The sequence below is a fragment of the Emys orbicularis genome, chromosome 16 (genome assembly GCF_028017835.1).
Source record: "Emys orbicularis isolate rEmyOrb1 chromosome 16, rEmyOrb1.hap1, whole genome shotgun sequence".
Classification (NCBI taxonomy): Eukaryota; Metazoa; Chordata; order Testudines; family Emydidae; genus Emys; species Emys orbicularis.
Genome location: NC_088698.1, coordinates 26,150,268 through 26,268,069, shown reverse-complemented (window position 1 = coordinate 26,268,069; position 117,802 = coordinate 26,150,268). Strand labels below are relative to the sequence as shown.

Sequence of the window (117,802 nt, the reverse complement as noted above, 5' to 3'; positions counted from 1 at the left end):
CGGCCAATGGGAGCTGCTGGGGGTGGTGCCTGAAGCAACAGCAACACACAGACCCCTGTGCCCCTCCTCCCCCAAGTTCCAGCCACTTCCTAGAGCGGCGTGGGGACAGGCAGGCAGGGAGCCTGCCCTGCCCCCAGTGCGCGTCAGGTTGGAGCCCGCCCCCAAACCTCTCCTGCAGCCGAACCCCCTGCTCTGAGCCCCCGCCACACCCCACACCGCTCCTGCACCCCCTGGGAACAGGAAGAGGGCAGAGTTGGGGTGGGGATTTCGGGGAAGGGGTTGGAATGGGGGCGGGGCCTCATGGAAAGGGTGGAGTGGGGGCGGGGCCGAGGGCAGCGGGGGGGAGGTGTCAGTAATGCGGCCCTCGGGCCAATGTACTAGTCCTCATGTGGCCCTCGTGGTCATTTGAGTTTGAGACCCCTGGCATAGATGTAATGGCTAGAGGAAATAAGGGAGACATATCCATTGCAACTTTTTATTCTCATGTTGACTTCCCCCTCAATGTGGCTGCAGGACTGAGGTATTTTCACTGCAGGTCCCACACAACCTTTCTTATGTGATTGCACCTCTGCACTTTGGGTGCTTCAGAATTAATAAATAATAATGTATTAGTGATGGTGCACATATTGTCTATATTGGTGTTGAGTATGTGTGTACAATGTGTGGTGTCAACTTGTGTGTGGAGCAGTTTTATGTATACATGTATGAGTCAATATATATATATACATGTTATATTGGTTGGTGCTGAGTACTTGTAGGGTGTATACATTGTGTGTGGTTGTGTGTTGTTCGGCATGTAAATTCACACTGTCAATATTGTGTGTCATTCAGGGTATGTCTATACTGCAATCACAAGTTGTAATTGTAGCTTGTGTAGACATACCAGAGCCAGCTTTAACTAGCTAGCTTGGATCCCAGAGCAATGAACATGTGGCAGTGCAGGTTAGCCACCTGAATAATTACCCAGGGTTCTGTGCAAGATTGTCCAGACCGCGCTGAAACCTGTGCGGCCGCAACTTCAGTGCTCTGATACCTGAGCTAGCTAGATTAAAGCTAGCTCACGTATGTCTACACAAGCTGCAATCACGCCCCGTGATTGCATTGTAGACATACCCCCAGCATCAGCTGGAGTTGGTGTGCGTCAGTCAATGTCATGTATTATATATTACTTGAAGTTGGAGAATTATTATGTGGTGTGGGTATCACTGTTGACAGTTAGAGGTTGGTTGGTGCGTGTTGGTCATTGATACTGTGCATGAGATAGTTGGTGTGTGTTAGTTGGTGACACGTTGCACATGTGTGTCCATTTCTAGGTCAGTCATTGTTATGTGTGTACATGTGAGCCAAAGGTGTATGTGTGTGTGTGTTAGTGTTGGGATGGGATGGGAATCGAGGCTCTGTAAGGGGTGTTGAGTGGGTCAGTGGGGACCTAGTTAATGTTGGGCTGGGGAGAATCAAGCTGGTGATGGGCTGGGGGCAGGGAGACACTTTTCCATCACACCTCCCTCTTTGCGCCACTGGTCCCCTTTCTCTCACCTGTGTTGCCTTCCACCCAAGCTGGGGATCCTGTCAGGATGGGAGCAGCCCCCCCCAACGTGCTGGGGGGGGGCAGCAGAACAGGGGAGAGCCCCTCCACCGGGCTGGGAGCCTGACAGAACAGGGGGCAGCTCCCTGCACTGTGCTGGGGGGAGCCTGTCAGGTCGCAGGGGGCTGTCAAAACAGGGGCCTGTCAAGACAAGGGGCCGGCTCCCCTCCCCCATGCTGAGGGCCTGACAGAACAGGGGGCAGCCCACCCCTGCCGTGCTGGGAGCACAGGGGCCGGTCAGGACAGGGGTCAGCATCCCTGCCCCACTCCACGCGGGGGGCCAAGTCCTACCAGAACAGGGGGCATTCCCCACACCGTGCTGTGGGGCTGTCAGGACAAGCCCCCCCGTGTCGGGCCCCGGGTCCTATCAGGACATTAGGACAGGACAGTCTTCCACCCGCCCCGACCGTAATGAGGTTCACGCAAGGGCAGGGAGCTGCCTGGGGGTCACGCCGGGCCAGGCCGCCAGCCCACTGGAGACTGCCCCCGCCTCCCAGAGCAGTGGCCAAACGACGTTTCTCCACCCCGGCCTCTCTCCTGCGCCCGCCCGCATACTTGTACCAAAGGCATGGGATACGGCGCTCCGCAGAGTCGCGGTGCGGGCGGGCCCCTTTGCTTCTGGCGTTTCGGATCCGGGTTCGTGCGGGCGGGCGGGGCTGCTCCCTCCTCCCCGCTCCCTGCTCCCGGCCAATGAGCGGCGTCCACATGCTGCGGCCGCGAGAGGGGCCGCGGCGAGCTGGCTCCGATAAATTCTATTAGAGCAGCCACCGCTGGCTCAGCTCGCGCTGGGGAGGGAACGGAGTAGGAGAAAAGCAGAGCACCGGCTAGCCGGAGACAGCGGCCTAGGCTACACCGCCCGCTGGAGAGCGCCGGGAGCGGATCCCACCCCGCCGGGCTATTCACACTCGCCCCTAGAGGGACGAGGGGGCAGTTAACGAGCCCCAGGGCAGCTACGCCCCCTAGAGGAGACAGGGCATTTCATACCCCTCCGAGGAGAGCGGGGGTGATAAATTACCTTATTACCCCTCTTAGCGGCGAAAGGGACAATTACTCTCCGTCTGAGGAGAAAAGGGGACAGCTCAATTCCTTCCACGCGCGCCTCACAGTGCCGGTGGGGGCGGTTGTTACCCTAGCACCCCCCCGCAGTACCTCTCGGAGAGGGGTGGGAGCAGGCATTGGCCTGACGCCTGAGAGAAGGGGGGTGACTTTGTCTCGTGGCCCCCAAACGGCTGCCGGAGAAGGGGGTGCAGCGGAGCCCCTTGTCTAGCTCCGTGAGAGGAAGCGGGCGGTTGTGTTCCCGCGGGGTGGGAGGGGGTGGGGGCGAGTCCCCCGCCGGTACGGAGCCAAGGGGGGTGCAGGTGCTGTGACCGGAGAGGAGCGCTCCTCGGATCCCTATTGTTGTCTCGGTCTATGCTGGTAATCACCCGGGGGCGGTTGGGGACCCATAGGGGGAGAGAGAGAGGCACTGAGCGGGCTGAGTGGAGGGTTTGCTGCTGCTGTTCCTGCTGCTGCTGAGAAGAAGGAAGCGGAGGAGAGACACCATTTGCCGGCCCGGCCATGGAGAACGCTCACACCAAGACGGTGGAGGAAGTTTTGGCTTATTTCGGCGTGAACGAGAGCACTGGGCTCAGCCTGGAGCAAGTCAAGAAGCTCAAGGAGAGATGGGGCGCCAACGGTAGGTGAAGCAACCCCCACGCCCGCCGCTGCCGGGGGGATGCTGCTGCGTGCTGGGATCCTCTCTCTCCCGCTCATCCTCCTTCGGGCCCTGTTTCAAGGCCTAACCTATGTGTGCAAAGCCGGCATCTGACTCAGGACCCGGAATAGGAGCGAGGGAGAGAGAAGATGGCTGACTTGAACTCCACCTCGTGGGTTTCTTTTATACCCTAAGCGCTCAGGGCTGCTTCAGCATGGAGGGTGCCACCTCCGTTTCCTTTCACCTTGGTGGGAAATAAGCTTCGACCATTAAATAAAGCACATGCTTTTTTTAATGTGCCCCTTTTATTATTTACTTGACCTTCATTTGCTTCGTTATTCTCAACCGTCCCACCCAAATATCGTTCTTTGACTTTTGAAAAAAGGTGGGGGTTTTTTGTTTAAAAAAAAATGTTCAGAAGACAGCGCGGCAGAGCTTTATTTTTATAGCTTTCTTTTGTGCCAATTGTATTGCAGAACAGACTTACAGAGAGAAATAATAGCAGGTGGGGAGACAGCAATTCCTAAATAGACAAATGAGATTGTGAAGTATTTGGATATACATCTTATATTTTGGTAAAGTGAATGTGGAGGGAAGTCAGTGTTCTACTGAAGTCTGAAAAACGTTTGAAGCCTGTGATCCTTTGTATGCAGCAGTACCAGAAGTAACATAGCAGGCATGAGTGATGACTTGGCTGAATTGTAACCTTACTAGATTGCTGCTAAAATGTATTTGACATAAATTGCGGCATTAGCAAGGCCCATTCCAATTCTTCTTGTTGAAAGGAGGTACTTTAATTACATTACTCAGCATTGCCTTAAAATCTGAGTTTCCTATATACATAAAATCGGGTAGAATTTAGTTTTGTAGCATCTTAGCTAGCTCAGAAATAATCTTTAATGATGGATGCTTTATAGTAGCTAATGTAGTTATCTAACAGTCTTTTCTCTTTGACATGCTCCTTGGGAAAACCTATGCTTCGTGCAGAATTACCAGCTGAAGAAGGTAAGCAAGCTTGTACAATCTTCTAATGTTTCTTATCCATACTTTGCATCTTTCTGTGTATATTTAAGATGCAATATGTCTGCCTTTTATATCTTGCAGGAAAATCCTTACTTGAGCTTGTGCTTGAACAATTTGAAGACTTATTAGTTAGAATTTTGTTGTTGGCAGCTTGTATATCTTTTGTAAGTATAAAATGTTTGTTTTTTCAGACTTTTCACACATTGAACAAATGAGGCTACTGTATATATATTGAAGGACAGGGTTATTCCTTAAGTTATTTTCTTGCTTACACTAGTTCTTTTTATGATATGGAAAAATAAATTGCATGCTGAGTCTTAAATTGGTTATCTTGCAAAGGTTAACTTTTGCGTGTTTTAGACATTGATTTTCCATATTCACTTCATGTATGGTGTATACTATTCTCTTCTTTCTTGAATACAGTTAATCTAGACATACACAGACCTGTGAAAAGCATACCAAAAAATATGATGGATTATATGTATACCTACTTGAAATGGGATTTCCCAACCTTTCTTTTTGTTGTTGGCTTTTAAAACCACCCTCAATTACACGTTTAATGGGTCATTCTTTTTGCTTTTGAGTTAATCCTTATCAAGCTAAATGGATGATCATTGGAAGAGGTTTTTGGATACCATGCAAACTGTAAATAGAATTTGCATGGGGAATATTTCAGTTGCCTTCCCTCCCTGATAATAGCAAGGTGACAGTTGTTGCTTTTGACAGTGACAAGAATGATGACGACAATGATGGGCACCATTGTTGACCAAATTTGGTAACTGACCTTTGAATAGTCTTTTTGTAAAGTGGACCCCTCATCTTGCATACAGGATTGAAAGGACAAGAAACACTAAATGACCCTGTTTTTTGTTTTGGTTTTTAATGTATGCTTAATTGGATAGTTTCTTTATGCAGTGTGTATGGGGTATATGGTTGCTAAGAAACTGGAGAAATGAATTGAAGACTAAATACAGGAGGAAGGTGATGGGTCTGCATATGTTTTTGACAAGTTGGAGAACAGAATGATTGGTTTCTATTTATTAAAAAAAAAAAAGTGCAGAACATTAGAGATTGTTAGTAAAGTCTACCAAATAGACTTTTACTTCCACCTAAGGAATTGTAGCTTAACTCTGTGACCAGAAAAACAGGTGTTAGTCTTTTATAAGCTAAAAGAATAAAAATGTGGATTTTGTGCTGATTTCTAGTTTTCTATCCTTCTGCCAAAGTTCAACTAATCATGAATATAGACTGAAGCAAATGATCAGTCTTAAACTAAGACTATTTAAAATAAAAAAGAGGATGGTTATCCCCTGTTGTGCCTGATGCAGTATACTGCGTTGTTGATTCTGGGCCAGTGAAGGCTTCTGATATCACAAAACTGACACACCGTTACAAAGAAGAGGGCCTCAGTTTTGGTATGTGTGTATATAATTGCCAGCTGGCCAAGGATTGGCATTGAGCTTGCCTGTGGAGACAGACACATTCTAGTCACTTCGATATTTCCTTGGAGAAAACATGGCTGGCAGTCCCAATTTTGAGAAATGGGTTAACATCTAGTTTTTCGGCGGGGGGGTAGAGTTTTGTAAAGGGTCTGAAAGTTGCATCCCTCATGAGGGTAGAGGAGGAAAGAATGATCGTAATAAAGGGTGGTGGAATTTTATAGTGCATGAGTTACTACTTCTAGAAATTTATATCCCACTTCATTTCCAACCAAATGGGTGAAGGTAAAGATCAAATTCAGCAAATTAGAAATTGTCTAGTGAGCTGACTCCATATTCAACCCTGTACTAAACTGACACAGGTCAAATAATGTACATGGCCAAATGTACTTTGCTAGTACGTTTACTGAACTTATTAAACAATTAGACTAGCCTCCTTTTTCCAGTTTGCTGAAATTATTCTGCTAAATTAGGCAGTCAGTGTAATACAGGGTACAATACTGGGATATCTGGGTTCTCTCCTCAGTTCTACCACTGACCTGCTCGGACCTTGGGCAAGTCACTTCAGTTTTCTATGTCTCAAATTTCCTCAACCTTAAAAACGGGGATAATACTTATCCTCCTTCTTGGAAAACATGTTAAGCCCTTGGCCTGAAAATCAATAGCTAAAATAGAAATGCAGCTAATAATTTTTATTGGAGTTATTTTATGAGCAGTTCACTCTTTTTTTGTTTTTGTTTTTTTTTGTTTTGTTTTGTTTGCTTTTGGGTTTTGTATTGGGATCAAAGATAACTTGTAATTTCTTCTGTTTTTTCACTTGTGGCTTGACTTTGAGTTCTGGTAACTTTCACGCAACTGTGCTAAGCTCATACAAATTTAGAAATACATTTGTTTTTATAAAATATTCAAGGTGATCGACATAATTTAAACTCCGATGTTAGTTCTGAAAGCACTCATTTTCAAGTGTGAAGCTTGTGGCCCATAACTGCCACCCAGGGAAATTTAAATGTTACAGGGAAAGATAAATTGTGTATACAGTTGAGGTAAAATGAACCTTTAGCATTGGATTGCTGCATCATGAGGATGATTTAGCACAATTTATAATGTGTAATCATTGATAACTGGACGGGCTAAGTCTTGAAAAGTTAATGAGGCTTTGTAATACTACGACAACCACTCTACAATAATATGTGAAAATCACAGGTGTTTTTTAGGTTACGAGGAGTGTACATAGAGCATATTAATTGATTTTTAGGTTTAAAATGAGGTGCATCAGGGTTGCTTTGGTCTTAAGTTAATGTGTAAGGCTTTGCTTTTTGGGATGTAATATAATTTTGGGTGTGTGTGCGTGTGGGGGGGTTGTTTTTAGCAATTTTTGAGCTATATCTATATATCTCCAAAAATTGGATTTGGGGTGGGCTTTCTCTTTGCATATACAGTAGTGGGATGAGTAATCTGTTTGTGATTTTTCCATATTGCTCCTTAACGTAATACTGTATCAAAAACCACTACTTTAAAATGCACTTGGGAACCTCTAATGCACACAAGGAGAGTCTACATGAACCAATTAATATGCAACACATTCATGTGCTTTAGAAATCACACCTTTTGTAGTCTGCATTTCTGCTCCATGTAGGCAAGCCCTTAGATACAAGGAACCATTTCTGGTGTTTTTCCAACGGTTATTGGGTAAACACAAATTTGTTTCTTGTGTTGGGGATGCGTTAGCAATGTCTTTCAGTTAAAACTGAAAATCAGAAGCTCTGGTTATGTATAGTTGAGTGTTTGGCAGCACTGTTGAGTTTCTTTTGAAGTTAATGGACTTCAGCAGGAGTAAGATCAGAACCAAATTGCACAAACTTGGATTGTGTGTTCTCAGTGACCCTAAAATATTTTCTGTAAACTTGTTGATCTGGGAGACTGTTAAGACTATAGTGCTTGGATAACATAAGGCCTTGTATAGCAGTAGCAATAAGTAAAGTTAAGGTTGCATAATATCTGCTGTTCTAATCCTTGTTTTCAGTTTGAAACTTTCACCTCAACTGAAATTTTATGGACCTGGTCTTTGTCCAAAAGTTAAATGTTCAGAAAGTTTTTGTAACAAAATGCTTCTAATGCCTTTGAGTACATGTGTGAGGGAAGAGGAGAATATACTTTGCAAAGACTTTTGTTGTTGTTGTTGTTTTTTTTTAAATCTGAAGATTCTTGTTTGAATTGCATTAGTGCTGAATCACCTTAGAGATTGAGCGTTGGAATTGGGCATGGAAATAGTCCTGATTGTGAAGTGCGTTTGAGTGTTCCGGTGAAAATGGGTTTTGTGTTGAGAGTTGTCTTTGAAAATCACACCGTGCCTTCAAGGAGGCCTGGCAGGACATGTGTGCATAGCTAAATTATTTGTGCAGTAAAAACCTTAATGATGGCAAGTTTTAATTGCGGCAGAGCTCCAGAGAGGCCTTTGTTCATTCACTGCTCATCTTGTAAGGTTAAAAACTGCACAACTCCTAAAGTTACCTGGTGGACCTTGCAAGGTAGATGGGATAGTGGGTTCCTTATCATGAAATATTTTTTCTTTGAAGAGTGTGCATTATATATTGCACATGCATGTGCACGCACACATTCCATTTTAAAACTCGTTATGTTAAGGTTGCATGTGTAAGCACTCACGTAAGGAATTGAGAAAGTTAAGCTTGCACATGACACCTTGCCTTTGCACCTTTATGCAGGTGCATTACATACCTTTTCTTAAATAGCATACAGTAACATTAGTGGTTCTCAAATTGTTTGTACATCGACTGGTGGTATGTGGGCTGCAGTCAGGCAGTACACAGGCTGCTGTATAGTATTATCATAACCCATTATATCTGTACTGATTTAAATTACTAAGATGGTATGCCAAGTACTTATTGAGTTGTATATGTGGTATGCTAGATCTCAAAGTCAGAAAATTGCTGTTCTACAGCCTTAGATGCACATACTCTTGTAACATTTCATTCTTGTATTCGTAGACCATTTTCATTGTCCATATCCCTCCAGTATATCTCTAATGATTTAAAATACATGTCTTGGAGAGAAGAAAATTTAAGTTATTCACCTGATCCTATAAAGGAATCTATAGGCATGGACCCTTCCCAGAATGTCTTATCGGAATCTGTAGGACTTCACAGGGATCCATGTGGGCAGCACCAGTGCCTTAGCTAGTTCTGTTGTGGTTGCAATTCAGAGGATGAGCCAGTTAGCAAGAATTCACAGCCAAGTTTTTTTCTTGTGTATTTAATCTACAATATTTTGTACGAGACTGGTTTACTCTGTAATGTCATCTAAATGACTCTAATAGACTGACATACACAGATGAGTACGCAGTGCTTTTCAGAGTGCTAAACATGTATCTAATATTGTAGAAAAATGTTTGATAAATAGTAGATAATCACTTAGCGTATTATAATGCATGTATACATACAAGAGAGCAGAGTTAATGTAATCCACACAACCCCAACTTTAGCACTTCCTGAGTTTTATACTTTGCCATGCAACCTTAATATTTTCCTAATGAATTGTGATAGTTTTTCGTACTGGACACAGTGTAGGCTAGGGAAAGTATTTATAACTGGTTGCCTAAATTAGAGGATCATGAAACCAGCCTTATTTACTACTACCACTACTACTAGCCCCTTTATACCAAATCAGATTTACAGGTGGGTGCTCTGGAAACTTGCTAGGTTCAGGGTTAGATTAAAATTGTATATTGTTGTGAATGTAGCCCAATAAAGATGTTCCTTATACATACCAATCAGGCCCATGTATAGACTGATCTTTCAGTCCTCAAGCATGCAAAACTGCACCATTGAAGTAAATAAGAATTTTCTGTGCAAGGACTTCAGGGTTGTCCTAAAACATCCTGAGAACAAGCTAACTGTTAGATCTGGAATAGTAATGACTATATGTTGCATAAGATAGGGATAGTGTTGATATATTACATTGGCATGCTGTCAGCAAAATTCAGATTACGCAGTGTCACCTAAGATATCATCTGATGGGGAAAGATCACAGAGATTTAAGAAATAATTTATGTAGCTTTTAAAAATGTTCCCTTGTAGTAGGGTGCTGTAGCTAGGTAAGAACTTAAATTGCCAGATGCTTCTGTTTTTTCTTCTGCTACCATTAAGTATATAGCAAAACAATTGTATATTCAGAAACATGGGGCAGCACATACTAGAGGTAGTTGCAGTCTGTTAACTCAGTAAAACTTTTCAATTTCCCTTTGTAATCATCACTGAGTTTTTATTTTTCAGTAACAATTAGCAAGGAGAGTTTTGATCTCATGAGTGACGGAACTAAATTTGGGAGAAATGAAAGAATCTTAATCTCTGGTTGGCAATTCCTTTCTGCATGGAATAATTTCTTGTTGAAACTATTAAAAAGGGATATTTTATTTGTTTAATTTTAAATTAAACATATCCTATCCAGTAAAATAGACACATTTGAATCAAAATATGCATTTTTAACAGAGTCTAAAGTGTACTCTAGAGAAATACAAAAAGGATAATGGTAATCAGGCACTGTTGGTTTGTCCAAACTATAGTAAATGTTAAAAATCTAAATGGCCTGGGAGAACAAGCTTTTTATTCCAGGAACATTCCACAGGTAAAAGGAACCCACTTTAATTGGTCTAAGACCTTTTATTGGTAGGATAACATTTGATTTTCATATTTTGCCTCTAAGCTGCCATTCTCAAGAAAAAAACTTGACTCTTGGCCACTGATAACAGAATCCAGTTTGTCTAATGGATCAGTAGTATAATCTCCCGAGCAATAGATTTCATCCCAGACTTCCACTCTTTGTATATTGTATTCTATTTTTGTTGTTCCCTCCATCTTTCGTAATATGATTGTCTCAAATGTCTAATCTATGTGCTCTGGTATAAAAATTATTGAAACAGTGAGGCTTTTTTAGGAGTACAAATGCTTGCATGGCATTATTAATTTAATTTTGTTTTTTCTAACTGTTTTCATGACCATTCAGTTTATTGCTGGCTGGCTTACTGGAGCATCCTCTGCTTCTCTCTTAGTCACCCTGAGCCACAAGCACTCTTTGCTCGTCATTGCATGTGTAATTTTTAGTCTTTGTGTATATTTCTACTTTAAAAAGTCCCATGGCCCCATCCTTGTTAAACTTTGCTTAAGAGACTTCTGCCAACAGTTCAAACCAATTAAATATGGCTTGAGCAATCAAATGAAACATTGTTGAATCAGAGTTGCCCTCTAGATTTGTTCTCACCATTCAGGTGTCAGGGCAGTATGTGTATTAGATATTTCCCTTCGTCTCCAGACTTCCTTTCCACTTAAACAAAAAAAAGCAAAAGCACATTTTGCTTTTCTTTGCTTTTTAGCCTCTTAGGTATACAGAATTTTTTTTAAAATTTAATTTTATCAAAAGTATTGTCTTAAAACAATACCATAACGGTTGATCTTAATCATGTTCATGGTTATGCATGCTACAATGATTTGATTACCAGGTTTCTATCAGTAAGGGTCATTATATCACTGGACCCTTCTGTCTTTTTCTTTTTTTGTTTTGTTTTTTTGTTTTTTGTTTAGTATATTGTAAGATCCTGAGGTTTGCTGATGGAACTATTTGCCACTATAGCAAGGCATTTGTACAGTGCCTAGCACAAAGGTGTCCTGGTCCATGACTAGGACCCTAGGCAATACAATAAAACAAGTAATAAATAATTTATAGATTCTGTTATTTTCCAAACTTTGGTTTCTGTTGTTCCTCTATTTAGTAAAGCAAAAAAGATGTTGGTAATGTTTTAAAAACTAATGTGTTGCTATTTATCTGTTCATCCCTGATCACTTGCTAGTGCTTATTAAATCTAGGCTACTATACAGTTGTTTCATCAAATGTACATAAAGTTATTTTGACACTCTCCCATAACCTGTTGTGACAGAAGATCAGACACTTGCAATTGAATGACTCCTGTTTTAACTTTTTATGGGTACAGTCACTAGAGCATCTTGACATATAGGAAAATTCTCTCATTTTTAGACCCCAGCAATTATTCTTTGCTAACAAAAGTCTCTTGCTAATTGTAGTTTGAATTAATAGGTTCACTTAAATTTTACCCTTGTCAAATGCTTTTGAAAGGTCCATGTTTTGGGAACTGAAGTTGTTGGACTTCTAAAACATCTTAAGGATTTTGATCTGGCTGTCAGCTTGATTTATGGTATCGGTACACCTGTGGTTAAGACTTAAAACAAGCTGTCACATTTGCTCTCTTATGATCTCTGTCTGAATTTCGGCTGGTCTCTTAGAGCAGAGGTTGGGATAGGCCTTCCTCCAGACATATCAGGTCCTCTGACTCTAGATGGCACTGTGCATTTTGATGGATTTCTGTTAAGCTTGCACAGCATTATACAAAGTCATTGCCATCTATACGTTAATCTGTTTGCTACGACATGGTGTGCACATTTAATTGTAAGCATCGGCCACAATCCCAGTTTTACTTTTGCTCTTATTACAATGGATTGTTGGCTTTGTTTGAATCAATGCCTTACTGTTGTTAATAGTCAATGAGAGTTGCATGGTGTGTGTGTGTTTTGTTTGTTTTTAATCAATATATGTACTTGTGTGGTGGGGCTGTGTAAACTACTACAGACACAAAAAAAGGGGGGGTCCAATCAAATAAATTTGAGAACCACTCTTAGATACTTGATACTATTGAGCACAGGTGTACTGATACCATAATCATAAACCTAGAAGTTTCCCTTACAACATTATTTTGGTTCTTCCTGAGACAGCCAGATCTCCATGTGGCTTATCTAATGTGCTGATATGAATGTTGGAAAACGCTTGCATTGTCATTGCTTTATATCGTCAAAGCAGGATTAACTATTCCTCATAGGACCTCCGAGATGTATTTTTTCATCGTGCATATGGTGGAGACTGACACAGATTCTAAGTGGCTTTACCAGGGCCACATACTGGCCTCATATACACTAGGATAATAACATGTTAACTAAACACTGTTGCAGTTCCACTGGTTGTAACAATAGTGGAGGCTGTCTGTAGAAAGAGCTTGAACAACATAGTGGTTAAAAACACTAGAGTTCCATCCAAACTGCAGCCTACACCATTGCTACCACTGGTGGAGCTGCAGCAACAGTGAATTACAGGTTGTAGATGCAGCCAATGAGTCCGTGAAAGAGCCTGGGTTAGAACTGAAGACTAGAAGCTAGGAACTCCTATGCTCTTTTTCCTCTAGACTATACACTCTCTAATCTGAGCCTAACCCAATGCTGCCTTGCCAGTCACAATATTGGACATTTCCTCTATCCTAATAAAATCTGCTCTCATATTGGTCTTGCTTGGTGGTTCAGATTATTTCTGTTCAAGGCTCTTGTGCTGTTGATCCTTCATCCTTTTTAACATCCTGGAGTGTTTCACAATTGAGCAATAGTTCTAGTGCAGCATGATAGCGGAATGATGGTGTCTTTAGTAACTGCTTGCTTTTTGGCCTACTTGGTAAGGTGCTTCTGAGTTGGTCAGTGACTCATAATGGTGTTGCCTGACTACCGGCACTAATTATTTCTACACATTGTTCCCATTTATTGTCACTTAACAGGCTTCCTGTTGCTCAACATGTTGACTAAAGAATTAGACTCTGTCTCCTCAGTTATTGCAGAATTTTGCCTGAACTTATTCAATGAATAGGCCTTCTCCATATGTACCTGAAGTGCTTGAGACTGGTAAATAACAAAGTCTAAAGAATCCCCAAACTTCATCTGAAGCCTTACAAGTATAGAATCATTAGCTGCCTTGTCCTCCTGCTTGGGAATGTAATAAAGCTGAACTGAGGAAAAAGCCACATTGTTAGATCTTTACATAAACCTCCCAAGTTCATTTAGCTCCCATCCCTACCCCGCTTTTTAATTAGTTTTTTGCTTTCGTGATCTGCCATTTTAATGTGACTGTTAGGTACCCTGACTGGAAAGCTTAAGAGGAGCACAATAGGCAAGCATCTTAGTTCCCTCTAAACTACACAGCTGTGCAGCAGGCTATCAAAGGCCTCTCCCCTGGTCCCAGCCCCGGAGCTACTGCGGTTGGGGAGAGGACTGGGGGGGAGGGGGGGGAAAGGAGTCCTCTCTCTCTCTCCCCCCCCCCCCCCCCCCACCGCAGCCCTGGGGCAGCCTGCACCCAAAGCCCTCATCCCTGGCCCCACCCTAGAGCCCGCACCCACAGCCGGAGCCCTCACCCTCCAACACCCCAACTCTCTGCCCCAGCCCTGAGCCCCCTCCCACACGCTGAACCCCTTGGCCCCACCCCCGCCACACATCACCTCCATATTGGTGCACATAACAAAATTCATTCTGCACATGGATGTAAAAAATTAGAGGGAACATTGGCAGGCATGTTTCTTTTTCCAACTCTCTCCCGTTTTATAGTTCGAGTTTTTATTGAAATTCATCTTTATCACCTTTTGTGCAGTCCATTTTTTTTAAATGGGGAAGAGAGGCATTTCACTTTGCAGAATAAGTATTCGTAGAAAATCCCCACCACAAACTGATATTGACAAAGGGGTGGGTGGGGGGGGGAAGACTACCATTCGTTGATATCGTCAATTGATGGCATGGTTCTGTGCCAGAATACAAACCAGTGGCCAGTCAGGCAAAAAGTCCAATCACATTATAAATATAAAGTTGCAGTAATTTTTTTAAATATGTAAATACCTTGCAATGCCTGCTACAAAAGTGCCATGTGAATGCCTTTTCTCGCTTTCAGGTGGCATTGTAAGTAAGAAGCGGGCAGCATTATCTCCCGTAAATGTAAACAAACGTTTGTCTTAGCGATTGGCTGAACAAAAAGTAGGACTGAGTGGACTTGTAGGCTCTAAAGTTTTACATTTTATTTTTGAGTGCAGTTATGTAACCAAAAAAAATCTGCATTTGTAAGTTGCACTTTCACGATAGAGATCGCACTACAGTACTTGTATGAGGTGAATTGAAAAATACTATTTCTTTTATCACTTTTACAGAGTAAATATTTGGAATAAAAATAATATAAAGTGCGCATTGTATACTTTGTATTCTGTGTTGTAATTGAAATCAATGTATTTGAAAATGTAGAAAAACATCCCAAAATATTTAATAAATTTCAATTGTTGTTCTGTTGTTTAGCAATGTGATTAAAATTGCAAATGAGATTAACTTTTTTAAATGGAATTAATTTTTGTGTGTTAACTATGATTTAATCGACAGCCCTGGTGATAACGGTATAGATATTTCTGTAAAAATTCTAAACTCCATGTTTTGTGTAATGTTGTGTGTGTATTTCTGTTGTATTTAGATTAACTGTGATTTCTCTTGCAGGTTTTGGCCTGGTTTGAAGAAGGTGAAGAAACAATCACAGCATTTGTAGAACCTTTTGTAATCTTACTTATATTAGTAGCTAATGCAATTGTGGGTGTGTGGCAGGTAAGCAAACATATTTTTATAATACCAAACCTCAGAAACCCTTTAGGCTCTTGATTAGTAGAAGTAGATGATGTTTGTACAGTACAGATTTTGTAAGTAGTATAGGCATATACCAAAAGTACTATATACATTGTTAACATTAAATTACTCGGAACCAAAATCATCATGTGAATTCCGACATGAAGTGTTGACCCAAAGCTAAAATGGAAGCTACAGAAATGTTAAACACGTGGGTAGACTAAAAAACACAACACAGAATACCTTATGGATGTGTTTGGCCATAGGCTTGCTTTATATATCTTTCAGCACGTTAGGAAAGAGGTTGTTCATAGTAGAAGCCATTCATGAACATTGCTATTAAGTTTTAAAAATTTATGCTGTTCTTGAACATTTTTTTTATTTGCTGTTGAAACAAATATTAATCACTCTATCCCACTGTTCCCAGCCAATGGGAGTTGCGGGAAGCAGTGGCCAGCACGTCCCTGCAGCTTGCGCCGCTTCCTGCAGCTCCTGTTGGCCAGGAACGGTGAACCGTGGCCACTGGGATCTGCGGGCAGCTGTACCTGCGGACAGTCAATGTAAACACTGTCTCGCGACCCGCCAGCGGATTACACTGATGGGCCGCAGGTTGCCCACCACTGTTTTAGAACTTAACCTAACTATGGAGTCACCACCAGTGTGCCTCAATAATATCGTCGCTTAAAGCCCATGCAGTTGGATAGGTTTGGGAGTTGGACTAGGTAAACTACTATCTATGCAGTTTTTCTCATACAACCAATGAAATTGTTGCATGCAAATAAGATGTAGAGCAAAGTTGGGGATTGGTGGTTACCTCAGATATACAATGGTCTAGGACTCTTAGGCATATATCTATGCCATGATTACTGGAGCTATACACCACACAGGTATAATTCATGAAGTCAAAATGGCTGAGAACTTAAAAAATTGGGCTCTAACAGACTGCAAAACTCAGTGATTCAACGTATTGATATTCTGAACAAAGATCTTTCAGTCATGATGGTAGCAGTTTCCATCACTTCACATTGACTCTTATATTCTAGACTGCCAATCCTGGAATCTTATTGTATGGATATTTGCTATCTGCATTCTATTAAACATACAAGCTTAAATTTTAGTATTCTCTCTTTCAGTGATCTTTCTAAATATAAAGAGAAATGTGATTATGTATTCCATACTACAATGAAAACTTGAATCTTCACATTTGTATTTAATAAAAAATATAGGTCAACTACACACAGTATGCATTTCTAAATTTGGTGTCTTGCATCTCTGAAGTTAAGTAGGCAGTATTGTTTTACTTGGATTCAAATAGCCAAACTAGTTTACTTTTTTATTTAATTTTTATTTGGCTTTGATTTTAAGGCTTTGATATGGAGAGTTGAGTAGTTACAATTTCAAATTCATGGTAGTATCTGACTAATCTAAACTTTCATAATTTTCAGGGTTTTGAACTAAATGTCCAAATTCTATTGGAGATAATCAAATTTAACAAAGAGGCAAAAAACTTGACTTCTTAGCCAAGGATTTCAGTTGGCAGCACAATTCTAACTTTCTGGTTAAATGCTGCACAAAACAATTTATCTTAAATTACAAATGGGTAAACTTTTATTGGGTACTTTTTATTTTATTTTAGAGGCATGCTCATAATAATATAAAAATATTCAATACATTACTTTGCAGCTGAAAAAATGTTCAGGGGTTCAGTGATTTTTGACAGTTGAAGGGAAATATTGTACGGTGACATGCAAATGCTGCTGCAGATTTTACCTTTAGTCCTTCAAACTTTTCCCTGCTATATTAATTCTAAAGTTTTGTAAACCTAAGTAGTTGAAATATTTTACAACTTTAAAGAGACACTGTAGTCAGATAATGCATATTCTCGTGTGTTGTACTGTGCCTATTTTTTGTGATGTCAGATTTTTCAAAAATGTGAATATCACAGGTGCCACAGTTGAATACATAAGTTATTTGATGTTGCATACATATGTGGAACATACCAATAGAGCAGTTCCTTACACCTTTTCCTCACCCTCAAAGCTGAAGTGATGTTAAATAGTGACATAGTACTTGTTCTTTTGGAAGCTTTGTTCAAGTTTGTCAAAATCTAGGGTCTTTAACTTATTTATTAAAGTAGTATCCAATTAAGTTTGTATAGGCACCGTACATAGAGGTAGACCAAAATCCTGCCACAAAGAACTTAGTCCTAAAAGAGTTCTTTTCCTAAAAAAAATTACCAGGAATATAAAAGCTCTTCCTCTAGTGTTGGATTGGAATAAATTAATACTTCATGTTGGTTTAAAACTCCCCTCACTAAATCTAGTGAAGATGGGGGAATAAAGTTTAGTGCAGGTTAACAAGGCAACCATATTTATGCTTTGGGTTTTACCCCACTCTAGAATGCATGCACAAGTCTAACTTAGCAAGAGAAAAAGCCAATGTGTAGAATACACTTGTTTGTTGAAGCATCCCTAATAGACCAGCTTTTTCCTTTTAGTATACATTGCAACAAGGACTCTGCTATTAACTACTCGCCTTAAAAGCAAGTATGACAAAATCAATTCAAAGAAAAAAATCCAAAGTGTATAATGGGCACTCAGCTGAAGGCTGTAGATCAGAAACCTACTGATTTCCATGCTGAAAGAATCAAAGGCATTCTTGGAACCATTTAGATATATTTAAATGGTTACGCTTGTGTGATGATTTGTTTAAAGCTATTAAACCCCCAAGAGGCTTGCACTGAAGTCAGTGCACCTACATAATGCCTTTTGACTTAGATTTGTGAATAACTTGTACATTTGGAGAATTATCCAAGAAAAATTAAATTCTCTTACATTCATATAATAGATTTAAAATAGCTCTCCATCATGAGTGCATTTATTCTAATGGAAAACAGCCAGTAAATTCTAAATGGTTTGTCATTGCTGCTATATTCAAACTTTTCTGTGCTTTTTTTTAAACAAACAAGACTCTTGTGAATATCAAGTCTTTTTACATATATAGTTCAGTAGATATGTTCATTGAAATTAATGGAATGTGTGGGTAAATCCACTGCACTGCTTTGAAAAACTGTCTTCAAAGTTAAGATTGTAAGATCCTGCACATCATCAGCCTGACTCTGTCACCACAACCTCCTAATCAAAAAAAAAAAAAAAACCCACAAAAACCCTTCTGATCTGCTTTCTCTATAAAATTACTTTCCTGTAATCCCTACCAAAAAATTTTTTTATTTTTTTTTTGAAAATCAGTTAAGATTTTACAGGTGAATCTTTTTAATTCACTCCATGCAAAAAAACTTCTCTTGTTTTCTACAGGAGTCCTTAATGAGAACTAGTGCATAGGACCACTTTGTTACCAAGTTAGAGTATAAGTGTTTCTAGTCAGTTAGAGCAGAACTATGAATGTATTAACTTCTGTGTGGCAGAGTAAATATTACAAATTCTGCATCATCTGCCTAATCTAAACCTTCTAAAATAAAATCAAACGCTCTTTCATGTGAAGAAATTGTCTTTAAAATATTTTTTGCACTAAAATATGATGTCTCATCAAAGCCTCTGAGTTCTTGTTCTTGGCAGTTGGTATCTTTACACCTACACACCTCCCACTTTATTTAAAAAAAAAGTGTAGGGTACATCATGATGACAGTCATTGTGCCACCTTCCTCCTCCCCTTCAATCCCTGCTCTTGACTTCAGTAGCTCCTTGCAGCAGCATCACTGGAAGAAGGTGGCAGTCCCCCGACCTCCCATACCTGCTAAGGAAATAGTCCCGGTGAGTAAGGCAGTGGTCAGGATGGAAAGAGCTGTGTCCTGCAGGTACTCTTGTCTGCTGAAAAGTGAGAATCTAGGAAGGTCTTGCCTGGAGGGGAGGGCTATGGAAGTTGCTTCCTCCAGCCTGCTTCATCACAGCAGCTGCTTTGTCTTGGAGTAAATCCCAGTGAGGCTAATGTGGTTCTCCAGTGCAGAATCTCCATACCTCTCCTCCCAGTGTGGTCATTAAATACGAGAATCTTCACCCCCATCCATGGAAAGGCAAGTAACAGAATAATCAATGTATATGCTATTGTAAGAGGGGGATAGGTAGTGGTATCTTCTGACCAGCCATGGTACTGGCACTTCCTATCCAGTAAGCAGGGCCGGCTCTAGCGTTTTTGCCGCCCCAAGCAGCAGCAAAAAAAAAAAAAAAGCCGCGATCGGCGGCAGCTCTACTGCCGCTTCATTCTACGGCAGCAATTCAGCGGCAGGTCCTTCGCTCTGAGAGGGAGTGACGGCCCTCCCGCTGGACGTGCCGCCCCCCTCTGCATTGGCCGCCCCAGGCACCTGCTTGCTATGCTGGTGCCTGGAGCCGGCCCTACCAGTAAGTTCAGGAGAAGGCCACTTTTAAACTGCCCCCTGTCCCTAGTAAACCAGAAGGGAGAGTTGAAGAGGAGAGATTTTTGAAAGAGAGCAGACTTTCAGAGTGATATCATTGAATTTTGATGTGAGGGAGCTGTTATGTTTTAGGGCTGAAACTTTCAAAGGTGCCTAATTGAAATTGGGCATCCAATTCTCCTAATTTTAATGGTAACTGGGTCTCCAGATCTCTTAGGTAGTTTTGAAAATCTCAGCCTTGGCTTCCACTTTTTGTTGGCAATTTATAGGGAAGCTAAAAATCCTCACTTGCTCTTTAGGTGGGGTAAGGGTTAGAGGGGCATTTCTTGCCTTGCCTTTTTTTGTCCTTAAGGTCACAAGTGGGGAGCAAGAGAAGACTGCTATCCTCCATAAAAGTAGTTGTTGCTTCCGCTAGATGCCATTTATAGGGGTAATTCTGTGGACTTTCAGTAACTTAATTTAAAAAAAAAAGAACAACTTTGTGTACATTCTATCACTTGGAAATTTGATATTTTCCCCTTTGCAAAATCACTGCTGTGGGTAGATGGATTATGATGCTGTATTATTGATATGAATATTTACTCTAGAGGAATAAAATTTGCAGTTTAACTTCAAGATTTCTTTTTCCAGTGCGTGTCTCTGATTTCTAGGTGCTAAAAGTCCAAAACCAGAAATCATTGGATCTGTTTGAGACCATGATAAAATCAGTGTAGGAAGAAACTTCCTATGTGGGCGTGTCATCTGAAGTCTGGCTTCCTGCTTCTCCATGTCTCCCTCCCCCACAAGCATTCTCCTTAAATGCAGAGAAAACTTTAGTTGGTGGTGGATATCTTTTTCTATGGAAGATGGAGGGATTATGCTATATAATATAATTAAAAAGATGAAAAATGTTTACACTTTTCAGTGCCTGTATCTGATTCTAGGTGATTCATTTATTCAAAACCATCAATTTCATACAGTTTTAAAATCTACAATATACTCACTCACATGCACATATAATAAAAACTAGCCTATCCTAATGCAATAATCCCTACATCAAAACTTTTTCTGTTACTTGGTGATAGGTTGAAAAATTCCAGAAGTAAATGAACTTGTGCAGTCAGAAAAACTTCAAAAAGATTGAGTTTTTAAAAGAGCAGAATAAAAAAAAACTAAATAGCTTTAATTCATTGTCCAATACTTGAACATTGTAATTCAACACAAAATAGAAATATAAGAGAATAAATTTGAGGCTATCCTGGGTTTATTGGGTATAAAGAGATGTACTGGGTAAGGATGTAGTCACTATGTTCTTTGTTGGAAGAAACTTTAAATGTTTAAGTTAATCTGTCTTTAATTGATTTTTAAAAAACATTTCCTCTTTCAGCCCTTTAAAGTTTTTAGATAATACTAATGGAGAATCTGGGCAGGAGCTCGGTCTTAACTCTCATGAAACTTTCTCTGTCTTGTTTTCTTTTTTGTTTTGTGGGTGATGGAGATGCAATTGTTGACTGCCTTTATATTAAAAAAAAAAAAAAAAAAAAAAAAGGTATTCTGGATATTTCAGAGAAAACCAGCTTGGAGAACTGGATTTAAACTTTTGAAGGGCTGACTTTAGACAGTGAAGTAAAATTTCTTTTTGGCAATTTCAAATATTAGATGGGGGGGAGGGGCGCTTGTTTTCTGATGTGGCATTTATTTATGTCTGATGACCCATGTATCTTGATCTCTAAGATGGAATTCATTTATTGAGCTGCTAACTCTGAAGACTGAGTTAACTATGATCTTCTATCAGATAGCTTCTATATTTGATTTGATAATTCTTGTTTCTTTGCCCCTCAAATTTAATAGGGTCATTGAAACTTAATAGACCTCAGTGCCTATCTGTATATGCAGAGTAACCTATGCTCATGAGCAAGAGCTTAAATTCTGCTTTTCATCCAGTGGAGAGGGGAAATGCCATGGGTTTAGGCCATACTCCCCAGCTTCCTTACACCTAAGGTACCTCGTAGCTGCTAGTATATATGGCATCCCCATCTCTCTTCCCCCGCCAGTTATTTCACAACGTTCACCAGATCAGCTGATGTAACGTGTGTAGTTCAAGGTGTTTCATTGCCTGCTGGAACTGGTACTAAACATGAGCAATCAGTTGGCCATGAGCAATCAGTTGTGTGTTACCAGCTGACAAATTAGGCTCTAATGGCTCATGGTTTGAATTTCCAAAGACAATTGTCTGCCTTTATACAATTCAGACATGTACTAGATGAGAGAACCTTTGGCAGCTGGTGTAAGTCTGGAAAAGTTGGTGTAAGTTTTGTATACCAAAAAGCATCCTCTTTGAATTTCTATACTCAACAGGGCAGACTTAAGATGTCTGTACTAATATTTTTCTTAATTTCTCATCATAGTACTTCCTCTGGTGGTAACAGCAGTAGAGCTCGGGGAGATAGGCTGCTGGTGTTTTACTGGTTCTGTCATCTAAACCTAGACAATACTATGTTTAAGATGTTACTGGTCAATCTGTGCTAGTGCCACCTGTGCTACTGCTATCTCACTGCTCTTTTTAGTGCACTAGATTGGTCAAATCTAGGACGTGTGTATCTATTGAAGCTGGGAATTGCGCCTCCCAGCTGCATTGTAGACGTACCCATAGATGCTTTAAGAAAAGAATAAAGTTTAAGGTTCTTGTCATTTTTAAGGTCCAATCTTCTGTAACTCATTCATAGCTTAATTATGGAAAGAAGATTCAGGTGTTTTTTTTTTTTTTTTTTTTTTGTGTGTATCGATGCTAAAAATAGTTACAATTTCTGTTCGTACTCTTAAGTGCGTTGCCTTCTTTTCTGGAGCTCCAGCTTTGGCACGATATCTGGGAAGTTGTAGGTACTTTGTTGGCAAGTAATGGGTGTGAAATGTCATGTAGTGTCCTTACTTTACAAGTGCAAAGAAAAGAGCTTTTGGACAATAGTTATTTCCAAGCTAGATAACAAAGGAGCTGTTGTAAGTGGATATGTCCATGCCTCTTAATCTGACATGGTTCAAATGTGGAACAAAGACCTAAAGGAGGGATACAAGAACAGTATTGGAGGAAGTTTAATGATTGGATTTTTTTCACTATCTTAATTTCTATCAATAACTAGTGAAAACATCAGACTGATGTGGGATGGATGTATATTTGAGTCTCGGAGGAGGTGTTCTATTTAATAAAGCACAGCTGAACTAGGGTAGAATCATTTAGTTTTAATAGATGTTTCTGCTGGAGAGTTGCTTTGCATCAAAACATAACCGTATGATCCCTTAATATGTAGTTTGCATGATCTCCAGCTACCAAAACATAATGGACGTTCTGGAGAGGTAACTGTAAATTTCAAGGCAATGGCTTCTAGATGTTTAAGGGCTCACTAATATCTGAATTCTATTGTTGTGCTTTCCAGACTGCAACTTCACTTTGAAGTTGCAACCACATACGGGGGTGGGTCTAATAAGTATCTTCTTTGTGAATGAACATAGAATAACTGAGTAAATAGTATTCATGTAATGCTACATGTGGAAAACTAGAAGGTGACTATTCTAGTTGTCAGAATTGGCAGTACCTCTAGCTTTTAAAACCTCACATCTTATTTTTCCTCTTTCAGGAAAGAAATGCTGAAAACGCTATTGAAGCTCTTAAAGAATATGAACCTGAAATGGGCAAAGTATATCGACAAGACAGAAAAAGTGTACAAAGGATTAAAGCAAGAGACATTGTCCCTGGTGATATTGTGGAAGTAGCTGGTGAGATACCTTTTATTAATAATACAGGTTTACATATGTCTAAAGGGCCTTGGTTAATTTTAAGAGTTTGAGGCCCTGGGTGGGATTTTTTAAAAAGCACGCATAGTGCAAGTTAGGCACCTCATTTATGCATTATTGAAAATTCGACCTCCACCATTCATCTGTAATTACCTTAAATGAGTACTTCTAACTTTGAATTGTCTTAGGTTACTATTACCTTTTAATTGGTAGACATAGTAGCAAGGACATCTTTTGCTTTTAACTGGATTACAGGTTTTTAATATGTTTGGTTGGTTGTTTTTTTTTTTCCCCCTCTCCCCATGGCTGTATGGAAAACATACAAACAAAAAGGAAAAATAACAATGTGCAAAGTAAACTTAACAAAACCAAACTTTTCTCTAATCTTCCCAATGTCACCATTTTAAATGTTGTTTGTAATAGTTGGTAATTTTCAATTTTTTTAATCGTCCTTTTTAATGATTAAAAAATACCTGTAATAAAGCAGGATGGCTTCTATTGAAACACTGGTATTCAACTTCTAATCTTGCATCACTTCCTAAAAAATACAAGTAACATTCTCTTATACTTTGGAGAGACTGCTATCTTGTAAGTGAAAATACATTGTGTTGTCTACTCCTAACTGGACTATCAATGGTTTCTTTTTTCTTTTCTTTTCTTTTTTTCCTTTGTTTTAAGGATTTTGCTACTTAGTTTCTGTGCAAAGTCTATAGGTGGATCTTGTTGAAAATACGTCACAAATAGTTGTATTCACATTTTTGTAGGCCTTACTGGCAGTCAGATGGTTATCCTTTTAAGATAATAAATTGATATACAGCTTAAATTTCTTCTGATCTTTCTTCCCACTTTGGATTTAGTTATTAGAGTAGCCATCCAGAGGGGAGATAACTATGTACCCTTAAAGTTAACTATCCTGCTATTTTTAATATGCAGGGAAAGTGTGCTCTCAAAGAGAAGTTAGCATTGGCTCTTGGCCCAGCTTTTTCTCATTCAGAATCTTTAAAATTCCCTAACCCTGTCCTGAGCTTGTCTTGTATATGGTAGCATGCAGTTATAGTGACCTTAGTTAACAATAATTGATGTTTCTGTGGTATGCCGGAATCCCCAGTCTTTAAGTGCTGTCTTTCTTTCTGGGACCCTATCCCGGTCGATGATTGACATTCTCAGTGCCTCTATTTCGGAGACATCCATATATCAGCCAAGTGTAAGATCATCTTCTCCTTCAAGAGCAGATCTCATAAAAACAGTACCCCATCTACCTCCATGTCTTGGTCACCGAAATCTTGAGGGATACAGACATTTCTTACATTTTGTGGTAGGCAGAGACCATTACCAATATTGTGTCCTACCCTCAGCCTCTCCGCCATGCCAAGGGTCTTATCAAAATCCTCTCAGCTGTCACAACCCATTTTTGCCAGTTGAGAGTACAGTTTTTCCCTACCTGGACAATTGGGTCCTGAAAGGTTAGATTTTATCGGCATCACTGAGGACTCCACCACCACCACCACCACCAGAGCATACTTCTTCCAGGACAGATTTGCCACTATGTCCAACCTCATCTCAACAATACAACAGAGCCCACAAACCAGAACAAGGGCATGCCTGCAACTTCTGGGCCATATGACAGCCTCTGTGTTTGTGACACCCTTAGCAACACTACACTCTGGGTGTCCTCGGGCCTGGCTGAGAACTTTCTACCCCTCCAACAGGCAAGGCCTGTCCAAGGAGTATTTGTACTTCTGAGGGTCATTGGTTCTCTAAACTGGGAGAAGGATCCACAAAAGGTGTGCGTGGGAGTTCCATTCTTGGAATCTCCTCCCACAAGGGTACTTGCTACAGACACCTCATGATAGGCCAGGACACACACTTCCAAAACCTTTCAAGTCAGGGCAAATAGGTAGGGCAATATACCTCAGGAGGTAATCTTCCATATTGGTGTATTGTAATGAATCACTTGTCAGCACTTTCGACCCATCATAAGGGACCACCCAATCAGAATACTCCTGGACAACAGAGCAGCAACATATTATATCAGTCTTCATGGAGGAGCAAGATCGCGGTCCTTTTGCACTGAATCCATAAAACTATGGAAGTAGTGCATATCACACTGCATACAGATCTCAGCAGTTTATCTACCAGGACTATAGAACACAGTGGCGAACTTCCTTGGCAGGCTTTTCAGCATCAACCATGAGTGTGAGCTGAATAATGAGGTATTCCAAGAGATGACTTACCTGGGGTCATATACAGATGGCTCTCTTTGTGACATCATCCAATGTGGCGTACAGAGGCTTCTGCTCAAGAGGGGGGCATGATCACAACTTGATGGGAGATGCTCTGGTCATTCTTTGGCCTCGCATATTGCTGTACTCTTATCCTCCCCCCTCCCCCCCAACTCCCTTCCTGCTCAAGGTTCTGAAGAAATGGAAACACCATCATGGCCAGGACAGGTATGGTTCCCAGGGCAGGTTCGCATGTCTCTGTGACCCCACTCTCCATCTTCTCCTGACAGCAAATCTCCTCAGGAGTCAGGATCCATCACCATCCAAACTTCAGTGCTTCACCTCAAGGCGTGGCTGCGATATGGCTCCCTGGTGTAGAGCAAGACTGCTCCCCAGAGGTACAGACGGTATTGCTTCATAGCAGAAAACCCTTGACAAGGAAAACTTACCTGCATAAATGGAGACACTTCCAGACTTGGTACAGTCCCCGATCTGTGCCTCCTCTAGTCTAATGCACATTCTCAATTACCTGTTCAATTTAAAAACCATGGGATTATTGCTGAGTTTCACCTAGCTGCCATCACAGCTTTTCACTCCCCCATGAGAGGTTTTCAGACTTCATCACTACCCCCCAACCATTATGAGGGTTATCAAAGGCTTGTTCAACCTCTTCCCACATGTTAAGGAACCAGTTCTGCCATGGGACCTAAACTTAGTCCTCAATGTGCTGAAGAAATCCCCCATTTGAACCAATAAGGAACTGTTCCCTCCTTCATATGTCCCTTAAGACTTCATTCCTCATAACCATCAACTCTGCCAGGAGGGTTGGGGAGCTTGGAGTCTTTAGGGCTTCCCCCAGGCTTTTCATCTCATTTGCAGAATGTATGAAAGGACAGACTGTCTCAACCAAAAGACTGCACCGTGTACAGTAACTGGAGTCCTTTGAGATGTGTGTCCCTATGGGTGCCCCACTTCCTTCCTTTCTGCCTTGGAGTCTTTCACTGAACTTTTGTGGTTGAGAAAGAATTGGACTGGTGGCAGGTCTGCCCGTTCTCTATATACCCTCATATCCCAGACATCCTTGTGCTCAGATGCAGGGACGGATCCCCAGACACTACTGAGAATATCTCCAATCTGGAATGCACAGGCGCGCACGCTCCATGATGTGGAGTACCAATAGGGACACTTGGCCAAAAGCAGATACAAACATCAAGTGCTGATTATATTAACTGCTTTAATAGACCATGAAGCGGCATACGGTCTCTGGATTTCAGTTAGTGTCACACTTCTCTTATTTCACTTTCTGTACTTCTGGTGTCATACAGTCACACTCAGACTTAAACAGAGGCTTTTTTGCTGTTAACCTCTCTTTTACAAACTAATTGGGAATGAAAAGTTCATGAAATTGAACATCTCAAAATTAATGAGTATGGTGCACAAGTGGCAATATGGTGCGCTGCAAACTGATTTCCATTTCATTGACGGCATCAGAACATGAAGGGATGTCGATTTGTTCTTTGACACTGCTTTCCTGGTTACTTATTTATTTATCTTTTAAACTTTCATTGGGAAAAGTGGTTCATATAACTGATCGTTCGTAAGATGGGTATTTGTAAAATCAAGGTTCTGAATTTACTTGTTTCAACAGCAAAAAGTCACTGATTTTAATTCTTTTTTCTCAGGGGGGCCACACAAAAGTGATGTAGACTTTGGGGCTAGAAGCTTACTGCAGCAATTTTGGACCTGACTTGAAGTGCCAGAAATAGAATAGTAATCTCTGAAAGCAATTTGCTTTGTCAGGGACACATTACTTTGGTATTATACTGTAAAGAATTATTAATAGAATTGCAAGTGGATAATCAGCCTGAGGGTATGTATTGTAGTTTGTAGCATCCAATCATAAGGAAATACTGACTGATTTTACTGTATTGCCAATTCACTGGAGTGCAGGTGAAACTGAATTGCTTGTTTTCAACTGAGCAACTTTTGTAAAGTGGAAAAGCCGGGGGATCATGTTACTTGACTCTTTTTGTCCCTGTGAGGGGGGGACTCTTTGAAACTACACATGGAACACCTGCGGAGCCCACAGGCTTTCCACAGCACTACAAGATCTCCTTTCTGTGCCTTATTGACTCTAGTGGGGGATTTCTCTTAATAGAAGGCAGTAGTTGCTAGATTTTTGCAGTTGGAACAAAATTAACTTTTCCGAATATGCCAACTGCTTGAGGATTCTTAAGGCAATACTGCTCAAGGCCATAAACATGTTCTAGTATGAAAGTATATATTGGTGGTTAAAATGACACACTGAAGTGCAACTTGAATTAAAAACAAAATATCTTCCTGGCTCCTTAAATGTTAAATTGTGCAATAATTAGTTTTATTGTAAATCTGGTCTAACTGATTCATCTGACATTTGCAGGAAGATTCACATCAATTTCAGGAAACCGAAACAGACATCATTACAGGACATCAGTGTTATGGGAATGTTTTGAATCATTAGACATAAAAAAAAAGCAAATAGTTTTGTACTTGTCCACTTTTCTCATGACATGTTGAGGTTTGTTGAAGATATATTTAAGCAAAGGCATGCATCATCCAACTCTGTCTTCCCTGAGCACTTCGAACTTGAAGTGAAAGTAGTCTTGCTAAACTTGATGTTGCTTGTTTCCTTGGCAATGATTGATGCACTCATACTCTGTTTATTACAAAATCTGTCTGGAGATCTGAGACTGGGCTGTAAGTGACGCGCTCATTCAAGCCAAAATATCAGAAATAATGGGAGTATGACCACTAGACTTTCTTGAATCTTTTCTTTAGCGGAGGACAGACTAGAGCTTTAAAGACCTTGCTTTCAAAAGGCATGATGTGCAAACACATGTATTTGCAAGCCTAATTCACGTACACAGTTGCCACAAATGTGCAAATTGGGTATTGTGGGCACAACCAGCTATGCATTTAGGGTCAGCTTTTCTAAAAGCATGCCTACTCAGTGACTCTGATTGCTCTCGATAGGAGTTGCTGAGTGCTGGGCTCCCTTGAAAATCCAGCCCCAATTATGGAGGCCGAGCCCTTCTGAAAATCTGGCCCTAATTGGCTAAATTTGTAATTGGAGGTGCAAACTAAGTGCTCAAGTACATACTCTTGCAACCTCAGTTGTGTACCTGAACTGTTATACTTCTAGAGACCTATTTTTGCAGCAAACATGTTAATCAGAAAATATGGTCACTAAATTATTTGAAGCTTTTGCATGTGTTCACGATACAAGATTACTGTGATGAATGTTTGGGTAGGTGGTTGTCTTTTATATGGAGGGTTTAATGGTGTGGTCCGGGTTTTGGTTTTGTTTCGTTTCCTTTGTTTTTGTGTATGCCGTCCCCTACAGTAAAATTTAATCACTCTACCCAATCAAGAATAGCAGATTGGATACTGAGTAACTTTTTAAAGCACTGATTTAAAGTGCTAGCTAACTTAAGTCCTTTTTTGTTCCTTATAATAGCTTTATTCCAACCTTTGATACCTAAATAAACATAATTTCACTCCAGAAGCACGTTTTTTTTCTTTTTTCCCTCCTAACAATAAAAGCAAAGGGCATGATATAATTCGGAGTTTAGGAGTAGGATCATCTTTTTAAGAATTATAGTAGATCTATTCAATTCAATTAGTGTGTGTCACTTAAGAACATAATTGCACTAAATAGGCATAATTCGACAGTTATTTCGCATTTGTAGTTGGACATAAAATTGATATTTGGCTTTTATACATAAAGAAGTGATCTGGGAGAGCCAAGTAGCTGCCAAATGTCAACAAATGTGATACCTTACTGCAACTACTGAATAGCATGCATGTACAGGTACCAACTGGAATACTGTTTTGTGCCCCCTTACTGTAGGAAACTCATGTTAAGCTTCTTGGTAGTTGTTTACAGAACAGTATATTCAAACATTAGCAAATGTTTTAAAATTTAGTCACTTGTCGCATGATCATATTGTTTAAATCTGATTTGCAGAACAATCCTCTTATAAATTGTGACTTAAGTACTCTGAACTCTCAATGTGTCATATTTTAAACTACATGAACATTAGGCGTTAGATTCTACGAACAGACTCTCTTGACTAATACTGCTTTCAGTTTCTTTTCTTGGATATTAGCAAAAATTATTTAATACATTTTGAATTCAGGTGACTACAGTAGTTATAATGAACATCCAAGATCTCTCCTCTTAGGGCAAAGGCTTAATACAAAAAGCTGTAAGAATATTATAAATGCTTCAGCATAATATGAGTTCAGATATGGGAGCTATATAGTTTGTACTTTTTAAATAGAAGAAAACAATGCATTACATTGTTTCAAACAAGGGAAAGCTCCTGGGCGGGTAGACAAGAGCAATACTATGTCCCATAGTTAGTGTCAAGACTTGGAGGTGAGAGGAACTGTCTGCATGCCTCTGTCTCAAGTGTAAGAGTATTTGGATGGCCTTTGACATGGTGTTTGCAAAAAGATGACCATGTAGGGAAGTGACAGAGCACTTCATACTGGGATACATATCTGGGCATGGAATTCTAGGCAGAGTGCCAATGACATTTGTATGTCCAGGCAAGCGTGTCTCACCATTGAGTGGCGTAAATAACCAGGTGGTAGGTTTCTCCGATATGTCAGTGGCATCTAAATTAGAGATACTTTCTACAGGTCTTTCAGTGTAGAATAATAATATAGTTGGCACTGCATGGTAGTGACTAGCCCTACAATATCCTTTTGTCAAGAGGAGTTCTGACTCTAAACAGTCAGTTTATATTTGGGCCTGACTTAGACAGAAATCTTGTCAGGAAGGTGTAGATTAAAATAACATTTTTTTTAAAAAGCTAAATACTTGCTTAATTTACTTTATAAGAATGATTTGAAAATAATTTTGTAGTACTGAGGTGTTTAAACGAACAGTTCTCTAGTGAAGTTTGTTGTGGGCTAGAAGGTTACCCTAAAGACAATGAATGATAGATTACATTAGCACTCTTGAATTAGACAAACCTAGAAATAGATGGTTGAGGAGCCAACTTTTTTACAATCACTGGGAAGGATGGAGAGGTCACTTACCTATTCTTGTAATTTTTTTTTTCTGTATTGATGGATTTCTGGAGTCACCCGGGTGTCAGTAGCTGAAATACATGTTTGGTTTCTGATGAGAGGGAGGGGGCTGAGGGGCTAGTTTAATATCCTTTCAGAATGAAATAAAGTGAGTTGAAGAAAAGGAAGGCAGTTGATTAAGTAAACTTAGAGGCCAAGTGAAGATGCTCTTGGCAGGTGAAACAGTGGAGACCATGACCCACATGTTTATATGCTTGAAGCCTCTACAAACATTAATTTTTTAAAGCAGTATCTGTTTCATGAAAACTACATCTTTCAGAAAGGGTTCAGCAGAGTTAGTGGAAAATAGGCGTAATTTTGTGAGACATGGACACATTTATGTGGGAGCCTTTTAAAAGCTCATTAAAAATAATAAAACTTTATCTTGCTCTATTATCACAGTAACTGAATATCAGATATCAGTAGGACTGAGTTAATGGGTTTGGGACATATGCCTTAAGGTTTATTCACTGACTTCTGGTGGGCACAGTTCTCAGTACTCAAGTGTTGAAAACAAACTTGGTGTAGCTTAGTAACCTAGAGTTGACGAATAGAACAAATATCCAGATGTTATCCTCAAATGGCTTTTCAACTTTACTGCTCTGCTATAGAACTTGTCAGTTTTAAGACAGTCAAGCTTCCTGGAAATTGCATCCTTCTTGCTGGGTAATTGCCGTCCATTTTAATAGACTAAAGTTTTTTTTGTTTTGTTTTTTATTTTATTCAAAATGTTAAACTTAATTTGGTTTCACTATGCCAAGTGATAATTCTAATGTTTAACAGGTGCATTTTGATACAACTACTTCAGTTGTTAAAGTTTGGGGTCCATCTGAGCAGAATCCTCCCACAGGTTGCTCCATGGTTGCAAGAGCACAGTAGTCCATCCACCTCTTTTCAGTATGACCAGTGGACATTCCACAGTGTTGCAAATCCACTCGCCCCCCCCCCCCCCACTCCTGCATTCTCCCATGCATGGAGTCCCTGTGTGGGCTCCTGGGATTTCCTCTTCTTCCCTCACTTCTTGCTTAACAGATCCCCCTGTGTTTGCTGTTGGGGATGAGCAGGTTTAGTCCTTAAAACTTATAGCAGAATCAATGAAATGGTTGATGTTCTTATTCAGCTCTTTTAATCCTTTATCAAAATAAAGTGGACTATACAGAGAATACTACTGTGATGAGTTGGATTTCTGTGCAGCAAACATACCTTATCTATCCATTCCAGCATATTAAACCAATCTTAATATTTAAATGAATAAAATTAATTAAGAGATGCCTGTAAACTTGAATTGTATAAAAGTCCAATATTTTAAAAAGCTATTTCTAAGAATATCCATTCTGGAACAAATCAGATTACATTCTGCTAACTCAAATAACTCAATTAGTGTTTTAACTCTTGAAAACTGATTACTGATTGTAGTGTATGTACTATTTAGTGTATGTTTTAAAGTGTGTTGTAAAAATGCCTGCTGTAATGAGTTCTCCTAAAAGCAGTCTCTAAACAGCTTTTCAGGTGCATTCAACTGTAGTAATATGAAATGAATCCATCAATCTTCATACAGTTGAGGGCATTTGGGAAAAGATTTGCAGTTCACCTTTTAACATTAGGAGTGCAAATCATCTAGCCTTTTGTGGCAGAGCAGTTTGTTACAGCATTGTTGTTGTTTTTTAACCATTTATCTTATTTCTGTAGAGCACTGATCTTAAGTCAAATACTTATTCTCGGAAGCTAAATATCTGTAAAATTGACAGATGTTCAGTGGATAATACCTAGAGTTGTCTGCACACCCTTCCAACAGGGCATTTGTGTCAAAGCCAAAATGTTCTAATATTTATGGGGCTGTTTTGATGCATGGGGTTTGAACCTAACCTCATTGTCCACTCCCACTGAAATCAGTTGAATTGTATGAGGTTGAACCCATGCAGAAAGATTAGTGTCACTTCCAACACACATTATTTAAGAATTTATAAAGGGAATATTGAAGTTAAATGCTTTTTCTAGGTCTTGCTGCATTTCCCTTGTGAGTTACTGAACTATTAAGCAGAGCTAGAGAGAATGAGGCTGACTCGTGAGATTCAGAACTTATCGGCACTCGTATACCCTGAATAGAATTGATGCTTCAACAGGGCACAAACAATACTAAACAAAATTCTTGAAAAATCAAAGTAACTGTTAATACCATAATACCCTGGCACATTTTATTAGGGTAAAGAAAACTTGCTGTTCAAAACTTGAGTTCGCTGATAAAATATCAGTTTACCTTTCATTGTCTGAACACATACAGTACTTTGCTAATAGATGTGACTACTGTTTGATGCTGCTTCAGTGCTGAGTTGTGCCAGTGTCATCCATTTATCTGGTCTGGCATAAGGTGAATCTGAATTGTTCTCCCCTTCCTTATTCTGTACTTCCGAGAAAGTTAAGCGGTGACTTGATTAGCCTATAACTACCCACATGGGTAACAGAGATTTGATAATAGAAGGCTCTTCAGTTTAGCAGACAAAGGTATAACAAGATCCAATAGCTGGAAATTGAATCTAGATAATTTGGACTGGAAATAAGCAAATTTTTCACTGAAATAGTAAATAACTATTGGAACAATTTACCAGTGGTGAAGAAAGAGGATTCTCCTTCACTGGAAAATTGAACTAGAGTATATCTTTTAGAAAAACATCCAGTCTCGATTTACAAACAGGAATTAATTCCGAGAAGCCCTCTGGGCGGTATACAGGAGGTCAGACTAGATGATCACAGTGGTCCCTTCTGGCCTGATGCTCCTGAACAAACGAGCTGCTCTTCTGTCACTAGATTATATTGGTGATTGCTTTAGGGTTCCAGGTAATTTATATGTGGGTTCTACCTTCTCCCTTTCCCCAAAATCCCATCCCTTTTATATTAAAACACATACAGTACTCAAATAGGATAATCAAACTTCTGTATGCATTATATACGTTTAATTGTAGTGTAATTTATAAATAACACAGGTAGAAAGCCAGTACAGATGGTAAATCAGAATTTTTTTTGGATATTATCCTGCCTGTATTATTCAACCTAAATGTAATCAGCACCTACTGCTATATCTCTGAAACATATGATGTTTTATTTGTCTGCATGGGTAGTAATTGCAAGCAATATTAGCATATTTAGAACTGAAGGGACTGTCATTGTTCATTATTGTACTATCCCTCCTTCCCCAAAAGACCACATTTTTGGTGGCCTTATTACTTGATCATAAATAGTCCAGGTTAAATCTTGATATTCCCTCTGCTCAGACCTTCCATATTCATACATGACTTTTCTTTTTAGGAATGAGGGGAATAATTAAGTTCACTCTCTTGTGAAAGGTTATTGTACAATAGTGGGCAAACTTAAGTTTTCTTGTTTTGACAGTTTCTGCAGTTTAACAGCATTCACTATTCTGTGTATAGGAAATATTTTGCAAACAGCTAGAATATGCAAACATGAGACTAAAGCTGTTCCCTGTAGCGTGTAGGCATAGAATTGCTTTTTATACAGTAAAGACCACAAAGATTTTTTACTTCTAAAAGCTTAAAGATCCCCACATACATTCTGTGATTGTTAATTTTAGATGAAAACCCATAAGAGGGAACAAATTTTTTTTTTTTTAATTGATACCATGGACACTTAAACAGTCAGAATTCATATGGGCCTAGAATTGTTAACACTGAGTATAAATTAAAAAAGTAATATTTATGATGGTACTTGGCATATTTGAGCTTCTCTGCTGAGACTGAAATGACTAAACTATTTACACTTAGCATTATAAATAAGAGGTATTCTTTTCAAAAGGCTTCTTTTATTCCATAATGAAATCAGTGTTGCTGCAACTTCAGGGATTCAGTATGCTGTTTTGTCATTAGTGCACTCAGACTAACTGGCCATTCAACTTTGAGGATTTGTGGGATTTTTTTTAATATTGTATGAAGTACCTAGGCATGCAAACCTTGATTCTTCTTGGCAAGCTTTCAATTCAGGGATAAGAGACATCTGGTTAATTGAATACATTAACAGCTCTGACTATGTATCTTAAAATTCCCTAATGTGTTTGAAGATTGTCTAAATACATAAAACAAAACCGCTTTCTTGGGGGCCATTATGTTTTGTAATGGTGAAACGGCTGTTCCTAAGGGGTTTTGAACGTCCAATCCCTTTTCACTGTAAACCAACACTAAAAATAGAATGTCTGTCTGTTTAAAATATGCAGGATTTGGGAGATAATCATGGCTACCCCACAGTCTAGTGGAAGTTTATTGGCTTGACTCCAACTCAGTGTGTACCCCAAAAGTGTAATGTGGGTCTGGAATTCAAAACCAGACACAACTGTAATTCTGATTTTCTTTCTGGGGAAAATAATCCAGTTAAATATTAATAGTAGCTTTAGATGTTTGGAGGAAATATAGTGGAATTCCTCTCTCTAACACATAGCCTAGTCATTTCTATGTCATCTCACTTTGTGGCAGTTCTGTAGCAGCCAAAAACTGTTCCAAATACTTTGTGTTCAGGTTTTTGTTGGCTTGCTTCAACCCTAGTTTGTGGCCTAGGGATATATCTTGGTCCTTCTGAAATACTTGTATTGTTTCTATGGATATTTGAAACCAGCTGAAATATTAAACTTGGTTTCTTTCCAGTGTTGAATGATATAGAGGAAGGAAGCTACCAATGACTTTGAGACATTGTGTATACTAGACTTTTTTGCCAAAAAAAATTCTTGTGATTACTACCAGAGTTTCAGTTGCACTGGTGGTAGTGTAGTCAGTGCTCCAGATGGCTACCAATGTCTTAACTATCATGTTGACTAGAACAGCTCAGAGGCAATGCCTAAAAAGGTTAATTTTATCATAAAAAGGTTTTGCATTAGTGTCCTTATGTAAACTGGTTTGAACCTTGATTGTGGTCTTCACTGAAAGAGAGTAAGAATGGGTGAGTGAGAAATGCAGTCTTGTAACTTGTTTGGGGCTGTCCATCGGACTAATTTTGTGTAAACTCCATTACATATTTAGAGATGTGACTGTGGTCTTAAAATGCAACAAGCTTTGAATCACTTCTGCTTGTAATCTAAACTTTCTATGTTACTGGCCATACAGGTGGATTTTAATAGATGGAGGTATGGACACTGGATTAGGAATTGAAGTCCTGAGTTTTAATGCTGGCTTTGCCACTACTGGGCTATGGCGTAGAGCAAGTCACTTCGTCTTTCTGCATCAGTTTTCCTGTCTGTAAAATGGCAATAATACTTACCTATCCCATGTGGATGTGTGCAGATTCCAAGTTCTGCACCATCAATCATCAAAGAGCTATGTCAATTCTATGTAATTTTTAAAATAAATCTTTTAGCTTACTTGCAGAATAAAAAAGTTTGTGCTCTAAAGGAAGAGGAAGAATTGGAGGGTTGGGTTGTGACTATAGAGGAGGAAACAGAACTCTTCTAAATCTATGTACTGTATTGTGGCACCTAGTACAACTTCAATGTTTGTGCACATAGTGTCTGTCTTAAATTCATTTGGACAGGCTGGCAAACTCTAGAACAATGAAATGTTAACTTGGTCACAATACCTTTTGCCTAAAACAATTGTTAGTGACTAGAAGTAAATATTTATTTCATGGATTAGCAGGTCATTGGATATCATTAATCTAGCAGACCAAAGCTCTATCCTGACCAGTTTGCTGAACAGTTTATAGAACTTCAAAAGCAGTAGATAAAGATACTTCTTCAAGTATATTTTCCTTCATGTTCTTTTCAATTAAAAGAAAATGTGCTGTCTTGTGTTTTTGTTTTTTTTTAAGTGCTGCTTTAGATGGTTACAGTGACTTTCTGTGTACATGTAAAGTTCTGGGTAAAGAGATCCAGTCTTCTAATATAGCCTTGTCAAATGTATTAGTACATTTGAGATACTAGTAGATGCTCAGCTGTTGAAAGTACAGCAACAGTGTACGCATACAGATTGACAAGACCTGTACCACTTTGTACTGAGGTATTAGCCTTCTGTTCTTGTGGAATTGTGATAGCTGAAAACCAGCTGCTATCAAATGTCTACATATAAACCTCATCACGACATCCGGGGAGCATATTCAAATAGTTTTCCCATTTTTGGCCTTGGTCATTGTTTGTCTAATGCTATTTTCTCTCACTGCTCAAGGGCACTGTAGCTTAGATTAGTTTTCACATGCAATAATGGTACAAAATGGAAAATGAATTTAGCTATTTATTGGCCTTTTTCATATACACAGAAGTGATGGACTTTTTGTAAATTAGTGTAGTTCTTCTATGTTTGTCACCTGAAGGGAGAATTTTCCAATTAGCATTATTTTTATCCTTGTGAGCAATCATGGAGAATATGGCACAGAATTCATTTTTTTTTTTTTTTTAAATTGGCTTTTTACAGTTAAAAATAGTGTTCATTGAGTCCTCCGTCTCAGATCCTACCTCTCTCACCCATGGCCTTTCTGCTTATTAACTGGTATACACTGAGTAAGGTTGTAACATTCTTGCTGGCTTATTTACACTGTTACTCTCTTTATGTGCACTATTGCGTCTAGTTGCATAAGCAGTTCCTGCAGGAATTGCAGCTTGCTTTTTTTACTGCAGGGACATACTAGAGAGGGACTGTTGTAATGATTCCATCCACTGACAAGATCAGTTCTAACTAGCTAGTGATCAAAGCATTCCGATTCTTTGTTTCCTTCAGAACTTGTATGCTTTATTTCACAATAAATGAAATTAGAGACTTTCCACATTAAGAATAGAAATGGACTTTATACAAGGATTATACTAACCAATTAGAAATTGTTAAATGCAGCATATAAAGAGATGTACAGAAATGTGAGTTAAACCTGTTGAAACTTGTTAATCTATTTGCCTCCACAAACCAATTTCTTGGGCTGATTCACAAAATGGTGGTGGTGACAGAGCAGCAGTTCATTTTGCTGTGACTTGAAAACCAGGAATGACAGAATAAGAGGGAGTAGAAGGGGGAATGAATTTGGGATTAAAAAACCCAATGAAGATGCTGGAGGGGGGGGGGGAAAACAATTAAGATGCTGGCGAGAATAGCCAGCTACATAGCTCTGGGCTCATGCTTATTCTCTAGCATCTTCAGGAGCATCTTCTCTATTTACTGTCCTATATTTGGCTACATTTTTGGAAAACTGTTCCTGGCATTGGATGGAAAGGATTTTCTCAAATGTTTGCATTAATATCTAGTAGGTAGAATATATAAAGTCAATCCCAGGACAGAAAATATCTAATGTGAATGTCATCACAATTCACAAATGGGGATTCAGAACTTGGTATCTTAATGGTTAGCTGATCATATTGTTATGAGGCTATGGAAAAAATAAGCCAATATACTATTCAAATCTAAAATTGACCTCTGCACTGTATGACCATGTTTAGAATATAGCATTAGAACTTTGCAATGGCTAGCATATTTCTAGGAGTGCATTACATTCACGATTGGTCCCTAACAAGTGGGTACTGCAGCCTTTGTATTAACTTCAAATATTTTCTTTTAACTTTGAAAATTCTCTGTATTTTTCCCATCTTTGGATTGCTGAGGACTAACTTTAGCTATTTCTTTTGTGCCAAATATGATACTGTGTAAGCAAAGAATTTCTGGAGGGGAAAGTCAAAGCCAGTAGCCAATATCGGTGCCTGAAAACCACAGTAGTTTGTGGGGGTTTTTGATACATGGAAAAGTTTTGAAATGTATATTCTCCAGTTGCTTCTGGAACTCATTCAGCTTCTAGTAGGCCATGTTCTGTCCATACTATCTCAAGGTGTTCTGAGAAGTGACTTCATGGAAAAATAAAATGTTTTCATTTCTGTTTTTCAGAGACTTGTAAACTTGTACCAAACAGACTTATTTATTAGTGCTTATACAAGTCTGAATTATTTTAGCAGTTCAAAGTGAATTTTATAACACATTTGTAGAGAATATTGCAACTTACAAAAGCTATAGGAAATACTGATAGTATCATTAACTGAACACTTACTGAGCAGTTATTCAGCAAACACCTAAAAAAGTGGTTGATATAGAGTGATTGCTTATAAATCATTACTGAATAACTAAATTCTCTAACTTTGTTTTGAATCCATAGTTGGTGACAAGGTTCCTGCTGATATAAGACTTACTTCTATCAAATCTACAACTCTAAGGGTAGACCAATCAATTCTGACAGGTAGGCTGTATCATTTTTGAGTTCTGCAAAGTATATGTTTAGAATTGGTTTTGATTCACTGTAAGGCCCAAGTTGCTTAAGTAATGTGGTTTGCTTGGTTACTGTATCATAACGGCCAACGGCTGTTGAACAATATGATCTTGCAATCTCATATTGCAATGATGAACATATACTACAAATACTTGGCTATATAGGCTCAACTTGTGGGAGACTAATGAGTTTTCTTCTTTATGAGGTTTCTGAAGTTTTATTGGGATTGTTGTCAGATACATTTATGTAAAATGAAACTACATCAGAGAGGATGCCATAATTGGGGCTACTGATTTGTGGCCAATTATCTATAAAAATATGAAGTACTGGGTTATACTAGCAATTGCTTTGTGCAGATGCAAAACCTGCGGATATACCTCCACTGCTACAATGATCAACACCCTCCCCCCCCCTAACACATAACACCCCTTTCAAGATCCGTGGGTTCTACACATACTTACCACAACATGTGATGTACTTTATCCAGTGCACTAAATGCCCCAATAGCAGTTATGTGGGTGAAACCAGACAATCATTACACTCTCAAATGAACTCTCACAGGAAAACAATACAAGACAAAAACACCCTATCACTTGTGGGTGAACATTTCTCACAAAACGATCACTGTATCTGACTTATCCTCAAAGGAAACCTGCAAAACACTTTCAAAAGACAACCCTGGGATCTTAAATTCATAACTTTGCTAGACACTAAAAATCATGGACTGAACAGACACACTGTTGTAATAAGCCATAAATCCAATCTGTAACCCCCTAACAAACCCCCACCCCCTTCCTTTCCTCTGGAGGAGTGCTAACAGGTCACTTCACCTTGAATGTTTCCTTGAGGTCTGTTAACTACTTATGCTAAACAATCTGTTCAAACCTTGTATTTAGCAGTGATACTTTATGCGAGGGTTTCCCAGACCTGAAGAAGAGCTCTGTGTGTAAGCTCGAAAGCTTTTGTCTCTGTCCAACAGAAGTTGGACCAATAAAAGATATTCCCTCACCCACCTTGTCTCACTAGCAATTGTTTGCCATTTATGGAGTTCACTCGGTTTGAACGATCAAGCATTTTCTGTGTATTACCCAGATATAAGTAACATTTTTTTTTTTTAAGTTAAGGAAGCTCATATTAAATGAAGTATGTTATGCAACATGTGATACTGTAGTACTCTTAAATACTGAGTCTGCCAAACATCAGTTTTCCTCGTTTATAAAAGCAAATCTGAATTTATTTTTTGTTTGACTTCAGGGGCCTGTCTTGTGCATGGTTTAACAAAATTGTCTTATTGACCTTATGATAGCAAACATACAAAAATTCAGAAAAATGTGGTCAAACACCCTGAGTTCTGAAGACCCTATCACTTGTTTACACCTCTCCTTTCATGGCTACACTGTGGTCAAAACCCTTTGTTTGAGGTATGGGGAGTTTTACATAATATATAAACTTTTTAAGACTTTGTTATCCAGATTGACCTAGGATGACGAGAAGCAGAAACTGGGGCTTAGTAGAAACTCTTGCTCAATTTCTCTTCAAGAGACCCTAGGTTTCAATAAAATGAATTTTTCCTGTCTGGGTGAATTTCTGACTACTAAGGTGGTTTTTTCTTTTCTGGGTTTCTAATTTAGCAGAGTAGCCAGACTTAAGAAATTTCACCCTGATCAGGGAGATGAAGGGGAGTGTCTTAATTAAATGGTACTGTAGTGTGTTTCTTCAGGATTCACACACAGTGAGAAGCTCCTCTGAGCTACAACTTCTACTTCTCATTGACCTAGCTGTCAGTCTTGTAACTGAAAGAGAAAGTGGTAAGCTTGGAAGTGCTGAAAGCTACATAAACTAACTCTTTCAAAACTTGCTTTGATACTCAGTCCAAACAGTGGCTTGTAAAGATGTTTTCATTTTGAAAATGTGTACTGAACAAACCTTATATAGTATGCTATAATCTGCTATTAGTATGGCCCTGGAATCCAGATATTACACTCTACCACCTGAGGCTTGTGATAAGCCAGATTTAACACCTTAAAATCACAGGTAATTCAATAAATGCAATAGCAACATGTGGCTTTTATGAGAGATTGACCTTGCAAAGAAGTGCATTCGGCCATGTGTAGATTTCAAAAACATACTGTCTAACTAAGGACACTGTTCTCATCCAAACCTTCCCTCCCCCTCCTCCACCCAAGTACTGATTGCGTCTTGTGCTCTTACGCCCCCTTAAAACTGTTTTAAACTACTTGAAAACATGTAAATTCTAATCTATAGCTTTTGTGGATTCATTTAAAATTAATAAGTGGGAATAATAAGTAATAAGAAAAAGGAGGCTAGAGTGTTTCTGGTAGATGCCTAGACATCTGGACATGAGCTCCACTTGTCCATAGTCCATTCAAGGACATGTAAAAATGATTGGGTTGTCTTTTCTCAACAGCAGTGAATGATTAGACAAATGAATTAATAGTCTCTATTCCTTTTATTTTGGATTTCATTTTTACCTAATGTCCCTCTTAATCCTTCCCAACATTCATAGCTTCATTATCTAGGCCTCTGTAGTGACTATCATCCTCTGAGGCTGTAATGCTTTTCTCTAGGCTGTTCCTTTTCCTCCTCACTCCCAACAAAGATGATAGGCTCTTTATGCTCAAGGACAAAGTCCTGGGCTATAATGAATAGCATTGGGCAGTCTGGTAGTTTTGATTTGTAACACCATTAAGGGGGAGAGGGGAAGGGTACATCCTGGAATATAAATGTAACCTATTGACTGTCACCATTTTCTTCTTCATTGGCCCCTTCCACTTATCTCTAACATATTTTATTTGATCAGTTTCTCAAATTTGAAGGCAACTAATAAAACTTAATACAGAAATTTGAAAATATTAACATTAGCCAGTCTGAAATATGGCATAACACAAAGTTACTGTAGTGCTAAACTGGCCTCTGAAATTTGGATGACCTTTTTTCAGAAAACTCATTCTCTCTATTTATCCTATTCCACCCGAGATAAATATAGAAAGAAAACGAAAGCTTTTTTAAAAAACAAAATGTTAATAGTGTCAGCTACTTAAAATGAGCTGTTTAGCTCCCTGCTTTCTCTTAAAATAAAGAGCCTGTCTTAAACTCTAAATGTTACTTAAACTCTGGAGGTACTTATTCCAAAAATATGAATAGCTTGCTTTATGTATGCCTTTTTTTAATGTGAATTCTCATGTCACTGAAGTATACAGTATTGTATCTGTCTGGCTTTTGATTATATTAATCAGTCCAGTTACTTTCCTGATGCTTTACAGGGAATTATTCTTAATTATTTTGCAGCCTTATAGAATTTTATATCGGAACAGCAAGCAAGAAATTTCAGTTAGTAGATCTTAGTTGAATCACTTTTGCAGTGTCCAAATTCAGTGTATACTTTTGATTAAGGAAAAAACAAATGAATTTATTTATATAGAGACCAACTGTTCCTCTTTTCATAAGTAGAGGATTTATCTTAAAAATAAGATGCTAAATGTAACTAGAAACCTTTTGTCATGAGGAAACTGTTCAGTACCTAAGTTTAGTTTACCATCTAGAATTTCTGGGCAGGAGATCAAAATGTACCTTTCAAAGGTGGTAATAAAGAATACAGTAGATTTATATGCCCTTTTCTAGTTGGTGTCTTAGATCTTTTCTTTGAAATTTTATATAGGTAAGAATAAGGTCAGATTAGACTGAACTGCTCTTGTTCAGAGAACCAGCAGAAAAGTGCATTCTTTACTGAAGTTACAGAACCTTTAGGGCTAAGACTAGGAAGAAGAATTGTAGGAAAGAGAATGGACCTTAATCTAACAGGATCCTGTATGGACTTCTACCTTCCAATGGAATTAATTTCTTATCAATATTTTCAGACTCTATCTGAAAAATCTTTTCTGGTAGTATTTGTTGTGTAAACCCACATCAGGCATAGGGTCTGAATGTTTTAAAATCTTAAAAATGGATGCTCCACTGAAGGAAAACCGTGAACTCACTTGTGTATAAATTGTAATTCTTCCCTTTGAAATCTAAGGCTTTATTAAAAAGGACTCAATCTACTTTAAAAGAAACAGGAAGTGTGGCTATGGAAACCATTAAAACTTTATTGAAATGCTATAAGAAAAGTATATGCAAGTGCCATGACCAGATAAATACAATTTTAAGGCGTTTAAGCTTATACCATATTTTCTATTAGATCAGTTTACAAGTAAAGTTAAAATTACACATACAAACTCCCATTAACACTATAACCTTTATTTAGGTGAATCTGTATCTGTCATTAAGCATACTGATCCTGTGCCTGATCCTCGTGCTGTGAACCAAGACAAGAAGAACATGCTTTTTTCTGTAAGTAATTTTTTTAAGTTATGAGAGTTAGTGACTTACAGCAATATAGAATTTACCAAATGAATGCTTGTGGAGCTTTTTAAGTCTTAGAATTTCAAGAGTTATTCAGGTTAAATAACACTATAAATAATATATACATGCTACCTTTGCTGTACTCTACCAAACATAAACTGCTGTCTGCAGCAAGCTCCTCAGATTGATTAGAAACCAAGAGGAAATCCTGTCTGCTTTATTAAAATGAATCCTTAAGGAAAGGGTTTCTCAATCCAAATAAACTTGAGAAATTTAACTTCTACTTTTGGTGCAGAAACTTGCATACATCCTAGAAAAACCTTTTTAAAAAAAGACTTTTACCAGTGTGTGCGCACTTGGAAACTAATTCTGAAATCCATGTCATTTCACCTCTTAAGAACTAGCAATATTTCATAAACAGGAATGATTTGAATTGAGCTTCCCTCATTTGTATACTGTGTCTGAATATTCAGTGAGAACTAGAAGCTTAATTTTAGTCTATGCACCATTTCATTGCTTCATACAGACTGGAAAAAAATGTGAATGCTTTAGGATGCTTAAGTATTAAATAGTAAACGAATTATTATAGGTTATTGGTAAACTTTGCTTTTCAAGGTCTGATTCTGCCATTCTTACTCTCTCTGAATATATTCATGAAGGCACCCATTTGAGCCCAGGAATATTCGGTGTGTGTACCAGGTGGCAGAATTGGGCTCGAGTTAGCAAAATATTAAATTCTTTCCTTGCGGTTTAAGGGTGACCGCTACCATGGCTGTAAGCCCATTGACTTGAGTGGAGTTGTGCTTGCTTACCCAAGGACTGAATTTGGACATAGGGCTTAGAAGAATTTTGTCATGCTGCATGTTATGAGTCAATATTAATAGATCTTCATTGGCCCATCCTTTAGGGAAAGTCTGCATATTTGGATTTCTTGGGGAATATTAAACTTAGAGAAATGTAACTGAAACTCCAAGCAGTCTGGACTTACTACGGTGGTTCTTACGAAATATAGAAAAATAGATATTGTAGGTACAAATGGCTAGTCTGGACATAGAAATAGATTGATTCAGAAATGTTAACATGGTTAAGGGTGGCAACATTTTTTTAGTCTTGCCTACTTAAGGTTTTAGGACTTACTGGTGTTTGATGTAACATTTCAAACTTTCTATGCAAAGAATTTTTTCACTCACTTCCTACCTGCTGTTTTAATCCTCTTTCCTAACTTTCAAAACAGTAAGGAAGCTACTCTGGTGTTAAGAGCACATTTGATTTACTGATGATCTCTTAGTAAACGTGACACTGCTAACATTAACTCTTCATAACATTATCACTCTGTATTTCCAGTACTATACTGCATGAACTAGATCTTACATTTACATGATGGTGATAGCAATTAATGTTTGTAGTAGGCTTTTTGTAGGTGGCTATCTATCTTGTACTCAGAGCAGGTGGCAGTGAAAGCATTGGGGAATCTAGCTTAATCTACTAGCAGCTTGTCTGGAATTGAGCCTTGAACAGTTTAAAAAATTAGAAAAGCAGGTGTATTTCAAACTGATGGCATAATATATACAGGTCTCCCACTCATTCCTCTTCCCCCATAGAAGCTCTTTTGGCTTTGATGTTTAGCTAGAAACAGACACAATTGTTAATGGAAAGCTCCTTGACTACACAGTACTTTGGGTTTACTTTTAGTTTCAAGCTTAAATGACTGTTACAAATTGTTACATTAAATGACTAAGATTTCTTTAACTAAAAGAGTAAAAATTCTTCAGTTTATCCATTTTACTTCATATTGTGTTAACATCACTTTTTCTTACATAATTAGCTTCCCCTTTTGTTTTATTTGGATCTTCCACAGGTTAATAAGGAACATAAATTTTGGTAAGGGTACTTGTGCCCTTTTAAGGACTAATGTATACCACCTTACTGACCTCACAAAGAATGGCTGTCAAAATAGAATCCAAAATAACTTATCAAGAACTGATAACAGTGAAATATGTGAACCACATGAGCATTGCATCTTAAATTAGCCAAAATCAGAGAACAAACTTTCAGATAGAACTTAATGTCTTAGCAGAAAAAGTTATCTGTGAACCTGGTATGCAACAGGCCTACTTCAATATTGTCACAGAACGACTTACGAATCTTTTTTCCCTTTTTTCGATTCCATTTTAGGGGACTAACATTGCTGCTGGTAAAGCTATGGGAGTAGTTGTAGCAACAGGAGTGAACACTGAAATTGGCAAAATTCGTGATGAGATGGTAGCTACTGAACAAGAGAGAACACCACTCCAACAGAAACTGGATGAGTTTGGAGAGCAGCTGTCCAAAGTCATCTCACTCATTTGCATTGCTGTCTGGATAATCAACATAGGTCACTTCAATGATCCAGTTCATGGTGGCTCCTGGATTCGAGGCGCTATCTACTACTTTAAAATTGCTGTTGCTCTTGCTGTTGCTGCTATCCCTGAGGGTCTGCCTGCTGTTATTACCACATGCTTGGCCCTAGGAACCCGCAGAATGGCCAAGAAGAATGCTATTGTTAGAAGTCTGCCATCCGTTGAAACTCTGGGTTGCACGTCTGTTATTTGTTCTGATAAGACTGGTACTCTCACAACCAACCAGATGTCAGTTTGCAGGGTACGGTGAATTGATTAATTTATTCTGCATTTCCTTTATTTCCCTCCCACCCCCACCCCAGGTTCTCTTATTAAACATTGCCTAAATTCTATTCCTATATGAAACAATGTCATCAGCTTTGCTTTTATGCCAGCAAAATCTTGCTTTATTTGCTACAGTACTATTCCACTTTCAGTTCAGCTTTCTACCACGTAATGTTTAAGATTTTCATCTTTTCTTTATTTAGTTATGGCCAAAAATAGCTGTACCCACACTTGATGGGAACGTTTTTCATTTGCAAATATCTTTCTCTTAACTGTCTTATGCCACACAGTTTTAAAAACAGGGCCATTTTCCTTAGGACAATCTGTCCACACATCCAGAAGTATAGAACAGGTTGTATATCAGAAGGCAAGTGAATAGACATCTTGCTTTATGAAGGTGGGCACTTGGAGATCTTTATAGAGTGAGAGAATGCTACAGACTATGAAGTGTTTAATATTCTTATACAGTCTTTGACTGTACACTGTTGTTCCTTTTGATTTACTTCATACTGGGCATTGCTCCCAACTCTGTACTGACTCTCAGACATCCACTCTAGCAGGTAGACGTGAAAAAAGAAAAGGGGCAGCGTCAATGGGAATATGACCAAATTACAGCAACTTCCATGTCCTATTAAACTGTCCCCTTTGCGCCCCCTTTCTAACTTTCACCTCAGTTCTGTAATTCATCAGCTCTTCCTCACTGAGGTGGTCTGCACTAGCAAAAATGGGATCCATAATTCACCACCATTGCAACTCCAAAGGTGGAAGCTCTAATGTAATAGATGGGGCTCAAGTGAGCGCAGGAGTTTTCACCACCATATAGCATCAGATCCTATGAAAGGATGTACCTCCCTCTGTTTATCCCATCTTCTCTAGCTTTATACTTGAATATTTCAAATCTACACAGTATTTCAAGTACACTGTATTGTAAGATTCATTTGGTAGACCAGAATTCAGATCTGAGATGCCTTCAGATATGAAAATCATGCCCTGACTCAATTGCCAATGTCACTTTTGATACTAGACAGGGGAGTAAAGCAACTGACTGATTTTGTTCTTCAAAAAATAGTTTCTAATGTTGATTAAAGTAGTATACCATAACTGCGTACTATTGTGCTGCATGTTCAGTTTCCAATCTTTCATGCAGCCCTGCCACTTGGAATTCTGAACAGGAATTTACTGGAAACAACAGTATTTTACAAGTTGATACGTTTCTGATTCAGATGAAGATATTTCTATTCTTGAAGTGTAGTTAAGTGATTATCAGATATTAGAGCTACTGTGCTGGCTGCATTACATGACCTCAAATACTGTTCAAAATTACTGTACCAGACCAGAATTTTAAATGTATAAATGTGCTATAAAGATTTGGGGAACCTCCCCTTTCCCCAAAAAAATCCAGAAACTCTTAAACATTATTCTATTTATTTATTCTCACTTGATTAATGGCAGGTTTTTCTTCTTTCCTTTTTAACAAGATTGCTAGTCCTACACAAAGTTAAGTATTGTAGTGTAGAGACAAAGCAGCTGCTCATTAGTATTCTGGAGGAGGTTACTTGCAGTGGTATTGCATAACTGCCCTAGCCTTCATAGGGATCATTTCATCACTCAGGTGCCAAAAAGCAGAGCGCTTCCATGTTCTTAAGAACATCCAGATACTTTCAGATTCATTTATAAAGGTTTCTTTTGGAATGCAATATGAGTCCTTTCTGATATTTAGAAAGCTGAGTGTTTTGGATCCTATGCACCATGATTCATTCATGTTTTCAGAAGAATCAAAATCATTAAAATTTTGCAACTGAAACTTGTCTACATTAAAGTATGGCAAACAAGTGGTACGGCTACCTCTGACTTCACTTAAGGAGGCACTATGATTAGCTTTTCAAGAAGCCTTTGCCATGGTAATTCCATGTGAGATTTATATCTTCTATATAGTGTGCTGTTGCTGAGTTGTAGCCCGTACATGTTTGTAGGAATTTAAAGGTTTGTATGACAGATTTAGGACAAGAGTTACTGTCTTTTCAGTCTGATGCAGTTTCATATTCTCTGGAGTGACTTTTAAATTCACCCACCTGTTTGCCTTCTGAATTTTAAGTATTTTGTATAATTTTCAGCCATCATGAAGAGCAGTTATTGACTATCTTGTTATTAAGACTTCATTTTTTTCTACCAATGGGATTAGAGGCTTAACTAAAATGCAGCGTAGAGTAGATAAAGTAAAAGCGAGGCATTACTGAAACATGACTAACTTTTTAGATTAAAAACAGTTAAGCAGGCAATGTCCTGTTTCTCTGTCATATATGTAATGGCATGACTTTGTGGGAAAGTTTGTGACTGGTTCATATAATGGTGCCAATTATGTAATATATTATGTAACCAATTACAATCACATTTTTCCACAAAGCTATACTATTACTTCAGATCTATAAAGGAATGATTCTTGTTTCTCCACCATGACCACTCTATCAACTGGGTAGTTTATCAAAAGGCATTTGTCATTTTGGAATATCAGAACTTCAGGCACTAGATTTTTGACCCCTTGTCTGATTTTGGTTCTGCCTGTGGCTCCTCTGCTGTGGAAAGGATTAAAGGATGCAGATGACTGAGTCCAGGGGGGGGCATCTGCATCCCTCAAACACTAGTTTATTCTCTACTTTAGAAATTACGCTCCATTATATGTTGCAGGGGTACTTGAGCTATTTGAATGCCCTCCAAAACAGTAATACACTGGAAACAAATTTCTTTAGTAAAAAACTGAAGATAGGAATGCTCTTACTCAAAGGCTCATAGGAAAGGGTCACTTCCCTGGAGTGGGACATTACCTATATTCTCTTGGTCTCTGATATCTAGAAGCAGACTTTACTGCTCTGAAGTACTTTGTGATTCTATCTTACCTGATGTGGTCTGTACAGATAAATCCACTCCGGTCTTCAAACTTGTTATTTTTCTCTTGCCTTGGGACTACTGTGCTTTTAACAAATTCATACATAAAATTCAGATATCAATTTTCTATCTGAAGCCTAGGAACATACCTCCAGAAAGATCTTCTGCTAGAATTAGAATTATCACCTGGGCACATGACTAGGTCAGGCAGTTTGAGTTGGGACAGTCACTTTTAGCCCTTTTGATCAACTTGCTCCACTGTTACCACAGTTGATAGACTAACAGTCCTGGCTTGCATAACAGAGTAGTGTTGCATGCACTCATGGTTTAAATATCTGGAGCAAATAAAAATTGTTGTCAAGGATGAATTTTAGAATCGGTATCTATCCTTTCTGCCTGTCTCTTAGCTTTTCTGTGAACGGATTGCTCCTTCTTAAATTTTGTCTTGTGTACATATAATGTGACAAATTCAAACTGATTTTAGTCCATTTAACTTTAGTGTCTGATTATACTAATTTAATATTTTAAAACACTTCTTTTTCTTACAGATATTCGTCCTGGACAGAGTAGAAGGAGATACCTGTTCCCTGAATGAATTTACAGTAACAGGGTCAACATATGCTCCCATGGGAGAAGTGTAAGTGCTTCATTCATGTTAAATGTCTGCCAATTTATCCATTGGTTGTACATGTACATACTGATGGGCAGCTCAGTATATTAAAGTATCTGATAACATTTGTTAATGTATCAGAGTTTCTCAACCATTGTGTATATAAATATGAGGTTAGAGACAACCTGTTTTAGCCTAGAATATAACTTACTGAAAGGAAGTTAAATTCTGCAAAGTCTAAATCTAATGAAGCATCCTTAAAATATACATTTTATTTTTTACATCGTTCACTTGACAACTAATCTTCCAGAAATGATGAATTAGGGTTGTGGGATTTATCTTGTTGAAAGCTTTCTAGCTTTAGATTTTTTTGAAAGATTTTAGTAGTTTAATAAGTATCTTTCAGTGATGCTGCATGGGACCTACATTCCCATTCCTTTATGGAAATTATAGTCACCTGTTTAAACCTAGATCTTAAATTCTTGTAATCTCTCAAATAGTATTGCCCCCTATGAGGACAGTTGAGGAATTCATTGACTCTTTGGGTTGCACTCTGTTCTGGAATTCACCTTTTTCAAGACAAATTTGAATAGATGCTCAGGACCTGCAATACCTTTTGAACTCTGTAGATCAGTGCTTAAGGATTGGTCTCTTACTTTGTATCTACAGTAGCTTTGGTTTTTTTCTAAGGTTGTACGCTGTAAACCAGTGTTTCTCAACTGGTCCATGGACCGGCTCTGGTCCCTGAGATCTCCCTGACACAGTTTAGGAAGGCAGCAAGCCAGTCCCTGATATCAAAAAGGTTAAACACTGCTCTAAACCACTGACTTTGAAAAGGCTGATAGCTTTATTGTCTCCAGTGGAAATGTTAATAAACATAAGGTTACACTAGTGGGATGGAGATTTTTTTTTTTTTTTTTTTTTTCCATCCTTAGAATTCTGAGGGTAGGTCTACACTTACCCGGTAGTTCGGCGGCTGGCGATCGAACTTCTGGGTTCGACTTATCGCGTCTTGTCTGGACGCGATAAGTCGAACCCGGAAGTGCTCGCCATCGACTGCAGTACTCCTGCTTGGCGAGAGGAGTACCGCGGAGTCGACGGGGGAGCCTGCCTGCCGCGTGTGGACCGAGGTAAGTTCGAACTAAGGTACTTCGAACTTCAGCTACGTTATTCACGTAGCTGAAGTTGCGTACCTTAGTTCGAATTGGGGGGTTAGTGTAGACCTGGCCTGAGAATCCTTCATTAGAGAAAAATTGAGAAAAGGAGCTGTAATAAATAACTCCTTCTTCTTGGAGGGGGCGGGGTATGCTTTTTCGGATATATTTAAATTTATGAGGATTTATTTACAAAATTTCCCTATGCAATGAGTTGAAATATATACTTTAAACATCTCTTTACAGTTTGAGGTTTGGCATGTGTTGCTCCAAAAAGTCAATAGGTTTTTAGCAATGTCCGTAATGATAATCCTCACAGCAGTGAATAGAGTTCTCACTATTTAGATTTCTTAATTCTGTAAAAAAAATTTTGTTTAAAAGTTAATTGCAAATAAGACTTGAAATTTCCATGTCAAGAAATAGGTTATTTTGGGCCATCCAAAAGACTTTGTAGCAATTTCCTTTTCATATAAGGAATCTTCATGTGCATGTCTATTTACACTTACCCAATACCAGTCAGTGAATATGGAATGTTAACGTAGATTGATGGCCGATGTCAGGCCCTATTAATAAAAGAAAATATAGTCGGAATTCCATATTTTGTTTACTTAGAGTTCTTGAGACAGCTCGGGTAGGATACTGTGCTTGTGCATTTCATAGTGCTACAGTATGTCACCTTGCCATAAAAAATTCTGATAGTTGAATCCTCAGGTCCTTAAGGCAAATTGATAATCTTCAGCTTTGCTTGGAGTGGATTTAGTCATTCAGTCCACTGGGTTTTTTGTTTGCTTGTTTGTGTGGGGTGTGTGGTTTATAACCATTTGGATCAATAACTGACTGACTTCACCTTGGATTTAAAATATTTTTAAAGCAAATAATTCTCCAGTACATCAAAATAATAAAATCATTCCTCTGTAAGTCAAGAATTAGTTTTTTAGGGTTTTTTGTTTTGTTTTGTTTTTTTAAGGGCTAGGAAACCATTATTTTCCATGTAGGTGGATGGAAGGAGGCACTTATGAAAGTTAATGTACATGTAAACACAAATGACCTAATTTATAGTAAGTAACAAACAAAAAACAAGTCTTGGTACTTCATGAAGTTTCTGTATCTCAGGAAACACGTTAGCGCTTTCTGAAAGCTCAAAAAATTTATAAAAATAAATTGAGAGTATGAATTCAAAAGCAACATATAAGTTTTCTATTGGAACAGTAGAATCAGTTAGAACCAGTTTTTCTAATGGAATTGACTATGCAGCCGAAATATTAAAATGTAATACTCCTCTTGTTTCTCTGTTTGCCCCGTACCATTTCTGATGAAACCTTATTCTGTACACTTCACTCTGCACCAGTGTATATGGCCTATGCACACCTTCACTATCCTTGAGGGAGTGATCATGCCAAAAACTGTAACTTTAAATTACTCACTTTTTACTTTAGGCTCTTAGATTAGTGAAGGAGATTTCAAAGAGAGAAATTTAAAGTGCTCTAGACTCTGCACAAAGGCTACTTGTGCACACCATTACTGAGTCTCAGAAACACAGGGAAGAGTAAGGCAAGAAAAAACAGTACTGTTAAATGACAAGGTTCCAGAGGTTATCCTCAGAAAATAGAAATCCAACCCAAATGAAGACAATAGAAAAGAGCATAACCTATGACAGGTAAAATGTGAGATGAAAATTAGGAAGGCTGAGAGAATTTGAAGTAATTAACACAAATTCTTGTTATATCTGTACTAAAGTATATAAAGTATATATTTTTATATCTTTGCTTGTAGCTGTAACTTAATATACAAAATATTTAACAAGGGATGACACCTTACATTTAGATTCTTTTTTTTTTTTTTTTTTTAATATGGACTTCTGGTTATTTATATGGTATACAGCAACAGGTTCCAGTATTTGTATAATCTATAGTACTACAAAATAACTGGAAAAAGGCTTGCTATGTAGCTATATTTGCTGTATGTTTACAGTATACGTTGTACTATGTAGCAGTACTTCCAGGAATCCTTCCAACTGAAGTACACAGGAGAAAAATGGACCCATGCTGGTGGACAGCCTCTGTTTAGGGGGTAGTCAGTATTCACTGGCTTATAAAAAAGTACCAGCAGCAGTTGTCATAATGCCTCAATGATTATTTCATGCTAACCTAGAGGTATGCTGATGTTGTATAAAATAAGTCTCTATGGGCTTGTCTATACTTACCGCGCTGGTTCGGCGGCAGGCAATCGAACTTCTGGGTTCGATTTATCGCGTCTTGTCTGGACGCGATAAATCGAACCCAGAAGTGCTCGCCGTCGACTCCGGTAATCCTGCTCTGCGCAAGGAGTACGCGGAGTTGACGGGGGAGCCTGCCTGCCGCGTCTGGACCGCGGTAAGTTTCGAACTAAGTTACGTCGACTTCAGCTACGTTATTCATGTAGCTGAAGTTGCGTACCTTAGTTCGAATTGGGGGGTTAGTGTAGACCAGGCCTATAAGTAATACCATTCTAACGTGAATATCTAAGCGTGAAAAGTAAAGAGGGGATGTAGCTCTAATATATGAAGTTAACATTTGCAAAATTAATCTTAATGTCATATACCACTATGAAACTGTTTGAGTGGGTCTAATGTCCATAATCAGGAGTGGATCACTCCTGGAAAACAAATAATTTCTCTCTACTGGAAACTAGGAAGAGAAAAGAGGATAGTCTTGTGATTAAAGAAGTGACAGGAGAGAGTCCCAGTCCAATCTGTGTTCTGTTCCCAGCACTGCTATAGATTTCCTGTGTGACCTCCTACAAATCACTTAAACTCAGTTCCCCCATTTTCTTACTGTAAAATGGGGATAATACTTGTAAAGATAAATCATTAATGTATATGAGGTGTGTGTGTGTATATACTCCAAAAGCCATAGTAAAACCTGTTCATCATCATCATCCTTTTTCCCACACTTGCTTATCTCCTTTTCAAACTCTCACCTTTTTTACTTTTACTCTTTTTGCCCCTAAGCTTCAAATCTTCTCCTTCTGCTTATTTAACAAGCACCCTCTCTTCTCCTTCAAGTTCTTCCCTATAACAGTACTTCCAGGAATCCTTCCAACGCTTGTTTCCATCAATACTCCCACACCTTCTTTTATCTGAACTTTTGATCCATAGCTGTTCTTGTCTTTGGTCTTGTCTATCTTAAGCTGTGAACTCTTAGACCCATTCCTTGCTCCTATCTTATTTAGCACCATAAATGTAGATTATATCTTAAAACTGAGTGACACAGGGAAGAAACAACAACAAAAATCTGTTGCCATAGTTCCCACAAGGGCTCACATAAAATGGTGAAATATGTCACTAAAACACAAGTCCTTGTTGAAAAGAGGAGCATAAAGTAAAATCCAGAAATTTGTATCCATACTCCTTATTTAAAGCCCAGTTTAAAGGTACATTGCTCTCATTTTTAACTCTGCCTTGCATTTTTCAGGATAGAATGTTTCTTTGGTGCAGATTCTGTAATGCCACATCTTATAATTGAGAGAGAACCTTGCTTCAGAATCTTCACTAAACAATGAATTTGCGTTGTTTTCTATCATTCAGCATATAGAGGGATTAACTAAGGAAAAAATTGGTGAAATGTAAGAGCATAGTTAACTGACTCAGTAACTTTTCACTCAGGTCCTTATGTATTTATTTATTTATTTATTGACAGGCATAAAGATGACAAACTTGTTAAATGTCATCAGTATGATGGCCTTGTAGAACTAGCAACGATCTGTGCACTTTGTAATGATTCTTCTTTGGATTACAATGAAGTAAGTCAATCTTTTGTACAATACAAGAGGAAACCAGAATGAAGTTAAATGCTTGTTCTTGTCTAAATTTACTTTGTATCTTTCCCCAAAGTTGGGAGGTGCCTCACATTTTTGAGCAAACTCTCAGGGTGTTAATGACTTTCTATTCTATTTCCCATATAAACACCTATAAAGCACAATGTTATAACCATTATTCTTCTGGTTAAGGGAGACCACTTAGTCCCTTAAACACTTAATGCCACTCCTTATTTGGCTAGAGAGGACCTTTGTTGAGCAACTTGAGTTAAAAGAGTGAGACTAATTTGGAACTCAGACCTGTCTCCTCCTTAACAATGTAGAGGGCACTGCTGCTAGGCTTTCCTGCTTGTCCTAAATCTCTATCTTGAAATGATACATTGCAAATATAAATTAGGAAAAATCCAGTAAAAGCTTTATCCAGCATGTTGGGAGAATGGGAGGTGCTGGTAAGTTTTTAAAAAATAAGTGTGTGTGGGGGGGGGGGGGGGCGGAAATCCGGTGCTGGATCTGGGTGGCACTCACCTTGGGCAGCTCCCCGCAAGCAGTGACATGTCCCTGCTGCTCCTAGGTGGAGGCGCACGGCTAGACAGGCCACTGGGAGCTGCAGACCCAGCGCTCGAGACGGGGTGGGGCAGTGTGCAGAGCCACCTAGCCGCACCTCTGCCTAGAAACAGCAGGGATATGTTGCCACTTGCAGGGAGCTGCCCGAGGTGAGCGCCACCCGGATCCGGCACCCCACACCCCCTCCCATGTCCCAATAGAGCTTTCTGGTTGGTAAAGAGCTGGATAACACAGCTTTTACTGTGGCAAAAACTGTTTTCCTTTTAAGATGAGGAAAAAAGATTGGTGAAATCTGACATTTTGGAGAAACTAATTTCTTTGTGTTTTTTTTCATTATGAACTGCAACAAGATCTGCTAAGTATTGTTTCCATTCATTGTATCACTTGAAATTTCACTGTGGTGACTTGCCAAAGGCCAAGGTTTTTATAGCAGTAATAATTCTTCTCCATTTTTTTTTAAATGAATTGAAGGCTAAGGGAGTGTATGAAAAGGTTGGAGAAGCTACGGAGACTGCACTCAGCTGCCTGGTTGAGAAGATGAATGTATTTGACACAGAATTAAAGGGGCTCTCCAGAATTGAACGTGCAAATGCTTGCAACTCGGTCAGTACTTCCAAAATACTGTAAACCATATGTGATTTCAGTTATGTTGTTTGTTGCAATCTGAATGAAATGTTGTTAATAATGTCTCCTTCATAGGTCATAAAACAACTCATGAAGAAAGAGTTCACTCTGGAATTCTCAAGGGACAGAAAGTCCATGTCTGTCTACTGTACTCCAAACAAACCGAGCCGGACATCCATGAGCAAGATGTTTATTAAGGCAAGTTCAGCATATGAGAAGTATAGTTTTGAAATGGCTACAAAGTAACATGACTCTTGAAGTTGTGCTTAGACTAATTGTAGCTGAACCATGAGCATAAAGTGTGCCTAGTGTTATCAGTTTTGGAGATGGACTGCTTTCTTATCTTGTGTGAAATGATTCTGTGATGGAGAACAAATTTGCTCATTTCTTGCTTTGCTCCTGTAGGGTGCTCCTGAAGGTGTACTTGACAGGTGTACGCATGTTCGTGTTGGAAGCACTAAAGTACTATTAACTCCAGGAATTAAGCAGAAGATCATGACTGTCATTCGAGAGTGGGGTACTGGTAGAGACACATTGCGTTGCTTGGCTCTAGCAACACATGACAATCCACCAAGAAGAGAAGAAATGAACCTTGAGGACTCTGCAAACTTTATTAATTATGAGGTTAGTTTAGTAAAAGGCTTGCCTCTCCTTTGTTTCAACAGTTTTTTATTAAGATTGAGTTTTGTTTTGTTTTTTTCAGAAGACAAAACAGTAAAGGGCAATGCTTTTAACAAGTTGGATTCTTTTCAAACATCAATATAACACTTCAGAAGCTTTTTCTGAATTAATAAATGTGGTCTGGCTCAATGGCTTAGCAACAGCAAGTTGTGCGAGCTATACAGGGGACCAAAATTAGGAGCATCCTTTGGGTTCTTAAATTCCCCCACCCCCTGGCATCACTCCCCCAGCAGAGTCTGGACTAAAAGTTATTTGTTCTTGGTGCTTCTGGTTGCTGATCTATACATAGACACTTGATAATAAGTTTTTAGTAAGGTGCCATTCAGGCTGGTCTTTTGCAATTAATGCTAATGTTGTGGTGCAGAATACATATATTTCTCAAACTACCTATAGTTCTCATCAACATAGTATCTGAGACTCTTTAAATTTTGGTTCTGGAAAAAGTAATTCATAAAAATACCACTGGGGAAATTGTGTATTGTGCTTCAGTTACTTACTTTAAGCCAGTGGTCTCCAAACTTTTTGTCACTCCCCCCTCGGAGCTGAGAGCAGGGGCCAGGGCTGTGGGCAGAGCAGGGCTGAGGGGCGCTCCCTTCCTGCCCCCCATGGGGGCTGGCCTGGGCCCTGCCGCACCTGCTCCGAACGTTCCTCTGCGCCCCCCTTTCCCTCTCCCCCAGGAGGGAAATGCTCTACAGTTTGGGAACTACTGCTTTAAACTCTTATTTTCTCAGATTACAAGTGTTTCCTAATTGCCTGTCCTGCAAACTCACCTTGGAATCTGAGGGTCAAGCTGGGTTCTTTCCCTTCTCTTGTATTTTCATTAGTAAAGATTCTGCCCTCAACTATCTGAACAACTCCATTATATTTCAGTACAATTCCATGTATAACTAGGACTTCATTTTTGAAGACAGTTAAAGTTGCAGATTATTTGGCTTGGAGAATCTCTTGCTAGCAGTATGCATGAGAAAGAAAGACTTGACCCTGAGTGCAGGTGGAATCTGCAAAGCTGGCAATTAGATCACCTTTTAACTTATGAACTGAGCACTTTTGAGCTGAAGGCAAAGAGACATAATACATTTGGAAACACAGAATGCCATTTTTAGTCACTTCTCAGGGTAAGAACAGACTTTAAATTGCTCCATATGCTTAACTCATTGAGACTCTTCTCAGTGTTATGTTTCAGAACCAGAGGATGCTGCATAAAATGCTGCACTAGAACAAAGTCAGGATTACAGAGACAAAACATTCCCAGTTCTATTTCAGTTCCTCTCCTTTCTCAGTGTCGCTTGTAGTTTGCTTTTCAAAATGGTCTGGATTCAGACCATAGTACAAGAAATGAACATTTGAGGCAAGATACCATGAAGACTGAGTATGCCGAAATACAGAGATGAGTCTGGAAGAGCCCCATAAGTGGGGGAAAATCTGACTTGATGTGCATTGCATGCTTGCTGAACCTTGTCACATACTAGTTTTGAACAAACATCGAGGTAGGGTTGGCAGGGGGTGGCATGCAAGTTTATAGAGGCCTGAATTAAAAACTGTTAGATACTGAAGGATAAAAATGCTATTTTCCTCTTATAAACTAATGTTTGAGCTACTTTGGCTTGTGAAAATGATTTGTGTACTGTCCTACCAAAGAAATAAAAGCATGTCCTAATATTTTGTGCTAAAGCTCAATGTCCTCTTGTTTCAGACCAATTTGACTTTTGTTGGCTGTGTGGGTATGCTGGATCCCCCAAGAACTGAAGTAGCCTCATCCATAAAGTTGTGTAAGAAAGCTGGTATTCGTGTTATTATGATTACTGGTGACAATAAGGGCACAGCAGTAGCCATCTGTCGTCGTATTGGTATCTTTGGAGAAGATGAGGATGTTTCTTCAAAAGCCTTTACTGGACGTGAGTTTGATGAACTTTCCCCAGCTGTCCAGAGAGATGCTTGCCTACATGCTCGTTGCTTTGCCCGTGTAGAGCCTTCCCATAAGTCTAAGATTGTTGAGTTCCTCCAGTCTTTCGATGAGATCACGGCTATGGTAAGTAATTAGAAGCTTGCATGGCTTGTAAAAGAGATTTTACTTTTAAAACAAATTATATCCCGTCAAACTAATGCCTAAATCTGACAAATTTCAGTTGTTGTTTTTTTTTTTTAAGCTCGGCAGTTACAGGCTGGTAAATCTGACTTCAGTACCAGGCAAACTGGTTGAAACGATAGTCAAGAATAAAATTGTCAGACACATATATAGGTGAACATAATCTGTTGGGGAATAGTCAACGTAGTTTTTGTAAAGGGAAATCATGCCTCACCAATCTATTAGAATTCTTTGAGGGGGTCAACAAGCATGTGGACAAGGGGATCCAGTGGATATAGTGAATTTAGATTTTCAGAAAGCCTTTGGGCACGTCTTCACTACCCGCCGGATCGGCGGGTAGCGATTGATCTATCAAGGATCGATTTTTATCGCGTCTAGTGTAGACGTGATAAAATCAATCCCCGATCCCTCTGCCGTAGACTCCGGAACTCCACCGCAGCGAGAGGCGGAAGCGGAGTCGACGGGGGAGCGGCAGCGGTCGACTCGCCGCCGTCCTCACAGCCAGGTAAGTCGACCTAAAATACGCAACTTCAGCTACGCTATTCGCATAGCTGAAGTTGCGTATCTTAGGTCGACACCCCTGCCCCGCCCCCCCGTAGTGTAGACCTAGCCTTTGACAAGGTCCCTCACCAAAGGCTCTTAAGCAAAGTAAGCAGTCATGGGATAAGAGGGAAGGTTTTCTCATGGATTGATAACTGTTTAAAAGATAGGAAACAAAGGGTAGGAATAAATGGTCAGTTTTCAGAATGGGGAGAGGTAAATAGTGGTGTCCCTCAGGGGTCTGTACTGGGCCCAGTCCTATTTAACATTCATAAATAATCTGGAAAAAGGGGTAAACAGTGAGGTGGCAAAATTTTTAGATGATACAAAACTACTCAAGATGGTTAAGTCCCAGCCAGACTGCAAAGAGCTACGAAAGGATCTGTAAGTGAACAAAACGTTAGGAATCATTAAGAAAGAGATACCATATTGCCTCTATATAAATCCATGGTAAACCCACATCTTGAATACTGCGTGCAGATGTGGTCACCCCATCTCAAAAAAGATACATTGGACTTGGAAAAGCTTCAGAAAAGGGCAACAAAAATTATTAGGGGTATGGAACGGCTGCTGTATGAGGAGAGATTAATAAGATTGGGACTTTTCAGCTTGGAAAAGAGAAGACTAAGTGGGGATATGATAGAGGTCTATAAAATCATGACTGGTGTGGAGGAAAGTAAATAATGAAGTGTTATTTACTCCTTCTCATAACACGAACTAGGGGCCACCAAATTAAATTAATAGGCAGCAAGTTTAAAACAAAAGGAAGTATTTTTTTTCACACAACGCACAGTCAACCTGTGGAACTCCTTGCCAGAGGATGTTGTGAAGGTCAAGACTATAACAGGGTTCAAAAAATAACTAGATAAATTCATGGAGGTTAGGTCCATCCATGGCTATTAGCCAGGATGGGCAGGGATGGTGGATGTCAGAAGCTGGGAACGGCTGACAGGGATGGATCACTTGATGATTACCTGTTCTGTTCATTCCCTCTGGGACACCTGGCATTGGTCACTATCGGACGACAGGATACTGGGCTAGATGGACCTTTGCTCTTAAACTTTGAGGGACCACCCCTTGTATTTTTCCTAGGATAATGGGTAAATGATCGCATGTATTGGAGCCTGAAAAATTAGAAATTAGAATCAGTTTTCACCCAACTAGTGATAGCTTTCATCAATTGCTCTTTCCATTTTTTAGGAATGTTGTTCAGCAGTGCATTGTTCAGAAAATTACTTAAAAATAAGGTATCATGTGGGCATAGTTCAGCATCAGAAATATCTTACTGGTTCACACCAAAACCTTGACAAAATATGGTACTTGTAATTTACCCAGTTGGTAGAATTGGGCTTTTTCCTTCCTTTTCCCCACCAAGCATCTGAGCACATCTCTGATCACTTGGGACTATAAATCAAAGGCACTGCCATCTCCCTAAGGCAGAAACTTCTTCTCTTCAGCCTAATTAGAGTAAGAGGTGGAAAATCAGCAAACTGTCTTTTGGTTTGGGCACCTAAGTGTATGGCCTGAAGAACTAAGATAGTTGACCTCTGAGTCAATTTTGTTAGACAAGCAAGGAATATTGTGTAGTGGTCCCCTTGATTTTGGATATTTGGGTGGAGTAAATAGAGAGGTTTCTCTAGAACCCAGTTTCCTTGCACTTCAGCAATCAATGTCTCAACTAGTTACATTGTGTGTGTATTGTAATGTTCACATGTTGATTATAGGCATAATCAGAATAACAGCATTGGAAACACTGTTGCTACTCAGGTCATCTTCTGTACCTGTCAGTTCAATCAAGTTTAAACTTCCTGTCCTTCACCTTAAAGCCCCATCTCAATTCTGCACCTCCTTACTCACCCACTTAAGATTTTTGTCCCCTGTGTAAAATCCTCTTCCAGTCCCCGCATATAAGTGCCCACGTTTTCTGTTAAACTTTGTATTTTAGACTGGTGATGGTGTAAATGATGCCCCTGCACTGAAGAAAGCAGAAATTGGGATTGCTATGGGGTCAGGTACTGCAGTGGCTAAAACTGCTTCTGAAATGGTATTGGCTGATGACAACTTCTCAACCATCGTAGCTGCTGTGGAAGAAGGGCGTGCAATCTACAACAACATGAAACAGTTTATCCGTTATCTCATCTCTTCGAATGTTGGAGAAGTTGTTTGGTAAGTTTTAAGAAGTGGTTCTGTTTTAATTTTGCACTTCTGTAATGGAAGCTGGTCAGTTTTAACTTACAATATTGCTAGATGCTATTTGGGGAACAGAGGTTTATTAGAAGTAATAACTATGTTTAAAAGAGATGAGCATTGCAATGCATATAAATACTTAAGGGAATTAATTATATATTCACTATGTTTTGAGAAACTTCTATTCAGATGTTAAATATTTCAAAGAAATATTGGATGTTTCCCAAATTCTAGTTTTCAGACACTAATGTCCACTAATATAGGTCCTTAATGCTTCATTTGGGCAAGACTCCTTTGAAATAGACAAATCCGCATTCTACCAGTTGGGAAATCTAACACACAAGTTGACTCTTTCCCAAGACCACAGAGTGAGTTGGTGGCAGAGCCAGGAATAGAGCCCAGATCTCCTGAGTCCCATTTTTGTATTTAAGCCATAAGACTCTCCTTTTTCCAAGGGCTTAACGTCCGTTCTCCTTCTGATGGTTATTGCTACAGATCCCTACTCATGTAGTTCTACCCTAAACCACGCTGACTCAAAGCCATAATGGGAGGTTGCATTCCCCAATGCATGTGTGCAAGGACTGGAGGATATCCAGTTCAATGGAACCTTGCCCCTCAGTTGTACTGTAATTCTATAACAGTTGCAGACTTTTAGGGAGTAGTTTGCAAGCCTCCCTTTATAGATGGCTTCAAGAAGTGGCTCCACTAGGTGAAAACTTCTTTTTAATGCTCCATCAGGTCCATTTGTTTTACCATACAACTCAAAGAGCATAGATCTGTAGCAGCAATATCCTCCAAGTACTCCGGAAAGCAGCCTAGTGCTTTGTGAGGGTTACTCTGGTAGAGAGTAATAAAGCTCCTCAGTCTACCAAAACAAAATGCACCTACTTTAAACATTATTCAATTATTGTTGGCTATAAAATGCATGTACATTCCTAGCTATCTCAATGTGAATATTTAGCTTCCAATATTAAATAATGAGACACAGCATAATTTTTCGTTGCCAGTTACTAAGGAACAGAATTATTTAAAAACTAAACGTAGATGAGTATTTATAATATGTTTGGTTTAACATGGCCACAGACAATTTTGTACTTTGTTCCTTTTTGTAGTATCTTCTTAACTGCTGCTCTGGGTTTCCCTGAAGCTTTAATTCCCGTCCAGCTGTTATGGGTAAATCTTGTAACGGATGGTCTCCCTGCCACTGCTCTGGGCTTCAATCCTCCCGATTTAGACATCATGGATAAGCCACCACGTAATCCTAAAGAGCCCCTGATCAGCGGATGGCTCTTCTTCCGTTACCTGGCTATTGGATGTGAGTAGCTCACTAGCTTTTCTTTTTAACTGTTTGTAATGTAGAATGACTTGTTGGAACTTACATGGAATTTATATGGTCTTCAGTTATGTTTTAGGGTCTTGAAGGCTAGCACAGTGTACTGCTGAACTAGCACACACCTTTTAATCTTTGTTCCATCAATTATCCAATAGATTTACCAGTACTTCCAGTACACCTCCTGTAGTCATAGTGCCCTCGTTTTAAGTCTTATGGGTATGAGGCAAAGCAGTGCATGTATGGGCTCCTTAACACTGTCACGTCATGTGTTACTGCTGGTTCAAACTTAAACCTTTTATAATCTGATCTCAGAATGTAGGAATTGTTGTTACATTGGATTAGACCTGAGGTCCATCTAGTCCAATAGCCTGTCTGTGGCAGTGCCCAGTGCTAAATGCTTCACAGGAAGGAACCCCACAGTAGACATATGTGCTCAAGCTAAATTAGAGTTCTGTGTCCAGAATACTTGTTTCCACCTAGGTAGCGCACACTCTCCTCTCCTACAACATTCCCTTCCCCTTCCTGTGACCCATCCCAGTCTTTCCCTCTCCACCCCACATACTCTCTTCCAGCTGAGGACAGGTTGGGATTGTTACTTAACTGTCTTCAGAGGTTGAGAAATGCAAGATGCTTGTTGACTTAGTAATGAAGAAGCCAGATCTGGAGCAGAAGGCTACCCACCTGGTATCTAGAACCTTTTTTTCAATCAGCAAATGACAATGGTTTGGCCAAATCTGTCATGAATATCTAACCAAATTGTTCTGCAGCACATTCATATTTGTACTTTGTCTCTGTAGAACAGAGTTAATTACTCATACTTTTTTTTTTTTTATTGGAAAGTGAGAAGTTAGGATTTATTTTCTGCTAAATATATTAAATGTTTCACTTTCCAGAGCCATGACCATGGTTGAATTCTCTGTATGCCCTAAATTACAATAAACACATAAAAGATCTTTACAGTTGGACAGATTCCAATTATGGTGACTTGGCAATTTAAAAGCAGATTCCTTCTACGGGAAATGGGCAAAGGCTACATTGTGTATGTGTGTGCCCAAGTGATGGTAGAGGAGGAAGTTCAAGTGAGGTTAACAAGACTTTGTCATACGTACTATTTATAATATAGAAAAACAAACTGCGTCTCTTTTCTTTAAGGTTATGTTGGAGCTGCGACAGTGGGTGCTGCTGCGTGGTGGTTCATTGCTGCTGATGGTGGCCCAAGAGTTACCTATTACCAGCTGGTATTATTCAGTTTAATTTACTTTAGAAAGCCTGCAAAAATATATAAACTCCTACTGAAATGTAACATATGTTGGTACTTACTGTATGCTCTACATTTTCATTTCAAAGAATAGCTGCAAAAGGACCATCTTTAATTGTATTAAATAATCCTGCTTATTCAGAGTTAATAGCTATAAAAAGCTGAAAGGTAGAATACCAAAGACTTTCTTTAAACTGTTTTTGAAGGAAATAGGTGTCTTTTTATGGGAAGTTTCTATACATATCAAATTTATGTGAATTGTTTGAATCAGAGATGAAGTCAAAAGTAATTCTTCCTGATGTTGGCCTCTGTAGGCACAAGCTTTTATAATCCTAGTGCTGGACTGCTGCACCATCCCACTTTAATTTTTTTGTAAATAGGTAATCATCATTGTTGAAATAATGAGTGCTTGTTTTATTCTGTTGTAGAGTCATTTCCTACAGTGCAATGAGGACAACCCAGAATTCACAGATGTAGACTGTGTGGTCTTTGAGTCACCATACCCAATGACAATGGCACTTTCTGTTCTGGTCACCATAGAGATGTGTAATGCTCTCAACAGGTTAGTTATGTCTGAAGTAGAAAGCTGAGATTCACTTAGAGCTTTTTGCCTGAAATTATCAAGTTTTATATAGCAAACTGTCTATGCATTAAGAAAGGACACATAAGTAATAGATATCTAGAGATGATAGTGAGGGAATGGTGAATTCCTGAGTTTGTATACTGAAGGCCAAAGGATAGTTTTTCCTAGATGACATTTGAGATCTTACGCTCTAAGCAGAAGTATCCTTTTAAATCCTTCAGTTCACACTTGGGACTTTGGCATTAGACTGCTAGGATATTTTCCACTGTTTAATTTAAGCCTCATCAATCAGATTATCCCTCATACTTCTGCTATAAAGTGATATTAAGGAGACCTAAAATAAGACTGTTAAATATATGGGAAATAGTTTTTCCTGCCCTAAGGGAGCGTGCCTCAGCTAATTAATACTAAATTATAAATGGAAACCTCTAAATAGCACAATATGCCAAGGGTATTTGAAGAAACGAATTGGAGGTCAGTTAAATTTAAAAAAAATCATTACTTGAAAATTAAGGATGGTGCATTAGCTCTACATTTAAAATATTCTACATCTGAGATTCCTCTTCCTAAACTCTATATTGCAGCACAAAAACCTCCTCTGGTATAGCCAAAACTTAGATTGAACCTGCACAGAAAACGGATTTAAACAAAAGTGTTGTTAGTGTTTGTTAGATGTATTAAATAGGCCCATTTTAATATTCTTGTGCTAACTGTAATCTTGTATAAACTCTCTGCTAATTAAGATAGACAGTAATTTTAGTTTAAAATGCAGTCTAATACTCAAAGCAGTGTAACCCTGTTAGCTCTTTGAAGTACATTCATATATTGCTATTATACACCATTAGTCTAATAAACTGTTAGCGTTTAGTAGCATTGTGTAACATCCTTTTATCTAATACAGCAACTAGTTACTTTTAAAACAACCTTGAATAATCTGAACACTGATTAATGACCAAAAGTGTCAGCAGCCCCCTGTCTTGTTCTTAAATACTCTTACCTCATAGGCACAGAATTATGGCCTGCTAAGATGCCTAATGTGCCTTGTTGAATGTCCTATTCTAATGTCTTATGTATGCATTGTTTCTGTTACAGTTTATCAGAAAACCAGTCCTTAATGAGAATGCCTCCATGGGAGAATATCTGGCTGCTGGGTTCTATTTGCTTGTCCATGTCACTCCATTTTCTTATCCTTTATGTAGAACCACTGCCGGTAAGTAACCGTGTTAATTGGGTGCAAGCTACGTGCAAAGACAAGATTGGCAAAACTACTTGTCTGTAATAATACCTTAAGTTTCAAAGAAGAAAAAACACTGAGATTATTTATTTATTTTGTGTGTATAAATAAAAGGATTTAATGTTTGGCTTCTCTTCCACAGCTCATCTTCCAAATCACACCTCTGAATGTGACCCAGTGGCTGATGGTGTTGAAAATCTCACTACCTGTAATTCTGCTGGATGAGACCCTTAAGTTTGCAGCCCGTAACTACCTGGAACCTGGTAAAGATTGCGTGAAGCCTGCAACCAAACCCTGTTCTTTATCAGCATGCACCGAAGGGATTTCCTGGCCATTTGTGCTCATTACTATGCCCTTGCTTATCTGGCTTTACAGTACAGACACTAACTTTAGTGATATGTTCTGGTCTTGACTGACAGAGTGATGCTTTTACATAAAGATGTTTAACTTAATCAATTTTTTTATTGTTTAAAGCAACTGTCGATTTCTGCTGAATTTTCACATGAACATATTTGCCGGTGATGGAGGTTTCATACTCTAGATTTTGTGTTTTGCTTTTTCTGACTCCAGTGGGGGCAATATTTTCCTCTTTTATACACAACTAAAGTGTCCATTGACATGTACAGAGAACTAACACTATTTTATGCAAATATTTTTTTGTAGATGAAAAGCATGTACAGTGTTCTGTTTAATAGTCTATTCATCCTTGTAAAAAAAACAAAACAAAACTTTTTTTTTGAGCCAGCGGACACTATCAAACTAAATTGGTAGCAGATTTTAGGGAATGAATGTGTTTTCTAAAACTAAAAAAGCATGCAACTGTCTGTCTCTTGCATGATCATCTGAACTTAAGTTGATATCAGTTTATTTTTTATTCATAAGCCAATTTTTCTGCACTGGGCAGAGAGTACTGCTACCTCAGTCAGTGGTTGTTTTGTTTTGTTTTTGTCCCTCCTTATGCCCCCTCATCTTAGGTTCCTGACTGTCTTGTTTACACCAGTCTTTGTAAGAGGTAGAGTATGCCTAGTCATGCTTGTGCAGAAAACATAATTCCAGGTGGAACCTGCTGGGTTCTTCTGTCATCCCTTCAACACACGTAGTATTTTAAGGTTATTTATTTAAATGTCTAATGTATTTTATTATAACAAACCTTGTTTTGCCAGTGTTGCCCACTTTTACTGGGGGAGGGAGAGAGGGGGCACTACTTCAGTCTAGCTTAAACTTTTAAATGGACAAAGAAAATTCTATTTCTTTTTTTTAACTCTAAAAGATGGCTTAAGTTCCGTTTTTAATACCTTATTTACGTGTGTCAGATGTTTTTCAGTCTCTTAGATCAGGGCTTTTGTAATGTGACCTGGAAAAAATAACTTGCACTGCATAGTTAGAAATTGGATTTCTTACACTTTTAGTTAGGGCACTGATCAGTTACACATTTTATGAGTTACTCTGCTGGCCTTGTTCTAGCCTGACTTAGAGAAATAACAAGCTCGTGTGTGTTTTTGTAAAATCTGTAAATAGCACATGACCAAATGAACATATTGTATAGAACTATTTTTATTTTAATGTGGCACTAACCACTTTCATTATATTATGATAAATGTTAGAGCATGTTTTCAAATTCAGTCCTGTATCAACAATGTGTAAGTCATTAACAGTCCTAACTGTGGTGTTTTTCTCCAATGCCTTCCAACATTCATCGACTAAAGTGAGTATTTCTCTTCCATTTCACCATCCCAGTGGTGACTTGCTGTAAAATGGCATATGCTGTATACATGTCAAAGAATAAATAGTAATTTCCTTCATTCCATGCTGTGTCTTGTCAGACTCTGCTGTGCTACATTATTATCACCATTTTAGACTATGCATCCTATAGTATGAGGCCCAAATTATTGAAGCAAATTGCTTTACATTCAGGATCAGTTCTTTTTGGGACCAGCAGCTTCAGTGCAGCAAGAAATTAGAGCTCTCGCCCAATTTTACCCCACACTTGGGTCAAGTCAACTGTAAGCTTTTTCAAACCGATTGACAGGTGCTGTCTGAATTTGATACCCAAGCATTAATGCAAAATATATTGATGCTTATGACCAGACATTGCTTTATTCTGAAGACATACACCCACCATAGAAAATGTGAAATGCTGCTTCCCAGCTGACTGTATCCATTCCAATTATGTTCTCAGGTACCTAGAGTGCTCACTTTGTAACAGAACAATCCATTGATTGTTTCCATTGAATGGAAACGCTTTCTTTGTACTATGTTCATGTGAAAAGACAAAAAGGAACATTCCTGTTAACCTCAGCCAGATCAGTGCAGAGCTTTTGAGAGCAGCACTGGGGGCATAGTGGCTTTGTAAAATGGCTGATGGTGTGTTGGTTTAAATCTGTTTAATAGCAGTTGGGCCACTACTTTTCAACTTACTTTGCTGAAGGTAACTGATCAATTAAATCAAGGCACCAAAGAACTCTGAGCTGCTCCAGAAGGGCATGGATAATGTAGGTTCCATGCTTTCACCTGATTTCAGATGCAGAAGCTTAAATGCCCCCAAAATACAATAAATATAAAACACAACCACTCTGAAATCACAGCACATGAGTCCCAACTATTTGTTGTCCCTCCTATATGCAGACCAAGGGCTTGTCTACACAGTGTGGCAATGTGCATCAGAGGGTGTAAATTGCAGAGCACTGTGTACTGTTACTCTTAGCTGCCAGTGTAGATCATGCTGACACCCTCAAACTTTCCTAGCGCGCAATGATTAGGGCCCTACCAAACTCCCCACCTTGAAAAACACATCACGGACCATGAAATCTGGTCTCTCCCTGTGAAGTCGGATCCTTAGTGTGCTTTTACCCTATGCTGTACAAATTTCACAGGGGGGGACCCATGTGTCTCAAATTGGAGGTCCTGACCCAAAAGGGAGTTTCAGGGGGGTTGCAAGGTTATTTTAGGGGGGTCATGGTATTGCCACCCTTACTTCTGCGCTGCTGCCTTCAGAGCTGGGCAACCAGAGAGCTGTGGCTGGTGGCTGGGCGCCCAGCTCTGAAGCAGCGCCCCACCAGCAGCAGCGCAGAAATAAGGATGGCAATACCGTACCACGCCACCCTTACTTCTGTGCTGCTGCCTTCAGAGCTGGGCGGCCAGAGAGTGGCAGCTGCTGACGGGGAGCCCAGCTCTGAAGGCAGCGCCATGGCCAGCAGCTGGGCAGAAGTAAGGATGGCCTGGTATGGTATTGCCCCCTTTACTTTTGCGCTGCTTCCTGCAGAGCTGGGCCTTCAAAGGGGGCAATACCATACCATGGCATCCTTACTTCTGCACAGCTGCTGGCAACAGCGCTGCCTTCAGAGCTGGGCTTCCAGTCCGCAGCTACCACTCTCCAGCTGCCCAGCTCTGAAGGCAGCACTGCTGCCAGCAGTAGTGCAGAAGTAAGGGTAGGAGTACTACAAACCCCCTACAATAACCTCGTGCCCTCCCCCCCCCTCCCCCCTTACAATTCCTTTTGGGTCAGGATCTACAGCTGAAATGAAATTTAAGATTTTTAAAATCCTATGATCATGAAATTGACCAAAATGGACCATGAATTTGGTAGGGCCTTAGCAATGATGTAGTCCTGTTTGAAATAGTACTAGTGTGCCAGCAAAGCCTCTTCTATTTAGTGTCAGTGGCTCACTGTGGGGTGTTTCATCCGATCAGTGTCATCTGGTAGGAGAGTACAAGTCCGTGAACACTTAACTAATGTATTTTTTAGTATTGTGCTGAATGCCCTTAGTGTGGCTGATGGAAGGATCTCTCCTTGCAGCGAGATGCACATCCTTCCCAAGAACCAGTGACTTACAACTACATCCATGGGGCAGTGTAAACTTAGAATGCCTTATCAGCATTCACAATTCAGAAGGGAGTACCTGCTTCTTGGAAGACAGGGAACAGTTTTCCACAGCAACTTCCCTAATATAACATGATATTCTCTGGATTAGGCCTTTAGGATGCACACTGTCACTAAAACCACTAATCTGGACTGCCTTCTTATAATTAAAACTACAATTAATTAACCCCATTTGCTAAAGTTGAACTTGATGTTATAAAGGTATTTAGTTACAAAGATAGGGCCTGTTTCCAGAAATGTTACCTGCACTCAGAGCTTCAGGGGAAGCTATAGGTATTCAACCTTTGGAATGTCAGATCCACAAATCCTGGAACAAGGGGCACATACAATCCGAGCATTTTAAGTACAAGCCAGTGGCAGTGGGTTGTGGTTGTGTGTGTAACTTCAGGAATACTATTGATACAAAACTTATTTGCTTTTGGGACAACTTTTCCATCTATTTCACCAAACCATCCTCGGAGGACATGACTTGCTTTTACAGAAGTTAATAGGCCATTAAATTGTTCTGGTCACTTAAAACTAAATCCATTTGAGGTTTACATGTGGGGGTGTTGTTGGGGGCTTTTTTTTGGGGGGGGGAGATAACATTTAAGGTTTTCTGTAGTGTCAGCATCTTTAATATTTAGATAATAGCAAAATTTGCCTCTTCCCTTTAAACATTGTGAATTTAAATAGTGCACCAACACTGAACACTTGAAGGGTTTCAAAGATTGTCCATTTCAAAACAAGGATTTTGCAAGGTTGGTTGGGGGGGTTGTGGTGTTGGGTTTTTTTGGGGGTGGGGAGGGGAAGCTTCTGTTTCTCAAGCAGACTGCCCACCATCTTAAGGGAGTTTCATGCATCTCCAATGACCTCCTTGCATGATTTTAGAAGCAGTGTGCAACCCTGCTCCTGCACAGAGAGCAGCATGTAAACTGGGCACTTAAGGGTGAGGGTAGGAAATCTGGATTATGGGGTGGAGCAGGCTGAACAGAGGAGGAAAAACCTGGGTTGACTTCAACTTTTTCTTTAAACCTGAGGTTCTATGCTCTAGCAATATAATTGTTAGGGGCATCATCTAAAGTTGGAGCATGAAAGCACTCTCTACCAGTTCAATGGGTAAGCATTAATTGTGAAAAATTTAACTTGAAGCAAGTGCACATTCTACCCCATCTCTGCTATTTCAAAGGCAGCTGCTATTATTAAAGCCTAAGGAATCTTCCCCTCTATCCTTCCAAGAGTTGTCACCAGAGAGGGACTTAAGCTGCCTGAGGCCTAGATCGGCCAAGCTTCAAGGTCCATCAGACTGATTCTTCCTTCTGCTGGATGAATATTTGCCTTCATGCTCCTGAGCGAGCCAGCTTAAGCAGATGCCCAACATGGAGCTATTGTTTGTGCTCTACAGCCTCTGACCCTGGGCTTCAATTTTGAGAATGCTTCCTTAATCCACACTTGACAATGCCCAACTTAATCTTTAAGATATCTTGTGTCAGTAAGAGGCTGCTCAAAAGTTAGGATGGCTCAAAGCCGCTTGAATGCTGAATTAGAAACGGAGACTTTAGGATACCATAGTGAACTATCTTGGCCTGCTGGCCGCCCAATTTCCCTTTGCAAGTGTTACAGAGGGAGCAAAAGTAGCATAAGGAATCAGTGAGGAAGAAAGGAGGGACTTGTGTGAGTACAGTATTCCTCTCTAGCTAACTAAAGTAAGGCCGTCCAGTGATTTAAAAAAATTAATCACGATTAAGCGCACTGTCACAACAAAAGAATACCATTTAAATTTTTTTGGATGTTTCCTACATTTTCAAATATATTGATTTCAATTACCACACAGAATACAAAGTGTACAGTGCTCACTTTATTATTTTTATTACAAATATTTGCACAGTAAAAAAAATAGTATTTTTCAATTCACCTCATACAAATACTGTAGTGCAATCTCTTTATCATGAAAGTGCAACTTACAAAGGTAGAATTATGTACAAAAAAATAACTGCATTCAAAAATAAAAATGTAAAAGTTTAGCACCTACAAGTCCACTCAGTTCTACTTCTTGATCAGGCAATCACTCAAACAAGTTTGGTTACATTTGAAGGAGATAATGCTGCCTGCTTTTTGTTCACAATATCACCTGCAAGTGAGAACAGGCATTCTCATGACACTGTTGTAACTGGCGTTGCAAGATATTTATGTGCCAGATGCGCTAAAGATTCGTATGTCCCTTCATGCTTCAGCCACCATTCCAGGGGACATGCTGATGACCAGTTCTGCTCAATAAAAATTGAAAGCAGTGCAAACCAATGCATATTCATTTTCCACATGAGTTAGATGCCACCAGCATCTTTTTTGGTAGTTTGATCCTGTAGTTTCCACATTGGAGTGTTGCTCTTTTAAGACTTCTGAAAGCATGCTCCACACCTCGTCCCTCTCAGATTTTGGAAGGCACTTCGGATTCTTAAACCTTGGGTTGAGTGCTGTCTTTAGAAATCTCACATTGGTACCTTCTTTGCATTTTGTCAAATCTGCAGTGAAATTGTTCTTAAAACGAACATGTGCTGGTTCATCATCCGAGACTACTATAACATGAAATATATGGCAGAATGCAGGTAAAACAGAACAGGAGAAGTACAATTATCCCCCAAGGAGTTCAGTCACAAATTTAATTAACACACTTTTTTTGTAAACGAGCGTCATCAGCATGGAAGCATGTCCTCTGGAATGGTGGCCAAAGCATGAAGGGCATATGAATGTTTAGCATATCTGGCACATAAATACCTTGCAATGCCAGTTACAACAGTGCCATGTGAATGCCTATTCTCACTTTCAGGTGACATTGTAAATAAGAAGACAGCAGCATTATGTCCTATAAATGTAAACAAGCTTGTCGTGTTAGTGATTGGCTGAACAAGAAGTAGGCTCTAAAGTTTTACATTGTTTTGTTTTTGAGTGCAGTTATGTAACAAATCTACATTTGTAAATTGTACTTTCACGATAAAGACTGCACTACAGTACTTGTATGAGGTGAATTGAAAAATACTATTGTTTCATTTTTATAGTGCAAATATTTAATAAAAATATAAAGTGGGCACTGTACACTTTGTATTGTATTGTAATTAAAATCAATATATTTGAAAATGTAGAAAAACATCCAAAATGTTTAATAAATTTCAATTGGTATTCTATTGTTTAACAGTGCAATTAATCAATTTTTTAATCACCATTTTTTTTAGTTAATCGAGTTAACTGTGATTAACTGACAGCCCTACTAAAATGCAGCATTGATATGTTTGGATCTTGTCTCTAGCCAAAAGGATGAGAAGTGGAAAGGTTCTGACAACCACAAAGGAATAGCTTGGGCAAAACAAAGTTGCATTACTTCTAAGAAAGTAGAATTCCTTGCCAAAATTTAAACTTTCATATTAGAAGAATTCCTTTTGAGTCCCAACTACGTGGGTCATCTTGGGGGAGCAGTTCAACTGCATGTTTATTTTTCTAAAAGAGAAATTTCCACATTCTTTCTAACCGAACTTGGTAGATTTTGTAGAGGGGAGAGCGAAGGAAATATGCACAGGTCTGTGAAGTGTTCACTCACAAGGGATCCATTTAACCTACTTCATAATCCCATGGACAAATATCTTGTTGAAGCTTGTTCGTAATTAGCTGCAAAGTAACTTGCATTTCCCCTTTCCAGACTCGGCACCAGTGTTTCTTTGAACACTTCTGTGCCTTTTGACTCTGCTTCCATTTTCCTTTCCACACTTCTGAGCTTTCTTTATTGCACCCTGGGTTCCTTACTCCTCTCCTTTGGTAATCTTAATCTTTTGGATCCCTGATGCACGAGCAGCATAGGGGAACCTAGGTTTGTAGCAGGCCAGGTGAAAGACAGCTGGATGAAAGAGGTGCCTTTCTAAGGCTTATGCTGGAAAAAAGTTTGTCGAAATCTGAAAGCATCCCCTTCGGTTGGGACAAGATCACCCTGTGTGGGATGCTGAAAATCTTACCTAATGTTGCTTCTAGCTGGAGGGAAGATGCTGGTGAAGTAACTTGTTCGGATGCATCTAGTCTAGGGCTACTCAGATGTCTTGATAGCGTGGACTCTTGTCGCTATTTCCTCTCAATAATATCGGCTAGCCAAAGAGCTATTCCTGAGCCATATTTAAATGGCTGCTCCATTTTACCTACACAAACGGAAGATGAATGGTATCTGATTACTTTAGATAACACTTCAGGAGACCAAATATGAAAGATACTGTATAAAACAATTCCATTCTATACAACTGCTATATGGCTAATGTTTGTGGGAAGGCTGTTTCATAAACATTTAAATGTAAGAAAATGAGGTTTTAATTGATGGTGATAAAATGCAGTACAGCAGGCCTCTAGCTTCTTCCAAGAACACAGCTGATAAGTGGAATATAATAGAAAACAGCTCAAACAGGAAGGATGATGGAATTTGCTGAGATGGGAGGGGGAAAGAGGTAAATCTGATTCTCTTGCACTAGTCTCATTTACCTTTTGCACTTCTAACCATTGTTTCCCTAATCTCTGCTAATCACAGCTTTAATTGCATTAATATTAAGCATACTCTGAAAAATCTTAGCAGCATAGCCTACAATGTACAGGGGCTAAATGCAGTGTTTTACTAGTGCAGTCCTAAGAACTCTGTAGGGAATTAGAGTACACCTCTACTCCGATATAACGTGGTAAGATTTTTTGGCTCCCGAGGACAGCGTTATATCGGGGTAGAGGTGTATATTGTTTTTTATCCTTAAATACAGGGTAAAGTAGTCATTTTATTACAAACCCTCTTATCTATATAGTTTAATGACTTTTCCCAGAATTAGTTGCATAACCTGGATAATTCAAGGGACACTCAGGTCAACTTTGAGCCAAAACTTACTTTAAAAAAAAATAATTTCAGAAAGTTGCTAGAGACACTTCCATGACAATTTTTTTTTTTTTAACTTTTTAAAATTCATGCAGGGTTAGTTCAAATATTAAAACCTTAAGTCAGTGCATAGGAACCTGAAAGTGAAAAGAGCCTTGTCTATTTCCATTGGCCAGACAGAGAAATGCAAAACTACATGAAAGGAAATTAGGTTTTAACTCTTTCACCTTCAATCTTTTGGTGAGAAATGCTGGCCCTACTGCAGGCCATGGGAGGTTTGTCACTGATTTCAATAAGGGCAGGATTTCACTCAAGGTGTTTAAGCTCAGGTTTTTTAAACCTGACAGTGTCCTTTCAATTAAAACATCAGTTATCCAACTTAACATTCTCTCTTCTCTCACTATTGATCTTACAAGTCTTGCTTTTATAATGATATAGCATTATTCATCCTTTCACTAACTGATGCCTTTTTCTTTCCTTTTCAGCATTGCTGGAGTAATCACTTCCTAAACAATTTTGCAGAAATGTAAGGTTGTTTTGTTGCGTGCATGTGTCTTAGCAACACATCTGGCAAAACCTCTGCATGTATCATGTAAAAAACAAAAACCTGCTTTTCCTAAAACAAAACTCATTGTGTGCTCTGTGGAGGAAATGTGTGGTACCATTAGGGCTTCAGTTATACAAATGTACAAATGTGCAATATAGCTTAACGAATCAGGAAAAAAATCTCCAGAGAAGTTTGGTTTCTTTGCTGCATGGAGAAGACTGTTTATTCTTAAACATTAGGCCAAAATTAAGGAGCGGTCAGCCAAGTTTCCATATTTCTCTGTATAAAATGTATAATAGACTAATGCATGCCTTCAGTTGTAAGTAGCCAGATCTTTCTGTATTGTATCATCTAAACATACTACTTTATGAACAGCTATGTACAATATGCTATACTATTTATAAATTCAGTAAAAAACTACAGATGTTGAATGTTTAAACTGTAAGCCTCCAGTTCATAACTTCAGATTTTTTATTTTTTGTGTGCAAAGATACCTCTCTTGCACTAATGTAACTTATTTAATTAAATCTAAAGCAGTAGACAGATGTTGGTGCAATACAAGTGTTTGTGTGATGCATTTCTCTAAAAAAGTGTCAGTTATAACAACTGCATGTGACCTTTAGAAGTTGTTAAGAAGATCAATTGTCTATTTCAATGCTGACAATAATAAGCATCACACCTAATTTCATTGTTTCAGGTAAATAAATTTATTCTACAATATCTACTTGGCGTGTTATTTTATGCACTTTGTTTTCTGCAGGTATAAGTGTACATACTTCAGCACTGTCTTATATTAATGCCAGGATGACAATTACTAGCAGCAACAGCATTGCAATCTTTCCTACTAGAACTATGCAGATGCCAGCTGCTCTTCCTGCAGTATTGACCTCCTCGCTGGTGTGATTTTTTTTTTTTCTCTCTGTGCAGGGGCTAGCGTGTAGTTAAGGGACACTGTCGAGTACTTTGATCACTTAATTTTTTTAATGCTCTCCATTGTTTGTAAAAACCCTCTGAGAAACTTCAAAATAAACATTTTTTCCCCAACTCATTTTTTACTTGTTGGTCCTTTTCTATCTTGCAAATAAGGATTATCCTTACCCCCAAATTATATAGGGCCACTAATATTCCCCATGAGCCACAGGTTAAGGCCAAAAGGGTCCCTTGTGATCAGTTGTACTTGCCCTCTAGCCACCAGCTGACTCTGACCTATGAAACTCTTGCCTCAGCCTCAACTAGCTGGATTCCTAGCTTCAAGTTGTGTGCTCACATCAGCCATTATCTCAACTAATCTTGGCCTCCACAAAACTAGGATTCAAGACTCTTAAGGCTATTAAAGAACCTAGTGCCCCCAAATGTCCTAGAATGCTCTGCTGCCAAGCCAACAAACCAGGCAAAGTTAGAAAGACCAAGGAGTAAAGGGAGAGTGTTTCTTTCTATAAGGCAGTTTCCAAAATGAGCTTCAGTAACCTTTTAAATGTAATGCCCCCTAATCTCCATCTCTTGACACTCCAGCTCATCACTAGCAAGCAAGGCTAAACAAATGTGATCATCATCATTTGGGATTTCTTTGTTCAAACAGTGCAGTATTTAAAGCTTTACTGCCCTGAGATCACGCTGTTCCAATAATACTTGTTATAAAATTCTGCAAAAAACTCGTGTACATTTTTAATACATAGGGAGACTTAGAAATAAATTGTTAGCAGTCCCTCTGCTTATGGAATTATTTCCTACTATGGTAGTGTTGTTGTAAGTACATTAAGCACTGTAATTCCGATTCCTGGAGTTAGAAAACTACGACAGTTCATCACTCAGCTCTAATCTACAAAGTGTCTGGCTTCACTCCCCTCTCCTGTAAACTAATTTCAGAGCACAGATACATCATTGCATCTAACAGATGCTTCCAAGTTGCTATATTTCTAATACATTGCATTTACATGGTGCCTTTCAATCAAGGATCCCCAAAGGCAAAACTAAAGCTAAATGGCTAGATTACTTGGTCAAGGTAACTAAAGACCTGACTGCTGTCTTGGCTGGACTCACTCTCAGGCTGATGTTTTATCCTCTAGCTTGGAAGTAAGTGGTAAGGAAGTAACAAAGACAAGGATCACAGTTTGTTAAACTAAAACTGCTGTAAGTTACATACGTGTGGTACCCCCATGAGATGTATCCATTCAAGACTACTGTCTGTGGATGGCTTGGAACAGGACTGATCAGTAGGGGAGATGTGCTCCCTTTTTACACCTTGGCCCTCTGACTAGTATGCCCAGAGACAAGACACATTTGAAAAGCTAGTTGCCAGTACTACAGTGGGTGGCACATATAAGAAGTCCTTATACTGAAGACAGCTGGTTCAAAATCTGCACTGCTATTGTTATGGCAAGTTACATTCCAAACATCACATCAACATTCTTACAGACAGACACTAATCTGCTGACCAGAACAAGATTGTCAAACTCTTAAAATTAAATGCTTTTAAAACAAGTTAAAAATAAATGTTAGCTGTTGCCCTCAGACTTTGAGTCCCATGTATACTTAACTAGCTCTAACTCACTAAAAGTTATTCATATAATGAATAGATGCAGAGAATGCACGGACACGTGCTACCAAAAGGCTAGCAAGGCTGCTGGATGCCTAGCACTCAGAGCCGCAGTGAGCTTGGTAAAAGATGCCTACATAACTCAGCCTGATTCATTCCAATAGTCGATCCTACCACATGCTGCCATGGGGCTGGGTTTTACAGTTTTGGTCACATGAGAGACAACAGAAGCTGAGCAGTAATTAACTGTAAAAAAGTCTGAGGGGGTGAAGTTCATTCCAGTGCAGAGATCACACCACACTATATCCTAAGGGCTGAACAACACAGCCTGGTGTGGCCTCTCCACAGGGGTGAGTTTCACTTTATAGCACTGGCTCTCAACCAGGGGTAAGTGTAGACAGGGTATATATACCAGGGTATGCAGAGGCCTTCCAGGGGGCACATCAACTCATCTCGATACTTGCCTAGTTTTTCAACAGGCTACATAAAAAGCACTAGCGAAGTCACTACGAACTAAAATTTGATGCAAGGAGTTATTTATATGGCTCTATATACTATACACTGAAATGTAAGTACAACATTTATATTCCAATTTTATAATTCTATAGTAAAAATGAGAAAGTCAGCAATTTTTCAGTAATGTCCTGTGACACTTTTGTATTTCTATGTCTGATTTTGTAAGCAAGTAGTTTTTAAGTGAGGTGAAACTTGGGGGGTACGCAAGACAAAGACAGCTGAAAGGGGTATAGTAGTCTGGAAAGGTTGAGAACCACTGCTTTATAGAACTGAAAGTCACACATAAACCTTGGATTGGGGGTAGGGGTGGGAGGTACATTTTAGCGAATGTCTCAGGCCTCGACCAACCAGAATGCAGCCAGAATGTCCCTGGAAAGTTCAAGGGAGGAGAGGGGCAGGAGGAAGCAGTACTCCCCTTTGGGGTGTTTAGCTTTGTCCAGGGTCTTAAACAAATTCGAAATCTTTAGCATTTTACCTATATTAACCATTAAGTAGGACACAAGAAAATCTAGCCCTGCTATACCAGCCTGACCCAATGCAGGGTCCCCCATGCATTACAGCAGACTGCCTTACAGAGCAAAGCTTCACCATCTCTAATTATCAAGTGCCTGCTGCCATAGCATCTAAATCCCAAATAAGGTCTTCTCCAAATTATTTGCTCCCTGTACTAGTTTCAGTCCAGGCTCTGTCCTCAGGCGATGCTCTCAGTAATGTGGAACTGCCACTTGACATTGGCATGTGGACTTTGAGAGAAATGATAACCAGCAGTTAAAACTAGAGCTGAGGGAAGTTGGTTTTTTTTTTGGACAAGTTGCATAACTGCATTTTTTGGCAACTTGACAAGCCGGGTGAGGTAATAGCTTCTGTTGGTGAAAGAGACAAGCTGTATAGCTTAACAGCAGCTCTGGAGCTCAAACGCTGGTCTCTTTCACCAACAGAAGTTGGTTCAATAAAATATGACTTTACCCACCCCGTCTCTCGAATATCCCAGGCCCAACATGGCGGATACCGCTGCAAATGAAAAATGCAGTTGTCAGCCAAAATCACTCATGAATTCTACACGAATTCACCAAATATTTTCATTAAAAAATGTGGGAGAAGGGCTAGATTCAGAAGGGGAGTTACATGCCATTCACAAAACTGAGGAGAGGTTGGGGGGGGGGAGGGTGTCCCCCTTCTATCCCAGTGTTTGGAGCACTCACCCCAGAGATGGGAGATCTGAATTCAAGTCCCCGCAGCGTGAGCAGGAGCAAGGAGTTTTATTTGGGTTTTCCACATCCTGAGGGAGTGCTCTAACCACAAGGCCACACACTCCTCAGGGGCGGGGTCTCAATCTCTCCTGTTGAAGCTGTTTGGTGTTGTATAAATAAATATTAATTGTAACGGGGACAGGAACCAGTGTCTCCTCATCCGCAAAAGTGCCCTGCCACCAGGGTATAGTCTCTCTCCCCCAATTCATATTTAACTATTTCTATGGAGCAGAACAGTTTCCACAGCAGAGATTAAGAACCCCATCCTAGGATACACTACAGCCCAGTGAGTAGGACACACTTGCAATAGGTAGTTCAAGCCCCTGCTCCCAAGGAGGCAGAGTGGGAATTTGAAGCCGAGTCTCCTATGGCCCTGGTGAGGAGCTATATTGCAGTAGAAGAGACAGCCAACACCTCCACTTGGACATGCCAATCACTAAACTAAAAGTGTTCTTTGTTTTTCATACCAAACAAAAGAGGTTGTTAAAAATGCCTGAAAACAAAACAAAAAAATGGAAAATCACTTTGTTCTGACGTGCTGAGAAAAACCAAAACGTTTTAATTTTGGGTCAATCCAATCTTTTTTTTTTCCCCAGTGCAGCCAGCAAACTGAAAAAATGATTCTTCACACAGCTTTAGTTAACACCACAAAGGGGGTCAGGGATTCTGACTAGAAAACTTGCACACAAGGGTTATTCGGACAAAAGGGACAGGTTCAAGACTGGCCACAGGGGAGATTAAATGAAACAGATCTGATGCTTTGCTGGAGTTCACCTTAGAAAGAAGGGCTACAGTGTGTTCTGTTTTAGAACCCGATGCCAGCAGGATCTGTGCCACCCTGCCTCCTGGTTTGCTACTGCAGGAACAAACTGCAAGTAGTGCCAGATTCAGTCTCCTCTAATCCTGTCCATTCCATGCTTGTGTCCAGGTAAGAGTTAAAATGGGGAAGGGGAACCGAATAGATCAGGGGATTGGGAATGGCACACTGGAGCTCTTCCCCCTCTAACTTGCCAGCTCAAACACAGCCTATCTTGGTAGTGATCAGATATTACCACAGTAGCGTAGGGCTGCATAGCTGCCTTTGTGACATTAATATGGTGAGGTACAGCCAGTCCCCAGCTAACAGGTGCCTGCATCATAAATTGGCTCCCTTGGTATCAGTCTCAGTAGTGGCGCCAAGGACTGAACAAATTGTGGTGACAGAACTATCCTACCCCACCCCCCACTAGAGCAGTTCAAGGTTAAAGGACAATAGCAGGAGAAAGTAGGGGAAGCCGGCACTGCCACAGCCTGTGTTTGGACCTGTTCTAAACAGAGGAGTTCTCCAAACTACCTTTACAACAAGGAAAAGATGAAGCTGCCCTTTGGAGCTGGCTAAAGGGCTGAATTTGTGAGAATTTTATTCTACTGCCTTTAAAAGCATAACAGCTGAGCCTGAGGGACGGGAAGCTCATTGTACAGGCAACCTGAGCTCCCATGTCACATGTGTCACAATTGTGAGCCTGCAGGAGTCATCTGTGCCCCTGTAAATTCAGAGCATAACTCTGAATGATGGACAGATAGGCCATTGCCAAAGAAATGCTTCGCATTGTCCAGTTCATTATAGTTTCTCTCTTGGGTTAGTTACTGGAGGCAAGTTGAGAGGCAACCCAAATAAATGGAAAACAAATTTGGGAACCACAACAAAAGCCGTAAGCCCCATGCTGTTTACGCAGGTGGCAGGCTCACTTTTTCCTACACAATGAAGTCAAAGAATATCGCTTAATAATGGAGCAAGATAATATCACAGGCAAGCCATAAAGCACGCAGCGAGCTGGTGCTTTAGTATCCAAGTCACACAAATTCAATACGTTGGGATGGCAGAAGAGGGAACATTTCAGTCTCGCTCCCGTGCCCTGCCCAGCAATCATCGGGGCAGGACGCCCTACACAGAGTTTATAAACTTTGAAGAACATTTTTTTTTCCAACATGAATTGCATGCTGGTAAAAATCTCCAGATTACTGTTCCTAGACCCTAAACACACCCACACACATAGGGAGCCTCCTCCGACCTCCATCTCTCTCTCTCTCTCTCTCTCTCTCTCTCAAATGTGCCTCCACCGTGCCCTGGAAGGACCACCTCCAGTGGGAGAGAATAGGTCACTGGACATGGCCCCGCTGAACCCTGGCACGAAGCCAACCATGGAGCCAGGTGGGGGTGGAGTTCTTTAACTTCCCAGGAAGTCCTGCCAAAGATTCTGTCTTACCACATTTCCACTAGCAATTTTAGTACCTCGTTTTTACAGTGGCCTCCTTGTTGTGGATGCAATTTAATTCTGGGCCTAAGTTACAGGCACAAGTCTTACGATTGTAGCCTCTGATTTGTATGCACAATGGGCTGCTTTCGATCTCTCAGTGGAAGGGTGTGCACCCATAATGATTGACAGGGACAAAGCTACAATTGCACTTCATTGCAGACACAAACCTATGCCCACAAGAAAGAAGGCAGGTATTCGAAGCCTGGCCCTTAACCCAGAAGGCAGTGAATTACTGTGGGCAGGTTTTTCTGCATTCACCTTTTGATCTCTTTCCTTGAGATCCAGTGACCTTTGCTCCTCCTAGTGCGGAACAGTTAGTGTAACCAGTGTCTTTACAAGCTATACATTGAGAGCCTCTATGCTACAGTTTAGAATACCTGGCACTGGGCTCAAGCTAGAGGCTTGCTCCTTGTCTGCACCTTGGGAGGTTTGTTATTAAAGGTGCTAAACAAAGGCTGCTTGTGGATAAGGGAGGTAGCAGTTCCAAAGCCCAAACTCCTCTTGTGTAAACGAGTCATGAAAATCTTTCACTGGGCAAAAGAAATCTGATCAGTGAAAAATTCGCTGCAGTTCAGACCCAGTCTTCAGTCAACTTGTCAATACCTGGAGCAATAGAAGGTGCATAAAAATGAGGCCAAGTTTCCCAAGCTCCCAGATCCTGTTACAGCCTGTCCTCTAAGTTATAGGTTTGCTGCAGCTGAACTATGGAGCTTTGCTTTGGGAGGCTGCACAATTACCAGCCACACCCATGTGTTATATCACTCAGGCTCTGCAGTCATACAACAAAAGGCTAGGTGCACATGACTGAGCAGGCCTTGGAAATTCCTGTGTGTGGGCAGCTCAGAAACATTTCCCACTTAAAATCATTTAACACTAAACCTTGGGTCCCATTTGAAGCAAACGTACACTGTGCTGGAGCTGAACAGGCCGGACTTTCGGGGTGCAAAATCCAGAGCCAAGTCGATCGTTTCCCAAGTTCGGGGTGACTGGAGTGTTTCTGATTTACCTTTATAATGGGCCCAGTTTGGCCAATAGACCTTGAACCCAACACCAAAAGATAAGTTTAGCCAAACTGGATTCATTGCTACCCCTCTCCCCGGGATTTCGGACCATCACTGCAGTAAAGTAGAGGTTACAATGTATTTAACTTCGTTTTTGTCAATTTAGCACCTGTGAAGAGCAGCAGCTTGACAGCACTGCAAGCCTGAGGTTCTCTAGCTACAGACCTGGTGCAGCATGGGGAGCTGCAGGGAGCATCTCCAGAGGGGAAAAGGATAATTCAATCTCTATGGTCTATTCAGCCCACAACCTCTCAGAGGAGAATGCCAACACATAGGGCAATTAGTGCCAGTGGGAGGAGGATGGAGGTTTGGACTAGAAGCTGGCCTAAGAACCCACCAACTCATTTCACAGGCTTCTGAACAGCTACTAGGCCTGGATTTGATCCGATAGCATCCAGCTGGCGGGTTCTATATCCCATCTCCAGTCTTTTGAGCCATCCAGTCCCCAAACACCACAAGCAGTGTGAGGAGCAATGGATGGCCCATGGTGCCCTTTCAGGCTGACACCACTTCTGATCGCCCCTGACCCTGCCACAATGAAATCTGGGCCTAGCTGGTGGCAGCATTTCCCATGGGGAGAGCTGCATGTGCATTGAGGTTGGGCAGCTGCGAATCCTGGAGCATTGACAGTTTGGAGTATCCCAATCTCTCTACTGCTTGCTGGCAATGAGCGCAACCAACCCATGATGAGGGGAGGTTACACGGAGCAGAGGAAAAGGGAGAGTGACTGCGTCAGGAGGGAGTGATACCTCAATTGGGTTAATACTTAGCTGCCCAGACATTTATCAACATAGTACCCTTGTGAGGCACCCTCGCCCCATGACAACCACCACCCAAAGGTATCCGTTAGTGGCATTTGTTATGCAGCCCTGAGCTAGAGCGCTCATCACTGGGCCACCCCTGAGAATGGACTGGGCTGAGGTAGATCACTTCCTTTTCTTTCGCCCCAGAGTGAGCACGGATTCAAGGCTCTTTGCCTGTGAGAGGGAATGTTTCGTTTCACATAATGGCCACGTGCCCAAGAACATGATTTCCTATATGAGGCCAAGAATTCTAGTAGCAACAGCAGGGTTAGCCATCGTAAATGTCTCTTCCCCTATATGGGGCCAGATGATGGATGTTGTACCTTCTACTATGGAAAGGTTTTCTGAATTTACAGTCTAAACAGTAAATCACCAGGACTAAAACTAGGTTAATAGCTCACCCTGCTTCCTGCAGTGCTTTCCAAGCGATGATGCTGCCAGAAACAGTCTGGCAGCAATCAGGATGCAGCAAAGGAAGGGGTAAACCTGTCTGTCTCTCTCATACACATTCTCCCAGCATTCCCTGGGTCTGAGTGTTATTGGCAGAAGCATCCCAGTATTGAGATAAGCAAAGAAAAGAAAAAAAATCAGTATTGCCATCGGAGTAAGAGAGGAGTTAACATTTGACAATCCTCTAGCCACACCTGGCAGGCTAGATGTATTTATTGCCTTTTCACAGATGGGGAAACTAAGTCCAGAGGCTAGGTACCACCTCCAGTCACAGAAAGGGTATGTGGCAGACCTGGGTTACAGTTCAGCCCACACATCTGACTACTTTGACTTTAAATGGAGACAAGGGGGGGGGGAAAGAAAAGTAGTCAAGACTTTACAAACCTTAGCAGTGTGACATTCTCCTCCACAGAACAACCATTGCAAGATTAATTGGAGCTAGCTTCCCACGCACCTATTAAAAGCCCTACTGCAGAGCTGCAGAAAGGATCCGAGTTCCAGCTCCACATTATGTTCTGCACTTGGTAATAGTTCTGGGCATTCAGTCAGCAGCAGGGCTGGAATTCAGATCCAGCTGTTCCAGGCCAGTTAGCACCTGCACTAATGGGAGAATCATTATTTCCCAGAGTAATACCAGGGCTTATACCTTCACTAAGCCTCCAGCACCACCAGAGGGGCAACAGTCACTTCAACAGGCCTGACATGCTGGCAAGTAGATGTCACTGATACACACACACTTGGGCCAAGTTCGGCCTGGATCTTACACAACTCCATTGACTAGTGGATTTGCACAGATAATTATGTGTCCTTAGATACTACAACCTTATGCTTAGAAAAGAGATCCAAACAGAGGTTAAGCTATGTTAACCCTCCCAACCAGTTTGACAATATATTGATAAAGGACCCTGTCAAGATTTGTAAGATGAAAAAAAGCCTGAAGAGCAATTTCTTACCAGTTTTCTGATCAAAGTTTGCAAAGCCCATCAAATCTCCAGCTGGAACTACACTGACTGCAGCTTACACACAAGAGCACAAGGAGGAGATATGTTTACAGTGCTTTTCCTTGCTCTGATAGCACAGTGCTGAAGTTTACAGGAACATTGCTGGGCTCCATCTTGCTCCTGAGTTACCAGCTTCACCTCCTCAGCCAATCGAGTGTCTCAAGGGAAACTACCTACATTATATGCTGAACACGAGGAGGGAAAAAATTAATTTAAATTAAATAGTTCAAATGAAAAGATGGCATTGTCACAGTCAGCACGGCAATGTACTGTACCTCAAGCCAAAATGGGAAGAGGGCCTTGGGTTGATACAGGCAGCATAAAGTTCTTGAATCAGCTGCCAACATAAGTATCTCACTTGTGCCAACTGTTAAGCTCTTCTCAGCTGGGAGCATTCCAAGTTTCTAAACCCCAGTGAGCAAAGCAGGGTGCTGCTGCTACCTCCTGGTCAGGCCAGCTTTGATGTAAATAGGACTTTTTGTTCTTTGGCTCTATTTTAAGATATAGATCAAGTCCTTGTCTCAGGACAGGCTATTTTTCTCTCCCCCCCCCTCCTCCCCATGCTAGACACATTCTAACCCTCACTGGGGTCCTGGAATGCACAGCTGACAAGCTGGAAGAGTTCAAGACATTATCAAGGCAGAGCTTGAAACACAAGGTCATCACTTCCTTTCATGCCACACACTGACCAAACAAACCTCTTACACTCTGCAAGAAAAACAACCTCCAGGACATCAGATTCAAAAGATGTTATTCAACTTCTCTTTATTTAGAAGTGTTACTGCCTGTGAAAGGACTGACACTTGTGGAGCACAAAGTCCTTTCAGTTCCACATATCAGATACAATGATTGAGTTTATAAATGTACTAACACAAACTAACCAGCTATAAACCAAATGTAAATCAAAGTGAATGTCAATGTTTTCACCAGTTTAACATACCCCAAGTTAAGTTGGAACAACTCTGTGTGTAGACCAGGCGCAGCATTGCCTAGATCTGCTCTGAGCAAGGTTAGACCTGGTCTACACACAGAGTTGTTCCAACTTAACTTGGGGTATGTTAAACTGGTGAAAACATTGACATTCACTTTGATTTACATTTGGTTTATAGCTGGTTAGTTTGTGTTAGTACATTTACAAACTCAGGTTTAAGTGTCCACAGAGGGGTTGGCACCAAGAGATTTGAATTAAATTGTTGCAATTTAGGTTTAGACAAGGTGGTTAAAATGCTCCCACGCTACACAGAAAACCAATGCAGATAGAGCTGATGGGATTCCCTTTGAGGCCACATCTAGATTTTTTTGTGTAACAAAAACACTGCTGCTCCTCCGGCTGATTTAAACTTCAATGTCAGCTCCAGAATCATGAAAAGGGAAGGCTTTAACCATCACTATGTGAAACAAGCCTATGGAGGAAGCTGATTATTAAGGAGAAAGCTACTAATTACACAGAGCTCTCTATAATTTGGAATGACAGGAAAGGAAGGGTAGAAAGAATGACACTTTAATTGGGTAAATAGCACTTACATAGCACCTTATGGTTTTCTAATCATTGTATAATCTTTGCTTAAAATTCTCACATCCTTGTGCAGTAGGGAAATAAGCACTATCCCCATTTTACAGACAGGGAAATTTGGCAAGAGGTTCAGTAACTTGCTGCAGGACAGCTGTTATTTGGCAGCTTCAGGACTGCCTGACTCCTCCAACACACATTGCCTTGAGGTGCTGGCAAAATAGATTTGTAATGACTGTGGGGAGGAGCTCTAGGGTTGAAGGAACTTTGGTCTGCTCGCATCATAGCGGGGTCTTTCCACCACAGTAAAATGCGATGTTAATGAAGATTGTGATTTAATGTCAAACGGCAAGCACTTTAAGCAAATACGCAGATTTTGTCTTTGCCCTTTACTAGAGACTAGCAATTGCAGGTGGTCTGAAAGAGTAGATAATCTGCCATTTGTACTGCAAAAAGCAGTTGGGTAGCTATGACATTCCAACCTCACCTATGAATTGCATCGCTTTAGGGAGTTTACATCGCACTCTTGACATGGGTTGAGCTTTAGTTTTGGGTTTCATTATCTCTTGGTGTACACAGCAAAGGATTAAGGTACTGAATGAGGACAACTACTTGTTATGGGCTAATTGCATTAACTATATTCCCTAAACTAGGAACAAATCACAGGATTCAGGAGCACAAGGTTGTAAAAACAGCTCACATTCTAAAATTAGACTGTTAATGAAGGGTCTTTAATAGACCAAGGATTCCCTTAGAATTGAGATAAACATGTTAAAATATTCTTTAAAATAATTCCATATCCATCCACAGTACACTCATTAGCAAACTCATATAAATGATATGATCAATACAGCTCTAACATTATTATATGCATTAATAGAGGTACCCATTACTGCAGAACCTGGCTGAGCTTTTTATATTTTAGATAATGAGCAGAGCGCGCTCTCTCTCAAAAAAACCCAAAAAACAGGGGGCCATATTCTTGGATGTTGATGTTGTTTTATTCTTGGATGTAAAAAGGAGTCTAAATTAAGCTTTCCACAGCTGCCCATAAAGGAAATCGACAAGGAAGTTTTTTACAGCAGAAACTCCTCTTGAAATCTGACCTCCATTCTTGTCAAAGAGACTGTCTTAACAGAAGTCTTACCCAATAACAATTTGCTTGCATATGGATGCCAAGATCTTACTTTAAAATAAGCAAAAATGCAATCTAATTTTACCTCTCCCTAACATTTAATTGGGTTCCTTCCATCACTTACTAAGGGGATCAAGGCTGGGCCTTGCATGAAATGAAAGGACCAGCCTGCAGGAGCTGGTTTATGCTACTACAGGATAAAGGTTTTCAAAATTCTTCATCATTCACAGCACTTGCTGTAGCTATTCAATAGTTAGATCATTCTCTTTGGTTAGATGTAGCCTAAGGTGAGAAAACTAACAGACACGTGTTCACACTTTCCTACCTGCAAACACTCTGAACCATTCTATGACTGGGCTCCAGACTTCAGGTTTCTTGTGCCACGTAAACCTTGCTTTAGAGAGAAAGAAGTGGTGCAATGCATGGTGCTAACACAGCTGGAAGCTATAAGAGCAGCTCTGATTAGGGGCATCTGAATGAGTCATCTGAAGTAAAAACCCTCAGCTGAGCAGCTGCCAATTTAAAACATACACCATATGCCTCCCACACACTCTTGTCAGCTTTTAAACACACAATGCCTTTTTGCTTTACTTCAGATTACAAGTATTAAATGCTCCCTTATGATTTTCACAACTAGGGTCTGACATACAATTAAGAGACTTTGATCAGCCTACCTAGGTTAACCTTCAGAAGCAGCACAGATTTTGAGGTTTATTGCAGAGAAAGGAAGAAATGGACAGATTGCAAAAGGAACAGTTTGGGTTTTTACAGTTTCCTTCTGTAAAGAATTAATAACACGAAAAGAGTTGAAACCTATCACCATCCACTGCTGAATGACAAACAGCTGAAATCTTCATGAAGTAGACTAGAGCCAGGAAGGGTACTGATCACAATTTCAGAGAGCAGCTACCTAAATAGGATTTTAGTTTAAATGTAGCCCATTTGGATTGCACACTGTTTAGTGAAATGAGATAATAAACCAACAGACTTCTTAATTAAGACCATCGATAATAGGACAGTAAGGCAGGCTACCTGCTTGCTTATTTTTCAATTACTTTAGTGCAATTCAATTGACACTAGAGAAAAGCTAGTGGTTTCCCCCACCCTCAAACACAGCTAAAAGACTGGAAAGAGGAGACTATCCATTCTCAGTAGCTGTCTGGCTATGAACAGGAAGAAGCTATCCAGCCTCTGTAATGCTTACACATGCTAAACATCCCAAAACCAACAGGCTATAATGTGTTATAGGATTAAGCGTCCCCTCCTTTTAATATGTATTTTTATGTATGCTTTTGGGAATGTATTTTATTTTTGTATGTGCTATGCTACTATAGTTCGTGAAAAGCTTGTTGTTTTCTTTTGTGTGTGTGTCAAGTATTTGCTCTACAGTATCAAAAAGTTCCAGTACAAAAACCAGTCAGTCAACCTCTGCTTCAGCTGCTATGACAGCACTGAACAGTACAATAGACTTGAGCAGCCAAAGGCAGAATTACAAAGCTATGCATGACCATGGACTGAAGACAATGTGAACTACAGCACCATTAGAAAGCGTAATAAAGACATGTGTTTTAGCAAGAAGCAAGTAAACCAAGAGTGAAACACTAGGACAAGGGTAATTCTCTTGCAAAATCTAAGTGCCATAGAAATAGTTTTGTTTGGTTTTCTGGTTTCAGTGAAAGATTTACTTTTAATAAGAGATGCCCACTGTGGACAATTTCTACTATGGACAATTCAGTATCGTTTTAGTAGGTGATAGCACGAGATTCTATTTTCAATAGGTAAAGCTAAATTTTAAGTGTAAAATATAAAGAAAGCCAAGACAGCCATTCTAATTTAAAATTTCTACTAGTGATGCAATGGAGAAGTTAAAAAAAAAAATTTAACTGATAGTGCCACAGACAGGATGTGAAGTGGCTTTGTGTCACTGCTGTTGTAGGCCTTTTAGTAACTTACCTAAATAAAACTGAACTCTATTTAGAAGTAAATGTTCACATACAGGTTAAGTGATTATGGGGCTTTGTATGGATTGGGGAAATTACTATAATTCTAACATTGCACTATTCTTTGCACATAAAAACTGATTAGTTACAAAGCATCCTATAAGTCAGGGATGCTGGAGATACAAATTCCACCTTCAAAATTAGTGCAATGCCTTACACCAAACAGGTTAATTGGCTGAAGAGAGAGGAAAAATTGCTCCCTTCAAATACATACAAGTGACTCCCACAAGCTTCCACAAGAATTCAAGCATGAGCCCAGACAAAAGAATAAAGCCTTTCACAAAGGAATAAAAAACTCTTGTATTTACATCTATAGCTAAGGATCAAGACTACTTAGTTTTGAACCCAATTTTGACATTTTAGTCACCTGCAATAGGTATATTGTATGAAATGCTTTATACTCAAGATTCTAGCTTTAGCAAGAAAAGACTAAGCCACTCTTACAAATCTCCAGCATGGTTCAGCTCAATCTTGTAATTGATAAATAGGAAGCATCACAAAAATGAACAGAACTGTGATGCAGAGAATTATTAAAAGGTTTCAGAGTCGGTTGTTTTTATAAAGTCCACTTTGTTAATACGAAAATTGCAGGGGACGTTCTTCCTTCAGAGAACAATGGATCTCAGGGCACATTCAAGAACTGAAACCCATATCAGTTTAAGTAAAATCTTCACTGCATGCCAAACCATTGTTCTTGATCTGCCCACTGTGCTGCTTCACTATCACTGCCCTCCAAATCCCCTTCTTCTCCACTTCCCTCCATGTCATCCACATCCTCTTCCTGGGTTGCATCTGTTGGACTCTCCTCTTTTTCCATTTTCTGCATTCCTTCTAAAGACTTCTGATCATTGGGATCCAAACTGGGGGAGAAAAAAGGGTTACTCAAACTTAAGGTAGTAAACATTAGAAATAGGTCTAATCAAAACAACTCCATCTTGCTTCCCCCCCACTTCCTGTTTACTGCTACCGATATTTGAACTCAAAGATGTTGCAACTTGACCTCAGACTGACGTTATAACCATTTGACAAAAGATGGAAGAGCACGATTAACACCAATTACATCATCTATATACAAATTCCTAACCGTTGAGAATGCACTTGTCTGAACACTATGAACCTCCCAATGAAGCTTACACAATTCTTCTAGGCAATACTAACTAAAGCAACAGAAGACAGATTAATGCAATTTAAGTGACTAGCACTAAAAACACTGTTCCCGCACCTCCATCCAGGCAAAAATAGCCAACCTACCTGACCTTACAGTTTATAAGGTTTGTGGGTATAACAAGGTGTTGTATTCAAGATAGGTATTTAACTTTTAATAATGCAGAGAACGTAAGATTTTTTTATTAGGAAATATGGCATCTTATTCTGAAACATGCTAAATTTTACCCAAGTTTGAAATAATTCTTTTCTATTTGAGTTTGAGGGACCCGTTTTATTGTAAGAAGAAAAGTTGATTCAGTTGAACATCAAAACCTTTCCGTTTGAATTTAGTTAATCCCTTACATTTATACAGCACCTTCCAGCCTAAAAGGTGGAGCCCAAGGTGCTTGACAGAGTATAGAACAGTTTAAGAAATTATAAACAAATCCATGCCTTAATCCTTCTTATTGGTCTAGCAATTGACTGCCTGGTAAGATACTTAACATTAACACAAGTTTACAATTGTAAATGTTTGTCCTTGAGACTTTGAATTGGGAATTGCAGTACATAAGACACAAAGACATGGTCTACGCTAGAAAAATCAAGCTGTCTTAACTACATCCCTTAGGGGGTGTGAAAAATCCACATCCCTGAGCAGCATAGTTAAGATGACCTAACCCCCTGTGTAGACAGTGCTAGGCTGACGGAAGAACCCCTCACATCAGCATAGGTAGTGTCTACACTGAAGTGCTACAGCAGTACAGCTAGAGCAGTACAGTTGTACCACTGTAGCACTTCAAAATGTAGACAATCCCAAATTCACTGATAGTGTGTGCGCGCTGGGGGAACACCCAACCAACCAAACCCCCCTACCCCCCACAGAAGTGACTGAAGATGTACTAAGCCATCTTACAGCAGTCATGCAATTCTTAGTTTCTAAGAAGCATACAGAAAACCCAAGGGTCTACAAGTTTTACCTTAGGGCAATACTGTACTGGTCCATGGCTTCTTGATATTCACTGACTGCTACAAGAAAGTCACCCAGTATTCGATGCAGAACACAGTCACTCTGATTGGCCAGTGCATTCCTCAACAAAGCTATTCCATCTTCATATTTCTGTTCTCTACCTGTTGACATGCAGAGCTACAGTTCTATTAATGGTTTAGATATATATTCAAGTTATTTTGTGGATGATCTAAAACACTATCATAATCCTCATCTTTATTCCTAAAACCATCTGCAGTTGGTGATAATTAAATCTTCTGAAAACACAGTTCTTGCTCTAAGTGTTATATTTTAAACCAAATCAATGCATACATGATTCTCTTAAATAATCAGTAAGTTATAATTTCTTCCATCTGAAGCATTACTATAGTGCCAATCACTGTAATATCTAAGCAATTCATATCTTAAGGCAGGCATCCTGTAATTTTTCTTTTACACAGAACTGATCAGTCTTTGGCTGTAACATTTGTATAGTGTTTTTCATATTAGTGACTTTGTGGAACACTCACTTTCATGTAAGATATGATTCAAATAAACTGGACAAGGAAGAGACATCTCAAAGAAAAGAAACTTACTAAGAAGCTCCGCTTTTTTTACCACCGCTTTAATGTAATCCGGTCTCTGTGTCAGTGCCTTATCTAATAAGGTTTTTGCTTTCTCTTGTGTGACTGGATCTTCAAGACAGACTGTTGCTAACAGAGTAAGCGTCTGTGCATTTGCTCCCAGGGTTTTGTACACATTGTTAGCCATAACCATTGCTTCACGGATACTGTTGGATGCCAGATAACAATCAATGAGGCCTGAAGACCAAAAAGAAGAGGTTACTGTGCATTAATATTTACACACTGGCATACTAACAATCTGTTTACAGAGACTGTATCAGAGTTTAATAAGCATGCTTCTCAGTACATCAAATTCAGCTATTTTTGTTTAACAAGCATGCATTTAATGTCTAATATTTCCCCCTCTTCTCCCTATCTCCAGCTCTATTTAGTGAGTTTTTCCAATATCACTAATTAACCTATAGCAATGTTACTTCACCTGCAGGGAACTCTGGGAGGCAATTTATACTCTTCCTATACCATGACACCATTGTACACCAGAGCCCTATCAAAATTGTATACAAGAGTCATTGGACTTTACTTGCCTTCATAACAGTCAAGCCTGCAAGGTGCAAGGCGTATTGCTTCTCGGAAATGTATAATTGCCTCTTGTACTCGTCCCATATTTCTAAGAGCAGCCCCTTTCAGCAGCAAAGCTTGAACACTATTACTATTCAGCTGAATAGCTTTGGCTCCTAAATACAAGGCACGGGAGTATCGCTTACTGTAGAAACTGTGACACCTATAAAAAGAAGAGCAATGGTGATAAGTGTGCACTACCAAAAGTCATTCATGGAAAGCTGAAAAGAAAAGCAACTGATGGATTTATAGCATGCACAGTTACTTTAAAAGATATTAACAAAATATGATGCTTATTAGCCTTTAACAAAACTGGTGATTCAGGTACTTAGTTACAGCAACATTAGTTATCTGACAGACCCAACAACTCCAAGGTGTTTAAATACAGCCAGAAAAGGATTGAAAGATTTAATATGTATCTAGTAAGATATTTTAAAGTTAGACCAAGAACTAAATGTTTAAGTAGAACAGCAGACTCACAGGATAAGTACAGCTTCCAAACTAATGAAACCTGAACACATTGCCACAAACACATTCAAGCTCCTAAGACAGGTTAGCTAAGGAGCCAGTGGATGCGAGGAAGTGAAAAGTAAATGGAAGTTACCCTGACACCACCCACGGTTCTGCATGCTGATCAGAAATATTGAAAAGACGGCAGCCCAAGTTCTCCACATCCTCCAGTCGACCGTCACGTGCCAATAAGTAGCCATATACGTCCATTCCTAAAAATGAAATACTTTGGGATCAGTTGTAGTATTGCTGAGCTCCTAATTATAACCCTTAAAAGCTTTATGAAGATTTAAGGTCACAATGGAACTTGACCATAAGGGCCAGTGATTTCACAGCACTTGTATGAGCTAGGAGTAGCAAGGATACATGCGCTTTGGGACTAAGTCTGAGCACCAGACTCTGCACTTTCACCTTAAAGGTGGAGGAGGAATCAAGAAAAAACAGGTATAAAATGAGAGCATGAAGAATTCTAGACAGTTTACAACAAAGACATAGTTCATTCAGAAGGAAAAACAGAACACACAAGTTTCTTAAACTAAATTTGTTAGTACTATGTTCCTCTTTGGATAGCCTGGTGTACAGCTATACTAACTTCTTGAAGTACTGTAATTTTTAATGAGGTGTAAGAAACACCCACTTTATACTATGACTGCCTCCAACTGCTTCTGGGTATGGACAGAAACTATGCACCTGCTATGCTGATAAATAATTATGTAGCTGTTCTAAGCCTTTAGTGGAATGTGAACTAGATGCACCTGCTGTGCTAGTGTCATTCAAGGGGTTAGCATGCTAGGGCAACTTTCAGAATTTACAATTACTTACCTTTTATCAGATAAGGATCCAGCATTTGTGCCTGCTCAAATTTCAGAATTGAGTTTTTATTATCTCCAGCTCGGAAGTACAGGTCTGCTAAGCTACCCAATAGATCCACATTATCCCTCAGTAAAGACTTTTTTTCTAATGAGCTTTAAGAGAAAAGAAATGCCATTTAAACTAGCACCTGGTTATGTACTGTTTGAATGCTAAAACTCTTTGGAACCTGTAAATTATCTCTGAAATACACTTGTAAAATTATGATTTTAAGTGTCATTCATTTAAAGGCCTACAGTTACCACAAGACCTGGTATCATCTATATTGTTACCTGACGCTCACTCTTTACTGAGTGACCACACACCCACCATTTGAACACTCGTCCAAAAAAACCTATTTGATGACATACATACAACTTACATTGTTCCTTGAAGGCTGCCAAACTGGGAGAGAGAGAGAGAGAGAGAGTTCTTAAGCAAGGACCCTCTACTGAAGATATCTTGCTGCCAGCCCCCGAGTTCGATGCCAGAAATAAATAGCTGCACCCTAGATAAACTGGGCATGGGGGTGTCTCAAATACTGTTGTCTTAGACCCATGAAGGGCTTTACAGATAATCACCAGCAACTTGAGGTGCCCCCACAAACAAGGTAGCCAGTTCACACCATTAACCCCAGGCAATGATCGTTTAGGACAGGGGTTCTCAAACTGGGGGTCGGGACCCCTCAGGGGGTCGTGAGGTTATTACATGGGGGTCGTGAGGTGTCAGCCTCCACCCCAAAGCCCGCTTTGCCTCCAGCATTTATAATGGTGTTAAATATATAAAAATGGGTTTTTACTTTATAAGGGGGGGGGTGTCGCACTCAGAGGCTTGCTATGTGAAAGGGGTCACCAGTACAAAAGTTTGAGAACCACTGGTTTAGGAGACAGACACTAGGAATCTACACCAGCTGGACTTCAAACGCAGCTTCAAGTAAAGCACAATGCAATAGACATCCTAAAGGAAATAGGTTTTTTAAACTTCATGCCCTAGTTAGGTTTACCTGCATTGACTGAAACTTGTAGCTTTTATAAGAGCATCTGAGCAAAGAAATTGCACCAACAGCACAGCATCATTAAGGGGTTCTCAGTTTCCATTCATGTTCTAGAAATGTATAGTTAAGTCACAAAAAGTTTAAACTAGTTTCCAGCGGTCAGTTTTCAAAAGTAGCTGCACTGGTGTTTTCAGTTACAAAAAGATTGTAATTTAAGAAGCTTCTTTTCAATTCTGTAAATTAAAACAACTTTGTATTTTAAAATTAAGCACTCTGGTCTAAGGAGATACAAGGTACCTTCTCTTCCCCATGAAAGAGTGTATAGCCTTTGCAGAACTATTTACTTTAATTGGAGCTTTCTTCACAGAATACCCAGATCTTGCAAAGATCTCAGATATTATTTACTCTATATGCTCTGAAGCTTAGGTACAATCCAAGACCAGTAAGGAAAAATGTCCTGATTTTTTATAGTTTGTCAGAACCTTAACATTATCACAATAAAAATGGATAGCAAGTCTAAAAATATTGTTACGCTTTCTTTTTTAAAGTTTTCCAAAACAAGACTTTTCCCCAATCAGGAAAAAAACTTTAATATTATGTTCAGCATCTGACAAAATCCAAGCAATGTTTACAGATCAACTGCAAGGTCCTCAACAGTACAAAATAGGCATCATGCTGTGCCAAACAGCATGTTTAAATCTGTCACAACACTATGTGAAGTAGTGACTCAAGAACAGTAATTTAATTCACCTTGATTCTTACCAGATGGTGTTGATTGCTCTAGTATTATCTCCAATGTGCACAAATGCATATGCTTTGATCCACACTGAAAGCCAGTCCAAGTTAGGGATGCTTTGAATAACATTCATCGTCATGGAAGCCACTTCTGCCCCTTTTACTGAAAGGGACAGCAAACCTATTCAGAAAAATACACTAGTCAAATCCAAGTATCCAGAACAGTTTGACATACAAATTAGTTAAAATGTCTAAAGATGGAGAATCCCATGCCTTTGAATTTATACAGGCAGTTAGCTACAATGCTCCTGTACAACTTGTAGATTGCATGCAGCCTGTACTGCATGCAAATGAGCTAGTTTACTAATATGTTTTACACATCTCATATTTTAGTGATAATGTTGCTTGATGTAATTTTTAATATTAGATACTTGGTGGGGAAAAAGTCTCTACCTAGTATGGCATCGAGTGCTAATGGACACTGTCTCAGAACTTCTTTGTAACTGGTAACAGATGAGCGTTCTTGACCTGCCTTCTTGTACAAATTTGCCAACATCATGTTAATCTGTAATCAAAAAAATCTGATTGTGAGAACAATCCAATCAAGAGTTATGAAAAGCAGAGTTCCTCACCAAAAAGTCATGTTTTCATTATCAAGCATAGCCCCATCTTCCCAGCTCTCTGGACAGAGAATAGTTATGAGCCCTGCTTCTTAAGTCACCAACTCTTATAAAATGAGAAGTGTTTCTCATTTCTGATTCAGAATACAGAAAAGTGGAGATATCCTAATATTATACACTAGTGGAGTGCCTCTAGGAATCTCAAAAGTGTTTTATGAACATTCATTCAAAAGATGGGCAAGTGTTTACATAAGTAGAAGTGATGTCTGAAAAGGCCTATATATTACATTATAGCTTCCTTTTACTTGCTCTCTCCACATACCAATGGAAGTCTACCAGAGCAATTGTATTTCAGAGGTGGAGAGTAGATCTGCATTTAAACTCTGACTGAATTCACAGCTCACGAAAGGGCAGAAGTGGCTTGAGCAAGCTTTCCCCCCTCAATGCAGCTAGTTGTTCTAGTGCTTAAGCATTTTTGGTTAATTGGCTTGCAGGGATAGAAGGAAGCTTTTCCTTTCCTCAATTTTCTTCCTTTTCTGTACAGCAAGCCTTGCTTAAGGTAGAACACCTTATGGTTACCACTCACTGGCTAAGATGGGATGCTGCTAACATGTAAGTTGTTATGCATGAGGTGTAAATGGCCTAAGAGATTATCTAGATGACAGAACCAGCAAGCAAAGTCTCAGTAGTATTAGTGCAAAATACTAAGTGTCCTAAACATTTAGCACCCTGACATGTTCTAGAGTGGTAGCCTGTATCAGCAAAGACAACGAGGAGTACTTGTGGCACCTTAGAGACTAACACATTTATTTGGGCATAAGCTTTCATGGGCTAAAACCCACTTCATCAGATGCATGGAGTGGAAAATACAGTAGGCAGAATATATATATACACACACAGTACATGAAAAGATGGGAGTTGCCTTACCAAGTGGGGGGGTCAGTTCTAACGAGACAATTCAATTAAAGTGGAAGTGGGCTATTATCAACAGGAGGAAAAAAATCACGTTTGTAGTGGTAATCAGGGTGGCCCATTTCAAACAGTTGACAAGAAGGTGTGAGTAACAGTAAGGGGAAATTAGCATGGGGAAATTAGTTTTTAGTTTTTGTAGTGACCCATCCACTCCCAGTTTGCAGTTTAACTCCAGTTCTGCAGTTTCTCATTGGAGTTTGTTTTTGAAGTTTTTTTGTTGAAGAATTGCCACTTTTAAGTGGTGTGTAGTTGCTGGTGATATTTGCTTCAGGTTGGGGGGCCGTCTGTAAGCCACGCTCTAAGATACAACTGCATTTGCTCCAATCCCTCAGACAGAGACAAACACCTATAGGATCTCTATCAAGAGTTATTAAAACTACAATACCCACCTGGTGAAGTGAAGAAACAGATTGACAGAGCCAGAAGGGTACCCAGAAGTCACCTACTACAGGACAGGCACAACAAAGAAAGTAACAGAACGCCGCTAGCCGTCACCTTCAGCCCCCAACTAAAACCTCTCCAGCGCATCATCAAGGATCTACAACCTATTCTGAAGGACGATTGCTCACTCTCACAGACCTTGGGAGACAGGCCAGTCCTCGCTTACAGACAGCCCCCCAACCTGAAGCAAATACTCACCAGCAACTACACACCACACAACAAAAACACTAACCCAGGAACCCATCCCTGCAACAAACCCCGTTGCCAACTCTGTCCACGTATCTATTCAAAGGACACCATCATAGGACCTAATCACATCAGCCACACCATCAGGGGCTCGTTCACCTGCACATCTACCAATGTGATAAATGCCATCATGTGCCAGCAATGCCCCTCTGCCATGTACGTTGGCCAAACCGGACAGTCTCTACGCAAAAGAATAAATGGACACAAATCAGACGTCAAGAATTATAACATTCAAAAACCAGTCGGAGAACACTTCAATCTCCCTGGACACTCAATAACAGACTTAAAAGTGGCAATTCTTCAACAAAAAAACTTCAAAAACAGACTCCAACGAGAAACTGCAGAACTGGAATTAGTTTGCAAACTGGACACCATCAAATTTGTTAGTTTCTAAGGTGCCACAAGTACTCCTCGTTGATTTAGCACTATCTAAATCATTAAAAAGTGTGAGAAGAATCTTAAGGAAGAAAGAGAGTCCTCTCTTAAGAATAACAGGAGTACTTGTGGCACCTTAGAGACTAACAAATTTATTAGAGCATAAGCTTTCGTGGGCTACAACCCACTTCTCTCTTAAGAGACTCCCACTGGTAGAGTGACAAAACAAGGTGACAACACTTAATTTCCTATTAACTGTATTTTCACTGTTTTCAAGAACTGTCCATTGTTTTACTACCTCTGGTGGTAGCACTGGTGGGAGTATTAGCATAGTCAGAGCTAAGGCATTTTTACCACTTTTGTCTAGAGCAGCAATTACTCTTTCCCAGAATTGTAAAAACTACTTCTACTACCTTCCAAAAACCTCAGAGGCGTCAGCTGCGGAGAGTAGAATTTTGCATAGCTAATAGAGACTTCAATCCTAAATAGGTTAAGTATACATGCTCTCAATAGCTTATCAGTACATGTCAAGGTGTCTATTGTTCCTCATGCATAGAGAAGATTTTGTAATTCCCACTAGCATTAATAAAATTACCCAGGTAATTGTCACAGGAATTACCTGTTAAAGACATCCAAAAACATTTAGCTCCTATTAGTTTGGTGAACTCTTTCAAACAAAGAAATTCCATATAGAGACTACCTGGTTTTAAAGAAGATATGCTTACTAAACTCAGATAATTTAGAAGTGTTTAGCCATTGTTTCCAAATAACTCATTTAAATATTGTAAGCACAAATGTCAAGGTTTAGTCTCTTTACCTCTATATGCTACATCTTAATTCTTGAGCAAATATGACTATACAACTCCAAAAACATCTAAACTACTGTTTGCCACAAATCAATTCGAGAACCTACCTTGGGGGTTCTCTGTCTTGAAGGAATTCCATCTAGTATAGCAATAGCATCTTTATCTTGCTTCAACATTGTGTAACATTCAGCCATCTTGTATTTCACTTCAATTTCAGATGGCAGACACTAAAATAAAATTGATCACTAAAATGTAATCTCTCTCAAATGTTGTCTAACTATATAAAACAGAGTCTAAATTACTAAAATCTTATGAAAGACTTGTATTTTCATTAACAAAGTCAAGATATAAAATGTAAAGATGACAGTAGGTTGTACTTTTATAATGCAGACTATCTTCTCTCTTGCTAATGAAAACTACAAATTAAATGAGCATTCTCTCTGACATTTGAGACCAACTTAAGCTTTTCATTAGAAAGTAGTGGTCAGACACATTTTCAAAATTAAATAGCCACAAAATTCAGGCTTCTTTGCTTTGGTAATTTTATAGTCTACCGCTACAACATTTAATTCACCAATATTTCATTTTACAGGAAGAATAAGAGTTATATGCAGTATGTTACTCTATTTCCAAATACCTGACTTTGTGGAGTGGCTGCAGCATTCCCAGTAGAGGGTCTTACTTTTGAAGTTTTACTTAATGCTTTCTTCTGCTGCAAGGCCATTGTATACTTACTTACAGCATTCCTATATTCCTTGTCATGGAAGAGGGAATCTGCATGATATACAAGAAGCTGGTACTTTTGTGATGGCGAGAATAACTCACTAGAAGAAATTAAAAAAGATATCAGCTTAAAGTAACTGATTACATAATAGGAGGAAAATTGCTAAATCCTAATTTTTCAGTATTAGTAATTAAATCCCCTGGCTGTGCCTGAAATCTGGAAGAACTAAGAGTGCAATATTTGTACCCTTAAATAAATAAACCCAACTACAAGCAAGTTCCATCTTAAACACAATTGCCCCAATTAGAACACCTTTTATTTGTTAATCATCTGTTAAGACCTTACAATGGTAACTGTTGTTAACCATCCTCTGCAACAGGCAGATTTGAGAGCCAAGAACTCAATTTTAGGACTGTATTTTAATTTTTGTTAGTAACAATTATGGTTCACGAAGTACACTGAACACAGACAATGCACCGGAGCTTAAGTGCTGAAAGACGCTATGTCCACGATCATCACTGTCAACAGGAGGAGAATGATGTGGGTGGCATATCCTCTGATGATCCATCAGAAAGTGATGGGTAAGTCACCTTGTCTCTCGATTGCCCCGCCTGGGAAGCTGAAACTCTTAGCAGTTATAGGGCTTTTCATACACACATCTCAAAGAGCCTCATCCGGGAGCATATTGCTGGTCCCGTTTTACACAGAGGGGAACTGTGACAACTGGGACCTGCTAATGATCCCACAGCAAGTGTCTGGCAGAGCCAGGTACAGACCTCAAGCAACTGCAGCCCCGATCTGTTACCCCAGGCAGGACCTTCTCCCACTGGGGCTCCCGCAGGGCCCCACGAAGCTCTTAGCTCCTTATTTCACCCCCCCCCCCCCATTCCCCACCGAGGGACGCGTAGGCCCCCTCCCCCATCACCCCGCAGCCTCCCCCACACCAGGAGCGCCCTTGCCTCAGCCCCCGGTCTCTTGCCGCCCCCACAGAGCCCCCTGCCGGCGGCACTCACGGGTTGTTGCCGCTCATGGTGAGCAGGAGCCCGCTGAGGAGCCGCACATTGGAGTGGAGCCCGGCAGCCGCCATCTCCCGCACATGCTCCACCACGCTCATCCTGGAGGCCGGAGTGGAACGAGGGGCGCCGGCCGGGGATGGGGTCGGAAGAGACAGCGCTTCCTCAGCCCGCTGCGACTCCAAAATGGCGCCACCTAGGGGTCCTCGCAGGCAGGAGTCCATAATACCTCTCTAGGTGGCCCTCACTCACGCCTCAGTTTAAAAACCTCTCCGTGGGGACCCCATGGAAATCCGCCCAGGTGCCAGCCTTGCATCTCCTCCACCATTAAAATCGCTGCCGCTGAAGGGGTAGGCTACAAAGCGATGACATTTTCTAGCAGGCACAATAATGGTCGCCCCCGCAGCTGAAACACTCTACGCATGCGCAGCGGCTGTCTCTGCCCTCCGTGCCTTGTGTCGCACTAGACGCCCTGAGTCACGTGTTCGTGGGCAGTGGCTGTCGGGCTCGGCAGCTTTTGAAGGAACGGAGCTGGGCCTTGGTACAACATGTTCTGGTGCCCTGGGCAGGGCCCGTGCAGGGGCCTCGCTGTTGTTATAGAAAGGCAGGGGGTGTTGTAGCAAATGAACCAAAAAGTAACATCACAGTGAATATGGTGCCAGGGTTCACACACACGGGTCAGCTTTTAATTTGTCATGAAATACTATTACTATCCCTAAAAAAAACAACAAGGAGTCTGGCGGCACCTTAAAAACTAACAGATTTATTTGGGCATAAGCTTTCGTGGGTAAAAACCTCACTTCTTCAGATGCATCCGAAGAAGTGAGGTTTTTACCCACGAAAGCTTATGCCCAAATAAATCTGTTAATCTTTAAGGTGCCACCAGACTCCTTGTTGTTTTTGTAGATACAGACTAACACGGCTACCCCCTGATACTTATTACTATCCCGATTCACAGATTTTGTTGGTTTTTCTCACCTTTTGCTCAGGTGTGCATTACTGTGGTCTCTCGTGCTTTTTGTACACTTAATAAAGAAAAACACTACAATATTATCAACCTTATGATGTTCCTTCTGTAGCCACAACTCCCACTGAAGTCAATGGGGACATGAGCCGGATCTGTAAGGAATGCAGGATTAATATGCCACACTTGGATCTGAGATGAAGAAGTTGTTAAAGTAACATGTTAATTTTACTCAATGTATGGGGGAAATAAATTCAATGTTACCACGTAAGAAAATAATTCAGTAGGAGAACAAATTAGGTGCAGGCATCTCAGATTGTACTACACAAAATATAAAGGGTTTATTTCTTTTAAAATTAAGCATGCTTTTCATAATACTCTAAATAACAGTATTTTCTTTGTATTTCTTCCCTTTATACAGTATGGGCTTGATCCTACAATCCTTAGATGAACAGTCTCATCAATCAGGACGAGATTTAGGATTAATGCTGAGAGGCTCCTGAGTCCCTCTCTTAAGGCATTGCTCCTCAAGCTACAGGTTTAAAAACTTTGTTGTTTGTTTTTTGGTTATTTTTAAATAAATATTCAGGAGAACATCTCTGCTCCTCCCCTTGGAACTAAATTGTTGGTCCTGACCTACTTTATAGGCAGAGCAGCTAAGCTTTGCACAGCTTCAGGTTTGACATTTGATACATAGGCGAAGTTTGACTTACATATTTGGGGGTGGGACAGCTCCAGTCAGGCCAATGTGGTCATGCATGGAGGGGCAGCTTCCACGCCTGCCCAAGGCTTGCAGTTTGGGGGGCAACGCTCTCCCCCTCCCCCCAGACTGCACCCATGATTTCACACTAGTCCAGCGGTTCTCAAACTTCACTGCATCATGACCCACTTCTGACAACAAAAATGATTACATGACCCCAGGAGGGGAGACCGAAGAGTGACCCTGCCACCCCGGGGGGGGGGGGGGGGGGGCGCAAAGCTGAAGCCCAAGGGCTTCTGCCCCGGGGGGGCAAGGGGGGGGAGGAAGGGCATGTAAACTTAGCCCTGGGTGGTAGGGCTCGTTCTTCAGCCCTGGGGCCCAGGGCCAACACCAGCCTTGGCAACCTCATTAAAAGGGGGTTGTAACCCACTTTGAGGTCCTGACCCGCAGTTTGAGAACCCCTGCACCTAGTGTGAACAAGTCTGTATTCCCTCCCCCATGTTCCACACATACACAGTCAAACCGGGAACTTATGCGCCGCCACTCTAGCCCTCAGAAGCAGTGGGAGGGCAGAGGAGAGCCAAGGAGACTGAAGTGAACCTAGGGTGGTCTGAGGGGGTAGGAGTGTCAGGAGATTGTGAAGCAGACTCCTCTACTGTGCTCCTGTTTCTCATTAGCTCTCCCTGTCCCCTTCTGAATTCCAACCTATGCCCGTGCCCCAACCATTCAGCTCCTTGTGCTGTACCCTCACCCTTCACCCTCCCATAACCTGTCCCCCATTCTCTGCCCCTCCCTGTTCTTTCTAGCAGGATACCAACTGTAGTCAGCCAGCCGATTCCTCCCCACCACCCAGATACCCCATGCTAAGCTTGGAGACCTGCAATTCTTTTGCCACAGCAGCACCCTGATGGCAAAGATTAGATCCTTTGAGGGCGGAGGGGATTTCCTGCAGCCCTGCCTGATGTGGGACATTCCAGCAGAGATGGAGGAAGAGGCATGTGTATATTGAAGAGGGGAGGGGAAGTGAGAGACACACAACACGTGGCTGCCATGTAAAATGTCCCTTTTACATCTAATAGAATTTCACACCTATATCTCCAGTTACCGTAATGCAACTTTCTAGTCACTGTGACAGCTTGCAGTCCATATTAGAATTACGCCTTGTTCCACAGGGTGACATTATAGACACAGTAATCATTCTAACAACATATTACAGTTTTTACTGAGGCAAAAATCTCATTGAAAGGAGTATAGCCTGAACAAAACTTCAGGATCAGGCCCCATATATATCTTTCATTTTGTTTCCAATCAAGAAGAGAGACTTCTCAATGCAAGGCTGGCATTCTAGAGTGAGAGGTAGCATGGACTGGTGCCTAAGGTACTGGACTAAAATGCAGGGTGACATTCTGGCCTCATTCACTGGAGTCAGGATTTTATCCTGGGATTCTACTTCCTGCTCCACTACGGACTTCCTACGTGACCTTGGGCAAGTCACTTCACCTGCCTGTGCTTCTTTCCCCTCTTATCCCATAGGTGTCTCGTCTATTTACATTGTAAGCTCTTCAGGCCAGAGAACATTTCTGACTATGAGTCTGTACAGTGCCTAGCATAATGGAGCCCCCATCTCCATTGGGGTCTCTAGGCACTACTGCAATACAAATAAAGCGTTGATTTTTGTTAAAGCTATCTGCATTCATAAGAGATAAAGCAGTTACCACTTGAAATATAAGCTAAGTTTATTGATACAGGAGTAAAATTCACTGTGCTTTACAATACAGCATGAGTGGCCTTTTGTCCAGGGACATAGATATCAGTACTCTATCCAGTAGAGTGTTTAGATGCTCCTTTACACATCTCTCTTTAGACTTAAGTCAAATCCTATCTTATACGTACCCACCAATAAATAACAAAGCAGCATTGATCTGAAACAGCATGTTAGAAATCATTTTTTATTAAGCACCAGCTTAACATAATTTGCGTACAGTACTCAAATGGCTTTCTGTTCCATCTTCCCCCGCAGACTGACAGCTTTTCCTCATAAGCACTTATTCTTCCTTGGTATAAAATGTATATGAAACAAAGGCAAAATATTTTATACATCTTGCTGCAAAATGCTTAACATTGTGACTGTATCTCATTGCCTCTTCATTGCCCAGGTCCTGACAGACTCTTATTCATGAACTGCCTCTTCACGAAGCAGGTCCACCACTAAGGGAAAGAAATACAGTGGGATCAGAAGATATACTGTAACAATTTCCAGGTAAGAAGTTTGAGGCAAAACAAAATAGGATTTAAAACCAACTCAGATGTAATGGACCTGATCCTGCATTAGTTGCACATCCAATTTTCTCCACTGGCTTCGACTGGAGTTTTAGGCGTGCAAGGAAGGCAGGATTAGACCCAAAGTGTGGATTAAGTCAACCCATTGTAGTATAGGGTTGCAGTACCAGACTCATAGTTAAGGCTGAGGTGATCATTTCGATCTAAGCCTTTACTTTCCATTGCTTATAAAAAAAGCAGATTAAGAGTCTCATTCTTAATCTCAGTCCAACTTTTTTTACAAAAAATTTAAGAAGTCATTTCAGTCACTTCTGAATTAAGTGAACATAAAAAAAAAACCCACACAAGATTTACTTTAAAAATGTATTCTCTTGCACTTGACTCAAAAGCAGATGAAGTCAAGACTGTGGATATGGCATGTGGCTGAGTCCTCAGTGACTTGTAGGCAATAATTCTGAAAAATAAATTGGCTTGATAATTGTAAAGTTACTCTTGCTTATGTGCAAATGTCTGACTAGCCAGTCAGGAACTGATGGATCAATTAGCTATTTTTGCTACTCATATCTGTAGCGAAGGGCTTTCCCACATAGGAGTGATCACATCAGACCCAACTTGAATGATGCTGAGTATCCTGAACGCCTGCTGAATTCAATGCAAGGAATTGAGGGTTCTCAGCTCCCAGGAGGTGCTCACCACTTCACAGATTGGACCAACAAGTGTTACAGCCCTGCTCTTTAACAGGATGCCTCTACCTGTGCAGCCTAAATTGGCATTTGCTGCCATATCACATTACAAATGTTTGTCTTAATCGCTTTTCACTATTCCACTAGCCCCTTAAGTCTCAGGATTCTTGCTTGACAGGTTCTCCCCCCATCTCTCCCTGCTGTTTTTCCTTTTCCCCCCTTGTTGCTCCACTGCATTCCCTGCCACAGACAAGCATTCCATAACTATCCTTTCAACTCCTTGGTCTACACCTGACACACCTTTTAAATAGCAACCCAAGCCAAGTTTGACATGATTTTTTACTTTATTTCTGGGGTTAACATTTTGAAGAAGGAGCGTGCCTCAAGCGTCCACCAGTCATAAAAGAAAGACAGCCTGTAATTGGGATAAATAACCACCCAGTCATTGAGAACGGCATCTTACCTTGCTAGGCTTGTCACTTTGGGGATCGAACACCTTTTCACAAAGCCTAAGACCTGTTTCTTGTCTCAGCTGTTGCAAGTAGGCCCTCATCACCTCTAAAACAGAGCATATACCAATACAGATTGAAATACACAGGGTTAGAACCAGGTCAGATTCTATCCCGCCAACTGCCTCACTGTGTGACCTTAGGCAAATCACTTAGGGTGGGATCCACAAGGGTACTTAGGTGTTGCAACACTGAGCGCTGCGATGCCTAACTTTCAGGTGCCTAGAAAACCACAGGAACAACACTGCAATCCAAAAAGCCCACATTAGGCGCCGAGGCTCCTATACAATGAATGGTCAGAGAAAGGAGTCTTAACAAATGTGATCCACAACAGCCACCATGCTAGGCAGGGAGCCATCTAAGCTAGCCAATTGAAGATACCAACCTGAAAGGTGTGTGCTAAACCCTGCCTCTCTCTCAGGTGCCTAAGTCTGGGATGCAGGGTAGTACGTAGGTCTGCTAGCGATCCACGAACTAGCGGAAGATAGGCACTTGGTCACCTACGCTGCATGGAGTACCCAAAACAAGACAACCAGGCGGGCGGCAGAAATTTCCCCTATAACTTTTAGCCTAGTGGTTAGAACGCTCATCTGAAAGGTGTTCAAATTCCTTCTCTCCTCAGAAAGAGGAGAGACTTCAACCACATCCTGGGTGAGTACCCTATCCACTAGGCCAAAGGTTATAAGGGAGGTCTTCCTTCTCTTCCCCCAACCTCAGCTATTTTGTGTGAACTCGCGTGGGGGGCCTGATCCGGTAGTGGTGCTCACAGGCTGCCTACCAGATGGGACCCCCATATCAGACACAGGCAGCCAAACGCCTATCTTTCCCAGTTGGTGAATCGCTCTGGGGCTGTGGCGTCCGGATGCCTATCATGAGGCAGTAGTGCGTATGGCTGGAGAAAAAGAAAAAAAAAAAACACTTAGGGCAGGTCTACACTTAAAACGCTGGAGTGGCACAGCTGTACCGCTTCAGTGAAGATGCTACTACACCGACGGAAGAGCTTCTCCCGACTGCGTAGGAGGTAGTAGCTATGTTGATGGGAGGTGGTGAACATAGCGCTTTCTACACCTGGGGTTAGGTCTATATACAACTGTTGCTCAGGGGTGTGGATTTTTCACACCCCTGAGCAACATAGTTATACGGTCGTAAGTTGATCGAGCAGACGTAGCCTTAGGTGCTGAGTTTAGGGATCTACAAGGCTCAGTGGCAGCCGGAACTCATATCGGTATTCTAGGAAAACATCTGTCTTCAAAAGTCAACACAATAGTATTACTGCACTTGCTTTTCTGTTGTTCCATTACAATTTTAATTGAAGGTCAGGTATGAGATCTCTGTAAGTGTTTCCTTAGCTATAATCTGAACGCTACCAATTATTGCTCTTCTGCTTTGCTTAGCTGTGTTAGAATCAAAATGCATAGAAAGGAGCATTGTGGATTTCCACATTTATAGTCACTCAGTGACTGCAAGAGTAAATTTGCTCAATTTACAAGTGAAAAAAGTAACTCAACCAGGGATCTTTTTGGTTCATGCATTAGCAGTAAAGATTTTACAGGTTATGTCCAGCCTGCAATTACACCTCTGCATGTCTATGGTCTTCTGTGGGATTGCCCAAGCATAAGAGTGACAAGGTGGGTGAAGTAATATCTTTTATTGGACCAACTTCTGTTGGTGAGAGAGACAAGCTTCCAAGATTACCCAGACCTGAAGAAGAGCTCTCCAAGTTTGAAAGCTTGTCTCTCTCACTAAAAGATATTACCTCACCTATCTTGTTGCTCTAATATCCTAGGACCAACATGGCTACAACAACATTGCATACAAGCATAAGAGCAGAACTTGGCCCTATAAATGGAACTAAGCTAGCTATTCAGTTGACAGAGCTAGAATAGGGTCCAGCTCCCTCCCTCTTAGCTCTGTTGGCTCTACAGGGCTAGTAGAAGTGAAAAATAAGCACAGCCTATTTTTGTTCCTAAAGTCAGCAGATTTGAATCCAAGTACACACAGGAGGCAGAACCATCAATTAAGAAGGTGCTGTTTTACATAGTCATTTTTCTGGCTTTAGCCACAGAATTAATGCAGGCTGTGAACTGCAGGCCAAAGCATGGCTTTAAGCGACACATGGCTACTTTTATTCTTACCATCCTCCTGTTTGTTGCCAGGTTTGGCATAGAGGGCATTGAGTGGAAAGCCAGGCTCTCCGGGGATTGGGAAGTTAGTGATTCCTAACGTGTACATTTCCTTCTCTCCTTGGCCTTTCGAATTGCACTGGAAGAACCAAACAAGAGAGATCATTCACAAAACAAAAACAAAACACACACACACACACAAGCTGGTGCAGTTGAAATGTTATATTGATACATATCAGGGCTTCCCTGAGGAGAAAGTACTGAAGAGTCCTTATGTATCTATCTAATTAAATGAGAAAGGTCTTTATAGAGTACAGAGCCCCTGTACACTTGCTTCTACATAAGAGGCTTTCTGGAATATCTGTGGCTCTGGCAGTTGGGATTGATGGTTGGTCTAATACCTGTACAACCCCTACTCCTGGGGGAATTCTGTGGCACTGCGCATGTGGCACTACCCTGTGCCAGGCACAGCTGCTAGTCCCGACTGGGCTGGGGAGGACAGGACTTCCTCTTCCCCTGCTTGGCATCCAGGACCGGGGTCAGACCCACCCCCAGATTTCTCCCCAGGCTGCAGGAAGCTCTGCAAATGCCCCACCCATCGCTCCTCAGCTACAGGGGGTGGGATCACTGTACGGGGAGCTGCTTCCCCATCTGCCCAACCCCCGAGCATCCAGACCCCCCTGCTGAGCCTCAGACACCCAGAAACCCACCCCACCCTGCCAAACCCCACTCCCCCTGCACCTGGACCACCCCGACAAGCCATCCGCACCCAGATCCCCACTCCACCGAGCCCCAACCAGCTGCACCTGGATCCCCACCCCACTGAGCCCCACTCCCCCAACATCTGGACCCCCCCACTGAACCCCACACACCCGGACCCCCCTGCCGAGTTCTATCCCCCATACACCCTGCCCCACTGAGCCCCAACCACCTTCACCTGGACCCCCCTGCAGAGTCCCATTACTGTTGCACCCAGAACATTCCCAACAAGCCCCTATGCATCCTGATCACCTCCTGCACCCAGACTGCCCCACACAGAACCCTCTCAACCCACACATGAATGCCCCCACACTAGGCCCCTCCACACTTGGATCCTGCTGGGATGAGCCAGCCTGCCCACACTTGGTGCACCTGGCATGGAGAGGCAGGGCCCTGGGGTGTTTTTGGGGCAGGCTCGGTCCTAGCGCTGTGTCAGGGTTGGGTGCAGCCTCACTACTGAGCCATGTCCCGGGGCTGGGGGAGCTGCAGAGAGATCTCCCACTTCTGTGCAGCCAGTGGCCTGTGCTCCCCAATGCCATGCTGGAGCCTCCACATTTCTTTGACAAATAAATGTTTGCAAAATGTTAAAATATTGTGTGCAGAATTTTTAAGAATGCCCTCAGGAGTAAACCCCTAGTGTGGACAGTTATACTGGGATAAAGGTGCCTTATAGCATATAGCTTATTTCCCTTCCTGTACAGGACCAGCTATACTGGAGTAAGCACCTTTATACCAGTATACCTGGGTCCACACTTGGGGGTTTGAACCCCTTTAGTTGTAGTGGTATAGTTAAAACAGTACAACTTTTGTGCATAGACAAGCCTTAAAATGTAATAAAGTGACCAAATTCTTCTTCAGACATGAATGCACAACCCCCACCAGCTTCAATGGTATTGTGCACAGATATAATCAAAGGCCAAATGGGACACGCAGTAGGAAGAGAAAGTTAAAGAGCCGAGAGATTTAGGGAAGGGAAAGATTACGGTGAACTTGAATTGGGTACTTTCAGATTTGAGGAGTGGGTGGGGAGCAGATGATGGAAAAGCTGGTAGAGGCTGATGACTAACAGTGATATTTGGATAGGTGGGGAGGGACAGAAAGAGGCAAGAAGCAGAGAGGCTAGAAAGATGAAGATTATACAGTACTTCATGCTGCCTTTCATCCTGGCTACAACCCCCCCGGAAAAAGGGGGCAAGGAAATAATTAAAAAAAAATAAAAGAAAGGTTTACAGTGGAAATGCTGACAGGAGATAAAACCTTGGCAGTGCTGGCAGGACCTGCTCTAAACATACTGTCCATGTGAGAATATTACAGACCCAAGAATTATCAACATTACTGGGGGACAGAGAGCCAGGGAACAATAAGAGGAGCACAGCACTGGGTGTCAGGAATTCCTGCCACTCACTCACTATGGCCTTGGGCACATCACTTACCCCTTTTTACAGAGAGGTAAAAAACTTACCCGCATCAAAAATAGGGTGTGAGGGCCCATGTTGTACAGTGCTTTGAAGCATTACGTTCTAAACAACAGCATTTTTGCCTATCTGGGTTTCCACACTGCCTTGGCAAATCAGCAGAACTGGCACATTTTTGTTGCCATTTATTGTATTTTCTTCCTTCAGCTTAAATTCAACTCCATTTTATTACCTTTTGCAGCTTTTTTAAGCATTCGGAAATGTAGAGAGTTATGTAGATCAAGGTTCTGTCAGCCTCATTCTGCAAAATAAAAGGAAGCAGAAGCCACAGCCATTTGTCAGCAGCTATAAAAACAATCACATGTTCAGCCTATGGCCTCTCATAAAAGAGACACATTGACAGAACAGGAGACACATTTACCTTACTTCAAAATAGTTTTAACTAGAAAAAAACGGTTTACTGCATTATATATACTACATACAAAATATACAAATTCTCAGAAACTTTACGCTTATTGCAGTGAAGTAGTTCTAACATTTCAACAGGGTACCACACTCCAATAACTATTCTGTGCACAGGGTTTTCATATCTTAAAACATCATTTCTTACCTTAATTTCATAATTCTTGAAGAAGACATTTGCTTTGAAGTAGTAGATGGCTTCATCTATAATATCTGTGTCCTTTGCTAGCAAGAAAGGTAGGAAACGGGAAAATTAGACAGCACTTAAAGATAACATCACTCGCCATTAAAGATGGAAACAGATGAGCAATATTTGCTGAGACCTACAGCAAATAATACCACTATCTTTCATTTCACTCATTTGCAAAAACAATCATTCTTACAAAAAACAAAGCCGCAGTGGTTTCTTGCCACTTCCCAGCAAAGATTTAATAGGAAAGTAAGTGCTGTGGTAATATCCCATATGACCATGGCCTCATGCACACAGCAGCATGTACTACAGGACACTTACTGTAAGATGAAGTCTCAATGAATTCAAGGTATACACTTGTCAAAATAAATTTTACGATCAAGCAGCTTTGATATTTTTAAAATCCTAATTGCTTACTCCATTATGGGCAATAATCCAGTAATTCTCAATAGGTCTCCCGACATTAGTGGGAAATAATGAGGGGGTCTGTTGTCATTAAAATGCCCTTTGAGACCAGTTCTGGAAAAATAAACTCCTCTGAAATACAACAGAAAATTAAAAAAAAAAAAAAAAAAAAAAAAAAAAGTCACTTTCCTCTTTAAAAATTTACAGAGCAAATGATCTCATAACATTATATTCAGCAGGCTCTGGGTTTCCTTAACAGAGCTGTAGAATCATCTGAATCAAGATGTTTTCCCATTTCAAATTCAAATGTTGTAATGCTGCAAAGTGGACATGAGACATTGTGAAAGACTTCACAGGAGGGAAAATATTGAAGCAGTATCCAATTATTATAACAGGCTCTAGGTAGTGCCCCACCACCATTTAAAAACCTACTGAAACCCACAACCCACAGTTCTGAATCTTGATAGCTGCATGATGCAGCAGGAACTAGCCTGAAAATAGTGAATTTAGGCTTAATTAAACACCAAAACCAAGAGAATTATGGAATGTATTTAAAACTACAACAGGGTCTCCTTAGTGCTTATAAGCTTATGCACTCTGAAGGCATTAAAGAGAAAACAAATCAAATGTGTTCACCATTGAAGATACACCAGGAAGATACCACATTATTATTTATTATGGTAGCGCACCCGGAAGCCTCAGTCAAGATCAGGGCAAATGTTTGATCACATCACACTGTTCACTCTGCTTACGTGTTACACCCCTTTCCCCTGCCCTTCATCTGTCCTGTCTGTTTAGACTGCAAGCTCTTGGGACTGTGGATTCGGTATTTGTGTCTAGCACTATGGCACCCTGATCTTGGCTGGTCCCTAGACACTACTGTAATAAGGCTCCATTCCACTAGACGCTGTGTAAACGCATATGAAAATATGGTCCCTGAAGACCCCAATCCCACCATTGGGTCTGTGCAGGCAGACCTTTGCACCTATTGGGAGGCCAATTAAAATCAATGGAGCTCCACATGCATGCATGTGGATACAATTACAGGACTGCTGTCTTTGAGTGTAAGTGACATATGAAGACCCAAGATGATAAAATGCTTAACAGAAGCAAGGGCTAGAGCCAGAATACTATTTGGAGCTGAATAAAGCAACTCCCAGAGGCAGAAGGAGGGGAAAACAAGATGGAGTGAAAAAGGAAAAAAACAAAAACAAAAAAAACACAATTCAGAAGCAATAAAGCTACAAATAATTTTGTACAAGAGTTACAGAAAGGGGAGAATTTCACAAGACAGTATTGAGTAGAGTTTGGAATCAGCTTAACGGTGTTTTAAACAGCAATTGAGAGGGACATCATAAAAATTAGATCAAAGGATTCCTTTTCACTCAGGGGGCTTGGATGGGGAAGGGTAAATGTCTCAGATAAATGGCACAGCACAAGGAAAAAGCAAACCCCAATGCAACAGCATCAACAGCCACCTGAGAGCCATTTTCCTCCATCACCAGGAAGTACCCCCATTTCTAATCTGTCCCTTCCTCACTCTGAGAACTGGACACACAAAAACTATTCAAAAGCCTCAGTTATATAATGTTTATACAACAGTTCTCTAACCATCTCCAGATCACCAATGTGAAACATCCATCAAAGAGATGCCTAGTGCAGCATTTAAGATTGGCTTTGAATGGACTGCAAAATAAATAAATAAATAAACAAACAAACACAAATATGGAAAGAATGCTTTTAAAGAGTGTTGGGAACCTACTTTCCCTTGGAGCTGGTCCTTTGAATTGACTTCTAATGGGTAACAAAGCCATGTTCCCAATTAACTTGGTATCAGAGTCCATTAAAGTGGAGTGATAAGCCTGTAACAAAGAGGAAGGCTGATTGTAAGCGATAAAAAGAAAACAAGCATTTTTCTCCCCTGAAAGAATAAAGTTACACAAACTTCCCACACGTCTCCTCCAAACGATGGATGCACAGTTTATCCAGTTAATAATGATCCAGCAACCATACCTTGTGTAAGTCCATTGCTATTTTCTCACCTAGCTAATTAGGCCTAAGTAACATTCTGTGGGAAAAAACTCCTACCATGGAACTGCCATAGGCATAGTCTCACCAGTGACAATAATGGTGAATGCTATAATGTAGACCAGGTCCGTGGGTGTGTTTCATCACCATGTTGTCTAACTCAGAGCAGGTCTCAAAGACTTGGTGGTAAAAATGCTCATATCCTTCTCCATTTCCACTCCCAGTGAAGCTTTAACAGTGGACACTTTCCAAAAAAAATGTCAGTGCACGCACCTTAAGAGTCATATTCTACTTTGGTGCGTAAGCTTTTTCTTGACAATTGCAATACGAGCCAATGCTGTATAAAGGAGGGTTATTCCAAAATATACATGCACTTAGAATACATGGTTAAGATACTCTAAAGCCCCAGTGTCGGTGGGGGTTTTTTTTTTGTTTCTTTGTTGTGGTTTTTTAAAATATTTTAATATAAAAATAATTTTCACCTATAATTCCCCTAGCTTATCAAACAAGGAAATATTCTTAATTTTCAAAGAGTTTTAGTGACTGGAAAGGCTCACCTGGTCCCTAGGTTTTGTAGTGGACTTGGGGGGGGGGGGCTTGAGTGAGGGCAATCATCATATATTTCTACTGTATTTCAGTATGAAGCTAAGTGATGCAGGACAACAGTGCCTTTCAGCCTTAGGAACGCTGTGTAAAGAAAGTTACACAAGCTAAACTGGGATGAAGTTGCAATGTAAAGGCCCCAATCATGCTACTGGCTCTCTGAGCACAGAAGACCCCTTCATCTGCACAGAGCCCCACTTAAATCAACAAAGGTCTGCCCACCCAATCTAATTGTAAAACAGGGGTAGGCAACCTATGGTACGCGTGCCAAAGGCAGCACGCAAGCTGATTTTCAGTGGCACTCACACTTCCCGGGTCCTGGCTACCGGTCGGGGGGGGCTCTGCATTTTAATTTTAATTTAAATGAAGCTTCTTAAACATTTAAAAAACCTTATTTACTTTACATACAACAATAGTTTCGTTATATATTATAGACTCATAGAAAGAGACCTTCTAAAAACGTTAAAATGTATGACTCGCACGCGAAACCTTAAATCAGAGTGAATACATGAAGACTTGGCACACCACTGCTGAAAAGCTGCCAACCCCTGGTGTAAAATCACAGCCAAGTGATTTGGCATCCACAAGCCTATATGAAGCAAAATCCTTTGCAGGAGACATTGACCATTATTAGTGCTGTGGGGTTTTCACTGTTGCTGACTATTGCCATAAAAGGAAGTTCCCCTTTTTTTCAGTAGAAGTGACACTTCCCACAGCAGCAGCTAGTTTCACTCAGCTTCTTCCTATTTCTAAACAGGGAAAGAAACCCAGATATGTTGTTACATTTAATAACCTACCCGATTCCTTTAAACCCCACTGCTGGGCTGCAGATTGTGAAGGGAGAAGATGTAAAGAGGCCCAATTTATCACCCCGGGGCCTAGCATCCCCATAGCACTTTCCTGCTCTTCCCTGGTTAACAGCAACCCAGAGCCACTGCCTGTTCTCACAGGGCAGCAGAATGCAACACAAGCAAACACCAGAAGTCGGTGCATTGTAGAACTGCACGCGGCTCTTTCCCTTACCGGCATTTTTGGTGGCAACAGTTCAGTTTCACAGGAGACAGAGCAGGAAGCTGCTTGCGCCAGCAATGCAGGGCTTGCAAAAGAGCCAGCCCTTCCTGTCCCACCCAAGGCTGCTGCAAGCAGGAAGTGATTGTGCAGAGGGCAAGAGCTGGCCAGCAGGGGGAGTCAGAGCACCAAGAAGACACCTGCAGCTGAGCCTTTGAGGGTAGAGACAGTGTGTGTGCCTACACACACCTAGGAGAGGATGCTTTTAACTGAGACCAATTTTGCCCTGGAGTCACCATCAGAATTTTGTCACACACACATTTCCATCTGCTGGCCTGGCAAGTCAAAATTAGTCTATAAAAATCATCTTGAGTTCACAGTGGCTCAGCTCCTGGAAGGGGCTCTGGCAAGATTTTCACTTTCTAAATGCAATAGACCAAATTCTTCCCTGCTGTAACATCACTGAAATTAACAGGCTTCAGATCCCTGATCTCTGCTTTTGCCGCTCCAGATGGATTTGTTATTGCCAGAGGCCTGCACGCCTGGGTGTGAACTGAGCCCACAACCTTGTAGAGAGAGAGATTCAAAGGGGGCAGTTTTACCAGTGCAAAGCACAACTCTCCTTGTCTCCACTAAGGTTTGCACTGTGCAGCTAAGTTGGTTGCTGGCTGCTGATTGCTGAATTCAAAGTATAGACAAGGTCTGTGGCCCCAGTCCTGCATCAGCTGCACATAGAAACAAAAAGTCCCCCCCAAAATCATGAGATTGACTCAAAATCATTATTTTTTTTTAAATAACATTTAGTGCTTTTGTTTTCCTTCTGGGTTTTGAGCTCAGAAGGTTCAGCTTTTCTCCACAATCATGATGAATAGAAACTTACTTTAAAAAAATGAAAGTTGGGATTTTTATAATCACTTGACTCCAGGAGCTGGGGTTTTAAGAAAAACACCAAGTATCGTGAGACTCATGTTAAAATCATGAGAGCTGGCACCACTCTGGACACAAAGGCCCACTTGTGAGAATCCCAGTGCCTAGATCCCTGCCTGAATGTTTAATTTTTTTCTAATAGAAACCCAGAGGGGAAAGATGCATCAAGGGCACTTTCTCTTTTACTTAGTACGAGAACAAATATGTTCTTTTAAGACATTATTCACTTAAAACCAATGCAGAAATGGCACATCTTCAGGGTATTGTTCGAGACCAGGTTTTGTAGAAACCATTTCAATTTTCTACCAATGTTTTGTTTCCCTGCTTTTATTTGTTCCTGTTTGGACCACTCTGTGCAATCCTTAACCAGCCACCAACCACTACCTAGATGTTTTTTCTTTTTTAAGTTAATTCTCCCCTCTCCCTGCAATGATGCCACCCCCACAGAAGACTTGAGGGGGGTGCACTCTCCCAGACACACAGGATTTGCTCCTCAGATTCACCCGACCATTACCAGATTTGTCCCCCTTTGGGCTCTCCCTGCAAGCCTGCCCTTGCTATCACCAGCTTAGACAGATTCCTTGTTTGAAAGCAGAGGGCAGATCAGCAACCAGATACATTTATGGCTTTATTTTACCAAACTGAGAACAACCCCACAGATTGAGAGTAAATTATACCTGCTGATGTAAAAAACAAAACAAAACAAAAAAAACTAGAAACTATGCTCAGCTGGTACTATACACTCAGGCTTTATGTAGTTCAAATAATCACACACCTCACAGCTGCTCAGCCGTAAGTGTGGAACCCATTTCTTTTATTTAGCTTTTCCATAATGAGGTATTCTCACACACAAACACCTATAAACTAATCAAGATACTTCTACAGATTGGGAAGGGAGACATTGTTTTCTCTCTATTTAAATAAATGAGTGATGCTCTGATATTATGGTGATAGGGACCATTATCAGTGCCATAGAATATCAGAGTTGGAAGGGACCTTAGCAAGTCATCTAATCTAACCCCCTGCTCAAAGCAGAACCAATCCCCAGACCCCTAAATGGTCCCCTCAAGGATTGAACTCACAAGGCTGGGTTTAGTAGGCCAATGCTCAAAACACTAAGCTATCTCTCCAATATTAGGCATTTAATGAATGCAAAGCTCTATTAGAAAGTATTTGTACTTAATTGATTCAAGCTTCCAGGGCAACATACATCTTTTAGTGGGTTAGAAATTCTGTGCATCAACATGTTGAGCATTCGCCTGCTAAACCCAGGGTTGTGAGCTCAATCTTTGAGGGGGCCATTTAGGGATCTGGGGCAAAATCAGTACTTGGTCCTGCTAGTGAAGGCAGGGGTCTGGACTGGACTCAATGACCTTCCAGTTCCATGAGATAGGTATATCTCCATATATATATTTTTATTATTATAGTAAAGTGCTGTATTTCTCATCATGGAAAATATAGTGATTTAACACTTGTATCAAACTGAGTGCATCCATGACATGATCACTAGGTTCAAGAGTAGGGATTTTAAATTCTATTGCAATCCTTTGAAAAGTCAAATTAAAAATACAGTCTTCAGACAAAATATTTTTGTTGCTCCAGCTTTTAGTATGATACAGATGAGTCTGGCATTTATTAAAAAAATAAATCTACTTCATGCCTCATCAAAAGTCTCTGCAAGCAATCTAGTTTCTTAAGATTAAAGGAAAGGGAGTTTATGGGGACTTTGTCAGGTGTTTACATGTGATCAGCAGAAAAATCTAAGCGGAAACACAGATGAATATAAA

At 40.3% G+C, this 117,802-nt stretch overlaps 3 protein-coding genes across 5 annotated transcripts; 1 reads left to right on the top strand and 2 right to left on the bottom strand.

The window, feature by feature from the left end:
• The first annotated feature begins 3,142 nt into the window (after positions 1-3,142).
• Positions 3,143-67,276, top strand: ATP2A2 (ATPase sarcoplasmic/endoplasmic reticulum Ca2+ transporting 2). Of its 2 annotated transcripts, XM_065417998.1 has the most exons (20): positions 3,143-3,260; positions 4,266-4,283; positions 4,383-4,465; positions 15,106-15,210; positions 23,209-23,347; positions 38,821-38,901; positions 43,196-43,281; positions 45,469-45,933; positions 49,388-49,476; positions 54,281-54,383; positions 55,434-55,565; positions 55,662-55,784; positions 55,992-56,210; positions 57,961-58,296; positions 60,839-61,059; positions 62,193-62,395; positions 63,566-63,651; positions 64,100-64,233; positions 65,347-65,464; positions 65,631-67,276. In XM_065417998.1, exons 1-20 carry the CDS (start codon positions 3,143-3,145, stop codon positions 65,898-65,900), a joined length of 3,129 nt encoding a protein of 1,042 aa, XP_065274070.1. In that variant the 3' UTR covers positions 65,901-67,276. The 2 variants fall into 2 exon arrangements, with proteins under 2 accessions (XP_065274070.1, XP_065274071.1); XM_065417999.1 differs by lacking the exon at positions 15,106-15,210.
• Positions 67,277-89,531: 22,255 nt separating this feature from the next.
• On the bottom strand, positions 89,532-101,137 carry ANAPC7 (anaphase promoting complex subunit 7). 2 transcript variants are annotated; one of them, XM_065417644.1, is made up of 11 exons: positions 100,960-101,137; positions 99,860-100,046; positions 99,330-99,449; positions 96,216-96,327; positions 95,790-95,943; positions 94,007-94,149; positions 93,279-93,396; positions 92,641-92,837; positions 92,069-92,293; positions 91,465-91,615; positions 89,532-90,201 (listed from the first exon to the last, which is right to left on the bottom strand). In XM_065417644.1, exons 1-11 carry the CDS (start codon positions 101,058-101,060, stop codon positions 90,012-90,014), a joined length of 1,698 nt encoding a protein of 565 aa, XP_065273716.1. In that variant the 5' UTR covers positions 101,061-101,137; the 3' UTR covers positions 89,532-90,011. The 2 variants fall into 2 exon arrangements, with proteins under 2 accessions (XP_065273716.1, XP_065273717.1); XM_065417645.1 differs by having other exon boundaries at positions 99,860-99,996; positions 100,960-101,049.
• Positions 101,138-104,540: 3,403 nt separating this feature from the next.
• On the bottom strand, positions 104,541-115,199 carry ARPC3 (actin related protein 2/3 complex subunit 3). Its single transcript, XM_065417706.1, has 7 exons — positions 115,104-115,199; positions 113,212-113,311; positions 111,003-111,079; positions 110,625-110,693; positions 108,231-108,357; positions 106,050-106,144; positions 104,541-104,831 (listed from the first exon to the last, which is right to left on the bottom strand). Exons 1-7 carry the CDS (start codon positions 115,107-115,109, stop codon positions 104,769-104,771), a joined length of 537 nt encoding a protein of 178 aa, XP_065273778.1. The 5' UTR covers positions 115,110-115,199; the 3' UTR covers positions 104,541-104,768.
• Between the last annotated feature and the right edge of the window lie 2,603 nt (positions 115,200-117,802).

What these genes read in the sequence shown, in the direction of transcription:
- ATP2A2 (XM_065417998.1), top strand. Translation starts at nt 3,143, where the DNA reads ATGGAGAACGCTCACACCAAGACGGTGGAGGAAGTTTTGGCTTATTTC. An exon ending in ACCAGATGTCAGTTTGCAGG is followed by an intron (nt 45,934 to 49,387) that starts GTACGGTGAATT and finishes TTTTTCTTACAG; the next exon opens with ATATTCGTCCTGGACAGAGT. An exon ending in AATGTTGGAGAAGTTGTTTG is followed by an intron (nt 61,060 to 62,192) that starts GTAAGTTTTAAG and finishes TCCTTTTTGTAG; the next exon opens with TATCTTCTTAACTGCTGCTC.
- ANAPC7 (XM_065417644.1), bottom strand. Translation starts at nt 101,060, where the DNA reads ATGAGCGTGGTGGAGCATGTGCGGGAGATGGCGGCTGCCGGGCTCCAC. An exon ending in AGAGCAATCAACACCATCTG is followed by an intron (nt 94,150 to 95,789) that starts GTAAGAATCAAG and finishes TTTCTCTTAAAG; the next exon opens with CTCATTAGAAAAAAAGTCTT. An exon ending in GAACCGTGGGTGGTGTCAGG is followed by an intron (nt 92,838 to 93,278) that starts GTAACTTCCATT and finishes TTCTTTTTATAG; the next exon opens with GTGTCACAGTTTCTACAGTA.
- ARPC3 (XM_065417706.1), bottom strand. An exon ending in TGGCAACAAACAGGAGGATG is followed by an intron (nt 106,145 to 108,230) that starts GTAAGAATAAAA and finishes GCTCTGTTTTAG; the next exon opens with AGGTGATGAGGGCCTACTTG. An exon ending in AAAGTGACAAGCCTAGCAAG is followed by an intron (nt 104,832 to 106,049) that starts GTAAGATGCCGT and finishes TCTTTCCCTTAG; the next exon opens with TGGTGGACCTGCTTCGTGAA.